The following is a 144,179-nucleotide window of genomic DNA, read 5'->3' on the forward strand; positions in this document are numbered from 1 at the left end:
CGTCCCTGTGCCCTGCTCTCTGACGGCATGCAGGGGAGTGCATTCCCCGATGACCGATGTTGCATTCCCAATGGGATACAGATCCTTCAAACAGGAGGATGGAGAAAGCTGCCCCTCAGTGTGTGACTGCCTTACCTTTCCACATGATGGCAACCTGAGTGTCTGCTGGCAGGATGCAGGGGTTCATTTGTTGCTGCATCAAAGGCAGGGCAATCTCAGGGTTCCCTCCGCCTGACCCTTTCGATAGACCCCTTCCTTGCCTGAGAGGCAGCAGAAAGTCACTGCTGATTATTGATGAGGGTCAATGGCACCTTCCACTGTGGGATGGTCTGGGCACTTATGGTGTCGGTGACCTAATTTTTTCACACACTGCTGGTTAGGCTGTGGTTGCAGGGGTCGTTGCCGTGAGGTTATCTTTGTAATGTAATGGCCACCACTTTTGCCTGCTCCTTGACATTTCTATTGTACAACCTCACTTTGGTTCTCAATGGCATACCCTGAGGGGTTTTTTCCTTGGGGGGGGGGGGAATTACCCTTGAAAGAAAATCTGCTTTCCAGTACAGCCATTCTTCATCACTGAAAGTCAGGTCAACATCCTGAGAGTTGAGTTGGTTGGCAGGGGGCAGGGAGCCAGTGGCAAATCTGCACTTGCCATTCTCAGGCATCCCAAAGGGCAGCTTGGTGTGGAGGAATCTTCCACCTGGTAATCAGCTACTTAACCTCAGTCTCTAGAACTGTAAAAACCTGAGGCCAGATGAAAATGACCATGGGCCGTCCCACAATGAGGGCAAATGGGTCTTTCCGTCAATAATATGGCAGTTTGTATTGCCCACCATGCAATGAGGACGTCCCTGTGCCCTGCTCTCTGACGGCATGCAGGGGAGTGCATTCCCTGATGACCGATGTTGCATTCCCAATGGGATACAGATCCTTCAAACAGGATGGAGAAGGCTGCCCCTCAGTGTGTGACTGCCTTACCTTTCCACATGATGGCAACCTGAGTGTCTGCTGGCAGGATGCAGGGGTGCATTTGTTGCCACAGCAAAGGCAGGGCAAATCTCAGGGTTCCATCCGTCTGACCCTTCTGATAGACCCCGTGCTTGCATGCGAGGCAGCGGAAAGTCAATGCTGATTATTGATGAGGGTCAATGGCACCTTCCACTGTGGGATGGTCTGGGCACTTATGGTGTCAGTGACCTGATTTTTGCACACACTATGCTGGTTAGGCTCTGATCGCAGGGGTTGTTGCCATGAGGGTATCTCTGTAATGCAATGGCCACCACTTGTGCCTGCTCCTGGGTATGTGCTCTCAGCTCAGTTTCACCTCGACTGAACCCATCCCTCTTCTCTGCACACAGAAAGGACCTCACAACACCAGTGCCTATTGTCCCTCAGCTTCCCCCACAGGTGTGGACAGGTCATAACGGGTGACAGTGGTCTGCATGGGCGCTGGCCCCTCACACCGCTCTGGCGATGGTGGGAAGGCGGTGTAGTTGACTGGTGAAACAGAGGGACAAAATGGGTCACTGGCTAGTCCTTCAGCATACCTTGCATTTCCCTGTCACCGCCTGGTCTGGCATGGAGGGCCTGTGATGCTCACAGAGTGGCCACCCAAGGAGGGTCATTAGTTCTCAGTGGAGCCAGAGAAGGAGGACACCAGGAATGTGAGGTGGAAGCTGCAGGAGGATGGGGACCGATTGGAGGGGGCTCAGTCTGCTCAGCTGTTACCCAATCCCCCCCATGGACAGTGTTTGGAGGGTCACATCCTGTCAGCCAAGCTGCCCCAGATCCAGACTGAGTGTGTGTATGTGCTTTGTGTTACTACTTGCTCTGCTGGGCAACAGTAGTAAGGGAGCAGCAGCACAGAAGCCTGAGACACCAGCCCATCTCCCTTGTAACCCTCGGGAGGCCTGGGCTCACAGACCCCCACCCTGAGAGGGAAACCACCTGACCTTCAGAGCCACAGCTGGAATAACAAGGAGCCTGGTGGCACAGTGGTTAAGGCGCTGGCCTCTTCAGGAGAGCGATGGAGTGCAGACCCCTCTGGGCAGTTCTCTGTCCTACAGGGTCCCGGGGACAAAATGGCCTGCATGGCAGTGGGACGGGGTACCTGACAAACGTCCACTTCTCTCAGCTCACCAGACCCCTGCTTGCTGGTCTGCTCCACACAGGCTGCACTATCTCCCAGGCCTGTCCTGGCCCTGTACTCTGTCCCCCTGTCCCCACAGGCCCTCGTTCCCAGCACAGATCACAAACCAGCTGGCCTCAGGTTTAGAGGGCGATTCGGTGTGTGTATGTATGTATGTGTGTGTGTGTTTAGGGGTGGTGTAGGGTGTGTGCATATTCACGGGCTGAAACCATGCAGTCGTCTAAGGCCACACTTGGTAATCATACGCAACTTCATACAGCATCCAGCTTCCTGGTCCTTGGAGATCAAGCCTCAGCCAGCCTGCTCCACCCATCACACACTTGAGGACCACTGCCAGTGACTCCACCCTCTCTGATGCACCGCCCCTGTGGCCCAGGGCCCCGCCCCTAATGAGCAAACCGGGCCCGCCCCGGAAGTGACTTCTCATAAGCGGCTCCTTCAACCCCTTTAAAAGGTTGGCGCCTGACCCTCTGGCTGCAGAAGCGTCCTGGGAAGGAAAGGCAGAGGGTGTCTTCTGGAAAGAGGGTCTTAATCCAGGCGGGCTGTGGACCCGGCAGGGAAAGGGGGTGGCAGCTGCTGGCTGCGCGTGGGTGAGGGCTGGCGGCGGGGCAGGAGGGGCCGCGGCGCGCGGCTGCGGAGACGCGCCCTGCAGTTGGCGGAGCTTGCTTGGCTCGCAGTCACTCGGGGCAGTTTCTTGTTTTTTTTTTTTTTCCTTTAAAAGTGCGCTCTCGCCGAATACAACACCTCAGCTTGAGATGAAGAACGCTTCCGGAACGCACTTTCAAAAAACTACGTAGCTAAAAGAAACTAGGACCTGGAAGCAGCTTTAGTCCGTGAAAGAAAGCTGGGCCGGGGCCGGGGAGGGCAACTCTAAGGCCTGGGAGGGAGGAATGGGGGTGGTGGGGTGGGGAAGAAGCGCGTTCTCCTGTGTGGATACTTGGAGCGCATGTCACCAGGTCTCCTTCGACCGAGTGGTGTTAGTTTACCTTGTGCTTAGGCCGGACAAGAACAACTGAGGCGTGAGATTGGAAGAATGAAGAGTTTATTAAAAAAAAACTGCGCAGGGACCAGCCACCTAAAGAAAGAGGGTGGCCGGCTGGCCTGCCTTGTTTGCTCAGACTTTAGTTTGTAAAGGGTCGAATCGAACAATGAGCCGTGCTAGCAAGCTGGTAAAGAAGCAGATCTTGCAGTTGGGCAGTTAAGCCCAATTTCCTGGTGCCGGGCGGCCTGCTGCTAGTTCCAAGAACAAGGGGTTACTTGGTTTTTCTGACTGTTCTAAGGCCTGTGGTCGCACGTAGGGTTTGGTGCAGCATGTTTAATACAAAATGGCTTTACTTAGGCCAAGCGAGTACCCTTGCCCCTCCTGCAAGGCGGGGAATGCTGCTGGGACACGGCCATGGCCAGCAATGGAAATGGTTTTCACAGCTTGTGACCTTTTGGGCCTGCTGCTTGCTGTCTACTACCACGCAGATTTCTTCAGGGTTATTGCACTGTGGGGGTTCCCAGTACGAGGGGAAGCAGTGGGACGCAGCAGGTAGGGCTGTCTGCCTGCCTGGCATCCAAGACTGAAGATAAACTCAATGTTGTAGTTCAAAGAACGCTTGATGAAAACCAGCGTCTGCTTATAACACTGAAGATGAGCAGCTGGTTCTCCAATGCCCTCGCTGCCTCTCGACAGGTCTGAGGGTGATGTCTCCTTGCTTTCCTGAAGGAAACCCTTGCCTGGGTGATCCCACCATATTGAGATCCGTCTCTTCCGGTGTTGACTGGGGCTTGGGAACAAACTGTAAAGAAGGACGTGGGCTGCAGTGCGGGCTGGGGGGGTCAGGCTTCCCAGTGACTCTCCTAGGACAGTCCTTGCTTACTCAAGAGCCAGGTGCATGAGGATGGAATCGAAATCACTAGGAGCCAGTTCTTGGCCGTTCCTCTCCCCAGAGGCAGTTCTGTGGGTGATAAGCTGCTTCAGAATGTGCCCCTCGGGATCTTGTGTCCTTCATGGGAAACAAATTCTTTGTGGGGGGATCTCTTTCCCTGACCCTTTTGAGCTCTTCCTTAAAATGAACTCTGGCCCTGGGAATCCCCCTGGGAGAGACGCTGCTTTGATTAGGACCTTTCTCTCTGGATTGTATTGGTCAAACAAGGCTTTGTCTTTGCGATTTCCCTCCCCTCAATTGGGCTTCATTGCTTTCCATCTTGCTTAAAAAGGCTCTGGGCAAAGACGAGCACTTTTAGCTCCCAGGTGTCCATGCTGTACTCTTGGGGAACCCCTGCTGAGCCGAAACCCTGCCGACTCTGAGCTGCAGCGGTTTGTGTACAAGTCCACGCGGGCCCTAGTCTTGGACCAATTGGACTTTCCAGGTTTTCCCCTGGAGGTTGGTGTTCCTCATAAATCTTTAAAATGTGAGCTCAATCTAGAAAGTGCCCTATGTGGGGCAGCATCCCTATAATAGACTTGTTGCGAAGCTTATATGGTGTGGGAAGATGACCATTTTTGTTGGGATATTAGCCCAATCTTGGATCCCTCTCCCAGGGCAGTTTTTAAGTGCACGCTAGTGAGTCAGTGTATTGAGAGCACTTGTCTGTAGCCTGACCCCTCTAAAATACATGGGAGCAATGCCAAGAGTAGAACTGGAACCACCCCGTTGTCTCTAGTAACCTCCTTGTTTGGACCCCGAGGTGTCTTCCCCGGTCCCAGTTATGGAAGTACCCTCTGAAACAGCTAAAGACCAAGACTTCATGAGATTTATAGTAAATTGTTTAAAATTTTTTGCACATCAGCTTTTGTTGACTTGGAAGCTTTGTTAGATGTCTCTGAGGAGATACATTTAGGTCCTTGGCTACTTGCATAAAAGAAATCTCGCTGAAGCCACGTTTGTGATTCAAGTGAGTTTTATGAAAGAAGATATTTCAGTTTTACATAGGCCTCCTCACCCCAACCCCCCTGCCTCGATATGGCTCACGAAAGTCATGTCTGCTCTGGGATCCTACCTTTTTCAATTATCCCGCGGGGACGCGTGGTTGACTGAATTCACCTGGCCTAGGCTGGCCAATCCAGGTGCAGCACCACCCACTCAGGTGTACCTCCGCCTCCTGGCCAAGAAGCCTGAACCTTTGAGCTTGTGTAATGGATGCCACAGTCCCTAAGATAGGCTATCTAACACTCCCAGCTGGACATGGGTGACAGAGACCTACAAATGTTCTGTCTTGGCAGGGTCTGGTGAGTTCTTTGTGCGTTGGAATCCAGCCATGAAGAACTCAAAGATGTAGGTTTGAATGGCAAAGACCGTGTGTGACTGGGAAAAAAGTTAAAACTGAAGCATGGTCTGTAACAGACAGAGTTATTAGACATAATCTGAAAGGTCTTAGGAGAGTAAGAGGGCAGGGTTCATTGTCTAGAGAACGAAAACCAGGACACGTGGATAGATTTATACAGCGAGAAGTAATATGATGGCTAATTAGTCCACAGAGCAGGACAGCGGGTTCAAGTCACTTGCATGGAGCAGTTAGTATACTGGAAGTCCTTCGCCTCGCTGGGCATCTCAGTTCCAACGTCAAGGAAGCAGAGCAGATTCCTTCCTCAGCTTGGTGAGCTTCCCCCGTCTTGTCCCTTGTTCTTGACTGGTCTGACTTGTGCGCTGCCTTAGCTAGTTCTCTTTCAGCTGGCAAGGTCACTTCCTGTGAGACATCCCTGAGGAGAAGCCACATGGACCTACCATGATGCACTCTGGAGCGCTGGAGAAGCCTTGTGGAATCATTGTGTGTTTTGTGCACTTGAGGAGGACTCTGTAGATCAATGTCCTGCATATGGGCTAATGTGTGACTTAAGGACTTGGGCAACATTGGGTTGGGAGGCTTTCTTAATGTACTTAGCCTTATATAAAACTCTTCTAAAATAGGGGTTTCTGTGGATTTGTTTCTCAAGTCAACCCCAAGACCAGTTCATCCTTTCTTGTTTGTAAGAAGCCCTGGTCTGCCTGCTACTTAAAAAGTGTTGACCCCTCAAACAATTTCAGGGGGAGATGACTAAACTTTCTGGCTTGGGAGCTACTGATAACCTTTCCTGGTGGGAATACGGCAAACGTGGGATGACTGGTGTTTATTGTCTGCTCTCATGGAGCTCCATGTGGTGCCCACCACTGTCCACAGCTAACCTTGCAAAGAATGAGCTGATTCTTGCCTTGTAGTGACCTAGAGCTGACCTTTGAGGCAGGCATGTCCTGACATGCCATTGAGTCGGCTCTGACCCGTAGGGAATCTCATGGGCAACAGAACAGAAATGCTGCACATTCCTGTGCCAAACTCACATGTTCCTCTTTGGAACAGGCTGGAAAATGATGAGCCATGGTGACTCAGGCTTACATACTGGGTTTCTTTACTCCAATTTGAGTAGTTCAAAACTACAAGCAGGCTAGTCCCTACAGCACAGTAGGCTTCTCCCATAGAGTTGTTTACGGTTTCGGATTCCTATTGGAGCCAGTTCTATTCTGCCCTTCCCAATGGTGGTCTCTCGCCTATGAGTTGGAACAGACAATGGGAGGATGCTTGTAGGGGTAGGTGCCGTGTGCAGTCAATCCCAAGCTGGATCCTGCTTGAAACGGGATCCTGGTATCAGAAGGCAGGACTCACAGCAGGTCTTGCATATGATTGATTGTGGTCCTTGGGAACACAGGCCTGCATGTTTGTTTGGTGGCTGATGGATGGGGCTGGGCTAACTGAAAACAAAGGGCGGGGTGGGGGGGGTGAAGGTCTAGAGTTTGAGAACTCACCTTGGCCCATTTGTCCCAGGACGCTAGTTTTCAGGCTTCTGTGGTCTGTAGACACCTTGGTGTGCTTGCTTGGTCTGTATCATGGATGATTGGACAAGGGGACCCAGAGGACAAGGGGCTTCGCCTCTGTCCCAGTGGTGAAGCTGATCAGTAAGGGATCAACTGGAGGAATGGGAGAGACCCAGTTTTTAGTTTTCCTGTGTGTGGGGAAGCAACCTTCTACGCAACGCTTCTCTGGCTGGAGGACTTCTGGGTACAGTGAAGACCCAAAGAATCATCAGCCTTTGAGCCAATTCTGATTCATGGCGCACTCTGTTTCCAAGTGAATTTTCAGGTGAATGAAAATATTGTGGCATCAATGCCGACACAAAAATCGTGACCCTTACAGCAGGGTGGAAGTGCTCGTGTGCATTTGTGGAAATACTGAACAGGAGTGAACCACCACTGTGGCCACTTCCCTGGGGCCCCGTGTTAAACTTTTGACTTCATTGATTGCACAGCTTCATTAGCTCCGTATGAGGAATAGAAAGCCTTCTGTTGGGGACTAGGGCTTTTGAACTACCCCTACCTACCTTGTCCTTAGCAGCCCGAAAACTTAACAGCCCAACCCTTAATTCCCACGACTTGAACAAGGCTTCTCTGAATTCATTTGGTTCAAGCCAGGTGTGTATATTAGCAAATGTGAAACGGATGAATTGGATCTGCAGCAAAGCCAGTGGCAGGGGTGGGGCTTTTGAGGTATGTTGATTTCGAGGTTAACCCTGTGGTCCAACCATGTGCCTGACAGTGCCTGCAGCCACTATCTCATTGAGCACAAGCTAAACCTCAACTCTTGCCTCTTCTGTTACAAGCACGTAAACTTGACAAGGCAAACTGGGTGGTGTCATTTAGTTGATTGTGACTCAGCAATGTTCTAGGACATACTTAGATCGGCTCTTGTGTATTTCTGAAACGAAATACTGCAGGGAGGAGGGTGGGAGAGCTGTGGTGTCCTGATGATATGTCAACCTCCTGGTCCTTTCTACCCAGAAACAACTAATGGCTTATCTGGGCAGTGAAGCCACTTGTTCTTACACGAGCCGGACACCCCCTGGCTGAAGTTGTGTCACAGGGTCCCTGAGACCAAGTTGGGCTGTGCATGCCCTCCCAGGCAAGCGGCTGGATCTGAGTTGTTTGCTTGTTCGGCTGTGAATCTGCTCCTGTTAGGGTGGGTCCCAATCTTGCCCATGAGATTGGCTCCAGCAAAAGTGGTGTGGCTTACCTGGGTCTTTGGGTTTGACCCATTATGCATGGCCTGTGTTGGGCATGCCAGGAAAGCACCGTGGTGGGTCACCAAGGGCCCACCGAGGTGGATTGTTTTCTGTGCCGAGAGAACTGAGCTCTAAGTACTTCTCATCCTTGATCTCTAGTTAACCCTGGACTTGGCAGTTTTTCCTCCTTTCCCTGCCCCCCCCCCATCCTTGGCTGCATTTCCTTGATATATGGGGGGTGGTCTTCACGGCCCTCTGGACCTGAGAGCAGGGAAGCTAGGTGATGGGAGGACACGAAGACAAATCCCCAGTAGATGAATTTGTCCTTGAGGCCCTGCTATGTGTCGCTAGGATGAAAAACTATGCTCTGGGACATCTCGATCTGAAGTGGCTTTGAAAGGGCTGTGCTGCCTCTAGGTGGGATCCAGAGTTAGTCTGGGCCATGGAGGCAGACTTGCCTAGCACCCTCAGTCTGAGCAGAGAAAGCTTCCGTGTCAGGAGAGGTGAGGGTAAGGCACAGCTTGGACCCCTGAAAATCCCCACCCCCAGCGTGCTGTTGTGGCGCACACATGTTGGCCATGCCTTGAGAGAGGCTGTTCTTGCTGGGGTCGTTCTGTTACAGGTGTTCTGGCCTGGCAAACCTTTTTTGTCTTTGGAAATGAAGGCCTGTATTAGGCATATTTCCCCCAAAAGTCTGGTTTGGTTGCACTTGCTGGGGAACAAAACCCACAGCTTCTATGTACTGAGCACGTTTAGCCACAAATAGATCTGCTTGGTCTTTATTTGCCCTCGCCCCTTACCCACACCCTCAGCACCCTGTGTGTGCATGTTGCTCATTTTCAAAACAAGCCACAATTTTTGAATACCTGTGGCTGATCCACACTCTCCCACACGTGTTCGCATTGAACTGGTCTTAGGCGCTTAGTCTTCTCCCCTATTACTGTCTGGGACACTGTCAACGTCGAGTTGTCAGATTTATCCAATTAACAGGCGCTACAACATCTGCGATGGTCTGAGTTGGTTTTGTGATTCCTGGTTTCAGACCTTTGGCTTCATCAGCCATGTCCTTTGATCCTGTAAGTTGATTATGTCGACTTGGCCATGTTATAATGTGGCACCAAATTGGGCAAACAGACCTGCTTGAAATTCCTCAAGGAGTTTTTCTTTTTTTAACTCTTTGGATATGGCAGAAAAACTTGGTGGGTCTTAACTTTAGTCATCTTCAGAAACCTGAATGGTCCTAGGAGTTTGGGTTAGGCAGGATTCTGTAGAGAAACAACCAGGAAACTTGAATATGTTGATAAAGCGAGAAGCAATATAATAGCTACTTAGTCAGGGCAGTAAAGCGGGTTTAGTTCCACTCATTTGCGTGGAATAGTTAACATACTTCAACTTAAGTCCCTTTGGACTGTCAGGTCCAAGGTGAAGGAAGCAGAGACCAGAGTCTGCCTACAGGAAGCAAATGGCAGAGTGGTAAATACCAACAGTCAATAGCTCCTAAGCTTAGGAAGCACAGGCCTGGGTGGGGGATATCCAGTGAACACAGCAGTGCAAGGTGACAATGCATTAGCCTCAAGCTCAAGTGATGTGTATGGACCAGCAGTGTGGCGAAGCAAGTCTCAGAGGAGCCTCAAGCTCTAGCAACATGATCCGCAGGTTGCCTGGGCCCGTGGGCAGTGTAGCTCACAGTTGAGGCAGAGAACTAGCTAAAGCAGCAGCACCCTTCGATCACCAGAGAGCAGGAGAGGGAGGTGGGCGGGCCTCTCAGAGCCCTGTAACCAAATCGTAACCTGATAAACCCCAAATGTTCTCGTCACAATAAAACATCACAGAGTGGCAGAGAACCCACGATGAGACATACAGTAAAGGATTCTCCAGTGACTATACCAGAATAGTGATTCATTGAGAATGGGAAGTTTTAGTGGTATATACGAGGTAGTTTGGTAGGCAACAGATGAGAAGGAATGAAAAATCCAATTTCCTCATGGGAAAATAAAAAGGCACCGATCAACTGAGATCTTCAGTCTACTCCCAGAAGGCGTCATAGCTGTTTTCAGGAGGGTGGAACCCGGTGATCTCATTTGGAGTGCACTCAGGGAAAGGTGGGAAACCATAATCTGCTTAAGAATTGTTTAGCAAGTGTTTGGAAACACACTGCCCCTGCTGTAGATGGGCAGAGATGTGTAGGTTTTTCCCACGAGGCTGGAAGTTTGGGCAGTGTAAATTGACTTAAGTGTTCTTTCGGTTTGGGGCTTGATCTGAAGAGTTCAAGGACATGTAATGACTCCTGGCAGAGGAGCTTGCCCCTTTTCGGGGAGGAGTGAACAGTCATTTGAGCCCAGCATGATGGGAGATACAGGTGTGGGTCCCCCCTCCCAGGCAGGCAGTCAGTCTTCTGGAGGGGTGGTGGTGTCCTGTACTGTATTGCTGCTGAGTCAACTAGAAATGGATGTTTCTTGCAGGAAATAAAGACAAAGTAATAGCAGCAGGTCCCTAAAGGTGGCAGTTCACCGCACAGGCCCTGAGCCAAAGCTGATGGCCCACTTGGAGGATGGTTGTCACCCTCCAGGCTGCAGAAACTGGCTCTCAGGTCAGGTGGTGATCCTTTTTAATTCCTACAGACACATGTACTTCATTTATTCCTCGAGAAATAAGATGTTTTTGAGGCAGGTGCCTGTTGACCTATTACCCATCTCTGATAGTTAAGGTTTATTGTGCCAACATGGCCAATGAACACTGGTGAGATTAATTGAAGGGCTGTTTATTTGAGCAAAAATAAATGGCTGGATGAGCGTCCCCCATCTTGTCTCTTGTTCTTGACTGGTCTAGTCGTCTGCCTCAGCAGGCAAGGCTCACTTCCTGTGAGATGTCCCTGAAGAGAAGCCACATGGACCTATCCTGATGCACTTCTGGGTGCAGGAGAAGCCGCCTGGAGACCTCTGCCAGTATTGAGGCAGCTTTGTAGATCAGTGTGAGGCATCTATATGGGATAATGTCTGACTTCTGGGTTTGGGCAACACTGGGTTGGGGATCCTATCTTAATGTACCCTCACCCTTTAAATAAAACTCTTCTAACATAGGAATTTCTGTGGACGTTTCTCAGGTCAACCCAGACTAATTCACCATCCTTTCATGTTCTTAAGGATGTCTGCCTGCCTGCTGCTTAAAACTTGCTGACTCTTCAAACAATTTCAAGGGAAGATGACTGAACTTTCTAACTTGGGAGCTACTGATAACACCTTTTCTGTTGGGGGGAACACTGCAAACGTGGAGTGAGGAATGTGTTTATTCGCTGCTCCCATGTAGCTCCATGTGGTGCCCACCACTGTTCACAGCTATCCTTACAAAGGATGAGCCATTTGTCTTCTAGTGACCAAGAGCTGACGGTTGAGACAGGCATGTCATTCTATGCCGTTGAGTTGGCTCTGAGCCATAGAAATCCCATAAGCAACAGAACGGAAACTGCACATTCCTGTGCCAACCTCACATGTTCCTTTTTGGAACAGGCTGGAATATGATTTGCCATGGTGACTCTGAGGTGTTACATACTGGGTTTCTTTACTCCAAGTCGTCCCTGTCCCAATGGTGAAGCTGATCAGTAAGGGATCAACTGGAGGAATGGGAGAGACCCAGTTTTTAGTTTTCCCCTGTGTGGGGAAGCAACCTTTTACATACCGCTTCTCTGGCTGAGATGATTTCTGGGTACAATGAAAACCCAAAGAAACAATAGCCTTTGAGCCAATTCTGATTCTTGGTGAACCCTGTGTGTCCAAGTCAATTTTCAGGTGAATGGAAATAGTGTGGCATCAATGCCAACACAAAAACGGTGACCCTTACAGCAGGGTGGAAGTTCCCGTGTGCATTTTTGGAAATGTTGGAATGGGCCCCCGAGTGTGAAGCTTTTGACACTATGGTTTGCACAGCTGAAGGCATAATTACCATGCTATCATGGGCTCCTTAGAGGGAATGAAAAGCCCTCTGCTGGGGACTAGGGCTTTTGAACTACTACCTACCTTGTCCTTAGCAGACCAAAACCTAAACTGCCCAAGATCTAATCCCCATCATTTGAAGAAGGCCTAGTTGGTTCAAACCAGGTGTATTCATTAACAAATGTGAAATGATGTGTTGGATCTGCAGGAAAGCCTGGGGTGGAGGTCGGACTTTTGAGGTGTGATAATTTGGGGGTTAAACTGGTGATCCATGTACCTGTTAGTGCCTGCAGCACTCTGCTGTTGAGTGCCAGCTGAACACCTTTCGCCTCTTGTGTTACAAGCACTTACTGGTTGGTGTCATTTAACTGATTCTGACTCATAGCAATGTTATAGGACATGGTTAGAACTGCTCTAGTGGATTTCTGAAACGCAATACTGCAGGGAGGAGGGTGGGAAGAGCTGTGGTGTCCTGATGATTTGTCGTCAACCTCCTGGTCCTTTCCACCCAGGAACTAATGGCTTGTCTGGGCAGTGAAGTCACTTGTCCTTGCGTGTCCCGGTCACCCCATGGTTGAAGCTGTGTTGGGTCCCTGAGACCAAGTTAGGATGTGTATGCCCTCCTAGGCCAGCGGCCAGCACTGAGTTGCTTTCTTGTTCTGTGAGTCTGGTCATGGTTTAGGATGGGCCCCAATCCTGCCCATGAGATTGGCTCCAGCAAAAGTGGCGTGGCTTACCTGGGTCTTTGGGTTTGACCCATTATGCATGGCCTGTGTTGGGCATGCCAGGAAAGCACCATGGTGGGTCACCAAGGGCCCACTGAGGCGGATTTTTTGAAGCCGAGAGAACTGACCTCTAAGCACTTCTCATCCTTGATCTCCAGTTTGCCCTGGACTTGGCAGTTCTTCCTGCTCACCCCCCGCCCCACCAAATGCCCTTGATAAATGGCTGTTGATCCTCGTGGCCCTCTGGACCTGAGAGCGGGGAGGCTATGTGATGGGAGGACGCGGATACTGAGCTCTGTGGTAAATCCCACGTGTATGAATTGCATGAACTTGTCCTTGCAGGCCCTGCTGCGTGTCGCTGGGAAAGTGGTTTTGAAAGGGCTGTGCTGCCTCTATGTGGGATCCAGACTTCATCTGGGCCATGGAGGCAGACTTGGCTAGCTCCCTCAGTCTGAGCAGAAAGCTAACGTGTCAGGAGAGGTGAGGGCGAGGCACAGCTTGGACCCCTGAAAATCCCCCAGCCTGCTGTTGTGGTGCACACGTGTTGGCCATGCCTTTAGAGAGGCTGTTCTTGCTGGGGTCGTTGTGTTACAGGTGTTGTAGCTTAGCGCAAACCCTTTCTGTCTTTTGATAAGAAGGCCTGTATTGGGCATATTTCCCCCAAAAGTCTGGTTTGCTTGCACTTGCTGGGGAAACAAAGTCCTCACCTTCCGTGTACTGAGCACGTTCAGCCACACATAGATCTGCTTGGTCCTTTGTCCTCGCCCCTCACCCACGACCTCAGCACCTGTGGGTGGCTGCTGCTTGTTTTCAAACAAGGCGCAGTTTTTGAACATCAGTGGCTGATCCACACTCACCCCACATGTGTTCTCATCAAACAGGTCTTCAGGCTCTAAGGCTTCTCCCCCATCACTGTCTGGGACACTGTCACCATCGAGTTGTCAGATTGATCCAAATTAACGGGCTCCCAACATCGCGATGATCTGAGTTCTTTGTTTCGTGGTCTGTGGTTTCACACCTGTGGCTTCATCAGCCACTGTCTTTAATCCTGTAAGTGGATTATGTGGACTTGGCCAGGTTGTACTGTGGCACCAAATTGGGCAAATAACCACCTGCTTGAAATTCCTCAAGGAGTGTTTTTAACTCTTTGTGCCTTGCACATTTCCTTAGTTTTACTGCTGGATTTACTGCTGGTATCAGTTTACCTGCTTTGGTCTGTGGACATCTTCCACAAAACACAAGTAAAACCACAGCAAGGAGTGTTTCACACCCCAGTACAAGCACAATCTGGTTGGAGTGAGTGATGAAGCAAGTCATACATCTGGGGTGAGACTGAACACGTGACACACGGGTTCAAAACTGACCAGGCAGACTGCCACCGATCCTGTGACACTGCAAGTTTATCCTTTTTGGATATGCCAGGAAAAATTGGTGGGTCTTAACTTTGGACATCCTCAGAATGGTGGGGGCAGGCATGGGTATAGGTTCCCAAGTCTCACACACTAGTGTTTCAGAAGGAGTCCTGGGATATCCTTGAGGTGCAAAATGTTCTAAGTTTAAGAAATACCTCTGTCGTTGGGCTGACCTGCTTTGAGAAGGCCTAACTTTGATCCCCTGTCCCTTGTGCATTTCTGGAGCCCCTGAAGGCACAGCTCCAGGGGCTCTTTGCCCTGCATTGCTGCATCCATGGTGTCCTTCCCCCACCGCCCAGGCCATGGAGAGCAGAGTACTTGTTGCTCCTTCATTTCCTGCCTCTCCCAGCTTGGTGTCTGGGTGACAGCAGCATGGCCTCTGACAGATGAACTCTGTGAGGTCTTCCAGACAAGGGACAGAGCAAAACCTTGAATGAATAGATGGAGGGGGTGGGGAAGGTGAGGTTTGTGGAGAAGAGGCTAAGAGCTGCATGGAGGAAGGTCAGAGCTGGCCCTTCAGAGTCAGAATTGCTGATTTAAAGCAAGGTGTAGAAACCATGAGAGCCCCTAGTTCAGAAAGGAAGAGAAAACTGGGTTTAATAGAGACCCACTTAGAACTACAACCGAGTGTGGCGAGGAAAGAGTTAAAGGGCTCTGTTGCCACAGATGTTTCTCTAGCTGCTGGAGCCTGCAGGGAAGGGGACAGCTGGCAGAGACCAGGCTTGGAAGAAGGTGTGATACCTGGAGGAGCCCCAGGCCTTTCAGGGAGCCAGCAGGGCTGAGAGGAAAGACAAGAGAAAGAAACTTGTCCATAGTATTTGTTTTTAGTATAAAATTTGTGGACGTGATGCATCTTTCTGGTTGATGCCCTGAGCTCCCCTGGGCTGGGGCACCAGGTCTGAGAGCTGTCATGACTGAGGTGGGCAGGTGGACTGAGGAAGCTTGTAAAGAGAAGATCATGTCTGCTATTGTCTGCAGGAATGCTGCCACTGGGCCTGAGATCCCTGCCTTTGAATAATATGGAAAATAGCCAAAGATGTCTTCCTAGTTACATCCAGCTGGACATGGGTGAGGGAAACCTAAAATTCCCCTTTCTTGGCAGGGTCACCGGAGTCTTTTGAGTTGGAATCCAGCCCCATACAGATCCATGTAGGTCTGATTGACAAAGACAGGTATGACTGCGAAATGTTTTAAAATGGCAAAAATGCACAGCTGGAAAGACAAGTTATCCATATTAACTGAAAGGTCCTAGGAGTTTGTTAGGCAGGATTCTCTAGAGATACGTAGTCCACAGAGCAGTAAAGCGGGTTTAGTTCCACTCATTTGCGTGGAACAGTTAACATACTGGAATTTCTTCAACTCAAGTCCCTTTGGCTGTCAGGTCCAAGGTGAAGGAAGCAGAGAGCAGAGTCTGCCTACAGGAAGCAAATGGCAGAGTGGTGTACCAACAGTCAGTAGCTCCGTAGCTTAGGAAGCACAGGCCTGGGTGGGATATCCAATGAACACAGCAGTGCAAGGTGACAGAAGGCACCAGCCTCAAACTCAAGCGATGTGAACGGACCAGCAGCGTGACGAAGCAAGTCTCAGGAGTCCCAAGGTCTAGCAACATGATCCACGGATTGGTTTGGTCCACGGGCAGTGTAGCTCACAGTTGAGGCAGGGAACTGGCTAAAGCAGCAGCACCCTTGGACCACCAGAGAGCAAGAGGAGAAAGGAGGTGGGCCTCGTAGAGCGATTTATCACTTTGTCCTGCAATCAAATGGCAACTTGATTAATCACACATGTTCTCTTGGCCAGGTTGGCACAATAAAACTTATCACAGAGTGGCAGAACCCACAGGAGACTGACTGACACCATAAGGGTTTTCCAGACTTTACTGGAATAGTGACTCATTGGGTCAGCAAACATGGGAGTTTCAGTGGTATAAGAGGTGGTTTGCTAGGCAACAGATTAGAAGGAATGTGAAAGTTCCAATTTCCTCACAGGAAAATATCAGAGGCACCGATCACCCGAGGTCTTCAGTCCACTCCCCAAAGGCGTCATGGCTGTTGCCAGGAGGGTAGAGCCACGAGGATACCTGCACTGAAGGAAGGTGTGGAACCTGCCCTGCAGAAGTGTGGGCATCTGTTTCCTCCAGAATCTAGAACGGTTGAAGAGAGAATCTGAGCTTTGCTGGCCCTAGTGTTTGGGGGGCATAGGAATTCACACAGATTGGTTAATTTTCTCCGTAGATGGATTAGATGAGGATGGAAGTTTAGGACGGAAAGGGTTGACCATAAAAAGGCAATACCAGTTGGGTTTTCCTGACGTTTTCCTGCTGTTGGAAGGGGTTGTATAGTTCAGAGGACCTGCGTGATCCTTCCCTTTTAGGTGCTAGGGGGGGACCAGGCTGGCTTTGATTCTAGTAATACTTGTTGCCCTGGAGAGACGGAAAAATGTACCTCGTCGGTGGCTTAGCGTTTAGCTGAGTATGTGTTTGCTTGTGTTCCGAGAAAGGGTCTACTTTACAGAGGTATGGGAGGCATGAGTCTTACACACTGTTAGTCTGGGTTCAATAGAGAAACAAATTCATACACTACTGGGTATAAGCTTCATATCAGTTATTCCATAATTGGATGTCAGGAAACATCCCAGTCCAGATCAAGTCCATAAGTCTGATAATTGCCCGTATGCGTGATACCAATCTATCGATTGCTTCATACTCAAGACACATGCTGTCAAGTGCAGGATGATCACAGGTTAGTGTTTTGAAAGTCTTGGGGATTCAGTGGCGAAAGAATTATCCCGGCATTGGCAGGGGTTTCATGCAGGTCGAGTGGGACCTAGCCGTCCCAGGGCAGGGTAGACAGGTGAAAAAGATGCTGCTCCTCCCACATGTCTCCACTCCCACCCCCAACTGCTGGTTAGGGTGAGTTCAGCTTTAAGTGATGTGACATCATTACGGGCTCAGAGAGCCTTAGGGATAAGGGTGGACACTATAGCCCCAACAGTGGGCTTAACATTCATGATAGGGTGACACAGGACAGTTGTGGTTCCATCTGGTCAGGTCTCCCTCTTTTGAGGTGCCCCTCTCTACCAAGCGTGATGTCCCTTCCACATGACTGGAGTCTCCCCTGATAACGTGCTTCATCCATTGATTCCAATTGTCTGAAGTTGATGACTGGGTTCTGCTCCATCAGCAAATGAAAAGACCTTTCCAGGCAAGTCATGGAGTGCCTGCCAACCTGAGACGAGGCCTGGTGGCATAGTGGTTGTGCTTGGAGCTGCTTACAGCACGGCAGGCCGTCCAAAACCATCAGGCGGAAGATGCTTTGGCGGAAGGTGGGGCTTTTTGACCCCTGTCACCCACAAGGAAGGTAGGCTCTGTAACCCACCGTGACATACTCTGCCCTGAGGGTCGCTGAGTTGGCATTGGACAGGATGGCAGTGAGTAGCTTTTCTTTTGGCCAATATGTGTGGGCGGGTAGGGGGCTCATCTGACACATCCAACTGATAGTCATTAGGAATGCAGTACCTGACAATGATCTGATGCAATTTAAAAGGTTTGCAGTGGTTACTTTGGCTGATGCAGACAGACTGTTTGGACAGCCTGTTGGTTTTGGTGTTGCCTCCAAACCAAATGTTAGGCTTAGTTTTTGATACACAAACTGAGTTGTGCCAACACAAATATTACCCTGTTTATAGGGTATCCGCAGACCTTGGATTAGGAGGCATCATTGATTGCTCAGGGGCCTGGGCATACCGAGGTGTCGTCTATGAGTGTATTGAGTTTTGGGGGGGGCACACCAGACGCCTGTGGGTGTGGGACACTCAACGAAGGTGGGTAAGGAGGGGTCAGCCAGCTGGAAGATTACTGTGGCAACACCACTGGGAGTAGGGGGTGGAGAAGTGAGCTTTTGGAGCTTGGAGTGGTTGTCGAAGTTCACAATCCCCATGTTGTTTGTGGGGTCAATTTTCTCATGGGCACCATGCTACCTGGTTACCTGCACCTTGGCTGTGGCTTTATCTCTGGGGTCAGACCTTCTCTGGCTCGCTTTTGTTCAAATAGCTTAAGGTCCCCGTGTGCTGGCCACTGTGCAGCTTGGTGTCCTCATGATGCCCCTGTGCCACTCTCACCCCCAAACCATAAGTCACTACAAAGCTGAGCTGGCTCCACTTCTGATGCTGGCCGCTCTTGCATGCGGTCCTTTGCTCTGTTGGGCTGAAGGGTTCCTTGCAGTGGCTGTAACAGCTGTCAGGAAGTACCACGCCTGCAATGGGAACCTTTAACGTTTTCACATTGACAGGCGAGGAAAGAACTGAGTGAAGAAATGCAAATAGGAGGGTTCGTGGCTTCAGGCCCCTGCCCCTCACACTTGGCTCTCAAATGAAGAAACCTGTGCCAGGACAGCCTGGAGACAGTCACATGTCCAAGTGTCTGCAGGCAAGCTGAAAGCCCCGCTGAGGCTGCAGACACTTCCGCTCCAAACCTGAGCCTGATAGGAGCCCCCCCCCCACTCCCTTTCATATGCCCTTGATACATCGGGGTTAGCAGGGAAACCAGGATGTTTCCACTTGGATCTCTGGCATGGGCTCCAAATTGGTACAATGGGACATTGTGTCCTTACGGGATAGGATGGTGGGCCTGGTGTTCAGGACATGTAATGACTCCTGACAGGAGCTTGCCCCTTCTCTGGGAGGAGAGAATAGTCATTTGAGCCCAGCATGATGGGAGATATACAGGTGTGGGCCCCTCTCAGGCAGGCAGTCTTCCCTGGGGTGGTGATGTCCTGTACTGTATTGCTGCTGAGAGTAAACTAGAAACTAGAAATGGATGGTTCTTGCAGGAAATAAAGACAAACCAGAACCAGGTTCACCACACAGACCCCGAGCCAAAGCTGATGGCTCACTTGGAGGATGGTTCTCACCCTCCAGGCTGCAGAAACTGGTGACTCTCAGGCCAGGTGGTGATTCTTTTTAATTCCTACAGATACATCAACTTCCTTGATTCATCGAGGAAAAAGACGTTTTTGAGGAAGTGCCTGTTGACCTATTACCCATCTCTGATAGTTAAGGTTTATTGTGCCAACATGGCCAATAAACACTGGTGAGATTAATTGAAGGGCCGTTTATTTGAAGAGCAAAAATAAATGGCTTGGTGAGCGTCCCCCTTCTTGTCTCTTGTTCTTGACTGGTCTAGTTGTCTGTCTCAGCAGGTAAGGCTCACTTCCTGTGAGATGTCCCCGAGGAGAAGCCACATGGACCTATCCTGATGCACTCCTGGGTGCAGGAGAAGACACGTGGAGACCCCTGCCAGTGTTGAGATGCTTACATGGTTACTGATTCGGCTGCTTTCCTGCAGCTGGCATCATTGCAGTGTGTTTTGTGAGCTTGAGGAAGACGCTGTAGATCAATGTCCTGCATATGGGCTGATGTTCGACTTAAGGACTTGGGCAGCACTGGGTTGGGACACTTTCTTAATGTACTTAACCATATATAAAACTCTTCTAAAATAGGGGTTTCTATGGATTTGTTTCTCAAGTCAACCCCAAGAGCAGTTCACCATCCTTTTTTGCTTTTAAGAAGGTCTGGTCTGCCTGCTACTTAAAACGTGTTGACCCTTCAAACAATTTCAGGGGAGATGACTAAACTTTCTGGCTTGGGAGCTACTGATCTGATACCTTTCCAGGTGGGGGTGGAACACTGCAAACGTGGGGTGAGGGTGGTGTGTTTACTGTGTGCTCTCATGTAGCTCCATGTGGTGCCCACCACTGTCCACAGCTATCTTGCAAAAGAGGAGCAGATTTTTGCCTTCTAGTGATCCAAGGTGAGCTGACGTTGAGGCAGACAGTTCCGTGCCATTGAGTCTGCTCTGAGCCATAGGGATGCCATGGGCAACAGAACGAAAATGCTGCACATTCCTGTGCCAACCTCACGTTCCTTTTTGGAACAGGCTGGAAAATGAGCCATGGTGACTCAGTGGGTTACATACTGGGTTTCTTTACTCCAAGGTGAGTCGTTGGGAACTACAAGCAGGCTGGTCCCTCCAGCACAGGAAGGCTTTCTCCTCCCATGAAGTTGTTTCCTATCTAGGATTCCTATTGGAGCCAGTTCCTTTCTCTCTGCCTTTCCCAATCGTGGTCTCTGTCCTGTGAGTTGGAACAGCCCGAATAAGAGGTTGCTACTAGGGGAAGGTGCCGTGTGCAGTCATTCCCAAGCTGGATCTGCTTGAAAAGGGATCCTGGCATCAGAAGGCAGGACTCACAAGCAGGTCTTGCATATGGTTGCTTGTGGTCCTGGGCAGCAGGCCTCCCTGTTTATTCGGTGGCTGATGGATGGGCCTGGGCTAACTGAAACAAAGGTGGGGTGGGGGAAAGGTCTAGAGTTTGAGAACTCACCTTGGCCCATTTGGGCCAGCACACTAGTTTTCAGGCTTCTGTGGTCGGTAGACACCTTGGTGTGCTTGCTTGGTCTTTATCACGGATGTTTGGACAAGGGGCCCCTGGGGGGGGGGAGGTTCGCCTCTGTCCCAGTGGTGAAGCTGATCCAGTAAGGGATCACCTGGAGGAATGGGAGAGACCCAGTTTTATGTTTCCCTCTGTGGGGGGGAAGCAACACCTCTCTGCCTGAGATGATTTCTGGGTACAATGAAAACCCAAAGAATCATCAGCCTTTGAGTCAATTCTGATTCATGGCGCACTCTGTGTTTCCAAGTCAGTTTTCAGGTGAATGGAAATATTGTGGCATCAATGCCAACACAAAAATCGTGACCCTTACAACAGGGTGGAAGTGCCCGTGTGCGTTTGTGGAAAAGGTGGAACAGGAGTAGAACCACCACCACTGCACCCCGGGTCCTCTGTTTTAGACTTCTGACTTTATGGGTTGCACTGCTCTGTGGGCTCCGTATGCAGAATAGAAAGCCTTCTGTTGGGGACTAGGGCTTTTGAACTACCTGCCTTGTCCTTAGCAGCCCGAAACCTAACAGCCCGAGTCCTAATTCCCAGGACTCAAACAAGGCCCCTCTGGTTCATTTTGTTCAAACCAGGTGCATTTATTAGCAAATGTGAAATGGATGTGTTTTACATACGCAGCAAAGCCAGGGGCGGGGGTGGGATGTTAGATGTGTTGATTTAGGGGTTAAACTGGCAGCCCAACCATGTGCCCGACAGTGCCAGCAGCCCCCTCCTGTTGAGCACAAACTGGGTGGTGTCATTTAACTGATTCTGACTCATAACAGTGTTATAGGACATGGTTAGATCAGCTCTTGTGGATTTTTGAAAAGAAATATTGCAGGGAGGAGGGTGGGTAGCACTGTGGTGTCCTGATGATCTGTCGTCAACTCCTGGTCCTTTCCACCCAGGAACAACTAATGTCTTATTTGGACAGTGATGTCACTTGTCCTTACATGTCCCTGACACCCTCTGCCTGAAGTTGTTGGGTCCCTGAGGCCAAGTTGGGCTGTGCATGTCCTCCCAGGCAAGCGGCTGGTTCTGAGTTGTGTTTTTGTTCTGCTATGAATCTGCTCATGGTGTAGGATGGGCCCCAATCCTGTCCGTGAGATTGGCTCCAGCTGAAGTGTTCGGGTTTACCTGCGCCTGTGATCAATTGTTCATGGCCTTTGTTGGGCATGCCAGGAACACACCGTGGTGCTTCACTGAGGCGGATTGTTTTGAGTGCCGAGACAACTGAGCTCTAAGCATTTCTGAGCCCTGCTCTCCAGTTTGCCCTGCACTTGGCAGTTGTTCCTGCTCACCCACCCACCCCCTTGGCTGGATTTCCTTGATATATGAAGGGTGGTCCTCACGGCCCTCTGGACCTGAGAGCGGGGAGGCTATATGATGGGAGGAAGAGAATACAGAGCTGTGGTAAATCCCACGTGGATGAACTTGTCACAGACCCTGCTGTGTGTCGCCGGGATGAAAAATTAAGCTGGGGCATCTCGATCTGAAGTGGCTTTGAAAGGGCTGTGCTGCCTCTAGGTGGGATCCAGAGATAGTCTGGGCCATGGAGGGAGACTTGCCTAGCACCCTCAGTCTGAGCAGAGAGCTTCCGTGTCAGGAGAGCTGAGGGCGAGGCACAGCTTGGACCCCTGAAAATCCCCACCCCCAGCCTGCTGTTGTGGCGCACACATGTTGGCCATGCCTTGAGAGAGGCTGTTCTTGCTGGGGTCGTTCTGTTACAGGCTTAGGGCCTTGCAAACGCTTCTTGTGTTTTGAAATCAAGGGCCTTTTTGGACATATGTCCCCCCAAAAGTCTGGCTTGGTTGCGCTTGCTGGGAAACAAAACCCACAGCTTCCGTGTACTGAGCACATTCAGCCACAAATAGATGTGCTTGGTCTTTATTTGCCCTCGCCCCTTACCCACACCCTTAGCACCCGTGTGTGCCTGTTACTTGTTTTCAAAACAGGCCACAGTTTTTGAACAGGTGGTGGCTGATCCACACACACTCCCACACGTGTTCTCATTGAACTGGTCTTCAGGCTCTAAGGCTTGTACCCTATCACTGTCTGGGACACTGTCACCATTGAGTTGTCAGATTGATCCAAATTAACAGGCTCCCAACATCGCGATGGTCTGAGTTCTTTGGTTCATGGTTTTACACCTGTGGCCTCATCTACTTCTTCAAATCTGTAATTTGATTATGTGGACTTGACCATGTTGTCCTGTGGCACCAAATTGGCAAACAGTCGCCAGCTTGAAATGCCTCGAGGAGTTGGTTTTTTTTTAACTGTGTCTTGCACATTTCCTCTTAGCTTTACTGCTGGTTTTACTGCTGGTGTCAGTTTACCTCCTTTGATCCGTGGACATCTGCACAAAACACACAAGCAGAACCCCAAGGAATAGTGTTTCACACGCCAGTACAAGCGTACTCTGTGGTCAGAGTGTGATGAAGCAAGCCACCCATCTGAGGTGAATAGTCATTTGAGCTGGAAATGGATGGTTCTTGTAAGAAATAAAGACAAAGTAGTAGCAGCAGGTCCCTAAAGGTGGCAGTTCACCGCAGAGACCCCGAGCCAAAGCTGATGGCTCACTTGGAGGATTGTTCTCACCCTCCAGGCTGCAGAAACTGTCTCTCAGATCGGTGGTGATTCTTCTTAATTCCTACAGACACATGTTCTTCATTTATTCAACGAGGAATAAGATGTTGAGGCAGGTGCCTGTTGACCTATTACCCATCTGTGATAGTTAAGGTTTATTGTGCCAACATGGCCAATGAACACTGGTGAGATTAATTAAAGGGCCATTTAATTGAAGAGCAAAAATAGATGGCTTGATGAGCATCCCCCATCTTGTCTCTTGTTCTTGACTGGTCTAGTTCTGTGCCTCAGCTGGCAAGGCCACTTCCTGTGAGATGTCCCTGAGGAGAAGCCACATGGACCTATCCTAATGCACTCCAGAGTGCTGGAGAAGACACGTGGAGACCCCAGCCAGTGTTGAGATGCTTACATGGCTTTCCTCCTGCAGTTGGCATCGTTGTGGTTTCGTCTTTATCACGGATATTTGGGCAAGGGGCCCCAGGGGGGGCCGGGGGTGTTGCCTCTGTCCCAGTGGTGAAGCTTGGAATGGGAGAGACCCAGTTTTATGTTTCCCTCTGTGGGGGGAAGCAACACTTCTCTGCCTGAGATGATTTCTGGGTACAATGAAAACCCAAAGAATCATCAGCCTTTGAGTCAATTCTGATTCATGGCGCACTCTGTGTGTTTCCAAGTCAATTTTCAGGTGAATGGAAATACTGTGGCATCAATGCCAACACAAAAATCGTGACCCTTTTAAAGCAGGGTGGAAGTGCCCGTGTGCATTTTTGGAAATGTTTGAACAGGAGTAGAACCACCACCACCACACCCCGGGTCCTCTGTTTCAGTCTGTGGTCAGATTGGGTGAGAAAGCAATTCACCCATCTGCGGTGAGAGTGAACACGTGACACAGTCCCGGGTTCAATACTGACCAGACAGACTGCCGTTGCTCCTGTGACATTCAGCTTTATTCTTTTTGAACATCGAGGAAAACTTGGTGGGTCTTAACTTTGGTCATTCCCAGAAAAGGGGGCAAGAATTGGTATAGATTCCCAAGCCAGACAGACTTAGCGTTTGCAGTTGCTACTTAGGCTGATGCACAGACTGTTTGGACAGCCTGTTGGTTCTTTTTGTTGCCTGCAAACCAAGGGCTGGACTGTTTTTGATACGTATACAAACTAGGTCATGTGCCAACAAAATTGTTGCTCTGTTTTCTAGGGTATCTGCCCAAATGGAAGTGCTGAACCCCAGCGGCAGTGTGACCTTGAGTTAGGAGGCATCATTGCTCAGGAGCCTGGACATAGGGAGGGTGTATTCTCTGAACGCTTTGAGTATGGGGGTGGGGGCACACCAGATGTTTGAGGATGAGGACACTCATATTCAAGAGTGGGCAAGGTGGTTAGCCAGTTGGAGGAAGAGTATGGAAGCGCCACTGAGAGGTGGGTTGGGGGGAAGGCCCTAAAGTGGTCATCAAAGTTCACAGAAACGGAAGACCAAGAACCCGATACGCATCCCCATATTTGTTCCAGGCCGGGTTTACTCTGCTGAGTTGAACGATTCCTTGCAAGCAGTCAGAAAATAGCATGCTGCAACGAATATTTTAAACATTTTCATGTTGACAGGAGATCAATGATTGAACGAAGAAATTCATATGGCCGTGATGATGGCGGTAGGGCTGGTGGTTCCAGGCCCCTCCCCTTCCCCCTTGACCCTCTGAAGAAACCCAGGCCAGGACAGCCTGGGGACAATCATTTGTCCAGGTGCTGGCAGGCAGGCCTGCTGTGGCTTCAGATACTTTCCCTCCCTCCCTGGGCAGCAAGGTCCAGCTCTGCACCCTCAGGCAGCTCTGCACAGCGCCATCTAGGGGAGGCTTCTTCATCTCAGCTCCCCAGCTAGGCTCTGCCCCAGGGCACAGTATTCTGCAATGTCTGCCATCATGGGCATCCAGCTGTGGGAGGGGTTCTCAGAATAAGCCTTAATGTTCAATGGACTTGCCCAAACCCTCTTGGGTCCCAGCTCAGACACCCTCCCTCAACCCTCTGTTCAGGTCCATTCCTTGTCCAGTGTTGTTACAGGCTGATTAGATGAAAGCAATATGCCTAACAGGACTAGAAAAAGATGGGGCTGTCTTCTCGCTGGACCATAGGCAGTTAAGGCCAAATGCACCCTTCTCCCCTCTCAATTGTTTTTCTCAATCCCCCCAGCCTTTTGGTTCATTCCACAGTGGGTTTGGTGAAAAGGTTCTGGGCTGCCTGCTTTGCAAAACTGCCTTATCTCCCCCCACTAGTATGTGACTGTCATTTTCAACAGACTAGTTTTTCCAACTATGAATGGCCACCCTGGCATGTACTCTGCCTGAAAATCATTCTCAAGATTGTCTAAATGACCGTGGGGATCAATAGACGCCCTAATCTCCAGAGATGCAGAAATTGAGGGGTTCACCTAGAAACCTGAGCCTGATAGGAACCTCATTCCTATTCAAATCCCCTGATCCATAAGGGGGTTCGCAGGGAACCTCAGGATGTTTCCACTTGGATCTATAATGTGGGCTCAGAATCGGAAAGATGGAACGGTGTGGGATTCCTTGCTGGAGCTTCCACATGACAAAGGAAATGTCCTTGTTAGATGCCACCGAGGAAGAGAGACCCTTGTTCTGCTGGGAGGGATTGTCATGAAGCTGTGAGTCTTGTCAGCATCCTCCTAACCCCTCTCTACCTAGCCTGTCCTGTGGAGCAGAAAGTGAAGATTTGCTCCTAGAAAAACAACTGTGCACCTGAGACGTTTGACTGCTTCTCTGTGGAGAATGCCAGAGATAACTTGTTTGCCTGGGGGCAGGCGGGCGGGCGGGCGTGCGTGCGTGCGTGCGTTGCAGTGAACCTTGGAGAAACTCCCATTTTGTATTGGAAAATAGGGGAATGAGTGGGGAGCACCTTGGCCAGGCCCAGTCTATTGCAGTTTTTAGCGGTTTCTGCAAGGCTCCTGCCCCAGTGTGGAATCTTCAGGAATTATGAGAACGTGGTTTCCTTTTATTCTTAGGTTGTGATGTGGTCGGCAGGCGGGCCGAGATAAGTGGTGGCCTTGGACTGTTGTGGGTGCAACGCTCCTTACAGAGATGCCCTGCACTCTGGTGGGGCTGTTGGTACAAGTGAGCTTGAGATAATAAATTAGATTTTTAGGCCAGTGGCCTCTAAGACTGGAGTAGTTTATTTGGGGCATGAGTTTTGGCAAAGATTTCTGTGGAGAATGTGTTTGTTCCGTGATTCCAAGGGGTGCACAGCGCGCTTGCCTGGTGGCTCAAAAGGAACTGGCGCTCCTGTGCTGTGGGCTGAAATGGCAGACAGACTGAAGGAAGAGGGTTCCTGAGGTCTTGGATACAACTGAAAGGCGATGGGGCATCAGGAGAGCAGGTATTTAAGAAGGCGAAGTGGAACCGGGTGTCTTCCCTTTCCTTATTGCTATGGGCGTGCACTGGATGACTAGCCGGGGGCATCTCAACCTGGGTTTCAGGAGTATTTTTTAGAAAATGTTGTCTAGAGAAACATCTTGTATGTTAAAGATAGAACTTAATATCAGTCATTGTATATTAAGAAAACCTGACAGCCTATTCCAGATCAATTCCATCTATAAGTCTGATATTAATTAGCCCCCATGTGTCTAATGTCTAGCCATAATTTCCTCTTGAGACTCAAACAACACACGCAATAATGCCAAATGCAGGAAGAACACAAGCCAGTGGGTGGAAAATCTTGTGGATCCATTGGCGCTGGAAGCATCTTAGCGCTGGCAGGGGTCTCCAAGTGGCTCCTCCAGCTCCAGGGCTCTGGCTCCATCAGTGTGGCTCCATGTGTCTTGTCAACAGAAAGGTGAAAGCAGAGGGAGTGTGGTCCTCTTCCAGGAGAAAAAGAGGTTCCCAGAATCCTCTTGGTGAGTGTAAACTTGCGACCTGATTTCTTAGCATCCGTAAATTGGCAGGGGATTATGGAACTAACCCAGAAAGGCTTCTTACTTTCATACAGGCCCCAATCTCTCGGCCCCAATGGTGGGTTAGGTCTTGTGTAGGTGCTGGGAGGATGTGGGTGGCTGTCTTCCCCAGCAGTGCAGTGTGCAGGGCTGACGGCAGTCATGGGTAGGCATGAGTTGCGCTGGGTGGATGCTGTAAAGGTGCCCGAGGGTGTCCTGTACATCAGTTCCATGGGCTGGTGATTAAAGGCTTTTGAGGGAGGGTTCTGATGTTAAAGGCTAGAGGCAACAGTAAGGCCCACGTCTTACTGTCATTCTGCCACAAGTAGGCATTTTTCAAATGTCCTGATGCAGCTTTTCTACGAACACTGAACACTGAGGAGCAAAAGAGCCAGGGCACTTGCACCTCTTTGTTGTTTTTTTCAGAAAAATTCCTATTATCTACAGCGATAGCTGCAGGCCTAAGCAAAGGATGATTGATTGCTTGAAAGTCTCTGCTCTTTTACTTGTGGCTGGAAAATGCTACTCAGCCCTAAAGTCTCCACTGGGGCCAAAGGTATTGGCACTTTGAGTGGCATCTGGGTGACATCAATCTGCCAGCTCTTGTCCAGGAAGGTTTCCCCTCAAATGTTGGCTTTGAAAATAAAAGGAAGCTGTGGACTATCAGGGAGGGAGACACTGATGAAGAGTGGCTGTCTTGAGATCAGTCACCACACGGAAAGAGTGTGGGTTGTCCACACGCCACCACCTTGACCAGGAAAGGGAGATGCCTCTCAGACGCACCTTGATTTACAGTAACTCGAGTGGCGCCCGGGTCGTGTAAGGCGCACAAGTGGGGCTGCCGTCCACAAGGCGTTGGCCGTTAGAACCCACCAGATGCTCTTCAGCAGACTGATGAGGAAGTTGCCTTGAAGAGTCAGGGTGAGAAGTGTACAGGGGGTGCGGTCTCTAGGAGGCAGCATCACCTTGATGGCAGTGAGTTTGTTTTGAGTTCTGAGAGGAGACCTGGAGGAGAACTGACCGGATGGAAAGGAAAAGATGTTAATAGATCGAGAAGGGAGCTGTTCCTCAGGCAGGAGGAATCTTACCAGTGGGATTGCAGTCTGTTGACAATGACAGTTCACCTGGGCTGTGAGAATGGACCCCTTGGGGGACGACAGCCCATGGGATGTGGTCTCCCCACTTGTGGAGGTTGGCCCTCAGGGGCATGCTGAAAACAGGGTGTGAAGAAGGCACTTTACCATCTTTCCCAGGACCAGTTTTCTGAAAGGCAAATGCCTGAGAACCCGAGCCCCTCCTGCCCAATAGGCGAGAGCGGAAGTCCCAGGAGCTAGCTCAGCCCAGCCAGTTTGTCTCCAAGCTTTTATGGACCTGCAGCGAGAGCACTCAGTCTCTACTGAGACTCAAATGGTCTGAAATGGATCCAAAGCTGGGTTTCCAAAGCAGAGTTGTCCTCGGGGGATGGCAGAGCTTTGCTCTCAAATCCCGAGTGTCTGCGCTGTGACTCCCTATCGTGTCCCTCCAAGGATTCCAACCTGCACTGTCTGCCGCTGACAGCCTTGAGGGGCTTCTCCCGTCCTGGGCCTCACTGGTGGCCGGCAGCTCTTCAGGTCACTTGAGAGAAGCCAGAGTTGCACACAAAGGAGACGGATTTCCCAAAGTCAAAATCCCACCAGGCTTTCTGTGTGATTTTTGTTTTGGTTTGTATTTCCATTGACTTATTGTAACCCCTTACAAGATATCCTTCCTGCACAGTACAGTTCTGTTAGTCAATCCTATTGGGCAGAGCTGTATAATGATCAATGCTCTCAACTCCCCTATCCCCACCCACCTCTCATACCGCCCCCCCCTCAGGGGAACCCTTACTCCTGTTAGGGACTCTTAGGGGTCTTCTATATTGACTACCCGATACAGAGTGATAATAAATGTACAAATCCAACATGATCAGGGAGGAATAGTAACTCCGGACCATGAGTAGTAAGGGGAGGAAATCTTAACGAACTAAAGGTTCATCAGTGCCACCCTGCACCTTGCATTTATCCTCCCTTCCTGAGGCACTTCTAAGAGGGACTGTCCAGTTGTCTTGGTTGGTGGTCACCACCACATCCACTCGCTTAGGTATCAGTTTGGACACGTTTTTTGAACTTCTGACACCTGTTCTATTAACTCAGCATCACACTGCCTGGCGTGTGGGAAAGAGCATATGGACTGTCTCCCTCTGGTTGCGTGGTGCCCCTAACCTCTGGAGCCCTTGAAATTCCATGGAGGTAGAAGGGCGCCTAAATTTTGTTGGCTGTATATGTTCCGCTGTGAAGGACACTGATGTTTGACCAGGAAGTAGAGCTTTTGCAGAGACTTGACCTTGACAAGGCCTAATCAGCATCATGTCATGAATGTCCTTTGGGACCACTGTGACCTATGAAAGGGAAAGGTGACCTGGTCCTACAGACCTAATGGTGACATTTTGGAGAATTAGTAACCAGAGGGAGGGCTGGAGAAGAGTGGTGCTGACCGTCAAAACATTTGGGGTCTCCCGGCATCTATGTTAATTCAGACCTGGTTCCCAGTAATAAGCCCTTTTGGGGAAAGAAGAAACTAGGCTGTGGGGAAGCCTTGGGCACCAGCTAAGCATCCTGCCAGCTCAGGGGTGCGGTCCTCAGCAGGTGTCTTCCAGTGCGCAAGGCTATTTTGGCATGCCTTCCTTCACTCAGCTCCTCTGTTTCCATGCAGTGGGAAAACTTTCCAGGATCTCTCAGGCAAGGGTGGCCCTGCCTCTGACCAAGAGACATAGGTGACCGTTCAACTTCTGGGTCTGAAAGCTTCTCCATCCAAGGTCCTGTGGCATTTGGGGGGAAGTGTGAATGGATGTGTAAAGAAGGGGGGGTTGAGAAAACCCTTAGGATTTTGAGAGATGGTGTGGAACCACCTTTAGTCATACCAGGTTTGGGTTGAAACACAAATGGAAGATTTCATGGAGAAGATATTTTTGTAATGGGGGTGACATTGCATCAGAAAGACAGGATATGTGACCTCCCAATTGGAGACACAGCTTTGCTTGGTGTGAAGCAAGCACAGACCCTCCACGCGAGCAGTGCAGGGCCTGGAGGAAAGTTTTGCTGTGAGGATCAAATCCCAAGCTTCCTTACATCAGTCCTTCAAGTGTCACGTGAAAAACGAATGTCCTGTTAATTGCCTGATGGAGGGAGGCACCCTGTGAACGCTGTGCATGCTGGCATATAGCGTTTGGGGGATGGGTCTTGAGATTGTAGATCGGGGTCTGTTACAGTTGAAATCCTGGGATGGCCAAACATCAAAAAGAAGTGGAGGCTGAGTCCACTCAAAGGTATAAGCTTTGAAACACACGCTGCCCACCTGGCTGTGGGACAACAAACACCTTGTGCAGAGTGAGACCAGTGTCCATTCATGCATGAAGGAAGGGGGGAAAGTCAGGCCCCAGATCTGTGGGGTAATGTCTTCAGTAAGACTGAATAGCAAACTCTGGTCCCCAGGAATTGGCGATTGAAGCACAGCCCCAACTCCTCCTGCAAGATGCAGCTGCTCCATTCTCAGCCAGGAGTCTAGTTTCCCTGTGTCTCTGGGCTCTGTGAGTTCTCAGTGTCCCATTGAACACACGAAGCTGGAAATGCCTTGTGCAGTGCAAACATCATGCCAGGGGTTAGCCAGATGCAGGGGCCAGAGGACACACTTCATTCCTGGCTCTTGGCAGCTATAAGCTCACAACCATATGTATGCCCTGCTTCTCAGGGGCTCATTTACACACAGCAGGAGGATGGCATTATAAGGAAACCAGTCCCCAAGGTCTCACAGGTGAATCCTATCAGTGTCTTCCCCTATCTTGGTAACCACTCCCCTGTAGGGAAAGGCCCTTCAAATGGGAGTTACATGTCACCCTTCACCCCTGGACTGTCTGAACTACGCGTGTATGCCCTGGACCCTCTTTTGCAGTGGGAATTGCCCTAATCTGGAATCAGCCACGCTGTTTGCTCGTGCCAGTCTTCAAAGTGTGGGGCTTGATTGAGGTCTCTGGTTTAAAAACATCAAGAAGCATGTTCCTTCGTAGTTTTTAGGCGCCTGAGACTTGTTCTCCCTCCTTTCAGACACATGAGTGCTGAGGGTGATGGCTTGTCTGCAAAGTCGATCATTTTGTGGGTGGTGGGGTTTCATTTGGGATTGAAGTCCTCCCTCATCCACTCAAATAGAGGATCAATGAGAGGATCCGTGGACAGACCCATTCCTGGGTCATCTTTACCAGGAGTGTAACAAGTCCTCAAGATTCACCATAATTCAACTGCATTTATTCTATAGTCTTGTGCAATGTGCAACAATTACAAGGGTATGATGCAATGTAGGAATTCTGTGGCTTGGGTCAAGAGCACTCTGGTCTTCAATAACATCCTTGCTTTTCAATATTACATGAAGAGGGTTTTGTGCAGCAGAGTGACCCCATGCTATGGGTCCTTCAAAAATCCATCTGACATCCTCAGTCTGGTTTATTCTAGATTTTTGATCACCTTGTCAGTTACTGCCCATGGGAAATGGATCGATGAGGGGATAAATGACAGTGCTTTCACACAAAGCAGACAAAGCACGAAATTCCTGAGGAGGGTTGAAGCCTTGTGAGGGGCCTCCACAACTCAGTCTCCACGTGTAGGGTTGACAGGTTGGGAGCAGAAGCCGTGAAGCCACAGAATGGTCCACTGTGAGATAGTTAATGTGGCCTGTCAGGCCATTATTATGTGATGTGATCTTATTCTGGACTCCAAGGCTCTGACTGTCCTATTTTGGAGGATGTTGTGCACTATACTAATGGACAGGAATTGGGGGCGGCGGGGAGAGCTTTCAGACCTGGTTAGAGAACATGGTTCGAGCCAAGTCACTCCAGCTTCCTTGGCTGAGGGTGTGACGGCACCATCCTTGGTTTTCAGTGAAAGTGTGGTTGGCTCAGAGACACAAAGCAGCACATCCCCTGCAAAGGTATTCCCTGGGGCACAGAGCCATTTGGGACTCATCCCCAGGAGCCGTGGGTGGCAAAGACTGAAACCAGAAGCACTAGCCTGGGACAGACGCTCTGGGACAACAGAGGAGCAGCACCTTCCTTGGGACTGAGAGCAGCTGAGGCCGAGGGACCACTTGGCTGAGCCTGAGACCAGAAAGAGACTTGGTGTGCTGGCTGAGGAGAAAGGGGTGTTGGTGTTGACTGTGGACCGATAAACAGTAGAAGTCACTGTTGGCTGATCCTCCCGTGTGGAACCTGTGACCTTCCCTACGAGAGAGACTCCATTGTCTCTTGTCTTGAGAGAGGTGTGGGCATTGCAAGGACTCCTCGAACCCAGCACAGAGGTGGTGCTCAGGGGAAAGCTTGCTGTCAGAACAGGGTTCAAACAGGGGAAGGGTGGACCCATGCCCATGCTTGACTGGTAGCCATTGGCAGCCTGAGGAGGGACAGATGGGCATTTACCACACTGAACAACGGGATTGCTTGTCCTGCAGCTTAAACTGTACCTTGTGTCAAGAATTGGTGTGAGGTTTCCTTCATTGGTCATTAGACTTGTATGTGTTCATTTAAGACTGTTCGGTACATGGTAGTCAAGATAGATGGCCCTCAGACCCTGACAGTAACAGTTCCCAGAGGGTACAGGAATTAAGTGGGGGAGTGGAAAAGGAGGGGAATAAATTGATAGCAGTTTACTGGTGATTAGGAAAAGGGCTGTGTTGTGGGAGGGGTTGGAGCCTGGGCCTACATGGGCGGCCCTCATTCTCAGGAATCTGAGCCATCAGCTGTGCCGCTCTGCTGTCTGGCGCAAGCGCATCATGAGGAGGCTCTGGTAGCCCCGCTCAGACAGCACCGTGCCCTGTGACAGTCCTGGGTTGAGCACCTGGCCGTGCTTCTGGAAGAGCTGCAGAGCACATCTTAGGAGCAGCCGCCTGGGGAACCGTCCTCCTCCTTGCACTTCCACTTCAGTTTGAGTTTGGGGGTTCCTTTGCTTTGGGGAGGCTCTGCTTGTCCTCTCCGTTGCTTCTGTTCGTGCTGGATCTGCTCCTGGGTCAGCTGCTGTTGCTCCTCCAGCTGCCTGGAACCCTCTTCTCACAGGTGTTCCACTCCTGCCCCAGCTTGCAGGTGCTGCCCTCCTCCTCCCTGCCCTGGGCCTGGGCCTCCTGGGCCTGGGCCTCCTGGGCCTGGGCCTCCTGGGCCTGGGCCTCCTGGGCCTGGGCCTCCTGGGCCTGGGCCTCCTGGGCCTGGGCCTCCTGGGCCTGGGCCTCCTGGGCCTGGGCCTCCTGGGCCTGGGCCTCCTGGGCCTGGGCCTCCTGGGCCTGGGCCTCCTGGGCCTGGGCCTCCTGCTCCTGGGCCTCCTGCTCCTGGGCCTCCTGCTCCTGGGCCTCCTGCTCCTGGGCCTCCTGCTCCTGGGCCTCCTGCTCCTGGGCCTCCTGCTCCTGGGCCTCCTGCTCCTGGGCCTCCTGCTCCTGGGCCTCCTGCTCCTGGGCCTCCTGCTCCTGGGCCTCCTGCTCCTGGGCCTCCTGCTCCTGGGCCTCCTGCTCCTGGGCCTCCTGCTCCTGGGCCTCCAGGTCCAGCTTCACCTCCTTCCTCTCACCAATTTTCTGGTTCCTCAATGCTGCCTGCTTCTTGGCTTCTGGACCTTGTCATAGGCAGCCCTGGCTGCAGCATCGGTCAGCACCACCAGGGCCTGCGAGAGCTGGTGAACGAGTTAGGCTGTGCGGGGATTATCCATCTGGGTTTTTGTCCGGGTGGCAGGAGGAAGCCTTCTGCCTGGATGCCTTCTTCACCTCTTGGTCTGCTGCCCTTCTCTTGGACCCCTAGCAATCACTGGGATTGGTTACTAAGGGTGTGGGATACTGTATGTATTAGAAAACTGGAGCAGATCTTTGAGTGTAGTGCACTTCTTCCCGAGTAATTATCTGAACCTCAACTTTAGGAACTTTAAATAAATGAGGGTGTTTCTTGGGTGCCCTCAGCAGGATCTTGTAAGGCATCTCCCTCTGGCAATGCTGCAGATGCAGCCCCACCTGGCATTTCAACTTGAACAGTTTGGTGGTTCTATTCAGGTGTGAATTGTTTTACTGATAGTGGATTAATGCCCTCAGCTGGGAGGAGTGGATCCATTGAGTGGGGTGGATCAATGATTTCTAGGGGCCCAGAATCCTGGATCATCAGCCCATATGTTCCCATCCCATACTCTGGGTCCCAATTTTTCTGTTCAATGCCCTTTTATCTCAGACACAGTTCTGTGATTCAGCTCATGTTGTATGAAACTCTGGATTTGGTTTAGGGCAATGTCAGCTCTATGACTAGGGAGAGAAGGTTCTCCTTTGTAGCACAATCAGAAGTTTTTTGGTCTGTTATTCGGCATTTGAGGGGTGCTTTTGAGGTTCTGAGATTATCCCCCTCCTTGATCACATTTTCTACTGTAAGGAGGACCAGCCAACCAGCTTCCCTGAACTTCTCATCCTGACAGTGCTGGACATTCTCAAACACACGGTCACCCAGGGCCTCTCCTCTCAGCAGCATTCATCTGTTGGTGGTGGTGCTGTGGATATTCGCTCTGCTACTTCACACCCTGGATTAGTAAGCGGCAGACGTGGCCATGCCTTTAGGGGTAGAGAGACAGCATTATCAATGCTGTTCAGCCTAATCAGCCTGGAGAGCCAACCTGAGAAGCCCATATTGACCGCATTTCTCTAGAAAACCCAGTCTTAACACAACTAGTAAGAGTGCTCCACATAGCAGCCGTTCACCACAGACAATTCTGGGAGCTGTGTCTGCCGTGCCACACAAACTCAGCTATCAGAAGGCACTCCAGTTAAGGAACACCCCCACACACACACACACTTGATTAGGGTTCTACTTCTTTGAAAGCTTCCGAGGCTCTCAGCAGTCAGGGGATCTGACAGCACCTATCTATCTGTACAGCAGCATGAGTTTTGGTCCAAGCCTAAGAAACACTAAGCCTTGGGTGCAAGGTGTAAGTTCTCCTCTGGAGGAAATGCTCTTTGCCCAGGCTGAGGAAGGCCTGGCCATCGTGTGTAAACCTTCGTTTCCTAGAACTTGCTTGCGAGCTTCTTGCTTCTCAAGTCCAGATAGCATGAAGTCACTGGTATGAGGCCAATAGCATGTGGTCTGTGTGATTTACAGACCGGCCTCCCTAGAGGGTTCAGGAGAGGAGATGGGTCAGTCAGGGTCCGAGGTAGTACCGATGAAGAGCCCAGCTTTCCCCCAGATCCTGGATGCTTCCTCCCCCCAACTACCATGATCCGAATTCTACCTTACAGGGCTGGATAGGGCAGAGGCTGTACACTGGTACATATGAGGGCTGAAGAAACGGAATCTAGGGTGGATGACACCTTCAGGACCAAGGGTGTGAGGGGCGATGCTGGGAGAGTGGAGGGTGAGTGGGTTGGAAAGGGGAAACTGATTACAAGGATCCACATGTGACCACCTCCCTGGGAGAGGGACAGCAGAGAAGGGGGGAAGGGAGACTCCGGATAGGGCAAGATATGACAAAATAACGATGTATAAATTACCAAGGGCATATGATGCAAGGGGCTTAAGTGGAGAGCAAATGCCTTGAGAATGATTGGGGCAGGGAATGTATGGATGTGCTTTACACAATTGATGTATGTATATGTATGGATTGTGATAAGAGTTGCATGAGTCCCTAATAAAATGTAAACAAAGAAGAGAAAAAAAGAAAATGACTAGGGCAAAGAATGTACAGATGTGCTTCATACAATTGATGTATGTATATGTATGGACTGTGATAAGAGTTGTATGAGCCCCTAATTGTTTTTTTAAAAAAAACTGGCCTCCCCCATGCCCTTTGGATGTATGATTGTAGGATCATGAACTCCACGAATGGACACTGCAGTAAAGCCCGTACTCAGTGTTTGGCACGTGTTCCTGGGCCCACCTGGATGGTGCCCTTCCTCCAAAGGTCGTGGGGTTATTGGGCGGGATGATTCTGCCTATTTACATGTCTGAGTAACAGGAGTCTCAGGTTCAGCAGATCTGTCAGCTGCATCTCACAGATGGCTGCAGCTGCTGTTAAGCCTGGCTTACTCCCCCAACCCCTATATATCTACCAGGAAATTTTGGCTGAAAAAAAAAAAAGGCCGGTTTTACCTAATTAGCTGATCCAGATCCCTTTCAACTTCCAACTTATTTCACAAACAGTCTGAATAAGTTTCGAAATCTTCATTTCTAAAGAAGGTAACTCACAACTCACTGGGGTCTAGTAGATGCTGACTCAGAGTGGCCCTAAAAGAAAGGGGAGTTCTGGAATTGGTAAAACAGGAGGCCGCAGCTGTTCTCTCTGAACTGCTAACTTTGCCCACCACATTCTCAAGCGCCTCACATGGTTAGTAGTTTGCAAATCCCCGAAGTTTTGGTGAGCCTTCTTGCCTAGGAAGCAGCTGGTTATTGTGACCACTGTTGGCAGAGCTTCCAAAGGCCCCATGCCCGCTCGGTGGATTCCAACTTCAAAGCGGGCTCTGTGAGGCGGAAGTGTACCGCCAGTGGGTTTCTCCCTCCGTTAGGGGTAATCTCTACTGAAGGAAAAGTGCCTTTTCTCCTCACCCTGCAATGGCTTCTAATAACAGCCTTCTAAGGTCCTTAGGGTACCAGACTCCATTTTGTATCCGCCGCCTTAGGCTAAAGGCTGCAACAACAGGAATGTCCCAAGCTCCTCCCCCTGGGCCTCCCTGGCCTCCCCCATGCAGCTCACCTGGCTAGCTTGCTCCAGTCTGCTGCATTCAGCAGACTTACTAATAAGTGTCTCCTGCTCTTAGCTGCCTTTTTGAAAAGGGCGATCTCCTTCCTCCCACCTCTCGTGTGTTAATGGCTGTGCACAGTTGGTGCAAGGCCCATACTCAAGCCAGATGACTTTACGTTTGTCATGAAGCACTGTGAAGACTGAGCTTGTAAGGGGCCTTTAAAAATGGTGGTCCTTGTAGGAAAACCTGAATTCCCCAGGCAAAGGCACAACATGGGGGAGGGCAGCCGGAAGGGCTGTTACTGGTTGGAAGAACTAGTCTGGTGGGGGAGGGATTTAAGAAGTGTTTAACTCCCAACCAAGGGGGAAGTGACCTAACTGGGCTTTTACTGCGCAGCTGATCGCAGGTAGTTCTGGCTCGGACACTGCTAGAAAAGAGGGACTGCAAAACAGCGTGGGATCTCAAGTGAAACAAGTCTTGGGGTGCTGGGAAACCTATTTTCCACTTCAAGAGGAGTTGGGGTGGGAGAGGAGGGGGTTGCTGTCAGAGGCTGACAGTGCAGCTGCAGCGTTTCAGGTTCCTGTTCTGCTTGAGCTGGCTGCCCAACCTTGCGGTGCTGTGCTCACCTGGTTGCGGAGTTGACCGGTGTTAGCATGCTTCTGTTGGCTACTTGTATGCCCTGGGACACAAGGGGGTGCTCCAAAAGTTTGAGGGGTCCTTGAGACCAGTGCAAGTAACCTGTGAAAGGGGTGGCAGACTGTTGGCTACTGGCCTTTATTCAGCAGTAAACACTGGGATGCATGGCCTGCATAGGCTTCCTGAACTCTGATAGCCAGAAGTTATGTGGCAAATACTAACTGGCACAAGGGATGTGGGGCAGAGAAAGCAGTCTTCCCCTGAACAAACCAAATCAGACTCAGCGGTCCTTGAGTCTGGTATAAATCAGACCTTGTGTGTTTCAAAATCCATTTTAGGACAATGGAAATAAACATACTGGGGTCTCAATGCTGATTTAGAGGGAGGGAGAGACTCTTATAGCAGAGTGGAACTAACTGCCTGTGTTTCCACAACTGTTGAACAGGAGTAGAACCTCTCCCACCCCCACCCCCCTGGTATGTCTTAAATGCAGAGGGGTTAAGTTTCAGGCCTTGTGGATGATGCTCAATGGGTAATCACCATGGCACCAAAGAGGGGCTCCCATATGAGTAATGGAAGCCTTTGTTGCCTCTGGGAGGGGTGCGTGGTGTGGGCACTGACAGGTTTGAACGGCCTCCTAGTAGTTAGCCCAATACATGACCCACTACCCCACCGAGGCTTCTTTGGTTCAGAAAGTGCAGCAGCAAGTGTCAAATGGATGAAGTGGGCCTGCAGCAGAGGGGGGGGGGGGTAGTGCTCTTGCGGTGTTGACTTTCAGGGGTTACATTGGTAGTCCTTGGCTTCGCTCGAGAAAGAAACACTCTGAAACCTGGATTGTGATCCAAGTGAGTTTTAAACAGTAAGATTAATTTATTGAAAGAAAGGGTTATTAGAGCTCTTTTTTAATTTTTAAATCCAAGGTCACAAACATCTTCATGAAAACGATATGTACATTTGAAGCTAGACAGTGTAAAACCCCTTCTTGACAAACCCCATTAGGGCAAAAAGATGTATAACATTCACCACACATCTGTTTTGGGAATAGCATTGTCCAAGTGTGTACTTGGAAATACACACCAGAGTTTCCAAAGATGACACCGCAAGAAGCTGAGCTTCCCCAAAAGGCTGCTCTTCCTGAGGCACCTCTGCAGGCAGCCACTTCAATCTTGGGGTTTAAGAACATCTTTGTTTTCGTTTCATGTTCCCATTTTCATCATCTTTGTAATTGGCCCGGTCTCTCTTCTTGGCGAACTTCTTTCCGATAGTCCCCACCAGGTTTTCGTATCTTCCAGCCATGTCTTCATCTGGCACATCGACCTCCATGATTTAATCTTCAACTTCTTGGGTTCTGCTCTTGGAGTTCATCTGCAGCATTAGTTTCTCAACTTCAGGATTAAATCCTCCGAAGGACATTCTTCCATAGAGAAGGTCCTCGCATTGCAAAAAACTCTGCTCTTCGACTAAGAGGCTCTCTTTCTCTTTAAGCTCCGGCAGATCCAGGTACCAGTGCTCCTCACTGATCTTTTCCTCCTCTTGCAGCTGCTTCTTGGTTTCCCGGTCTAGGCCTCTCTGCATGAACTTCATGCGCAGCAGATTCTGGGATAACTTGGGCTTGTGCTCGGCCGCCATGTTGCTTCTCCCAGCCACAAGGGTTAGCTCTCCAAGTGAGTTCTATGAAGGTTAGAAGCTTCAGGTTTACACAGGCACCTTCAGGACCCCTTACTCCCTGTACAGCCTGCCTAGAAGCTGCTCAGAAGGAATCCTGCCTTTTCAATTCCTCGGGAGGGCGTGGTAGATGAGCCTGGTTGACCCCATTGGCTGAATTAAATTCATCTGACCCAGATGGGCCAATCCAGGTGCAAAGCCCACCTAGATGTACCACACCTTCCTAGCTGGGAGTTTGATGATCTCCAGCCTTAAGCAGCTTCCAACTTCCTGTAATTGGGGGGAGGGGTGGCTTTGGCATGTAGAGGGACAATCCCTAATTCTGCCTCCAGCTACCTAACACAACCCTGTACTTGATGGTATCACAGGGTCACACAGGTCGCAAGCAAAGGCAAACCTGGGGCTGATCCAATCTAGTGGATTCTGACTCCCAGCAATCTTATAGGACAGTGAGATCTGCCCCTGTGGACTTCTGAAACCATTACTCTTTCACAGTAAAGGCCTCATCTTTGTTATCTGAGGAGGGGCTTGGTCATTTTGAACTTAAATGCAGCTACGGGTCTGGCTTGCTGCTGATCTTCAAAATCAGCCTTCCAGTATAGTTCTGGGGTGCAGCCACTTGGTGGCTCCAGTTACCTGTTGGATTTTGCACATGGATCACTATTGAAACCCCTATGGGTGGTGTAGCACCGAAGTTAAAACACCCCATGAAGACTCCTGGGAAGTGTGAAGATACTTGGTCAATTTGGGAGTCCCCAGACCAGGGAAAATGTTTGCAAATGAGCTATCAGACAGGAAACTTGTTTCTGTAATCTACAGGAAACTTCAACTCCACAAGGGCAAATAGTGCAGTTACAACAAGTGGGCAGGCCTAAATGCATCTCCATTGCGATGTGTCTCTAACGTGAACCAGAGACAATGAGGAAAGATCAGAGTAGATGCCAACTCACAGCAAGACTATAGGACAGGATGGGATTTGCCCGTTTTATTAAAGCAGTAAATTCAAATGCAGCCCAGGTGTCAGGAGTTGAAAAGGACTTTTGCAGCTTAGATACGATGCACTTCTGTTCCAGGGAAGCGGGCGTCCTGCCGTCCCCTCCACGGTTGATAAAAAAGGAGGGGCTTTCTCTGGGGGAGGAAAGGTTGTAGATGGTCAACTGTGGTCAGTTCTGTTTATCCTTGTCCTTGAATCTCCTACATCCGTTTTCAAATTTGTCTGGCTGTGGTTTGCTCTGAGTCAGCATGTCTACAATGCTTCAGGGTTCTCTGGTGTCCTGTCTTGCCTTGGAATTTCCACTGAGGGCCAGCCTGCTCAAGGTGCAAGTGTTCACCAGGCTAGTGCTGAGTCCTTTTGTCTTCCTTGGCCAGGGCAGAAGCCAGTGTTCTGTCCCTGTCGTGACATAGCCCTACTGCTGGGTACTTGCTGTCATAAAACATCACTAAAAAGATGTTAGTAACGGTCACGCAGCGTGTGGCTGCCGTCTTAGGGGCTTGTCAGTAAGCAGCCATCTGTCGGCCATATCCCCACGGAAGCACACCAGACTGATCCAAGGACTGGGAAGTATAAATCTGGAGGAGAGGAGGGAGCACCATGAGATACAGGTGCCACTGAGTCGTTCCTGGTCTATGGGCCCAACTGAAGAAAGGCACTGTGATCCTGTGTCATGCTCAGAATTGTTCCTGTGCTCGAGCTCATTGTGGCAGCTGTAGTGTCTGCTCCAACTAGTTGGAGGGCCTTCCTCTGCTGCCCCTCTACCAAGCATGATGCCCGCCTCCAGGGACCGCTCTCTCATCACATGTCCCAAAAGTATGTATGTCTGGACATCCTTCGCTCCTCCAGGCAGCACTAAGTTGCTCCTTGAATGTAGAAATAAGCTCTAGGTGGGAGCAGGATGCCCTCTTCCCCGGCAGCTGGCAGCCTTCCCCTGGCTGACCCTGAGCCTTAGCAGGACCCTGAAAGGACGTTTAGATGGGCGACTGAAGGTTTATTGTCCATTTCACAAGCAATGTAGGGACGGGCTTCCTTGCACAACCTTTTGAATTCGGTGGCTTGAAAACATGGTCTAATGCTCTTTGGAAATCTGTCTAGGAAGCAGACATGGGGGTGGTTCAGGGTGAACCACCTGTTTGTTCAGCTGGGCTGGATGTTGGAGCACTGGGAGAAGTGTCTCCCTCTAGACATCACCTGTGCCCTTGTCCTGCCCTTGTTGGTGGGGAGGGTGTTCGTTGCACCCCAATTTCCTTCCCAGCCCTAGAGGGTGGTGTGCTCTCTGCCTTCACGTCCCGAGTGACAAGCAGCTGTGCGGCTCGTCCCCAGCTAGCTGAGCCCCTTAACCTCTAGAAGGATTTCCTCTCCCCAGGCCCACGCCTGGTTGGACACTTCCACGCCCTCCGTGCAGATTTTTTCTGGTGCTCCAGTGACTGCTACCTCTCGGTGCCCCGTTCAGCACTGTCTTCCTGAATCCTATTCCTGCCTGCTTCCCTGAGCAATCCCTGCACCTGGACAACCCCGATTTGCTTCCTAACTTGGTTCCCTGCTTCCCCTCAGGGAGATGGAATGTAAATACAGTCTGAGTTGGTCCTGCTCAGAGTAGGTCTGAGTTCTCTATGTAGGCACGTTCATCTCCCAGTCCCAGTCTGGAGCTGGCCCCCGGTAACTGACACTGATGGTATTGAATGACATTGCTCCCCCTGGGCTTGGGCTATGCTGGAAGAGTTGGTGGGTCACCCACCACTCAGGTTTTCCTGGTTTCAGTGTAGCATGCCTGCCGCTGCTTCCCCTGGGCTGCCAATGGTTTGCTAGATCCTTCAAGGGAACAAGGGACATAATAAAACATGACCCATACCTGAATAAGCATTGAATAAAACATGCTTTTATACAACAAATATAAAACACACAAAAATGGAAAAACCGTGGGCACAGGGGTAGGCTCTTAACGGTGGGATTGAAAGACTATAACTGCAACAATTGCTGTGCTGGATGGAGAAGCCAAGCTTTAAAGAAAAGCTGGCACCAATGAACAATACAGCTTTTCTCCTGTTTCTTAAATGCTTCCTACCCCCCCCCCCCAAACTACCATGATCCGAATTCTACCTTGCAAGTCTGGATGGAGCAGAGAATGTACACTGGTATAGATAGGAGCACAGGGAATCCAGGGCAGATGATCCCTTCAGGACCAGGGTTGTGAGGGGTGATACTGGGAGGGTAGAGGGTGAGTGGGTTGGAAAGAGGGAACTGATTACAAGGATCTACATGTGATCTCCTCCCTGGGGGGATGGACAACAGAAAAAGGGTGGGGAATGGGCTGCTCTGGGCTGTGGTGGAACCTGCAGGGTTGAACCAGCAAGGGACTGCTTTGCTCTCTGCCCAAGGGTGGTGCTGGGGTGGAGGAAGTCTGGCGACTCTGCCCCGAGGACTAGTCTACTGGGTCACAGCACAGAACATACGGCTGGCAGCGAGGCTTGCGTGGTTCTGTGCACAGGGCCATCCATGGTGTGTCCCGCCTGTCAGGAGCCCTCCATCCTGTAGCTGAGACTCAAGCGTGTCTGCTGATGTGTGCTTACGTGACCATCTGAAACTCCCTGGATGGACCGAACCAAGCTCAGGGCAGAAAAGACACTGATGGTTGTGCATGCCTCGCCTATCTGCCGCTGTTTTGGCAGATAACAGTAGTTTTTTAAAAACAAGGTTGTGGGAGATTCACAGTACTCCCATGGACTCAGCAGCTGAGTGGTTTTCCTTCCTGGGTGAGGTCTCCCTGTAAAGCTTGCAGTGCACACTGGCAGACCGTCTCCAGTGCCTAAAACACAGATGTTAATTTATCAGCATTCCGGAAGTAGGTCAACTGCTACAGGATCACAGACAGATTTCCTGGGAAACCGTGTGGGCATATATTTGTCTTCAGAATGGCAGTGGTTGTTGACCAGCCGTGTTGGAAAGTGCAATTGTAAGGGGCAGAAAGGGTAAAGTCACACGGAATTGGTTTGTGCCTCTACACACAAAGCCACGCTTGCCTCTAGAGATTGCCTCAGGCCTGGGCCAGGGTCCACTACCTGCCAAATGATAGGGCATTGTCTAGACGCTCCCTGGGTGCCTTCCTGACAAGCTGATCACTGCAGGGTAACTGGGATGGCCTTTCCAAGTGGTCTCCAGGTTCACGTGGGCAGATGACTAGATGGATCTCCCATCAAGCTCCTGAGGGCGGACAAGGAAGAGCCTCTCTGAGGAAGGCATTTCATCCCATCAAAGGGGATTCTCAGCAGGACCAGAGGGCAGCCCTGCTCATCTAACTGCTGGGGGCCTGGCTCTGATGGGAAGGAAGCAGGGCAGGGGCTGGGTGCCCAACACGTGAACAGTCCTCAGGAGGAGCTTTGTGATTTTGGGAAATGATACAGCTAAGGTCACAGGGGCTCCTCGTCCCATGTCAGGATGTGAGTGAGTGGATTTTCCAGTGGGGCTTACAGATCGTTCATAAGGCACCCACATCATACGGCTAACACATTACACAGTCAACAGTTAATGTCATAAGCAAGTGACATCATAAACAATGAGGTGTGCGTTAGCATCTTGACCAAGTGCTAGTTGGCATCAGACATCCCTGAAACCTCCTGAGGGGTTTGCTGCATTTTATGGGTGGGGTCTGGGCCCTCCCCAGGGGTTTGCTGCATTTAATTAGTGGGTTGGCTGTAGAACCTGGTTGATCTTGCCTACAGATAAGCTCCAGGCACAGGGAATCGCCAGACGCACAAATGATTCATCTTACATGGTAGCTCCTGGATGGAGGGTCTTTGGAGGCTCTGTGTCCAGTCATGAGAACATATATTATTTCGCATCTGTGTGGGTGTTCGCCCACCAGAGCCGGCTTTCTAGACCAGGAATTAGGATCATAGAGTACTTAGCTGCATTAGGTCTCATCCAGTCCCTCCATGAGAACCAGGGACGTTGTCTTTAGATTTCAAAGTTTCTCTTTGAAAAACAAGTGGTCTCTTTTATAACTGTCTAGCTTGGGAGGAGGGGTCTGGGGCTGCTCCGTGTACTGAAATGCATTACCCTCCCTCCCCCCCGCCAAGAATTTGCTGCCTACAGAAAGAATTGCTTCTGCTCAGTCAGGGGAAGGCCTTGCCTAGGATCTGCTGCAATTGATACTGGATGTGCCTGTATGTAAGCTCACTAAGACAGTGGTCGTTGGTTATCCACAGGGGCAAGGTCAGCTTTGGAGCAATCTGTGAACACTACATTTGAGTGGAGACGTTGACCTTGTGCCGCAGTTTTCTCGAGAACATGCACACGTCCTGGAGGTGTGCCTGACTCCCTTTAAGGGAGGGCAGCCTCTGCGACACCCCAAGTATCCTGTGGATCAGTTGCAGTGCCCCCTGGGCGGAGGAATGATGACTGGCTGTGAGTGTACTAACTACTCACCCCACTTTGGGCACGGACACAGGAGTTCATGGTCTGGGGGCCCGCCCTGCATGATTGACTCTGGCGATGTCTGCTGTGCTTTCTTGAGGTGTCATGACAGCTGTTTGGAACCAAGACCCCCACCCCGTCACCCTGTTTTGTTCATAGGCAAGAAGGGAGTCTAAACGGTGCAGCACCCCGAGGTTTGGGTAGCCTCATACTCCCTTGAGTGAACTTGAAAACTCGGGTAGCATGGTTGTGACAAGGTTGCCGGCGAGTCCTCTTCTGAGAGCCGAGTTCCAAATGGGCTAGGAGGCCATGTAGGATCTGAGGGGCAGAAACTGGGGGATCTACTGCAGGGGAGTGTTCCTGAGCTGGGCGGGGGCGCTGCTGAGGGGACTGAAAACAGCTGATTCCTTGGGGTCTCTGGAAGTAAGAGCTTCAAGACCTCATCTGAGGATCTTAGGGTGACCCGGGCAGCCATTGACCCTTCTTCCCCTGGTTGGGTGGAGTGCATGTTAATCTTCCCATGACCTTGTGGGGGTTGGGGTGGGCTGTGCATGTTTGCCATAAAATATCTTGGGTGTTTCCCGTAATTCCACGTGGGCATTTCTAGGAGTCCTGAGCAGAAGGAGAAAGCCCAGTCCACACTCAGGAGGAGATACACTGGCTTGCAGGCTGGCAGCATTTGCAAGCAGTTGATGCATCAGGGAAGTGAAGCAGATGGGATGGGAGACAGCCCCTTCCCCAGTGAGTGCAGGAGAAAGTGGAGAGTGAGCCTGAGACCCGGTTTCCTCTCGGTCCCCCTAGTTTGACAGCCGTTGGAGACCATGGTCTTGGGGCTCCCATGGTAGGAAGTGCCCTTCCCTTGTTTCTGCCTTCTTCACGTTGAGCTGTCCTGACGGCTCCTACCCTGATGCCCGTGAAGTCTTAAAGCCATAGGTGTGCAGGCTCAAGAGAATCGAAACTAGAAACCCACTCTAGAGGCAGAGAATGGTGTACAGGGTGCGCAATGCTGGCGAAGTCTCCACCTAGTCATTTTAGGGGGGAAGTGGCACCTATCTACTCTTCTGGCAATCATTTCAAGGGGAAGAAACTGACTCGAACTTGGAGGGAAGGTGCTTTGCAAGAGGGGGGGAATATGGTGAAGCAGGTGTGCATGACTTGTCTTCAAAAGACCTGGAGGTTGTTGACAGGGCCTGCCGTGGGAAAGAGGGCACCGTTACTATGGGATGTCACACGCATGTAAGCTGTGTAGCCGGTTCTTCCTGCTTGAGTCCCCTGTTGGGCTGTTGCTCATTCTCTAGGCTACCTCGAGTCATGGGGCCTCGATCTCTGTGTTGCCATCATGGTTGATGCGCGCCACTTGCTCCCTGCCATGATGGCTTCCACTAACTCTTGGGTGCCTTGCTTATAAACCCACCCTAGTCCTGCTCTCAAATGACACACCTGCTAGTCACTGACATGACTTTTGAGGGGACATCCTCAAACCTCCCGTCCTGGCAGGTAGCCACTTGGGGTGACCATAGCCATAGCACCCCCTGACTCCCACTAGGGCTGTGTCTCATTAACCTTGGTCTGTGACCACCCTAGACTTGCCTCACTCACGTCTCCCTAGTAAACTCCTTTCCTGCAACTCTGAAGTTGGTTCACAGACACGAAGGTGGAGGCGGGAGGTGTGGCCTAGAGACTCCCAGCAGGGTGCCTGTGTCCCTCAGGACTTCTTGCCCAGATTCCCAGAAGCTTGGCTTCTGCATTGAAGGGAGGCTCTGCTGTTTCGGGGGGAGAGCCTCTAGAACGCACACACGGAAGCCAATGGCAGTGGAGTGAGAATTCACCTCAATGCCACTGGTGTGCATCTGGGTGCTCTCGGCAGCCACACACAGATGGGCCCAGACAGGGTGAGCACAATGCCCACGAGGTCAGGATTTTCTGTTAAGGGTACCGGAGAGTTGCTTTTGCTCGAGCAACCCCTGTGTACACAAAGACAAAAACCACCCACTGAGATCTGTCCTGTGCCATCCACACAATTGTCCTTAGGCTTGAGCCCATGGTTGTAGCCACTGTCCATCCATCCTTGTTTGGAAGGTTTTCCTCTCGTCCTTTACTCCTCTACTGAGCACGATGTCCCACCGCGACTGGTCTCCTGGCATGACCAAAGCACATGTGAACCTAGTCTTGGGCATCCTTGCCTCGAAAGAGTTCTCTCTGGCTGTACTTCTTTCAAGAAAGAGGTTTGTCCTTTGGCATCTGTGTGCTTTTGAGAATCTTTGCAGGCACCGTGATTGAAATGCATTAAAGCTTCATCGCTCTTAATGTCCAACTCTCCACGTGCATTAGAGCGGATTGAAAACACTGTACCCTGGCTGCGGTCAGGCACACCTCAGTCCTTGAAGTTTATTTGATTTTTAAATCTAGAGAGGTCTTGTGCAGCAGACGGTCAATGTCAGCAGCTCTTTAGATCATCAGCCGTGGGTTCTCAATAGTGCACCAGTTTGATCAGAACGGCTTGTCATGGACTCCCCCATGCTAGTTGTAAGTGGACCATGTACTGGGCAGTCAGGCTGCACATGTTCGATTTTTTTACGGCAAGTCCATGGATATCAGGATGGGAATCCTTAGGAGGGAGGGGGTGGGCTGGGAAGGGGCTGGAACTCAGATTTGTTGGCATGCTGGCCTGACTTAGGCCTCCCATCCAGTCCTTTCAGAAGAATGCCTAATACCTGGGGTGCCCTTTCTGCAGAAAGAATGTCCTCAGTGTTTCAGAAGGTTGAATTTGAGTTTCACACAGCCTTGGTTGTTGCCTGCAAATGATTTGGGGAGATGTGTTCTATTCAGAACTTTTTCTAGTCCTCATGCCCCACTAAGTGATGGTCCACATGGGTTGGATGCCAGCTCAGTGTTCCAGGTGACGGTTTGGCTGCAGGCTGTGATGTCTCACATGCAGCTTGAAAGGCACAAGAAAGCGGTAGTGCAGGTAGGAAGGGTGGGGCCAGTTGTCCCTGGACAGACTTCTTGACACCATCAGAAATCTGGTTCTCAGACACTTGACAGTGGGTACCATGGTCAGCAGTAGCAGTAGGACTTCTGGCCAGCCCAGAGTCCATCTGGGTGACTTCTAGCAGAACATGGAAGTCCAGTCCCCAAGGTGGCCTCCCCACTGGGCACACCGGTCAAGGAGGAAAGTGTGGCCATGTGTCTCTGGGCGTGGAGAAGCTGTGGTGTATGCTATACCTTCTAGAATCCTCTTTGGTGTTTGAGGTCGTGGCCTGCTGTGTGGGTGTTGTACATGCGACATGGGCAGTTAGGACTTTGTATCACAGCAACTTGCTGGTTGCTGTTGTATGTGGGGGGCGGAAGGGAGAATGGGTTCCCCCTCTCCTGGCTCTGGCCTCACGCAATGACCTTGTCTGAGACAGGCACGTGTGAGCCACAAGGCTATGATGGCCTAACCTTTGCAGGCAGTAAATGCAGCCATAGCTTAAGGGACTGTGTTCTTGGGAAGAATCCTGATTTGGAGAGCTTTCATTTAAATTGCTCCTTGCTCTAGATATCACTTCAAATCTAGTTAGAAGGTCTGAGGACAATCACTCTGCAATTTGGTGATTAGAAATGGTCATTGTGGTGTGAAGATGGCTTCTCAAGGTGTCGGGAGCTCTTTCCCTGGTCTCCCCATTAACATGTAACACCCTGGCTCCTTTTTGCCTTGGTGATGGCTACCCTGTCTGAGAATGCCCCTGGGGGAGGTTTGTAGAGGAGGAGAGGAGGGGTCTGTTAATTTCCTGCCATCAGGTTGGTCCACCTGGGATGAATCCATTCACTGATGGACTCTGGGCTCTGAAAGCTTTCCCTGAGAGCAGGGTGGGGATCAAAGTGTGGAAGAGGGGGGGCTGTTTTCCTTCTGAACCACCAGAAGTCCAGTTTCCCCAGAGGGGATGAGGATGGAGTGGGTGCCCTGGCCAACAGGAAGGATGCTGCTCTGGGCAGCGCCAGGCCCCTGGCATGCTGTGGAAGCAGAATCTGAAATCCTCCGGTGACCAGGGCGTCCCTTGCTGATTGGGCCAAGTCCAGAAAGAGCATGAGGCCAGAGGCTTTATCTTGTGGTATGAGAAGCGGGTGTGGTTTCTACGCTGAGGCGTGAGCTTACTTAAGGCTGTGCTTGGTGAGGTGATGGATTCTCTTCTGCAGTCATGTCAGGGGCGTATGGGGTGTTAGGTACCGTAGCAGGAAAACAGCTGTCAGTGTCCTGTTTAGAAGGTGCTTGCTGGTTTAGTTAGGCTGGGTGTGTGGGTCGTATCATGTTAGGATGAGTTATGTAGGGGGGACGAACCAGGACAAAAAAATGTCTAGAAAGAGAAGTTTAGAGCAAGGTAACTCCTTTGGAGAGTGACCCACGCAGCTGTGTTCCAGTTCTGCTGGTCAGATGCTGGGTTGAAGGCCTTTCCAGCTCAGAGGGCGGCCTGCCTGACGAGTGAAGAAGGGGAAGGACAGGGCTCATGGCAATAGACAAGAGGCCCCACTACCAGCAAGGAAGCCACACACACTCTAGCATTCGCTTACCTACCTCTACCCCCGTCCTGAAGGGGCACTGCAGGCTGTGATTCTAGGTGGGCCTGGCATCTTCAAAGAGGCTTTACTGCCAACCCCCAAGTCCCATTCACACCAACCTGACTGCCCACACAGCCCTGCTACCTTGGCCAGCAATCTTGTGCTACAGGGACAGCACACGAGCTCAAGTGGCCTCTCACCACCTCTCCCCTATCCTGGCAGTGAGTCACGGATGCAACGGGCCTTAGTGGTGCTCTTCCCAATTTGGAGATAACTAATCTTTCTAGAGGATTAATTCAGGACAAAGTCTATGATAGCTCATATTCTACAGATCTTTCTCAGATTGAACCATAAACGTGTTCCCATGTTTAGTGGCTGTCGCATCAGTGTCTACATTCCATCTCTCCATGGAATCCAGGCTGGCTCCAAAAGGGAGTGTGCGCACTTGAGGAAAGCCTCCTGGGATTTTGGAGCAAGCAGCCCAAGGGCTGCGGATCCAGGGAGAGTTAGAAGGAAAGAGCTCATGATACAATGACCGGATTCCCTTCACAGCTGTGCAGAAATAGGGGTTGAGACGTGGTGGATGACACCCACTTGTGTCCCATACCACTCAGGACTAATGTCCCCTTGACGGGGCCAGGTCAAGTGCAGTGATTACTGTTGCTGAATTGAGCAATCCCTTTCTGGTCTGAGGCGCATAAACCACTCCCCCACCCCCACCCCCATGTGACTGAGGCATTATGCCTCCTTACTTGGAAATGGATTATTTGCACTGGCTTACTCCCTAGTGGCTGAAGTTTGCTGGACCTGCCTCGAGTGTCGGCTGGTCTGTCAGCAGTTGAACATGTTCTAAGGGCAGGACATTCCAGGTGCGTGTTCACTTTGCAGGAGGCTTGCTTGGGAGGGAAAGTGGGAAACGGGCTGATGTTTTGGCACTTGTAGGAATCAGTTTGTCCCCAACAGGCTGAGAGGAGCGCTCTCACATGGCCTTCAAAGGAAAAGTGGCTTCTTGGGCATGCTGAGCTGCACGTGGTAGGGATGGGAGCAGGCAGGACCTTAAACACAACTGTCCAGTCCACCAATCATCCTCCCTCTGGAGCTGGGTGTGAGTGAAAGACATGCCCCATGGGTGCTCCTGGGTCCGGGAAATGGCAGATTGCTCCTACCCTACAGGGCTTAACCCTTCCGATGTCTGTAGGTGGTGAGTCCAAGGGAGTGGCCCTATTTTGTGTGTTTGTCCTCATGAGCGTTTCTAGAGAAAGTGTTGATCTTCATTCCCCGAGGATACTGATTCTAGATCTTAAAAACATTTCTGAAGATGGGAGTACTCGACGCTTGTTTCTTTAAAGGGGGTCTTGCTCTCCCATGCACTGTGTTGACAGAGTGTTCGCTGTGACTCCTGTCAATCAACAGAAGGCCTTTCTTGAGAAGTAGACTTGGACAACTCACTGTTAAATGCCCTTTGAGGGTGCTGCAGGGTCAGGGGTGCTGTGCCTTTCCTGGTGCTGTCAGGGCCAAATGGCTCTGTGCAAGTCGGAGGCAGCTCTCAAAGCCAAACTTGCTGCCGTCGATCCTGACATGTGATGAGAGTTAAAGACCCTGTAGTAGAATTTGCTCCGCTGCGGGTTTTCGAAGCTGTAACGCTACCGGAGTAGAATGTCTGCCTCCAGCACCCACGTCAAGGCACATAGGAGCCTCTGTGGGTCTGGCTGCTCTTGGGATGAGGCCTTCACTATGGGGAGGTTTGGGGGACTTCGTTCTCCAGCCCAGTTCACCTACTGGCAGTGGATTTCCACCCCACCAGGTGGGACGATCCGTGCTGTGTGACACTTGGGATGGAAAGTTGATGTGTGGGAAGTTTATAATCAAGACGCCTGCCTAGGACACCCTAGGACACACTGATCCCTCATTTTGGATGAGATTTATATTAATCTGACATGTTTCACTGCCATAATTCCATACTTAATGTCTCTCAGTTGGAAAATAGACAAATGTCCCTATTTCCATCGCCTCCTGAGAAACAAATTACCCACCCCTTGTTGGAACTAGAAAGCAAGGCTGAGAGTCCTTGCCTGTGGGTATTCGAGACTTAAGTGTGTTACTGGACTAGAAATCCTAGAACTCTTCTAAAAACTACTGGTGGTTCAGAACTGCCGACCATGTGGCTCACAGCCCACCTTGTAATCACTAAACACTAGGCCGCCTAACCCTAGAAGCTTAGGACAGGTCATGTACTAGGAAATAGCTCAGGAAATCCTGAGGGGAGGTGATTGGGTCCTGGAGAGGTCCCAGGGACAACGATGCTGACTTGAGACCTCCACCCACAGGGCATCTTAGAGCATCGTCCCTCCTAGGGAGACAGGGGTTTTGCCTTGACTCACTTTGAAGTATCATAGATTGCAAAACAAGCAAACAACAAAATCAATCTGTCTTGGAATAAGTGCAGCCAAAGTGTTGCTTAGTGGCAAAGATGGAGAGACTTGGTCTCATTTACAGGAGATAGGTTTTCTGGGAAATCGGTCTCTAGAGAAGGACATCATACTTAGTAAAGGGCCAGTGAAAAATAGGAAGTTCCTCAAAAACTTGGATTGACACCGTGGCTGTAACAATGGGCTTAAACATGACAGCTGTGAGGATGGTACAGGACCAGGATCTATTTTATTTTGTTTACATAAGATCTCCATAAGGCCCAACAACTTGAGGGAAACAATAAGAACAAACAGGCAGCCATTCCACAGGATGGGATCACATAGAATGCCCTCATCACCGCTGTAAGATCATCTTCGAGCAGATAACTCTTGGAAAGGAAGGCTGGGGGCATGGTCTAAGCCCAGTCTATTCAGACATTCCTTCTTACAAAGCCATGGAGAGTTTTTTGCTCATAGTGGATCCTGTCTCTGCTTTGGCCTCAGCTCATCACACAACACAAGGCCCTGCCTTATTTTGGCCCTTAATTGGGTTCATCTTTTTCATCCATCTGCTGTTTGACTTGCTGATCTTGGGTATTTTATTCTGTACCTCTGTTCATCACGAGAAGTTTCCAGCCTGAAGTTTTACTCAGACTTGGAACAGACCTGGCTCCATAACCACCAACTGAACAGGTAAGGGAGGTGACAAGAAAGGGATGAACATGTTTCTGAAGAGCTAAGGAGGGACCCCTGTCTTTGTCTCTCAGGGTGTTGTACTGTGAGAGCTTGGTAAACTGGAGGAGCAGTGATACAGAGAAAGGCCCTCAAATACTGAGATTGATGCCGTGTCTAGACCAATGGTCTCGAGGATAGGGAAAATATCTAGGCTGCCATAGGACCAGGTCATGTTTCCCTCTGTTTACATACGGTACGAATGGATAAAAAAAATGACCCTATGTACAAATGTGCTTTCTACAATCAATGGATGTATACATTGTGATAAGAGTTTCAGGAGCCCCCAGTAAAATGATTTTAAAAAAAGAAAAAGTAAATGTTTAGAAAATGATGGCAACATATGTACAAATATGCTTGGTACAATTGATGTATGGAATGTTTTGAGCTATAAGTGCACCCAATGAAATGTTTTTAATATAAAAAAAATCCTATGGTCCCTTTTTTATTTGTTAGAATTATTGAATATATAATAAGTTTCATTTATATGGAAGCTAAGCTCATTCTTTCCTTGATGCATACTTTGCACACTTGGTCTTTCCTGGCAAATTCTTACCAGTTTAATTCTTGAATAATATTCAGTATTTGCATTACTGTGTTCTTTGATCTCTTGTCTGCTGCTTCCCTGAGCATTGATTGTAGAAGGAAGCAAGATGAATTTCTTGACAACTTCCATCTTTTCTCTGATTATCATGATGTTATCCATTGGTCCAGTTGTGAAGATTTTTGTTTGCAGCATAATTTATTCTGATGGGATGTTTTCTCAATATACAATTGCTCTTCTATATAAAGGTCCTTCTTACACACATATGAGTGTCTCTAGATTTGTTTCACTAACCTACCCAGACTCACACAGTCCTATGACATTCCCAGTTGTTCCTGTGCCAAAGCCCATTAATGCTGCCATTGTGTCAATCCATCTCCTCAAAGGCCTTCCTCTGGTTTGTCATCCTCACTTTACTACCGAACATGATGTCCTCCTCCAGAGGCTGATTTCTAAGGACAACATATGCAAAGTATGTAAGACAATGTCCTTCTAGAGTGTTGCAAGAAGGAGCAATCTGACCTTCTAATCCAGATCTGTTTTTCTTTTTAGTGGAGACCATGGTACTTTGAATAGTTACACCAGCAACACAATTCTAATGAATCTATTCTTGAATGGCCCTTCTTATTCATTGTTCACCTTCACATGCATATGGTGAAATGGAAGATACCTTGGCTTTTGTCCAATGCATCTTAGTCCTCCAGGTAACATCCATGTACTTTTGAAGAGGTCTTGTGCAGCAGATTTACCTAATGCCAATAAGTCTGTTGATCTCTTGACTGCTGTTTCCATGATCATTGACTGCAGATTCAAACACATCTCAATCCTTGAAAGCTTCACTCTTTTGTCCAATTATCCCGAGGTTATTTAATGGTCCAGTGGTGAACATTTTGGCATTCTTTACATTGAGCAGTAATCCATCCTGCAGGCTACAATCCTTGATCTTCATCAGCCAGTCCTTCCATTGCTCCTCAATTTAGGAGTCTTGGGGGTTTGTTTAGTAGTCACACGATGTGATGAGTTCTCTATGGTCCATAGTTCAATACCAACAGCATCTTATTCTAAGACTGGGATTTCTGCTCTTAAATAGTTACAGCCTTGGAAAACCACAGGGGTTCAATGATCATGATTGACTAGATGGCAGTGAGATTCAGCAAACAATGTGGTGTCCTCTGCATATCTCAGGTTGTTGTTAAACCTTCCTTCGATCCCAACGCTGCACTCTTCTTCATATTATCCAACTTCTCTGATGATTTGTTCAGCAAATGAACAATTATGGTGACAGGATACCGCCCTGAAGCATACCTTTCCAGATCTTATGCCATGCAATATTCCGTTGTTCTATCTGCACAGCTGCCTCTTAATCCATGTACAAGTTACAAATGAATGCAGTGAAGTGTTCCAAAATCCCCATTTTTCTCAAAGACATTCCCAGATTATTTATGGTCCACAAAGTTGAAGGCCTTTGTGTCGTCAAGGGAGCACAAGGAAACATCTTTCAGGATCTCTCTGAGCCAAGGTCCATCTGACACCGGCAGTGATATCCCTTGTTCCTTGTCCCTTTCGGATTCTGACCTGAATGGCAGCTCGCTGTCATTGTAGCACTGAAATGGTTGTTGGATGATCTTCAGCAACATTTTAATGGTGTGCCATATCCACGTTTAGTGTGAGCTTTCTCCCAAGTCACCTTTCTTTGTAATGGGCAAAAATATAGATCTCTTCCAAGCAGTTACCCAACTAGCTGTTATCTAAATTTCCTGACATCCATGACTGATTGCTTCTAGTGCTGCTTCAGTTTTCTGAAGTGTCTCAATGGGTTTTCCCTGAAATCTTGGAGCCTTGATTTACACGCATGCCTTCAGCGCAGTCTGAACTTCTTTCAGCATGTTGGTTCTTGTCTATGTGCTAACTCCTGAAATGGCGGGCTGTGCACTTGTTCTTTCTGTACAGTGACTCCTTTTATTCTTTCAATCTTCTTTTCATGATTCTCATACCATATCCTATGGCAACTCTCAGTATAATTTGAGGCTTGATTTTTTTCTTAGTACTTTCAGTTTCAGATATATTCAGCATGTTCTTCCCTTTGGTTTTCTGTTTCTAGTTCTTTGAACATTTCATTATAGTATTTCTTTTCATCTTCCTGAGCTGCCCTTTGAAATTTTCCATTTACCTATAGAATTCCTCTTTCTTTCACTTGCTTGAATGAGTCTATGATAAATAGCAAGCTTCAGCAGCTCTTCTGACATCCACTTTGACCTTTTCTTTCTTTCCTCTTATGAAATGACCTTTTGCTTTCTTGTTGAATGATGATCTTGATGTTCCTCTAGAGCTTATCAGGTCTTCTGTCATGCATGTTCAGTGCATTGAATCTGTTCCTAAGATATGCTCAAAATTCAGGTGGGATAGACTCAAGGTTGGATTTTGACTCCTCTGAACTGGTTTGAATTCTCTTCAGCTTTATCCTGATAAACATATGAGCAATTGATGGTCTCCACATATGGCTACTGAGCTGGTTTTAGCTGCTTATATTGAGCTTCTGCACCATGTCTTCTCACAGATGTAGTTTATTGACTTTCTGTGCCTTCAATCTGGGAAGTCCATGGATATAGTTGCCTTTTCTGTTGTCGAAGAAAGGTATTTGCCATGTGCAAATTGTGAGCTTTGCACAATTCTATCACGTGATCCCCAGCTTTATTTCTATCCTCAAGTCCATATTTTTCAACTACTGATATTCCCACTTTGTTTCCATTGTTCCCCAATAATCAATAACTATCAATGCATATTGAGTGTGTTTGGTCAATTTCTGACTGAAGTCCTGGTTAAATTGTTCAAGGTCTGCCTCACTGGTGCACAGTGTTGAACAATAGTTGTATTGATTAGATTCCCTTGAAGGAGGATGGGGCATCTGATCAGAGATAGCGTTGTGCTTCAGGATGGATTTGGTGAGATTCATTCTGATGGTGAATGCCATGCGATTTGTCTTGATTGTGTTACTCCAGGTACATGAAAATCTGATTTTCTGATCCAAAATCAGCAATACCATTCCATTTCAGTTTACTATTACCTAGGATTATCCATCTTAATGGGTTCCATTTCATTTTTGACCAATTATAATTTTCCCAAATTATACCTTGAAGATTTTGAGTTAACATCAGAAAAGTTTTGCAGCTTTACTGTTAACCTTGAGTCATGCCTCATCAGCATATATAGATCTGCAAGGTTCCACCCCCACAGGCTTTACCCCACTCATGTAACCATTGAGTTCCCTTCAAAAAAATCATCTTCCCCTAAATCACATTTTCTGTGTTCTCAGATGAGAGGGGCCCACGAACAGCAGTATTTCTGAAAATATTCTTACTTTGTCTAGGCTTTCAATACTTGAAAATGCTTTGTAGATATGCAAGGTCTTTTGAGTGGCCATTTTGTCTCAAGTGGGAAGCTGATCCTTCTTTGCTATCTATTCTTAGTCTGGAAGCTCTGCTGAAGCATGTTCAATTTGGATGAACAAGATGGCATTTAAAATATCAGTGACAAAGCTTTCAGCACCACAGGAACACACAAGCCACCACAGTAAGACCAACTGACAGACAAATGGTATAGTTTAAGGGATGTAATAGAAAATGCAAAACTTGAGTGCCTTAGAAGAACACGCCTTTGTCTCAAACTGGATAATTGAATGCAATTCAGGTGTGCCAATTTTGCTAATAAGACTATTCTAAGCCGGCCCTGGCGTTTGGAAAGTCTAGGTAATCCTAGACAGTTTTTATCTTGGTTTTTGCATGTCCTTGGCTATCCTTCCTACTTTTTATTTGTGTGTCTTTCATGTTACAAAGGCACTGGTCTCATGGAAAGAGGACGCACTGTGTTCTTGGAAATCTCATGTTACCTTAATAAGTAACATAGTTCAACCCGACTACCCAAGAGGACTAACATACACAGTTACAGAGACCACATGGGAAGATTCCTATTTGGGTGGCCAGCCTGGCGGCCCAGATCTGCAAACATTTCAGCAGCAACACTAACAACATCCAGTCTCGCATCACCAAGACTTCATGAAGAGCTGGGTGGATGCAAACACCCCATGGACCACTCGTTACGGCTGCATTGCAGGCTTGGCTGAGCTGGGACACGATGTGATTAAGACACTGATCCTGCCACAGCTGCAGCAGGAGGGGGAGCGCATCCGCAGCGTCCTGGAAGGCCCCATGCTGAGCAACCTGGACCACGTGCTGACCGTGTGCAAAGCCTGCTCCTAAAGCACTGTGCCCAGTTCTGGCAAAGCTGCGCCAACCGCCTGACCGTGAGGATGCTTATCGGACAGAATTCGGCTCCCTTGGGCCCCTGATCTCCCACGTGGCCAAGGCCCGAGTTCAGGCCACTCTGCAGGCTCACAGGTCAACAGGAGGACTATCACCCAGCTGACGCCCACACTCACCACCTCCCAGGTTCCTCAGGCTGGCCCTGGACCGCTGGCTTTCTGAAGGTCCCTGGCTCCATGGCACTGCCCATCCACACAACAGTGTCCACCCAAGCTGCTGCACCCCTTCAGCCATCCTGTCCTCCAACCAAGGTTATCGTCATGTCATCTAGTGCCACATCTACCCAACCGGTCCTGTCCCTTGGTGCTGCACTCCTGGTTCTCGATCCACTACCACCTCCCTAGGCACCACCACTGTGCCCAGAAAGCAGCCCATTGTCAAGCTAGTCCGTGGTGTCGCTGTCCCCCACTGGGGAGGGCAAAGGTACCCGTGCTTAGCATCCTTCCTTAGTTCCTAGGGACTCCTCATATCCTTCTCCTCTTGGGGACAGAACCCTGTGCAGGGGAAAACAAGTCCCTGGGGAGAGTATACCTCCAACCCCAAGGATTCTGAAGTCTAATGGCTCCCCGCTCCCTGGACCCAGCTCCCCTTAGGCTACCTGGGGATGCTGATACCCCCCCCTGCTGACTGCTCTCTCTCTCTGGTTTACAGGCACACACATGCACACACGCACACACATACAACACGTGAACACATGTACACACGTGCACACATGCAGGAGAGGGGGTCAAAGCCTTACTTCGCCCACAGCATTTTTTTAAAGACGTACAGTTCCTCAGAATGAAAGTCTGGTTTCTAAAAATGTATTCATGTATACATTTGGTTTCCCTGGTCTCTCCATTTGTGTGTGTGTTTTCTTTCATAAGGACAGGAGACTCCAGTGAAAAACACACATTCAATCATACTATAATACCATAGGAACTTAATCTCATCAAGCACCTGTTTGAAAAGAGTTTAATCTACACGGGTGCAGGAACAGAATTGCAAAATACGTTTTTGGCAACACAACTCAATTAAAATCCTGTTCTATGGGAGAAATAAAGAATTTCAGTACATGGTTTGGGGCCCCTTTTTACATAATGAGCCATCACGAATAATCTGCTGCTTTGGTCCTCTCAAATCGGTAGAATTCAGATCATGATAGTGGGGGGGGGGGGAGCAGGGGAGGAAGCATTTAGGAACTAGAGGAAAATTGTATTTTTCATCGTTGCTACATTGTACCTTGACTGGCTTATCTCCTCCCCTAGACCCCTCTGCAAGGGGATTTCCAGTGGCTGACAAATGGGCTGTGGGTCTCCACTCTGCACTCACCCCCTCATTCACTATGATAAGATATTTTTGCTCCGCTTTGTTTTTAATGTGTTAAATTTTCAAACTCAGGCAAGTTTATAAATGTCTTCATATCAGATCCTTTCAACTCTGCATCCTTTGAAAGGTCCAGTTTCTATAACTATAGTAGCTGAAAAAGTCTCCTCCTTGGTGCATTTTTGGGTACCTTTATTTCCTCTGCAGCCACCATGTAAAGCTAGAATTCATTTTCTTGGTGCTGATATTACTGTTTCTAAATGAGTCTGGTCAAGTTTCAGCTTGTTCCCAGAATTGATCATCTTGACAACTGCATATTTGTCAACGACTTGCTTCACAACTTTTTATTTTCTGCCCCTGGCTCTCTCCCTAAATTGTTGGGGCTATCTATCTGAATGACCTAGTAAGCAATTATCCCAATTGGGATTCATATCTGTGGCCACAGCAATGTACCAAAACCTATAGAATACAGCAAAAGCCGTTATCAGAGGAGGCTTGATATCGATTAATGCATATATTAAAAAGGAAAAGAGACTGATTCGCTATCGCAAAACCTTCAGCGACTAGTAGAGTCAACAGAACAGCATTTCCGATAGGAAAATAAAAATCAGGACAGAGTTAATTAAGTGGAAAAACAAGAACAGTGCAAAAAATCAGTGCAGCAAAAAGCTGGTTCAACAGATCAACAGTATTGACAGCCCGCTGGCAAACTTAACCAAGGAAAGGAAGGAGCAAGGGTCAATAGCCAGGATGAGGGATGAAACCTTGGTTATCACAATGGACCCTAATGAGATTAAAAGGATAATCACAAAGTAATATGAAAGTCTGTATTCTAATGAATTCAACAAGGTAGAGGACAAGGACAAATACTTAGATAAACAATCCCTCCCTGGATTATCCCAGATAGAGACCAAGAACATCAACAGACCCATAGAAAATAAATAGATAATGGTTTTAAAGAAACTGTCAAAGAAACAAGCTCCCACACCAGATGGCTTCACAGGAGAATTCTATCAAGCATTCAGGGAAGAGCTGACATTGATCCTCCACAAATTATTCCAGAACATAGAAAAAGATGGAAATTTTGCAAACTCATTCTATGAAGCCAGTATAACTGATGTCCAAGCAGGAAAAGGATCCCACAGGAATAAACTACAGACCGGTATCTAATGAATATAGATGCAAAAGTCTTTGTCTCTCAGCTTGTCACACTGATATCTTGGTGACATGGGGGAGCAGGGATAAAGAAGACCCTCCACTACTGACTGAGCTTGGTGCAGTGGCTGCAACAATGGTCCCCAGCATAAGACAAGTGTGAAGACAGCATAGGAGCAGGTAGTGCTTCTCTCTGGTGTTTGTAGGGTGGATGTTGATTGAAAAAGACTAGGCTCCCTCAAAACCACATTGTTTTGTCAGTGCTATGGCATGTGTGATACATTTCTTTTATGCTAGAAGTTAAGCCCTTTTCTTCCTACCTCGTGTCTTCTTTCCTGGCAAATTCTTATCAATCTCATGTTTGAATAATATTCCATGTTGCATTAGTGTGACTCTTGTTAGTAGCTATCAGGCTGGCTCCAACTCTGAGTAACATGTACAACAGAAAGATACAAATCTCAGTCTTGGATCATCCTCACAATTAAAGGTTGTTTCATTTGATCCCATTATCGTAGACATGCTGCACAGTGACCCAATGTAATGAGGATGATTGCATCATAACGGCTCATTATGACAAAGGTGGTCCAAGCCAATAGTTACATACCATCAACCTTCAAAATGGCAAATATACGTTCGAGAAACCTTCTTTGTCACATAATACCAGTTTGTTATTGATGGAGTTAACATTACCCAATTAGGAATCTTCCAGTGCGATTCTGTAACTGTGTATGTTTTTCTTCTTAGAAATTCATGTTTAATGATGTTATTCATTAAGCTAACATGGAATTGTACTGAATAGAGTGTGTTCTATTTATATGTGAATAATGTCTTTTAAAAAAGAGAAGACCTGGTACAGATAGGAACTGGAAACACAGGGAATCCAGAACAGATGAACCCTTCAGGACCAGTGGTGAGAGTGGAGATACTGAGAGGATGGAGGGAAGGTGGGGTAGAAAGAGGGAACCAATTACAAGGATCTACATTTAACCCCCTCCTTGAGGGATGAAGAACAGAAAAGTGTGTGAAGGGAGGCATCAGACAGTGTATGACATGCCAAAATAATAATTTATAAATTATCAAGGGTTCATGAAGGAGAGGGTTAGGGAGGGAGGGGAAAAATAAGGAGCTAATACCAATGACTCAACTAGAAAGAAAATGTTTTGAGAATGATGATGGCAACAAATGTACAAATGTTCTTGACATAATAGATGGAGGGATTGTGATGAGAGTTGTACAAGCCCCCCCAAAATTATTTAATAAAAGAAATAAAATGAAGCACAGCAAGCCTATGAGGAGGAGGAGGATAATCTAGCCATTGGACAGATAAGGGAACTGACACACAAATTTGAAAAGTGTTCCTTTCACAAATTGTAAGTGGCAATCTTAGATATCTAGTGTTGCTATTAAAGAAATACCACAAGTAGATGACTTGAACTTGCAGTCCTTGATTTACTCACAGTGGAAGGGGCTACAAGTGCAAATTCACAGATGGGTTGGTCAGCACATTCAGAGGATAGGATTCCCAAAACATCCAGGCAAAGACAAGCCTCATCAAATGTCAACTTGAGGACAATTGAGTCATATCCAAAATAGAATTGGTGTTGAATAGTAATGGAGATGGGACACTGGCGTAACTCGTGCAGTAAGAGCGTCAGCCTAGTGTTATACAATTGAAGATTACTCTGGTGGAGAGTACCTGTGTCGGCCTGATAACAGTTGTCAGGGACTGGAAACTCCACATAGCCTAACTTGCCGAGTGGGAGGGTGTCCCTCAGCAGTCTCTCCAGGAGACATTTGGAGACCGGGTTTCCAGAGATCCTGAGTGAGCAGAGTTGGGTGCAATGCCGCAGGGCAGGCAGGATGCAGGTCAGCTGGGAGTTTGTGATCCCACAACCACGCATATCCAAGTAATTAAGAGTGTCTGAGGATCTCTCTAGCAAGACTTTGAGGAAGTCCATATTTAAGTCAGTCAGGATGACATGTCTCAAATTCAGGGATCTTAGGTGGCTGGTGTTAGGGCACAAGGAGAGGGATGACAGGTCCTCATTTGAAATGGAGCAATTAATTATCCAGAGGTCCTTCAAAGATGTCTGCAGGTTCCTGAGCACCTGGTCCAAGTAGTGTTTCAAGAAGAATATAGAGCGCAGAAAGAGTTCCTTAAGCTTGTGGAGTCTCAGTAGCTGAGAGGTGAATTGGACAATCAGGTTCTTCAGGTCCTGAGAATCCTTGAAGCGTATGGATATTCCCAAGAGACAGAGACTTCTCAGATTCCCCATTAGGCCCAAGTACAAAACAAAACTGGCCATGCTGGATAGGTGCCAGTCACCGTACATGCTTAGCTCCTGGACACAGTCCAGTCGCACCGCTTTGAGGATCTTGTCGATATGTTCGAATTTGCCCGCTCTGGGCATCACAGTCAACTTAGCACAGCCCAGGTGCAGCAGCCCTTTTCTAAGCTCGACCCTCTCAACAAGGAAGCTGACAGATTTATCTAGGCCGGCATCCTCAACTCTCAGGTCTGTCAGCACCTGCAAGGGGGTCAAGAGCTGCTTCTCACCCTTTGAACCTTCCACATTTTGCTGCTTCCCATGAACTTGGAAGTCTTCTGGCTCCGGTGATGCATATACACCGGACCTGGCACAGATGCCATACCCCAGGTTCTCTACGGTGACGTTAGTGTTGTCTCGTAAGTCCAGCACTTACAGTTTGCATCTGCGGTGGCAAACCTTTGGTGCCAACAGGACATCGAGACCATCCAGTACAACCTGCAGGATGTACAGGTCACATGGGGTAACTGCCATCAGATGCCCCAAGGGAAGACAAGTGAAGGGCCAGGTGCCCACCATAGCCTTCACAGCCTCACTACATCTCCTGGCAATGGCAGCCTTGAACAGTGGTGGGAAGAGTTCTGCAGGCAGCCACTCGAGGGCATCAATGGCAGAGGCCTCATTCTCTAGCAGGCTGTGGCTTGCAAGGTCCAAGAGCTTAGGTGGGTTCCAGCTGGTCATGCTGGTGACTCTGTGCCAAAGGAACTCGAATGTGTCTGGCAGACGGGGGCCTGGTGTGGCCCCAACAGACTGCTCGGGTGGTGGTCCCAGGATCCAAATTCAGGCCCTTATTTAGCACCTGAGAAAGATGGTTAGGCTGGAGGAGACCTGATACCAGGTGTCCTGGGTAAGACTTCAGTCTGCATGCTTCTCTTGATTAATGTAGGTGCAGGTGAAATATGCAAGGTCAGCACCTTGTTGAAGCAGATGAACTCAAATTGGGCCAGCAATATTGTAGGCAGGTGACTCAAGATTCCAGGTGGATTTGTAGCCCAGCTGGAGGGAAAAGTCAAAGCAGGATTGACCATGAGCAAAAGACTCCACTCTCCTTTGACCCGAAAGTCCAAATATATTTGCTGTGTCCCAATCATGGTCCCTTCCCTGCTTCTGTGGTTACACCTGTTTCTGTGATGTATTGATCTGCCTCCAATCTTGCTTTTGTGTAAGTTTCTTCCTGGCTCCCCCATTACTATGTATCTGAACCACCGGCACCTTTTCAAACTGAGGTTGTTGGTCTACCTCATCAAGATAATGTGTCTTTATCTTTGTGTTGTCTTTGTCTCTTTTAAAACTTAATAAATGTTCTCCTTCAATTATATTTGAAATGGGATTTCTTTTGTACCCTAAAACGTAACTCATTGTGACTCAAAATCTAACTAAAAAGATAAAAACCACTGCCTACTCTGGAACCATCTTCCCAATTCTTGTTCATTTTGCCTCTTCTCTGGAACCAGTTTGTCAATTCATCTTTTTTGAGGAAATTCTTGTTTTTCACTTCCACTCTATTTCCCCAATCATTATTTCCGTTGACAGGAAATTTGCTCTCTTGAAACCGTGCACCAAGTACACGAGAGCAATTCTCACTATCCTTGCCTTTAAGGAGGATTTTTAAAAATCATTTTCTTAGGGGCTCATACAACTCTTATCACAATCCATACATGCATCAATTGTATAAAACACTTTTGTACATTCATTGCCGTCATCATTCTCAAACATCATCTCTCCACCTAAGGCCCTGGCATTAGCTCCTCATTTTTCCCATCCCTTTGCACTGCCCCCTCATTCATGAACCCTTGATAATTTATAAATTATTATTTTGTCATATCTTACACTGTCTGACATCTCCCTTCACCCACTTTTCTGTTGTCCATCCCCCAGAGAGGAGGTTATATGTAGATCCTGGTAATCTGTTTCCCCTTTCTACCTCACCCTTCCTCCACCCTCTCAGTATCACCACGCTCACTACTGATCCTGAAGGGATCATCTGTCCTGGATTCCCTGTGTTTCCAGTTCCTATCTGTACCAGTGTACATCCTCTGGTCTAGCCAGATTTGTAAGGTAGAATTGGGATCATGATAGTAAGTAGGGAAGAAGCTTTTAGAAACTAGAGGAAAGTTGTATGTTTCATTGTTGCTACGCTGTACCCTGACTGGCTCGTCTCCTCCCTGTTACCCTCTGTAAACGGATGTCCAATTGCCTACAGCTGGGCTTATTCACAGTGATAAGATTTTTTTGTTCTGATGATGTCTGATACCTGATCCCTTTGACACCTCGTGATCGCACAAGCTGGTGTGCATCTTCCATGTGGGCTTTGTTGCTTCTGAGCTAGATGGCCACTTGTTTACCATCAAGTCTTTAAGACCCTAGATGCTATATCAGCTTTTGTCACCACATTTGCTTATGCACCCGCTTTGTCTTCAGCAATTGTGTCTGGAAGATGAGCATCATGGAATGCCAATTTAATAGAACAAAGTATTCTTGCATTGAGGGTGTACTTGACTAAAGGCCCAATGTCCATCTGCTACCTTAATACTAAACCTATACATATATGCACATAGATCTATTTCTATGTCCTCATATAAATATATTTTGTATGTATATGCCTTAATTTAGACCTATAAATTCCCTTTGCCTCCTAGCTCTTTCCTCTATTGCCTTTTACTTTCCTCTTGTCCCACTATCATGTTCAGCCATCATTTGGGTTTCAGTTATTCCTCTCAGTTACATTACTCTTGGTCACGCCCTACCAGGCCTCCTACACCCTTCTCCCCACAGATTTGGATCACTTGTTTTTCCCTTGTCCCTGGGTTTTTTTAACACCACTTCCTTTCCCCCCACCTCCCCCTTTCCTGTGTCCCCCCGGAACTGCCAGTCCCATTAGATTGTTCATCCAGCCTATCTTATTTAGACATACCTGCGGAGAGAATAACATGCACAAAAACACGACAGAGCAAAACCAAGCAACAAAATAAAACTAAGCAACAACAAGCCAATGACCAAAAAAAAAAACAACTTGTAGTTAGTTCAAGGACTGCTTTTTGTCCCTTTGAAATGTTTTCCAGTCAAGTCTGACAGGGCGCCAAGCCATGACCACAAAGTCTATTTTCAGTATTCCCTGGGGACTTTGTTGCTCTGTTCCCTTTGCTGTTGTGTTCCAGACTGTTCGTGTTTTGCCTCGGTGTGGTAGGATCAGATCGGGTACAATTCCCACACTGTGTCTCCAGTGTTGTCCCCTGTAGTGCTATGGGTCAGTGAGGGATGTCATGTCTCATAGTGGTGCAGGCCATGTGGTCTTCTCTGTGGATTGGCTGCTCTGAGTGGGAATATCGTCCTGAAGGCTTGGTGGGCTAAGAAATGCTCCACTCTCTTCCCCTTTATTTGTTCCTATGTGCTCTGATCAGACATGTCCCTCTCCATGAGCTGCAGATTCAGTGCTGTCCTCTGAAATAAATTATTCTGGGGGGAGGGGCAGGTGTCCACGTAGTTGGGATAGGGGCCGGCCCCTCAGGCCTCTCCACTGGTTCCCTACTCCATGCTGGCCTGTTGCATTCTCACATCTTGGAGCACTGGGTTGAAGTCTGGTTCTTCTTTCCCTGTGGAGATTTAAACAATACCCTCCACTTGGGCGGGTTAGTACCCTGTTCCCCCACTACCAATCTGTTTCATGTTTTTTCCTAACCCTCCCCCTCCTTTTTAGTTGGCTTCCATATGTATCCCTGGATTTGGTCTGGCCCCTGCCATACTACCTGGTCCTCACCCCAGGAATGTTTGTATACTGTAGCTTTTTTCCCTATGCCCCTTTTGTATTTTTTTAAAGCTTACCTCAGTGGACTCATGTTGTACTTGTCATTTTGTGCTTGGCTTACTTCACTTACCATGATTTCCTCCAGTTTGTCCCGTGTAGCAATGTGCTTCCTACACTCATCACTGCTTTTTAGCAATGCATAGTACTCCTTTAAGGAGGATTTTGACTACATTATTTCCATAAAGATTTGTTTTCTCTTTTGACAGCATAATGGGCTTCCAATAATCCAAAAATACAACCTTTTGACTTCATTCTTTCTTATCCAATGTCCAACTTCAATATGCATGAGGCCGCTGAATATACCTTGTCCTTACAGTCACCTCCTTGCATTTCAGTACTTTTAAGAGCTCCTGTGCAGCAGATTGGCTCAATGCAAAGAGAATGACTGTCTCACATCTGCTAATTATGAAGAAAAGGCCCCAATCCCATAGTCACATCACCTCAACCGTGATAGTGGCAAAGGGAAAAGCCACCATGTGCTTTCTAGACGCCTTTAATTCTCATAGTACCAGATTTTGATTGTTGCATCACCAAATATGTGTCTTGAAATTCTATCCCTGTAACTGTATAGCTTAGGCTCTTTGGAAACGGGGGTTTTCTTTTAAAAATACTATCATGTGTATCCCTCCATATAAAGCGGACCAAGTCCTCACTCACAGAATAGGGAGCTTCATGACAGATGAAGTGTCATTCGACATTTTCTGGTTTATTGTCGTGTTTGGTTCCACCATCAATGTTTATGGAAGCAGCGGTGCGAGATCAAATGCTGTGTTGCATTAGGTAAATCTGCTGTGCAAGGCTCTTTGTTGTTGTAAGGTGCCAATCAGTTTGTTGTGACCCATAGGAATGCTATGCATGAAAGGAGAAACATGCCCGGTCCTGGGCCATTCTCACCATTGTGCCACTTTAGAGTATGGAAAGATAAGGATGTTGTTTTGAGGAATGAAGTATGCCTGACTGAAACCATGGGATTTTCCAGTGCCTCACATATATGTGAAATTTGGCATTGAACAAGGAAGACCAAAGAAAAATACACGATTTTGAATTGTGACGGAGACGAATATTTAAAGTACCATGGAAACTCTTAAGTGACAAAACATTATGTCTTGGAGGAAGGACCACCAGAGTGCTCCTCAGAGGCAAGGATGGTGAACCTTCCTCTTACATACTTGGGACATGTTGTCAGGAGAGACCAGCTTAGAGAAAAACAGAATGTTGGTAAAGTATAGGGGCAGAAAAATATAGGAAGTCCCTTGAAGACCTGGTTCGCACAGTGGTTCTCACAATGGGATAAGCCATAGGAACAATTGTAAGAAGGGTTCAGTGTTTCATTCTGTTGTTCATGGGGTCCTCACGTGTCAGAACTGATCCCATGGCTCCTAACTACAACAACCCCAATCTTCTCTCAAGTCTGCTCCCGCCCCCCTTAATCCACTCTTACTGGTCAAGAGTTGTACACATTCCACAATGTATGCCAATACTGCCTCCTTGACATGATGAAAACATCTCACTCAATGATTTCACTGTTCAAAAAACAACACTCACTTTCAACCAGTCAAAGCCTGCTCACAGCGATGCGATAGTACAGAGTAGAACTGGCCCTTTGAGTTTCCAATACTGTCACTGTTTACAGACATTGACAGCCCTACCCCCCAAGGGGATAGTGGTTTTGAACTGCCAATCTTTCAAGTTACAGCCCGACTCATAACCACTACATCGCTAAGACTTTCCATTATATATTATTTTCTCAAAGGTATAATATTTTATTATGGTCACTATAGTTGAATGTTTTGGCATAGTTGTTAATATAATAAACATCTTTCTGGTATTGTCCACTTTCAGCGAAGATTCATCTGACAAGAGCAATGATAGTCATTGTTCCACAACCGCTTTGAATCCAGCCTGACCCTCTTGGAGCTCCCTGTTAATGTCACTGCAAATGGCAGTCGCTGAAGTGTTAAAACCCTCATCTGCTTCCCAGAGTCCATTTTTGCCCTAGGGATATTATCAGATATCCTTTCAGCATGCCTATGAAACAGTTATGTGCCATCTCAGAATATATGTGATTAACAAAAATCCTCACACCTGGACCAACAGATAATACCATAGCTAACAACAGAAAGATGGAAGTCAGTCTTTATATCTTGCTTCCACCACCAATAGTCAGGGAAACAGCAGTTGAGAGATCAAAGAACACATTGCATTGGGTAAATCTGCTGCACAAGGCTTCTTTAAAGTGTTTAAGGGAAAGATGTTACATTGAAGAATAAGGTATGCCTGATCCAAGCCATGGTATTTTCAATCACTTCATTTGTACTTGAAAGTTGGCCACTGAATAAGGAAGACCAAAAAAGAAGCAATGTGTTTGATTTGTGTGTGTTTGTTGAGTAAGTAAATAGAAAGAACCCCAGACTATTAAAAGAACTGGGCTTATGTCTTGGAAGAATTATAACCAAAAGGTTCTTTAGAAGCAAAAATGGTGAAAATTTACTCTGGACATGTTATTCAGGAGGGACCAGTCCTTGGAAAAGGACATGTGTGAGTCCGGGTGGACTAGAGAAACAAATTCATGGATACATATATGTGTATAAGAAAGAAATTTATATACAAGACCAATTGAACATTGAGAAAACACCCCAGTCCAGATCAAGTCCATAAGTCCAATATTAGCCCATATGTCTGATACCAATCTATAAAGTCCTCTTCAGACTCACAAAACGCATGCAATGATACGGAGTATAAAAGATCACAGGCCAGTGGGTAGAAAGTCCTTGGATCCAGTGTCATTGGAAAGATCTAAGACCTGGTAGGGGTCTTTGCATCAGTGGGTCCATGTGTCTTGTCAGTTGCTATGTCTCCCAGGGTGTGTGCAGTCTCCCACCTCCAAGGAGGAAAATACCAGATTTCCCAGAATTCTCAGGAGAAGGCCATGCCCACACAGAGGACTCATTGGCTATGATCTGATTGACAAGCTAGACTACACTCTTAGTCCTCAAATTGAAAAAAATGACTATATATATCCTACCACAGACCTCATTCTTGGTAAAGTAGAAAAAACAAACTCACTGCCATCAAGTTGCTGCCAACTCATAGCCAATATGTAGAACAGGATAGGACCACCCCAAGACTATAATTGCCAGCAGGAGTAGAATGCCCAGTCTTCGTCGTGAGAATCGGCTGATGATTTCAAATTGCTGATTTGGGTAGGCCCATCCCAGCTCACAACTACTACAGCAGAGGCTGCGTCAAAAAGAGAATTAACAACAGTAATTGACACAGTGGATGCAATTATGGAATCAAATGCACAAAGTTAATTTTGAGGATGGTGCAAGACCAAGAGTTGTGTCCATCTGCTACACATAGGGTTACTTTGAAATGAAGGCAACATGATGGCTACTAGCAAAAGTCACAATAATGCAAATACAGAATATTCTGCAATTATTAAATTCATAAGATTTTTCCAGGAACGACAAAGGGTGGGAAGTATGCATCAAGAAAGGAAAGAGCCTTGCTTCTACTACTAAAGACACTTATCACATATTCCCTAAAACTGACACATAGAAATGATGTTGTTAGGGACCATGGGGTCATTTGTGATCCATTACAACCCTATGTACAACAGAGACACACTACCTTGTTCTGTGCCATCCTCAGTTTTTCCTATTCTTGAGTCCACTGCTCTAGCCTGTACATCAATCTCAGTAGTTGAGAGCCTTCCCCTTTATCCCTGCTCCCACTGTCACCAAGCTGTCACAGTACGACAAACTGACAGGCAAGGGTAGCTCTTCAGAAACTTTATTAGTCCTTTCCGGTCACATTCCTGACCTGTTCACTTGGTGGTTGTGGAGGCTGGTCTGCCCCACGTCCTTGAGAAAGACTTCAGGCTGGAAGCTTCTCCTGATGAAAGGAGCTACAGACTGGAATACCCAAGATCAGCAGGTTAAACAGATTGATGAAAAAGAGGAACCCAGCATGGAGCAGCAGTAAGGCAGGAAGCTGACTGAAGATCCTAGAGCCCTTGGTTGATCAGCTGTGGCCAAAGCAGAAGCAGGATCTACAGTGAGCACCAGATTCTGAGTGGCTTTCTCAGAAAGAATGAATATATTGGGTTCAGACCATGCCCTCAGGGAATTCCTTTTCAAAGGATTATCTGCTCCAAGCAGATCTCACAATGGAGATGAGTGTATTATATGTGATCCCTTTTTGTGGAATGGCTGTCTTAGAGTTCTTATCATTAGATGCCATCAAGTTGTATGGACTTCTGGAGATCCTATGTAAACAAAATAATACAGCTAACTGTCCTGTACCAGCCTCACAATTGTCATTTTTGAGCCCATTGTTGCAGCCATTGCATCAATCCAAGTTGTTGAGGGCCTTCCTATTTTCCACTGACCCTTTACCAAATATGATGTCTTTTCTAGAGACTGATTTCCCTGACAACATGTCCCGAGAACATGACACCAAGTATCCCCATAATTCTCCCTAAGAAGCATTTGGACTGGACTTATTCCAAAAAAGGTTTTTGTTTGGCTTGGATTGTTTCTTTTTCACAATCTGTGACATTTCAAAAATGTCCCCAATGGCCAGAATTCAAATGCATCCGCTTTTCTTTGGTCTTCTTTATTCAAGTCCAACTTTCCCAAGCATATTCGGCCAGGGAAAATATCAGGACCCAGCTCAAGCACCTAAGTGCTCAAAGCAACTTCTTTGCTTTTCAACACTTAAAAGAGGTCTTGTAAACCACAGTGACCCAATGCAATGAGAGGGACCACATCAAAACTGTCCTTATGAGACAGTTGGCCCAAGCCAATATTCACACAACCTGAACCATCACGTTGGCTGTTGGAGAAACAATGTACTTTATACAATCATTAGTTTGTCACCAGTTTGTTATTGATTGAATTATATCACCCAAATAGGACTCCTACAATGTGACCCCTGTGAATGTGAATATTAGTCTTCTTGGGAATTCCGGTTTAGTGATATTATTCATTAAGGTGACACGAGATTGTGCTGGAATAGAGTGACCTATTCACGTGAAACCCATGTCTTTACAAAAGAGAAGATAAACAGAAATGGAGAGATTGGGAAGGATAGCCAAAGGCAGCTTTGGGAACCAAGATAAAAAATTCCTGGGATGTTGTTTTCAGTGATTGTGCTGGGAGGGTTAGCATCACAGAATGCCAGGCTGCCAGAACAAAGTGTTCTTGCGTTGAGGGAGACCTTGAGCAGAGGCCCAAAGTCCATGCACTACCTCAGTGTATTTCCATATAAATATATGTACATAGGCTGATACCTCTATTTTTATGAATGAGTGTATATATGTACACACCTATGCTTATATCTGTATCCATAGTTTTGCTTCTTAGATCTTTCCTGTTTCCTTCTACTTTCCTCCTGCTCCACCATCATGCTTGCCCTTCTTCTGCCTCTTAGTAATTCCTCTCAGCTAGATTGCTGTTGCTCCAGTTGATTTTAATTCCCTAGTTGTTCCCCTGTCTATGGTGTCATTTGCTCACTGCTACCTTGGGTGCACAAGCTAAGGTGGTGAAGAAAGCAGATGTGGCTATCAAAAGATATAGAGTCTGGGGTCTTAAAGGCTTGAAGGTAAACAAGCAGCCATCTAGCAGAGAAGCAACAAGCCCACATGGAAAGCACACCAAGCCTGGCAATCATGAGGTGTTCATAGGATCAGTAGTAGGCATAAGAAGACCCCAAACAAAAAAACAAATAAGAAAAATCATATTGTTGAGAATGAAGGGAGTCAGAGCAGAGACCCCAAACCCATCTGTAGACAATGAGACATCCACTCACAGAAGGGTAACAAGGGAGGGATGATTCAACCAGGGAGCAGTATATCACTGATGAAACACGCAATATTCCTCTGGTTCCTTGAGGCTTCCTCACCCCCCACTGTCATGACCCCAGTCCTGCCTTTCACTGAGGGCTAGACGGGAGCTTGTACACAGGACAGATAAGAGATAAGAGCTCACAACCAACAGAATCCAGGAAAAGGAATAGGAGTAGGTGATACCAGGCGGGTCGGGGAAAGGTAGGGAGATGAAGGAAGGAAGGGGTAACCAATTGCAACGATCAGCACATAACCACCACACCACCACCACCCCAGCGGGACAAATGACAGAAACTGGGGGGGAAGGGAGACAGTGGTCAGTATAAGATATTAAAATAATAATTAACCTATCATGGGGGTCTCTAGGGAGAGGGGGAGGGAGGGAAAAGGAGGAACTGATACCAAGGGCTCAAATAGAAAGTAAATGTTTATAAAATAATGATGGCAGCATATGTACAAATATTCTGGATAAAATTGATGTGTGGGTTGTTATAAAGGGCTCCCCCAATAAAATTATCTTTTAGGAAATAGGAAAGAACTAGGAGGAAAGGGGCATATATAGAGGCCTAAATACAGGCATGTATATATGTAAATGTATTTATATATGATGATGGGGAAATAGATCTATGTGGATACATTTATAGGTGTAGTATGAAGGTAGCGGATGAACATTGGGTTTCCATTCAAGTACTCCCCTCAATATAAGAACACTTTGTTCTATTAAACTGACATTCCATGATACTCCCCTTCCCGACACGATCACTGAAGACAAATGTGTGCATAAACAAGTGTGGTGAAGAAGGCTGATGGAGTAGGTATTGACCCAGATCAGAGATGAAATCAGGAAGTTCCTAGAAACCAATGAGAATAAAAATATGACATACCAAAACCTGTGGAATGCAGCAAAGGCATATATCATAGGAAGGCTTATAGCAATGAATGCACACATTAAAAAAGAAGAGCAACTCTTGGATGATATGCTGACACAAAACTTACATCAATTAGAGCAGAGTCAACAGAACAATACTACTAATTGCAAGAGGATAGATATAATAAAAATCAGCCGAGATACAGGAGAGGGAAAACAAGAAAAATATGGAAAAATAATGTCGCTAAGAGTTGGTTCATGGAAAGAATTAACAGAATTGATAGACCTCTGGCAAACCTAACCAAAGGAAGGAGCAAACATTTACAAGGATGAGGGATGAAACGACATTACAACGGACCCTAATGGAATCAAAAGGATAATTATACAGTACAATGAAGGTCTATATTCTAACAAATTCAACAATCTGGAAGACATGGACAAATATTTGGAAACACAGTCCCTCCCTAGACTATTTCAGATGGATGCCAACAACCTCAACAGACCCAGAGCAATGGAAGAAATAGACAACGTAATCAAGAGATTACCAACAAAAAATCTCCCTGGGCCAGATGGCTTCACAGGAGAATTCTACCAAGCATTCAGGAAAGAACTGACACCAATCCTGTACAAACTCTTCCAGAACATAGAAAAAGTTGGAAAACTCCCAAACTCTTTCTACGAAGCTAGAATAACTTTGATACCTAAAGCAGGCAAAGATGCCACAAGAATCGAGAACTACGGAACAATATCCATAATGAACATCAATGCAAAAATCCTTAACAAAATACTGGCCAATAGAATACAAAAGCATATTAAAACAATAAATCGCCACGACCAAGTGGGATTCATACCAGGGATGCAGGGATGGTTCAGCATATGAAAGACCATCAGCATTATTCACATTGGCAGGAAAAATTATAAGAACCACATGATAATATCAATAGACACGGAAAAAGCATTCGACAACGTCCAACACACATTCCTGTTTAAGACACTTATGAAGATAGGAATAGAAGGAAAATTCCTCAATATTATATAAGCCATATATGAAAAACCAACAGCTAATGTAGTTAACAGAGAAAAATGAAAACAATTCCACTGAAAAGGGGGACCAGACAAGGATGTCCCTTGTCCCCACTGCTATTTAACATTGTACTGGAGGTCCTAGCTAAGAACATAAGATAAAAGATACTAAAGGTTTTCAGCTGGGGATGAACGAGGCGAAATTATCATTATTGGCAGACGATATGATTCTATATATTGAAGATCCCTTAAACTCCACAAGCAGAGTGTCGGAAGCAATCGAGGAATATTGCAGAGTGGCAGGATACAAAATCAACAAACAGAAGTCTATTGGACAGCTCTACACATCAGACAAGAGTACAGAAGAGATGTTTAAAAGGCAGTACCCTTTAGAATAGCCACGCACAAATTGAAATACCTAGGGATGTACCTGACAAAACAAATCTGTGTGCTTAGCAAGTAATCAAGGAAGCTGGATTATATGAAGAATGCATCATCACCAACCTGTGATATGCAAATGACACAACCTTATTTGCTGAATTTGAGGAGTGAAGCATTTGCTGATGAAGATCGGGGATATCAGCTTTCAATAAGGATCACAACTCAATATGGAAGACCAAAATCCTCAGAGCCATATGTAACGCCAGGACAAATGAAGAAAAGACTGAAGTTCCCAGTAATTTTGTCTTTCTGGGATATGCAGTGAATTCTCATGGAAATGGTAGTGAAGAGATCGAAGATGCCTTGCATTGGGTAACTCTGCTGCACCAGGCCTCTTCCAAGTATCGAAAAGCAAGTATGTTATTTTGAGGATTAAGGTGGGGCTGACCCATGCCTTGGTATTTTCCACAGCCTCATATGCATGTAAAAATTGGACATTGAATAAGGAAGATTGAAGAAGAGTTGATGCTTTTGCATTGCAGTGATGAAGATTATCGAAAGTCCTAGAGACTGCTAAAAGGACAGACCAATCTGTGCTTCAAGAAGTAGGCCAGAGTTCTCCTTAAAGGCAGGATGAAGATTTAGTCTTACATACTTTGGACATAGTTTCTTGAAAGACCAGTCCCTGGAGAAAGATGTCGTGCAAGGGTGGTAACAAAGAAGGTTCTCAATGAAATGGATTGACACGATGACTAAAACAATGGCTATAATATAAGAACAATTATTGGCATGGTACGGACTCTTCTGTTGCCCAACCCCCAGGGAGGAGGTTATATGTAGATCCTTGTAATCTGTTTCCCCTTTCTACCTCACCTTGCCTCTACCCTTTCAGTATCATCACTCTCACTACTGGTTCTGAAGGGATCATCTGTCCTGGATTCCCTGTGTTTCCATTCCTATCTGTACCGGTGTACATCCTCTGGTCTAGCCAGATATGTAAGGTAGAATTAGGATCATGATAGTGGGGGGGGGGAGGAAGCATTTAGGGACTAGAGGAAAGCTCTTTGTTTCATCGTTGCTATACTGCACCTTGACTCACTCGTCTCCTCGTGACCCTTTCGTAAGGGGATGTCCAGTTGCCTACAGATGGACTTCAGGTTCCCACTCCACACTCCCTCTCATTCACAATGATATGATTTTTTTGTTCTTTGATACCTGATCCTTTCGACACCTCATGATCACACAGGCTAGTGTGCTTCTTCCATGTGGGCTTTGATGCTTCTGAGCTAGATGGCTGCTTGTTTACCTTCAAGTCTTTAAGACCCCAGACACTATATCTTTTGATAGCTGGACACCATCAGCTTCCTTCACTACATTTGCTTATGCACCCACTTTGTCTTCAGTGATCATGTCAGGAAGGTGAGCATCATGGAATGCTAGTTTAATAGAACAAAGTGTTCTTGCATTGAGGGAGTACTTGAGTGGAGGCCCAATGTCCATCTGCTACCTTGATACTGCACCTATAAATATATGTACATAAATATATTTCCCCATCATATATAAATATATTTACATATGTAAATGTCTTTATCTAGACTTCTATAAATGCCCTTTGCCTCCTAGCTCTTTCCTCTATATCCTTTTACTTTCCTCTTGTCCCACTATCATGTTCAGCCTTCATTTGGGTTTCAGTAATTCCTCTTGGCTACATTACCCTTGATCACGCCCTACCAGACCTCTTACAACCTCCTCACCAATTTGGATCACTTGTTGTTTCCTTATCTCTCGTTTCCTTATCCCTCGGTTTGTTAACACCACTTCCTTTCCTCCCCCTCCCCCACGCCCCCCCAGAACTGTTGGTCCCGTTGTTTTCTCCCCCAGATTGTTCGTCCAGCCTATTGTATTTAGACAGACCTGCAGAGATGATAATATGCACAAAAACAAGACAGATCAAAACAAAGCAACAAAAGAAAGCAAAACAACAAAAGCCAATGACAAAAAAATACAACAACAAAAAAGGAAAGCTTGTAGTAAGTTCAAAGACTGTTGGCCTTTAGGAGTGTTTCCTGGTCGAGTCTGATGGGGTGCCAAGACCTGGCCCCAAAATCTATTTTTGGTATTCCCTGGGGACTTCGTTGCTCTGTTCCCCTTGATGTTCTCTTGCACTCCCTTAGTGTTTTGCCTTGGTGTGGTGGGATCAGATCGGGTGGAATTCCCACACTTTGTCTCCAGTGTTGTCTCCTGTAGGGCTATGGGTCAGTGAGGGATGTCATGTCTCATAGTGGGGTTGGTAATATGGTCTATGTGGATTGGCTGCTCTGAGCGGGAATATCATTGTCAAGGCTTGGTGGACCAGAATATGCTCCACTCTCTCTTCCCCTTCATTTGCTCCCGTGTGCTCTGATCAGACATGTCCTTCTCCCTGAACTGCAGCTTCAGTGCTGTCCTCTGAAATAAATTCTGCTTGGGGGAGGGGAAGCTGTCCTCATAGATGGGATTGGAGCTGGCCCCTCAGACTTCCCCACTAGTTCCTTTCTCCATGCCAGCATGTTTCACCCATATCTTCTTAAGGGTGTCTCCTATTGGGTGTCTTGTTAGGTTCCTTTGGGTAAGCTCTGTCCCACAGCGACACTATGCACAGCAGAAAGATACACTGCACAGTCTTGTGCCATCCTCACAACTGCTCCTATGTCTGAGCACATTGAAGCAGCCACTGTGTCAATCCACATTACAGAAGGCTTTCCTCTTTTTGACACCCATCCACTTTAACATACATGATGTCCTTCTGCAGATTGGTCTCTCCTAACAATATATGCAAAAATATGTAAGATGGAGTCTTATCATTTTTCTAAGGAGCACTCTGGCCTTACTTCTTCCAACACAGATCAGTTTGTTAGATATTCCTCTCCAGCACCACGATACAAATGCATCCATTCTTCTACAGTCTTCCTCATTCAGTGACCGACTCTCACGTGCATACGACGCCATGAAGACTACCATGGCTTGGGTCAGGTGCACCTTAGTCCTCAAGGTAACATTTTAGTTATTCATTACTCTAAAGAGGTCTTGCCCAGCAGATATACCTAATGCAATGCATTTATTGGCTCTTTATTGCTATTTCTATGAGCATTGGTGATAAGACAAAATCCTTGACAACTGCAAACTTTTCTCCATTTATAATGATGTTATCTACTGGTCGAGTTGTCAGGAATATGGTCTTCCTTCTATTAACTATAATCCATTCTAAAGCACACAATTTTCTGATCTTCATCAGCAAGTGCTTCCATTCCTCCTCACTTCAGAGAGTGGTCTCAACACTCTAAATTCTAGGCCAATCCTTTATAAATCTTTCTCATTACACCCTTGTCTCTAAAATGGTTGTAGAGGCTGGGCAGTACCAAATGTGTAGGTCAGGCATCAAGCTGAAGTTTTTTACTGACTTGTGTAAATGTAGAAGACATTGAAACCAAGATGCGTAGATCTGGTTGGGCATTGCTTTAAGGTCAATAAACCCAAAGATCAGCAAGAAATATGGCAGAACATTTTACAACTAGTAACCACTATACCACCATGAATTCCCTTGGCTTCTATATAAAGGAATTATTAAGTGTTTTTTCCTGATGGGAGGTTGCTCCTCCCAGGTAACTCATTGAGGTAGTTAGTTTATTGTGCCAACCTCGCCGATAAACACATGTGGGATTAATTGAAGGATGGAGGGATAAATGAGCCTCGTCTTTCTAGTTCTCTTGCTTTGTGATGGTCGGACCAGGGTGCAGCCACCTTTGCAGTTACTTGCTTCAGCTTTCAAGGTTGACTCCCTGCAAGACATCCCTGAGGAGAAGCTACATGGACCTACCCCTACTGCAGCCCTGGGTGCTGGAGCAGCCATATGGAGACCCTTGCCAGCGCTGAGCTGCTTACACATTCATTCACTGACTCGGCTTTCCTCCTGCAGTCGGCATCATTGTGTGTGTTTTGTGAGATGGAGGAGGACTTTGTGGATTGGTGTTGGACATATGGATTAATGGGTTAATGTTGGACTTGTGGGTTTGGGCAGCACTGGGTTGGGATGTTTTCTTGATGTGCACTTAACCTTTATATAAAACTCTGTTTTATACATGAGTTTCTGTGGATTTGTTTCTCTAAAGCACCCAGACTAACACACTCATCAACATAAATGTGCTTGCCTTCTTCAAGAATTACATGCTAGTCTTCTGCCACCTTGACTTGAATTTCCCTTTTGTACATGATGTATAAGAATTGTAATAACTGAACTATGTTTTATACAGATAGACATTATCCTATCACAGACATCATTGTACCTCAAGAGAGATCTTGATATGTCTGTTTTGATAATGAATACAGGATCATTCATTTTGATTATCATTCCATTCATATTAAACAATACAATTTTATGATTGAAATTGCCAACACTAAGCCTTCTCAACTCACCACTAATTGCCTGCAATATCCATCATTACATGTTACATTGCATTTTTAATGACTTTCAGTTTTCCTAGATTCATGTTTGTACATTCCAAGTTTCAATTTTTAATTGACGTTTGCATTCATTTCTTTTCATTTTCAGTCATGTCCCACCAGAAAATGAAGGCTCTGACAACTTGACTCCCACAGGTTTTACTTTATCGGAGTCATTATGGTCAACTCTACTCTGGAAAGGCAGCGAGCTATTTCCCAGTCATCCTTGGAGCCTTTAAACCTGAGGAGTTCATGTTCTGTCACTATCTCTGTCAGTGCTTCCCCTCCATTCATGAAGTTTTCGATCATGGTAATATTTTGATTCTATCTGTAAGATTGTCCATGGTTAAATCCTCTGAAGTAGATTCTTTACATGTATTCTATTCTTAGTCTGGAAGTTCTGCTGAAACTTGTTCCCTTTGGGTGACCCTTCTGGTCTTGAAATACCGGTGACATAGCCTTCAGCATCCCAGCCACACCCACTCAGCACAGTGTGACAAACCAACATACAAGTAGTGGATATCGCACAAGGAGAAAACAATGGTTATCGAAATTACAGGGAAGAAAGTAAAAATCAAGCTGACTATCAGAAGAATACTAACTGAAACTTGCTTCTGAGTGTAAAGTAGTTAAAACAAGTGGAACAAATGATGAAATAAAAGAACTGAGCAGGAAATTTCAGAGGGCAACTCAAGAATAGAGTGTTCTAAGGCCATGTGCAGAGACCTGGAGTTAGACAATGAAAAAAACATGTTAGCATACCTGCTTCCCCAGAAGATTCACCCCAGGAGATGGAAAAGAAAATGCTTAGTCAGTTATTGTAATTCTTCATTTGGGTGGCATGTCCTCAAATTCTAGCTTCTAGTAGTAGAGTTATAGCAGGTGTTTCTCTCCTAGACCCTCTCAGTGAGGAACGCGAGCAATTTATCTGGGTCAGCTTCCTGGAGGTGCCCATCTACGAGCACCCCGACATGTTTTGTTGACTGTTTCTCCCCGAACCTCGAATCTTGCACATTTTGTCTCTTTCTCCTGGGCTGTCAGACCTCTGGCTCCTCTGCAGAGCCCACAGAACCTACCCACGTTTTCAGAACCTGCATCCCAGGAGTTGAGACCTGTGATCTCCTGTAAGAAAACATCCGTTTCCATCTCCTTGGGTGAGCCTTATGGGAAAGCAGGACCGCACGCCCATCCAGGGAAGCGTTCCAGATGTCCTGTGAGTCTGCCAGCCTCTTACAAGATGCCCTAAGGGGGGGGGAGGGCATGGGAGGGGACAGGCGCCTACCTTTTCCTGCAGTGTCTCAAAATGTCCCTCACTGAGGGCCACCTTGAAGAACTGTGGGGCAGGCACTTCAGAGCACTGATGCCTGAGGCTTCATGCTGCGTCAGGCCCTGGGTTGCAAGGACCAAGAGCTTGGTGGGTTCCTGCTGATGAATCTATGTCCTGTGATGAATGCGGATCTGAGCTGGCAGAGTGGATTTTGCAGAGACCCCTCTCTGTACAGCAGATGTAGAGGCTGGCCATCGGCAGTCCATGGGTAGGATGTCAAGCTGGAGGCTCTTGCTGATTTACAGAAATGTAGATGTCATTAAAATAGAGATGGCAGGTCAGAACATGGCTTCAAGGCCAACAAATAACAAGTTCAGCCAGAAATTCAGCAAATGCATTTGCTTACTCACACCCTTGCTCACCTTACTGTAGATTCTGTTGTTGAATGCTGCTGTTGAGTCTTGTCCGACTCACAGAACTAGTCACTGGCAGATCTAGCAGGTTTCACTGCTCACAATTGTCTGTCACTAGGTTCCAGCCCATTGTTGCACAAACTGTCGATCCATCTTGATGAGGACCTTAGTCTTTTTTGCTGACTCTCTACTGAACATGAACCAACAAGATTGCTCCTTGAGCTGTTAACACCTTGATTTCTTGACTGGTCACAAGATTATTGTGCTTATTAGCTTTCCTCCTTTGTTAACCCACTACCAAGTGCAAAGTCAGCAGTTCTAAACTACCAATCAGATCATGGGAGAAAGACAGGGCTTTCTACTCCCTTAACAAGAAAAAAGTTCTGAAACTCTGAAGCAGCTCTCGCCTGCCCATATAAGGTCCCTACGATTCAGGATTACTCAATGGCAAAGAGTTACTTGACATACTCAAAAAACTCACTGCCATAGACTCAATGACGACTCATAGGCACCCTAGAAGGCAGGGTAGCTCTGCCCCAGTGGGTTTCTAAGACTGTAACTCTTTATGGGAGTAGAAAGCCTTTTCTTTTTCCAGCAGAGTAGTTGGTGGTTTCAAACTGCTGACCTTGCAGTAAGCAGACCAAGTAACCACTAGCCCATTGAGTTGAGAGCCTAGCTTGGCCATTGCAATTTCCAAAGACTAATTCCCTAAAGAGAAACTATCCCTGAACCCAGACCTTTACAAGAATGTGTTTTTCTCTGTAGTGAAGGAAGGATGGGCAGATTTATGAAGCCAGTGACTGAAATAATAATTACCTGGGGAAGTGGAAGGGGACACTGGGGGAAATGGGGAGTCCACCCTGCTTGGTATAAGGAGGGAAAAAATTGTGATGATTGAAGAACTGTTCATGATAAGACAGAACTATTCAATTATATGATGTGTTAATTATAGGGAAATAAAACAAAATAAAACGGAAGGAATATAATGCTTCACTGCATTGTAAAATGAGAAATTATTTGAATGAAGATGTTGGTGTTGCTGCTGTTAGGTACCATCCAGTAGTTTCTGATACATAGCAATCCTTTGTACATCAGAAAGAAACACTGCCTGATCCACGGGTTCCTCACAAGTCTTATGTGTGAGCCTATAGTTGCAGCCGCTGTGTCAATCTATTGTATGAGATCGAGTGGAGTTAGAGCGAGGGAACCGAGTGGCAAAGGCCACCAGACATAATTGTCTACATCCTGTTTGGTATAACCTAATAATAATCAATAATCTTTCAAAAGGAGTCACTAATATGTATTCAAAGAGTCCTGGTGGCGAGGGGGTTAAGTCTCATGCTATTAACAGCAAGTTCAGCAGTTGGAGACCCCCAGCCGCTCCTCAGGAGGAAGATGAGGCTTTCTACTCCTGTAAAAGTTTACTGTCTGGGAAAGCCACAGTAGCTGTTCTTCTCTGTCCTGCAAGGTCACTATGAGTGGGACTCAGTTCAATGGCAGTGGGAATTTTCATCCCAAGTGGACTCAGTTCAATGGCAGTGAGAATTTTCATCCTGAACTTGACATAATTTAGGCCCTTGTCTGACTGAATACATTACTTTTAGGAACTCAGTAAATGCCATGTGGAGATGAGAAACTCACTTTTCCTCCCTTCAATTCCACACACTCTTTTCTCGGTGCCAGAGCTCTTTTCTCCTGCCCTCATTCCTACCCAGACGTACCCTCCTGGCCTCTTCCCGCCCTCTCTTTTATCTTTCTCACTCTGTCATTTTCCTTGCTTCAGCTAATCACACTCACTGCCATTGAAACAATTCTGACCCATAGAGACCGCCCTGTGGATTTCTGAAACTAACTGTTTACTGGAGTCGAAAGTCCAGTCTTTCTCCCTAGGAGCTGCTGGTTTCGAACTGCCGGCTATGCACATCACAGCCCAAAGCATAACCCCTACACCAAACAGGGCTCTTTCTTCAGCTAAGCAATAGTGAAAGCATAGTCTTGCCTGAGTCACTGCCTTACTGTGTGCTATTACAGTTCTATAATGAACGCCCGAGCCTCCGCGAGTCTGCCTCTAATAGGAGAGTCCCTGCTGTGTCCAGGAGTGTGGAGGATTAAAGGACTGTGCAGGTAGACTAGGTCACTGTAGACGTGTTCTGTGAAAGCCAGTCCCTTTTGATCCGTCCTCACACTATGTTCATAGTCATTAGTGTGACTTCAGTTCATTACTTTTCTCACGGAGAAATCCCTCTGTGGGAGTGTACTGAGATGGAGCTCCTTATTGTCGCCCTGAGGGCTGTGATTGAGCCCTCATTTCTTTAGGGGTGGTAGCTAGCCATAAGTTAGGCAGCTGTAAACCACCAGCTTCTTGAGGCGGGGACGAGCAGGTGTTAGTCTGGGTACGTTAGAGAAAAAACCCCACAGAAACTCATGTGTAAGAGAGAGTTTTATATAAAGGTTAAGTGCACATCAAGAAAATAACACAACCCAGTGCTGCCCAACCCCACAAGTCCAACATTAACTAATCCATTAACCCATATGTCCAACACCAATCCACAAAGTCCTCCTCCATCTTACAAAGCACATGCAATGGTACCAACTGCAGCAGAAAAGCCGAATCAGTGAGCATGTAAGCATCTCAGTGCTGACAGGTCTCCACACGGCTGCTCCAGCATCCCGGGCTACATCAGGGTAGGTCCATGTGGCTTCTCCTCAGGGATGTCTTGCAGGAAGTGAGCCTTGCAAGCTGAAGCTAAGGCAACTGCACCCTGGTCGGACCATCAGAAAGCAAGAGACTTAACCCACCTTGCCAGCAGGACTCTGAATAATATTAGTGATTCCTTTATAAGGTTATTATTGATTATTATTAGATTATACTAACTAGGATATAGACAATTATGTCTCGTGGCCTTTGCCACTCGTTTCCCTCGCTCTAATTCCACTCTATCTCATACAATAGATTGACACAGCGGCTGCAACTATGAGCTCACACATAAGACTTGTGAGGAACCCAGTGGATCAGGTGAGGCTCACCAAGCCATTCATCTCGTCGCCCTTCAATTAACCCCACATGTGTTTATTGGCCAGGTTGCCACAAGAAACTTTACCTAAGTCGGGGGTGGGGGGGTGGATGTGACCGGCTGTTTCAGAAAAGATTTACAAATTTGGGGAAATTATAGACAGTTGTACATGTTCCCATAAGGTGACTTCTATAAATCAGAATCCACTGTAGATGTGTCTCTAAAACAGGAGTCAGCAAACTTTGGAAACAGAAGGGCCAATCCTGTCCCTCACAAGTTAAAAATTATTCTAGATCCATAAATACATTTTTACAAAGAAGTGAAATCACCATGATCTGAATAATATCCTTTAATTTTTTCCTTTTTACTTCAGAGCCACCGACTATACCAAAAGAGCCACACAAGGCTCTTGGGCCTCAGTTGGATGAGCCCTGCTCTAGACGGTGGTCCCAGGGGGTTCAATGGCACTAATCCACATGGCACTGTGCCAATATCTTTTACTGGCAAGAGTAGGGTGTATTTTTAGTCACTGTACTACCTCACACAGGTTCTGATTTTTAATTAGAGGGTGAGTTTTCTCTGCCTCCTATATAAAGTATCCCTGTAGGGGCAGCCTAGAAGGATAGTTTTCCATCTACTTCGTGGTTTTAGGACTGGGCTTCCGGAATAGAAATAGACTGTTACAACGACTCACTAACCTGAGTAAAGCATAGTCCATTTGCTTTCATAAAAACGTCCAAGTAAAGCCTATGTGATGTTCTTAAAATAGTTTTTTGGCATATACATCACATATCATTTAATTTATTCATCCAGTCATATCAAGGAGATTTGCTCAGTTATCACCACAATCAATTTCAGAACATTTTCTCCTTATATTCATTTCCCCTCATTTTTCCTTGCCGTGTCCCTATTCAGTCACGGTCTCTATAGATCTACCTATCCTAGATTGCACATACAGAAAAACATACAAAATAGTAACAGGAAGTAAATAAACAAATGAAAACCATAACCACAATGGCTAGATAAAACATACAGACCCTCGATGAAAGAGAATACAGAAAATATTAAAAACCTGAGCCAACTTTAAACTGAGTGAAGAGGGACTTTGATACTGTATTATATTTTACCCTAATGCATCCACCACCATTGACTTTACGATGCTGGCTGTCTTGTCAGCAAAGCTGTTCACATCTGTCAACCATCGTTGGAGGGGAGTCACCACAGGCTTAATCCATGTGGGGCTCCTGCAAGTGGATTTGGGGTCCCAATGTCATTCATAGACTTCTGCAAACCAGGTGCTCACAATTTAAGCTCTGATTCCATTCCCTCCTTCAGATTCGGGTTTTATTATACAATCCTTGGATCACACAGGCCGGTGTGCTTCTTCCACACCATGTTGTGATGATCTTCAATCATTTGCATAGCAATAGTGAAAAAGTTAAAGATTGGCTCAAAAAAGGTCAAAGTTGCTACTATCAGGTTGATTTGACCCACAAGGATCCTATAAGAAAGAGTAGGCCTTCCCATGAGAGTTTCCAAGACTGTAAATCTGTACAGGAATACAGAACCTCTTATTTCTCCTGTGGAGACGCCTATAGCTTAGAACTGCTGACCTTGAGATTCATATCCCAACTCAGAAACCAGGGCTCCCTCAATAAAGACTCTTTTTTAAAAAAAAAATTTTTATTGGGGGCTCATACAACTTATCACAATCCATACATACTTCAATTGTGTAAAGCACTCTTAAACATTCATTGCCCTCATCATTTTCAAAACATTTGCTTTCTGCTTGGGTTCTTATAATCAGCTCCTCGTTTTGTAAAGCCTCTTAAGGGAAGGGATCCTTGGCAGCCCCTTATCCATGTTAGAAGGTTCCAATGTAATATTAAGGTAGTATTTATTTCTTGTTATAGTTATCTATGTTCAAAAGATTACAGACACGCTTAACAAGCATTCACTGTGAAAATCTTTGTATAAAATGTCCAGGTACATAGAATCCAGAAAAGTTTAGAGGAGTGCTGGGAAAGGAACGCAGTCACACCTGGTTTCCTTGTGCATTACAAGGGCTGGTTAATGAGTTGAATGTGGGGGGTGATGCTATTGGTGCCCCTTCTCCACATCATGTGTTCACTTCCTCTCTTCAAATTGTTGGTATTCTCATAATATCTAACCTTTTCCGCCATGCTAGACTACAGTGCTGTGTAAACTTAACTAATAGGCACTAGGAACCCAAATCTTCATTGCGATATTTGCTCCATTGCGATATTTCTTTATCCCCCTGTTGTGGAAGTAGAAGGCAAAGCTACAAGGCACGCGTACACTCTTAGGTCTAAGATCACTAAGCGAAGAAGTCCAACTCATCCAACTCCAATCATTTTCTGAAAACTCATAAGCACTCAACTGGGATAAGACCCAGAAAAGTCAACAACTCTGTCTTTGAAGAAGTACAAACAGAATGCTCCTTAGATGCACAAGGGGAAAAACATTGTCTCCTGTATATGCTTCAGACATGTAATCAGGAGAGACCAGTCTCTGGAAAAGGACATCCTGTTTGTTAAGTAAAAAAAAAAGGTTAGCACAAAAGAGGAGCCCAAACAGCTGACAGATTAACAAGTGGCTCTCACGTGGACTTAGACATAACAACGATTGTGAGAATGGCGCAGGACTGGGCAGTGTTTCATCCTCTTGTTCACAGGGATACTATGAGTTGGAAAAGACTCAATGTCCCCTAACAACAACAAGCTAAGACAAGGACATGAGGGAATGAATTAATATCAATAGGAAAATTGCCAGGTCTTTAGCCAGTTGTTCTGGGCATATTCTCTCTTATTACCCAGTACAAATAACTAGCCCTGTTTCAAATTTAAATCAACATAATGTTTGAGGTTCTGTGATGTTAAAGTCTCCATACACATGGAGGAAGGTAAGCTGAAGTTTTGCATTCACACCCAGGTGCGTCTGTCCCTGTCCGCTCAGACTATTGCCTCAATCATCATGATCATCACTCTGGCACGTTGTGTAAGCAGCTTTGGTTGTGTAATTGTTAAGAGTGCTCAGCTGCTTGCAAAACGGTGCGGCTCACACCCGCTGCGCAGCAACTTTGTGGAAGAAAAGGCCTGGAGATTAAGGTGTCATAAACATTACAACCTAGCAACCCCTTGGAGGCAGTTCTACCCTATTAGTCAAAAGCAGATGCAACGACAGTTTCTCCCAGTTTGCCTCATACGAAAACCAAAACTCACTGCCATCTAGTTGATTATGATTCAGGATAGAATCGTCCCTGTTGTTTCTGACCGCGTAGCTCTTTATGGGAGTAGAAGGCCTGCTCTTTCTCCCTCTGAGGGCTGGTTGTTACCACTGTTGACTGTGTCGTTATCCACCCAACATGCAACAGGTACGTCACCAGGGATTTCAGAGATAGTGTGGATTAATCAGTCTTCTAGCTCTTTTTCTCCTGATAACTTATTTCCTTTGTGTCTTTTCCTACTTGAAAATGTCCTAACACAAGCTAATATTGGTTCCACCAAATCTTTACCAGCCATGTGAAAAACTGACAGTCACAACCTACAGTAGACACTGAAACAAAAGAATTTGCATCAAGGAATAATAATTTTCCAGAAAGATGTCACCAGACCAACTTAGACAGCATCACACCAGGAGCAAGATAAGTTCCTTCATGGCCAAGACATGACATAATCATAATTTCCTCAAACAAAAGAAAGAGGTTTCCTTGTGTTTTTTATGGACTGTGCCAAGAATTTAACAAGGTGATCAAGCACTGGAAGTACTTGCTTGTCTATTCTAGGAAAATTTTAAGACAGATTCTTGGCCACCTGATTGGAAGACATCGATATTTGAACTCATTCACCAAAAATATGACCCACCAGAATTATAGAAAAATATCGTAGATATCCGATGCCAGTATTATTATCAACCAAGAATGCTAGTATCAGTACAATGACAAGGAACTGCCAGAGATCCAGGCTGCATTCAGAAGAAGACATGGACTTAGTACTCTCATGATTCAGGTCAGATGGATATTGATTAAAAGCAGAGAATACCAAAAATATTCACTTCATTTTTTTATTGACTATGCCAAGGCATTTGACTACGTACATCACAGCAAACTCTACATTGTATTGAAAAGAGTGGTGGTCTAGAACACTTAATGTCCTCATGTGAAACTTGGACGCGGATCAAGAGGTCATTGTACAAACAGACAAAGGAAAGACTGCAGGGTGGAACTCAGGAAGGTGTGCATCAGAGTTGTATCTTTTCAACATACTTATTCAATCTGTGTACAGAGCAAGCCAGAGAAGGTGGATCACATAAAGGAGAATTTGACATCAGGATGGAGGAAGGCTCAGTGACAACTTTCCCTGAGCAGCTGACACAACCTTGCTTATTGAATGTAAAGAGGACTTGAAGCACTTGTAGATAAAGATCAAGGAGTATAGCTTTCGATATGGATTACAACTCAATGCAAAGAAAACAAAAATCCTCATCCTGGACTAATAGGTAACATCATGATTACCAGAGAAAAGATGGAAGTTGTCAGGGAATTCGTACTTGGAACAATTGGTGCTCAAGGACAAGAGTCAAGACATCAAGTAACACATTGCACTGGGTAAATCTGCTGCACAAGATCCCTTTGAAATGTTGAAAAGCATAGATGATACCTTGTGGGGTGAGGCATTTCTTACCCAAGCCGTGGTAATTGCAATGACCTCACATGAAAGTGAAAATGGACATTGAGTGAAGAAGATCCAAGAAAAATCCATACATTTAAAGTTTGGTCCTACCAAAGAGTATCGAACTGGTAGAGGAACAGATGTCATGGCATTTCCTTTGGACACATCATGAGGAAATGCCAGTCCATGGTAAAGGAAGGGGGTGTCTAAAAACTGGAAGACTGCCGAGCAGATTACTTGACCCAATGTAATGTCTACTATACGAGACCCAAATATAACGACAACTGTAAAGATGACTCAAGACTAGGTGTTCTTTCCTTCGGTTGTACCTGGTATGCCTATGACTCAGAACACACTCGACCACATCTCGCAGCCCCAACTTTCACAATCATGAACACGCTGAATATTGTTAAAAGCTTAAATTGATAGACACTTACCAGGGTAGGAACCATTCCTCAGAGAAGGACACAGCTACATCTTCTTCTGCGATAAGAGAAAGTCATTCGATAGACCTCACAATGAGAAACGAATGTTAAAATACAGATCAATCTACCTAATACAATGCTGTCCATATTCTTACAAGGAAGCCCAGTTAATACTACTATGATTCAGGTTTAGACAGCAACTACTAAAACAAGCGATGAAAGAATGGAAGAATTCTACCATCTTACTTAATTAGAAAGTCATCAAGTGTGAAATTAAAATGCATTGATGAGTTTGGAAGATTGAAGTAGTAAAGTTAGAAACAAAGGGGAAGAAAATGTAGTTAAAATTGTGGCCTGGTGATAGAAACAAAACCGGAGATTACAAGAAAAAATTTTGCAAAACCAAGGGATCAAGTAGGAAGAAAATGTTTTGAGAATGATGATGGCAACAAATGTGCTTGACAGAATGGAAGTATTTATGTGATGAGTTGTATGAGCCCCCAATAAAATGATTTAAAAGAAAAAATGTACATGAAAATAAGAAATCAATTGTTATAGTTGTGTAATTTCTTTTCCAGACTTCTTTTAGCAAATGTGGGGTAAATGAAAATAACAGGTGTGTTCCATAAACTTTTTTTGCCAACATATAGATATGACTCAATCAAAGACAGCATCCTACTTTAAGATAGAGCTTGAATATTTTAAGGTGATGAATATGACTTCATTACTCTTGAGTTTTTAAACCATATGCTTATTGGACTCAAAATAGTTCAATTTAATTTCCCTCACTAATGTGAACGTTATTGATCTTTATGAGGTCCAATTTATCTAGATGCATTCTTCATATATACATAATCAGATGATTAATGGTTGCTTGCAGTTGTTGGTTTTCATTTAGAGCCCTGCCCCCTTAGCATATAAAAGTTTGGAAGCTTTACTTCATTCATGGCCTAAGGTGGACTTGACTTTGAAGAGGCAGCCCTTCCCATCATAATTTGAGTGTTTTCTAGACTGAGTGACTCTTCTTCGGGCATTATATGCAACAATATTCTGCTTCTATTCACGCCATTCTCATTCTGAATCCCCCAGAACAGGACAGTCAGTCTGGTTTCATTTTGTAGTCCATTGTAAGTCTGGAAGCTCTCCTGAACCATTTCCCCACCGAGGACCGCGCTGGCCTTTGACGTTGCGTTGAAGTAGCTTCCAGCCTCACAGCATCTCTAGGGCACTACAGCACAGTGACACCGCAGGGAGCAGGTCTAAGAAATTAGTTGGTGGCTGGGAAGCATTCCCAATGTTATTTTGGCATTTTTTCCACTGCCATCTTCCAAGCCAGGATTTGTTTAATGTATTTCATCAACAGCTAAGAATGTTGTAACTAGAGACATGGTCTTGGGCAAAGCCCAGTTCACTTAGTGAGGGCATTGAAGGACCACAGAAAGCCTGTGAGGAGTATGGTGGCAATTGCATAGATGAGGGAAATGAGACGCACACTTGTGAGGCATCCCATCACCAATCCTCGTTATCTGGTGCTGTTAATAAAGAACTACCAGTCCTCTATTCACTCACAGTGGAGGAGGCTAAACGTACAAATTCACAGGTGGGTTTTTCAGCACATTCAATGGATAGGATTTCCAACACCTCACAGCAAATGTTAAACCTGATCAGTTGTCAAACATGAGAACAATTGAGTCATATCCGAAATTGAAGTCATTGTCAGTGGTTATGGAGCTGGGATACTGGCCTAAGTCATGCATTAAGAACCTTACTCTCTCCATATACATATTAAGATTCTGCTCATGGAGTATGGGTGCGTTGTCCAAATAACATTCCTTAGGGACTGGAAACTCCAGGAAGAGAAACTTGCACCGTGGGACCATGTCCCTCAGCAGTACCTCCAGGACTGCCATGGAGACTGGGATTCCAGAGAATCTCAATTTGAGGAGTTGGGTGCAATGTCTCAGGGCAGGCAGGAGGCAGATGACCTGGGAATCCGTGAGCTTACATTCATGCATATCTAGGAAAAGAAGGGTGTCTGAAGTGTTCTTTAGCAAGATATGGAGGAAGAGCATATTTAAGTCAGTCAGGGTGACATGACTCAAATTCAGGGATCTTAGGTGCCTGGTGGTAGGGCACAAGGAGAGGCATTTCAAGTCCAAGTCGGAAATGGAGCAGTCAGTTAGACAGAGGGTCTCCAAGGATGTCTGCAGGTTCCTGAACACCTGGCCCAGGTGGCCTTTCAAAAAGCAGACAGCTTCCAGATAGAGTTTCTTGAGCTTGTGCAGTCCTAGGAACTGAGAGGTGAATTGGACAAGCAGGTTCTCCTGATCCTGGCTGTCTACCTGGGAATACCCGAAATGTCCAGATACTTCCAAGAGAAGGAGACTTCTCAGATTCACCATCTGGCCCAAGTACAAAGCAAAGCTGGCCAGGGTGGACAGGTCCCAGCTACCCCTTACTATTAGCTGCTGGACACAATCCAGCCGCACCACCTTGAGGATCTTGTCAATCAGTTCAAATTGGGGCAGCCTGGTCACAAAACTCAACTTGTCACAGCACAATTGCAACAGCCCTTTGCTCTGCTCGACCCTCTCAATGAGGAAGTTCAAGGACTCATCCAGGCCAGAATCCTCAACCCTCAGTTCTATCAGCACCTGCAAGGGGCCCGAGAGCTGCTCCTCAATCCTTGAACATTCGACTTTTTGCTTCTTCCTAGGGTGTTGGCTGTCTTCTGGTTCTTGTGATGAGCACACGTAGTCTCTGGCCCAGGTTCCGTTCCTCGGGTCCCCTGTGGTGATCTTATTGTATTTTCGTAAATCCAGGACTTGGAGTTTGCATCTGCAGGGGCGAATCTTCTGTGCCAACAGGGCATCGAGGCCATCCAGTGTAACCCGTAGGATGTACAGATCAGGTTGCCTAATGCCCATCAGAGCCCCCAAAGGAAGGCAATAGAAGGGCCAGGTGCCCACCATGGCCTTCAGTGTCTGGCTGCATCTTCTGGCAATGGCTGCCAAGAACAGTGGTGGGAAGAGTTGTCTAGGCAACCACTCCAGACAGTCAATGGCAGAGACCTCATTGTGTAGCAGACTCTGGATTGCAAGGTCCTGGAGCTTGGGTGGGTTTGAGGTGGTCATGCTGATGACTCTGTTCCAAAGGAATTCTGATGTGTGATGGCAGAGGAGGTTCTGATGCGGTTCCAAGAGACAGCCAGGCAGGTAGTTCCAGGATTTCCAAGTCAGGGTAGTGTCCTAGCTCCTGGGCTGGGCAATGTGTCAATCCTTTCTAGTCCGACTTCTCACTTATTTACTTGGAGGGTTTGTGGGTAGCCTGACCCAAGGCCCAGGTGAGACTGCAGGCTGAGGCTTCTGATGAATGTGGGTGCAGGATGAAATATCCACGATCAACAGCTCCAACAGCACCTTGTTGAAGCAGATGAACAAAGGTTGGGTCAGCAATGTGACAGGCAGCTGCTTCACGATTCCAGAGGCATTTGTTGCTCCGCTGGAGGGAAAAGTAGAAGCAGGATCCACAGTGAGCAAAAGACTCTATACTACTTTTTCCAGAAAGTCTTTGTATATTGGCTTCAGAACTTACACACGGGACATTTCTCTTCAACCCACTGTCTGCTCTAAGAAAACTCATCATGGAGATGGTTGCGCTCCATGTGATTCCATCAGGTAGATTGGCTGCCCTGCTTTTGTTAAGTGCTATCCACACTTAGAACTACATTAGACCTTCAGTTGGAGCACCCTGGCTTGCAAAAGGCTATGGATGACAGTGGTACCCCTGTATCCATTTGTAGCATCCTCACATAAATTAAGCTTCTATTGAATGCTTCTGATCCTTGACCAGGGACCTAGGCAATCTTGCCTTCACGGAGAGTGCCTTGGGGAGAGGATTACCTCCACCCTTCTCTTTTCAGCCCAGGGAGGCTGAGCGTCTCTCACAGGGTTTGCACAGGTGTGTTCCAGGGGGAAGTCACCTTACTGGGGAAAGTACTGGGGGGTGCATAGTGAGGAGTCATGCTCTATCAGTCTGGCCCTGCCTGCCTGCCTTGATCAAAAGGCCTTGAACCAACAATGTATGTACCCCAGTCATGGGCCCTTCCCAGCTTCTGTAGTCACACTTCTTACTGTGATGTATTCATCTGCCTACAATCTTGCTTTTGGGAGAGTTTCCTGACAAATCCCCTATTACCAATTTATCCTGAGTCTCAATTCTGAGCCCTCAGACACCATTTCAGCCTGATGTTTGGGGTCTTTCTCATCTCAGTGATGTGTCTGGACTCTCGAGCCTCTTTGAAAACTTTCTAAATATTCTCTTTCCATTATATTTGACATGGAGTTTGTTTTGTACCCTAAAAGAGGACTCATTGTGACTCATTGTCCAACAGAAAGAAGCACTGCTTAGTCTGGGACCATCCTGACAATTCTTCTTCATTTTGATCCCTCTTGGAACATTGTATTAAGTCATCCCATTGAGGTAATTCCTTTTTTCAATTCCACGCTACTTTCCCAGTCATCATGTCCTTCCCCAAAGGACAAAAGTACATGAGAGAAATTCTCACCCTCCTTACCTCTAAGGAGCATTTAGACTACATTATTTCCCTAAAGATTTTTTAAAATTTTTGCTCTTTTGATAGTCCAAAGGATTCCAGTATTCCTCAACACTGACATAATCCAAAAATGATTCCATTTTACTTCACCCTTCCTTAATAAATGTCCAATTTACACACGCAGGGGGCAATTGTAAACACCATGATTTGCGTCAGCTACACCTTAGTCCTCACCCAAACCTTCTTGCTTTTTAGCACCTTCAAGAGGTCTTGTGCAGCAATTTGGCTCATAATGGCTAATTATGAAAAAGGGGCCCCACACCAGTAGTTATACAACCTCAACCATCACAGTGGTGATGGGAGAAACCATGTACTTGCTAGCGTACTTCATTTCCCCCATAGTACCAGATTTCAATTGATTCAGTTGCATCACCAAAAAGGGTATCTTAAAAATCTATTCCCGTGATGGTGTAGGTGAGTCTCTTTGGAAACAGATGTTTGAGGATGTTATTCATTAAGTTCCCATGGTATTGCAGTTTGATACAATGTGTCCTATTCACCCGAGTCTGGTGTCCTTATAAAAGAGAAGACACAGACTAGGAGGGACTAGGGAAGGCAGCCGTGTGAAGGCACATGTTTTAAGACAGAAATGTCCAAGATGACCTGGATTACCCAGAAACTGTGGAAGGCAGGGGATAGTTCCCCTCTCAGATGACTCATTCGCCATCACTATACACCAACTTTTAATCCAGTCATCCACAGATGTGAACCCAATTTGCCTTTCTAACAAGTCACCCAATTTTGGCTCTTGCTATGGAAATCAAGTCACAGATATCATGACCAAAGGCAGGCAATTTCCATCCCATTTTTCTCATAATCTAGAACACTGTGTGAGATTCCTTCACTCTTAAACTTTTTAAAAGATATCTGCTATAAGTATGGATTATGACAAAGTAATGAAGACCAAAATTCTCACAACCAGGACTACAGATCGTCTCATAGGTAGTCTTGTGAGAGATGTAGAAAAGTTTAGAATTGGTAGGCATTTTGTCATGTTTGGTTCCCCAACCAAAGTTCACGGAAGCAGCAGGGGAGAGATCAAATGATGTGTGGCATGAGGTAAGCCTGCTGCACAAGGTGCTTTATTGTAGTAAGGTGCCATCCAGTTTGCTGCGATCCACAGAAACACTAATGAAGAACAGGAGAAAGCACTGCCTGCTCCTCAGTCATTCACACAACGTGCCTCTTCAGAGTACTGAAAACTAAGGATGTTACTTACTTTGAGGACTAAGGTATGCCTGACTGAGCCGTGGTATTTCCAATTGAGTCACTGGCATATGATCATTTGACACTGAGTACGGAAGACCAAAGGAGAACGGATACATTTGATTGTGATGGTGCTGGAGGAGAATATTGAAAGTCCCATGGACTGCTCAAATGGCAAACCAATGTCATGGAAGAAGGGTCACCAGAGTTTTCCTTTCAGGCAAGGATGGTGAGCCTTCCTTTTACATACTTGGGACATGTTGTCAGAGAGACCAGTCACCAGAGAAGAACATAAAGCCTGGCAAAGTGCAGAGGCACAAAAATATAGGCAGCCCATTAAGGAGATGGTTGACACAGTGGCTTTAACAATGGGGTAAGACATAGGAACACTTGTGAGGAGGGTGAAGGACCATGCAGTGTTTCATTCTGTTGTTCATGAAGTCCTCACGGGTCAGAACAGACTACATGTCACCTAATTACAACAACATCAATCTTCTCTCAATCCTGCTCTTTGTTTTTTTGCTTGATCTATTCTTTTCTTGGTAAGGAGTTGTACACAATACACAATGCCTGCTAATCCTGCCTTCTTAACAAAGCAAAGAATGCTCACTCTCAATGAGATGTCACTGCTCAAATGAAAACACTCACTTTCATCAAGTCAGTGCTTACTCACGGTGATGCTTTAGGGCTGGATAGAACTGCCCCCTGAGTTTCAAGACTGTACAGATTTAGATAGTCCGCTTTCCCACCAACTGGCTGGTGGTTTTGAACTGCCAGCCTTTCAGGTTACAGCCCAATGCACAAGCACTATACCACTAAGACTCCCCTTTATATATTTTTCTCAAAGCTATTCATAATTGATTATGAGCCCCAGAGTCAAACACCTTGACAGAGTCAATAAAATAATAAACATCTTTCTGGTATTGTCTACTTAGGCCAAGATCCATCAAATAAAAGCAATGAGATCCACTGTTCCACATGCTCTTTAAATCCAGGCTGAACCTCTGAGAGCTCCCTGTCAATGTACAGCTGCAAGTTGCAAAGTCAATGGAATGTCCAAACTATCATGTGATTCACAGAGTAAGTATTTTTCTAGTGATATTATCAGATCCTCTTCCAGCACCCCTTTGACATAGGTCTGAGCCATCTTAGAATATATGTTGTAAACAAAACTCACAACTGGACCAGTAGATAGCATCATAATAAACAGAGAAGAGATGAACATTTTCCAGAATTTCTCTTGCTTGCTTCCACCATCAATTCTCAGGGAAACAGCAGTCAAAAAATGCCAAAAACATTGCATGGTGTAAATCTGCCACATAAGACCTTTGTAAAGTGTTCCTTTGAAGCGTAACTATGCCCAATCCAAGCCGTAATATTTTCATTCACCTCGTGTGCACAGGAAAGTTGGGCATTGAATAAGACAAATGAAGCAGAATCAATGTATTAAATGGTGTTGGAAAAAATGGATATCTACCTGCAGAAAAAAATGAAGCAAGACCCTCACCTCACTCCATGCACAAGAATAAGGTTGAGGTGGACCACAGACCTCGAAGTAAAACCCCAAACTATCACAGCCATCAATGAGGGAATTGGGACAAACCTAAGAACTCTGGCACAGGGAATACACAGGCTATCGGAAATAGGGAGTGAGGCACAAGTTGGCTAATGGGATATACTGAAGACAACCCACCTAAGCACATCGAAAGACTTCACCAAGAGAGGAATGAGAGAGCCCACAAACTAGGAAAACATCTTTAGCAATGACACATCAGACAAAGGTCTTACTACTAAAATGTACAATATTCTGCTAGCCTACAACAAGAAAAAAAAAACAAAGGCCACTGAGGAGGTGGGCAAAAGACTTGAACAGAAGTTTCACAAGAGCAAAAATCTGTATGGTCAATACACACCTGAGAAAATGTTCCCGACTATTAATCTTAAGGGAATCACAAATTAGAACAATTATGAAATACCACCTAATACCCTCAAAGATAGGCAAATTCAAAAATTCAGAACACCACAAGTGCTGGAGAGGGTGTGGTGAGATAGGAATGCTCATCCACTAGGGTGTGGTGAGATAGGAATGCTCATCCACTAGGGTGTGGTGAGATAGGAATGCTCATCCACTAGGGTGTGGTGAGATAGGAATGCTGGTGGTCCGGTAGATACGTGCAGCCATTATGGAAATCTATCTGGTGATACCTAAAACAAATGGAAATCAAGCTACCTTGTGATCCAACAATTCCCCTACTACGCATGTACTCAGAAATAAGGAACAAACCAAGAGCAGACATCTTCACTCCAATGTTCATCATGGCAAAGTTCACAATTGGGAAGACCTGGAAACGATCTAAATTTCCATCAACCGATGAATGGATTAAACCACTCTGGTATATACATACAATGGAGTACTATGCAGCCCTAAAAAAGCGACACATGCATGAAGCACATTGTCTCATGGGAAGCATTGGAGGAAATCATTCTAAGTGAAATTAGCCAAGCACAAAGGGACAAGTACAACATGAGTCCACTGAGGTAAGCTCAAAAAGTACAATGGGCATAGAGGATAGGCTACTTAATGCATACATCCCGGGTGGAGGTCCAGGCACTTGGGCAGGGGTCTGACCCACCTCAAGGGTGTGCACATGGCAGCCAACTAAAAAGGAGGTGAAAGAGAGGGGGTAGAAAGAAAATGGGGGGAAAGACAACGAGGTGATGGGGAACAGAGCACTAATACACCTACCATGGGTAGGGTACTGTTTATGCCTCCATAGGAAAGGGACAGAGGGACTAGACCCCAGAGCAGGACACCTTGAGGGCAATAGACTGGCATGGAGCAGCGAACTAACAGAGAGGACAATGGGTCCAGGCCCTAGCCAGGCTATGTTGACCTCCTCCCCAGAAGAAGGAAATACAGGGGACAGCACTGAAGACAGTGCTGAGAGAGACAGGCCTGTCCAGATCACACTGGAGTGAACCAGGGGAGGGGGAGAGAGAGAGAGAGAGTCTCATCATGGCCCACCAAGCCCTCGGGATGACATCCCTACTCAGAGTAGCCAGTGCATAGAGAGGATTGTAGGGCCTGCCCCACCACGAGACAGAAATTTCTCTCACTGACCCCTAGCTCTACAGAGGACAGCACTGGAGACATTGTGTAGAAAGTGTGCTCGGTCTGCCCCATGCACAGCAGGGTGAAACGTGAAGGGAGTGCAACAGGGCAGCAAGGGGAGCAAAGTAACCAAGTGCCGGAGGAATTCTGGAAATAGACTTCTGACTTGGGGGGCAGGGCTTAGCACCTCATCAAACTTGATCGGAAAACAAGACAGATCTGGAACTATCTATTGGAATTTTTTGTTTTGTTTGCATCTTTATTTTATTATGTTTTTGTTTTTCCTTTTCTTTCACCCTATGTCTATCTATATAAGATAGGCAGGATGAACAATCCCAAGGAGAAACAACACAACGGAGCTGGCGGTTGGGGGTGGAGGGACATGGAAGAGGAAGGGTGAGAGAGGGGGAGTGGGGAGCCACAAACTCAGAGATAAAGGAACAACAAGATCTAAAATTGATGGAGAGGAGGATGTATAATGTCGGGTAGGATTTGATCCAGAGCAATGTATCTGAGAGGAAATACTGAGATCTGAATGGAGGGTGAGCATGACAGTGGGACAGGAGGAAGGTGAAAGGAAATAGAGGAAAGAAATAGGAGACAAGCTATGTATAGAGGTATAGCTATAGGCATGTATATATGTAAATATATTCATTTATAAGGAAAGGAATAGAGGCCAATGTACATGCATTTACATGTTAAGTATTAAGATAGCACAAGGACTTTGGACCTCCACTCAAGGCCTCCCTTAACACAAGAACACTTTATTGTGATAACCTGGCACTCTTTGATATTCACCTTCCCGACATGATCACTGAAGATAAAATAGGTACATAAGCAAATGTGGTGAAGAGAGCAGCTGGTGCCCAGCTATCAAAAGATATAGTGTCTGGGGTCGATCTTAAAGGCTTGAAGATAAACGAGCAGCCATCTAACAGGGAGGCAAGCACACCTGCCTGTGTGATTATGAGGTGTCAACAGGATCAGGTATCAAAAGATCTAAAACAGACTATATCAAAGCGAATGAGGGGGCTTGGAGTAGAGACCCAAAGACCATCTGTAAGCAATTGGATATCCCCCCACAGAAGGGTTGTAAAGGATGATTCAACCAAAGTGTAATATAGCACTGACAAATCACACATTGTTCCTCTAGTTACTGAATACTTCCTCCCCACACTACCATGTCCCAGCTCTACCTTACAAACCTGACTAGAACAGAGAACACACACTGGTGCTCGAGAGATAAGAGCTCTCAACACATGGAAATCAGGAAAGATAAACCCCTCAGGAAAGTAGTGAGAGTAGCAATATCATGAGAGTAGGGGGATGGTCAGAAAGGGGGAAGGGTGAGAAAGGGGGCATCCATTACAAGATTGGATATATAGCACCCCCTGAAAGGGTACGAATAACAGAAACATGAGTGAAGGGAGACAACGGACAGTGTAAGATATGAAATAATAATAACAATATATAATTGATCAAGGACTCAGGAGAATGGGGGAGGGAAGGGAAAAAAGAGGAACTTATACCAAGGGCTCAAGTAGAAAATGTCTTGGAAATGATGATGGCAACATATGTTCAAATATGCTTGATACAATTGATGTATGGCAGGTTATAAGAGCTGTAAGAGCCCCCAGTAAAATGACTTAAAAAAAAGAATCAATGTATTGGAAATGTTGCTTCAACTAAGAATATAGAAAGTACCAGAATGTATATTCTTGGAAGAATATAGTCCCAATGAGTCTTAGAAGCAAAAATGGTGACAATTTACGTAATTTACTTTGGACATGTTATCAGAAGGGACCAATGCTTGAAAAAGGACATCATTCTTGGTAAAGTAGCAAAACCAAAGTCACTGCCATCGGGTTGATGCCAACTCAGAGCCAACATGTAAGATAGAACTATCCAAAGCCAGTCTTCCTCATGAGTACCGGCCGATGATTTCAAACTGCTGATTCTGGGAGGCCCAACCTAACTCGCAACCTCTATATCACAGGGAGAGTCAAAAAGAAAGACAGTTTTGACAGAATTAATTGACACAATGTATGCAGTCGTGGGAACAAGTGCACCAACAATTAATCGTGCAGAAGGTGCAAGACTGAGAGTGGTGTCCCTCTGCTGTGCATAGGTGCCTTTGAAATGAAGCCAATCTGACGGTTACTAACAATAAGAGTCACAGTAATGCAAACACTGAATATTATCCAAATGTTAAGTGGATAAGATTTTGCCAGGAACGACACAGGCTAGGAAGTGTGCATCAAGAAAAGAAAAAGCTTAACTTCAACTATAAAAAAAAAAAAACTTATTCCCTAAAACTGGCTAATTAAAAAGTTGTCAGGGAGCATGGGATCATTTTGACCCATTTCAACCCTATGTACAACAGGTCCTGTACCATGCTCACAGTTTCCCTCCGCTTGAGACCATGTCTCAGCCACTGCATCAGTCTCAGTAGTGGAGGGCCTTCCACCGTGTGTGGCAAACTGAGAGCCAAGGGTAGGGATCCCTCCTTAGTTCTTCAGAAACTTTATCAATCCTTTCTTGTCACATTCCTTACCTGTTCACTTGGTGGTTGTGGAGGCTGGTCTGTCCCAAGTCCGTGAGAAAGACTTCAGGCTGGAAGCTTCTCCTGGTGAAAGGAGGTGCAGACTGGAATACCCAAGATCAGCAGGTCAAACAGCAGATTAATGGGAAAATGAACTTATTTTAAGGGAGCAGAGGCAGTCAGCTGACTGAAGAACCTAGAGTTGCTGAGGCAGAAGCTGAGGCAGGATCCAAGAGGAGCTACAGCCTCGGAGTGGCTTTGTAAGAAAGAATGTCTCCATATATTTGACTCAGGCCATGCCCTCAGGGAATTCCTTTCAAAGGAGTATCTGCTCCAAGCAGATGAGTGCATGATGTGTGATCCCATCCTGTGGAATGGCTGTCTTACAGTTCTATTAGATAATATCAAGCTGTTTGGACTTACGCAGACCCTCTGTACAACGAAAGAAAATAGCTCCTTGTCTTCTACCATCCTCACAATTGTTTCTTTTGGGCCCATTGTTGCAGCTCCGGTGTCAATGCAAGTTGTTGAGGGCTTTCTTAATTTTTTGTGACCCTGTACTTTACCAAGCATGATGTCCTTCTAGGTCAGTGGTTCTCAACCTGTGGGCTGAGACCCCTCAGGGGTCGCCTAAGACCATCTGAAAACACGTGTTTCCAATGGTCTTAGGACTGAGACACCGCTCCTCTATCTGTCTCCAGGGGGGGTCCACCCACATGCGGCTACGCTGATCTGGTGAGAAAGAAGCTATCTCAGCTTCCCACTGACGTTGGCTTCTTACGCATACGGTCCCCAAATGTAGCAATGTAGTTTACTGCTGTTACGTTAAGACTGTTACTCATGCTATACCATGCTTCAAGACAAAATTTCATGTATTTGTAATTAGAAATAAATATTTCACAGTATATAATTACATATTGTTTTTGTGATTAATCACTATGCTTTAATTATGTTCAATTTGTAACAATGAAAATAGATCCTGCATATCAGATATTTACATTATGATTTATAACTAGCAAAATTAGAGTTATGAAGCAGCAACAAAAATAATTTTATAGTAGAGTTGTCACCACAATATGAGGAACTGTATTACAGGGTTGCGGCATTAGGAAGGTTGAGAACCACTGTTCTATAGAGACTGATCTCCCTGACAACATGTCCCCAGTACATGAGACCAGGTAGCCCCATCATTCGCTCTGAGGAGGATTTGGCTACACTTATTCCAAGATGGATTTGTTTTTTATTTGTTGTTATTTGCACAATCCATGATATTTCAAAAATATCCCCAAGGACCATAATTCAAATATAGTCGTTCTTCTTTGGTTTTTTTTTAAAATTATTATTCAATGTCCAACTTTCCCAAGCATTTTAGGCTAGGGAAAAAAACAGGCCCCAACACAAGCACCTTATTGCTCAAAGCAACTTCTTTGCTTTTCTTTTTTCAATCTGTACAATTTTATTTTATTTATGTTTTATTAATAAATCTTTTTATTGGGGCTCATACAACTCTTATCACAATCCATACATACATCAATTGAGCAAAGCACCCCTATACATTCGTTGCACTCATCATTCTCAAAATTCACCTTCCACTTGGGTTCCTGGAATCAGCTCGGTTTCCCTTTTTTTTCCCCTCTCCCTCGCTCCCCCCTTCCCCCTGCACCCTTAATAGTTTATAAATAATTATTATATCTTATCTTACACTCCCCGGCATCTCCCCTCACCCACCTTCCCATTGCCCATCTCCCAGAGAGGAGGTTACACATAGATCTCCGAGATCGATTCTCTCTTTCTACATCCCCTTCCCTCCTGGTGTCACCACTCCTACCACTAGTGTTGAGGGGTTCATCCATCCTAGATTCCCTGTGTTTCCAGATCCCTACTGCACCGCTGTACATCCTCTGGTCTAACCAGGTCCGCAAGGTAGAATTGGGGTCATGATAATTGGGAGGGAGGAGGCATTCAGGAACTAGAGGAAGGTTTTGAGTTTCATTGTTGCTACACTGAACCCTGAGTGACTCATCTCCCCCCTACCCCTCTGGAAGGGATGTCCAGCTGTCTACAGTTGGGCATTGGGTCCCCATCACGCACTTCCCCTCATTCACGGTGATGTGATTCCCACCACCCCACCCTGGTCTTCTCTGCCCTTCACGATCACCCATGTTGGCGTGCTGCTTCCGTGTGGGCTTTGTTGCTTCTGGGCTAGATGACCGCTTGTTTGCTTTCAAGCCTTTAAGTCCCCAGACACTATATCTCTCAGTAGCCGGGCACCATCAGCCTTCTTCACCACACTTGCTTATGCACACCTTCGTCTTCAGTGATTATGTGAGGAAGGTGATCACACAATGATTGTTTTTGTTCCTTGGTGTCTGCTACATGGTCCATTCAACACCTTGTATTCGCTTAGGCCGTGTGCTTCTTCTCTGTGGGCTTTGTTGCTTCTGAGCTAAATGGCCGCTTGTTTGCCTTCAAGCCTTTAAGACCCCAGATGCTATATCTTTTTGATAGCCGGGCACCATCAGCTTTCTTCACCACGTTTGCTTACACACACGTCTGTCTTCAGTGATCATGTCGGGAAGGTGGGTATCATGCAATGACTGTTTAGCAGGGCGAGGTGCTATTGTATTGGGGGATTATGCATGAGGAGGCCCAATGTCCATCTGCTACCCTACTACTGAACCTATAAATAGATGCACATAAGTCTATTTCCCCATAATCATAAATAGATTTACATATGTATGTCTGTATTTAGGCTTCTCTGTATGCACTTTGCCTCCTACTCCTTTCCTCCATTTCCTTTGGCTTTCCTCCCGTCCCACTACCATGTTCAGCATTCATTTTGGTTTCAGTAATTCCTCTGTTACCTTGCCCTTGGCACTCCCTACCAGTCCTTCCCTCCCCTCCCTCCTCTGGTTTTGAACCACTCGCTGTTCCCTTGTCCCTGTGTTGGGCGACACTCCTCCCTTCCCCTACCTCCCACGCTCTCATGTCCCTCCAGGACCGTTGGTCCCGTAATTTTCTTCTCATTGTTTGTCCAGCCTATCTTGTCTAGGTGGACCTGCTGATATAGTAATATGTGCTTACAAATGCAGATGACTTTGACAGTGCCTTAGTGGCACATATGAACATGGCTTCGACAGCAGCAACACCGACACGCTGATCATCAGAAAAGCCACTTTTCAACACTTAAAAGAGGTCTTGTAAACCACGGTGACCCAAGGCAAGGAGAGGGGCCGCATCAAAGCTGTCCTTATGAGAAAGGTGGCCCGACCCAATATTCACACAACCTGAACCGTCACGTTGGCTGATGGAGAAACAATGTACTTTCTACAGACCTTGGTTTGTTGCGTAGTGCCAGTTTTCATTGATTGAGTTATGTCACCCAATGCGACCCCTGTAGATGTGAATGCTAGAATTCTTGGAAATTCAGGTGTAATGATGTTATTCATTAAGATATCACGAGATTGTACTGGATTAGAGTCTGACCTCTTTACATACAAACTGTGTTTCCACACACATAAAAGACAAACAGAAATGGGTTGGGAAGTATAACCAAAGGCAGACGTGAGAACTAAGGTCAAAAATGTCCAGGATTACCTGTACTTGCCAGAAGTTAGGGAGGGGGCATGGAGTAGATGCTCTGTCAGAGGTCTCTTGCTGCAGCACAACCTGAACCTGCATTCCATCATCCATGGTTGGGAGACAAATGTGTGTTCTTCTAAGGCACTCAGTTGTGCATTTTGCTATCATATCAGTTTGTGTAGCTGTGGTGGTTTGTTGGGGTTTCGTCCAGCGAGACCCTCACGCAGTGACCCGGAGGGGCGACAAACCTAGATGGAAAAAAGACAGAGACGTGGGACAAGACAAGTGCTGATCAAGCCCGTTTGTTTTGCCAAAACTCGGGGTATATATTTACAACAGAGAAGGGAGTAGGAGGCACATATTTTACTGAAGCACACTGTGTAACAACCAATCGGCTACATGTTCCTAATAAGGTACAAAGGGTGCGCAACAGTTCTCAAAGACGTCCATGGTGACATCCCCATGCCAATTAAGGCTTACCGGGTGAACTTATCACTATGTTCCTAATAGGGTATGTCTGCAGTTCAATGGGTGCTCAGTACTTTGACTAATGGCAACAAGGTCAGTTATTGCAACTGCCCATACTACTGAGCACATAGCTTGGAATGTGGGGGCGAAGTTGGGCAGGAAATAAAGCCTTGCTGTTAGAAAGTGGCCAAGTTTCTGGTACATGTCTGAGGCCAAGGTCTTAATGGCTATCAGCTCCCAACAGTGGGTTGTGCTGTGATGCTGAAAGCCATGTCACTGGTATTTTAAGTGCCAGCTCGGTCACCCAAAGCAAACATGTTTCAGCAGAGCTTCCAGACCTAGCACAGACAACCAAGAAGAACCAGCTTCCCACTGGAGGAAAGAAAGAAACAAACACTGAAAAGGTCATGCATCTCGATGAAGCATTTTCAAGTATGGACAGCCTAAACAAAGGAAGCACGATATTGTCAGAAATACAGCCAGTTACTGGGCCCCTCGGGTCGGAGGGCATATGATGAGGAGATGGTTTTTTGGAGGGAGATCAATCATGGTGAGGTAAATAGGTCCCACGCATCTATTTTACCTTCTGCAGAGTGAGTTTCCTTTATTAATTTTGCTAGCCCACATATTTCCTGAACTAGGGCTCCTAGCAATGTCCCAATTTTCTCAGTGATGATCCTGATAGCTTTGAGTTTTACATTTAGGTCTTTAATCCGCCTTGAGTTTGTTTTTGTGCATGGACTGAGATATGGGTCTTGTTTCATTCTTCTGCATGTAGATATCCATATTTTCCAACTCCATTTAGTAAGAGAGCACCTGATCCCATTGAATTTGGTGAGGGGTTTTTTGTCAAAAATCAATCGTCTGCATGCGTATGTTTTCATTTCTGAGTTTCGGTCCTGATCCATTGGTCTGGTATCAGTTATCATACCAGGACCAGGGTGCTTTGAACTGTGGCTGTATATATAGTAGATTTGAAGTCAGGCAGTGTAAGGCTACTTACTTTTCTGCTTGAGGAGTTCTTAGTTTATCCAAAACCATATGAAGTTGGTAATCAGTTTGTTTCATTTCTTTGAAGAATGATGCTGGCATTTAGATTGGGATTGCATTGAATTTGTAGATTGCATTGGATAGCGACATAACCGACAAAAGACTAATTACTAAAATCTACAGACTATTACAAGCCACAACAAGAAAATAAACTACTAACCCTCTGAGAGTTTAGGCAAAGGACCTGAACAGAAAACTCACAGAGGATGACACTCAGAAGGCTAAGAAACACATGAGGAAATGGTCCCATTCACTAGCCATCTGGGAGCTGCAAGTCAAAACAGCCATGAGATACCATCTAGCACCAATAACTGTAGTCCAACTTTTAAAAAACTGAGAACAACAAATGCTGGAGGGGGTGCGTTGAGATTGGAACCCTTATCCATGGTGGAAGACGATGTCGTTATTCCTAAAACAGATGGCAATTGAATTACCATATGACCCAGAAATGCCATTACTGGGCATATACCCCAAATAAATAAGAAACAGATCACGAACAGACGTATGCTCCCCATGTTCAGTGAAGCACACTTTCAAGAAGCTGGAAGCAGCCTGAATTCCCCTCGGTAGAAGATTGGATAATAAAACTCTGGTATATGCACACAGGGAACACGACGCATCCTTTTAAAGAACAGTAGAACCAGGAAACACCTCAACTTGTGCAGGGGTCTGGAAGCATTATGGTGAGTGAAGCTAGTCAATGACAACAGGACAAACACTGTGCATCCACTGCTGTAGGACAAACAGCAGAATGGGCACAAGCTCAGGCCTGAAGAGCATCCAGTCTGCTGGCCAGGGGGGCAGGCATCCTTGTAGAGAGCCTGACTGGTGCCATTGAACCAGACACCATCTGCTCTAGGTAAGTATCTTGAAGGTCACTTTGTTCGAGTATACCTCACGTCAGCTGGGATCAAATGGTCAAGGGAGGGGAAGGGGATGTTGTCTACTGAGTGGCTGCCATGCAACTCTAGGATGAGGTCCCCTGGAAAGGTAGACAGCCTTTCAGAGGGATGAGGGACACTGATGGGGAAAACAAATCAGGAGAGAGGAAAGGGAGAAAACATATCTGAGGGAACATAAATGCATGTCTGTTGTAGGAAGAGAGGGAAGAATGACCCCATTTTGGGGAAAATGATTGAAAATGCTTTTGGAGATGCTTGGGGGTGGGGAGGGATTATCTTTGGTGGTATGCACCAAATGGGACACATTGACCTGGGTTTCTGGGTGCATCCTGTGGACCCAGACTTGGTGCCATGGTAATGCTGGGACACTGAATCCTGGATCTTCAAGGAGCATAGCATATTCCAGAAGCTGCATCAGTGAGACTCAATTCAGAAACTCCACTGGGTGAACTGGACACTATCTCAGACACACTTGTAACATGAGAACTTAAGTCAGAAAGTAGATGGCGTCTGGGGAAGCAGAGGATGGCTTGTACCAAAATTGCTGAACTGCTGGTAGGCAGACAGACATGGTCTTCCTGTACCAGTGTCCTGTATGCTGTATTAAGATAGGAATTACATTGGTGAATACATGACTATCGTTCTCAGGGGTTACTATGATAAATTTCCCTGATAAGTAACCCCTATTGTTTTTATAAATAGCATCCAGACATGAAAGGATTGATCCTGTACTAGTGAATGATTCAGGTAATTTCATATGGAGTTGACCTATATTGGTCCAATATCCCTCAACAGGGTTATAAAAATTTAGTACCAGGGGCTAATCAAAGACAATATTAACAGAAGATATTTATGCCCCAAGGGAATGAGTGCTCCTCTACTATAAATTAACAAGGAGCTTTTAAAAGGGAGCCAGAAAAATAAAGCTAACAACAACAGCAACAAAAAAAAAACACCATAAATCCAAGAATAGGTTTGGGGCCCAAGCAATTAGTTCTTACATCTTGGCCCTGCTTGATACTCGCCCTCAGGAAGGGAACACAGAAAATACAGGTGCTATAGCAAAATGTGATGGAGAATTTAGATGGTGCCCGGCTATTAGATAAAATAGCTTTTGTGGTCTTAAAGCCTTGTCTCTCAGTGAGATGTCAACTAAGCCCACATGGAAGAAACGCCATTGTCAATCACTGAAACATCGTAAATCATATACTCCAAAGGTGAAGGAGAGAATAGTAACAGAGCCTAAATCGTGAAATTGGGTTTGCAGAAGGCTGTGGACAACCGTGGGATCCCAAGATACATTTGTGGGAGCTACGTAGGCAACAAGCCTCTGGTGATCTCTTCTATCCATAATTAAGAGATGGGAGGAAAGTGGTTACTAAAGATCGTATGTTAGAGAGATCTCTATAGCAGAGCCAAGGGATAAATCTGGCCTGAGCAATTAAACCTTTGTCAGTTGATCTCCTTTCCTCAGATGCAAGTTGGACCTGATCTGGTTTTCAACGTTCTCTGCATTTTTGTGGTATTTTGTTTGTTCATAGTGGGTTTTACCTTAGCGATATTATGTCATTGAGAGTCATCCTCTTGAAGTTGTGTTATATGTTTTTCTGGTTTGGGTATATGAAATTCAGGATTGATGACCCAGTAGGGACAGTGCATAGACTAAGAGTTCTGGCGGGGCTAGAGTTGTGGTCATGGTGATGGGGGTTCCTTGAAAAGGAACACCGTGTCAAGGAGTTCAGGACGAAAAAGAATGATCGGAAACTGTGGTGGGAAAATATACAATTCTGCTTGATGTGACTGAACTATGGAAGGATATATGTATTACGTCACAATGAAGAATAAATCTTCTAAAATAGCATTCAAAAAGCCAATATGCATACTTAAAAGGTCAAGTTGGAATAAAGGAATACATACACTTCAAAAAATAACCCCAAAAATGTACTGTGTAGGTAAATCTGCTGCACAAGACCTTTTTAGAACATTGAACAGCAAGGATATTACTTTGAGGACAAAGGTGGGCCTGACCCAAGCCATGGCATTTTCCATTTCATTACATGCATGTAAAGTGGGATATTGAATAAGAAAGATCTTAGAAAAGGGTAGTGGGGGCATGGGGCATTAATCCACCCAAGGGGAGGGTATTGTTTATATCTCCACAGGGAAAGTGGGACCAGACTTCAACCCAGTGCCGCAAGGTATGAATGCAATATCCCGGTGTGGAGTAGGGAACCAGTGGAGAGGTCTGGGAGGCTGGCCCCAGCACCATAAATTAAGTGGATTCCTGCCCCTCCCCTGAAAAGAATTTGTTCCAAAGGACGACAATGACGCTGCAGCTCCGGGAAATGAACATATCTGATCAGAGCACACGGGACCAGATGAAGGGGCAGGAGGAGAGAGTGGAGCACAGCCTGGCCCACCAGGCCGTGAGGATGATGTTCCTGAGTAGAGCAGCCAGTCCACAGAGAGAACAACATGGCTGGCCCCACTATGAGAAATGATGCCAATCAGTGACTAAGGGCGATACAGGGGACTGCACCAGAGACACAGTGTGGGAATTGCACCTGACCTGATCCCACCACACTGAGGCAAATCACTGGGGGAGTGCAGCGGAACAGCAAGGGAATGGAGTGGCAAGGTCCCCAGGGAATGCTGAAAGTGGACTTTGGGGCCAGGGCGTGGTGCCCCAACAGACTGGACTGGAAAACGCTCCTAAGAGCCAGCAAACGATCCCTGAACTAACTACAAGCTTTTCTCTTGTGAACTGTTTTGTTCTGTTCTTTGTCAGTGGTTTGTTTTTGTTGTTTTGTTGTCTGATTGTATACTGTTGCTTTGTTTTCCTCTGTCTTGTTTTCGTGCATGTTAGTGTCTCCACAGGTCTGTCTGAATAGGACAGGCTGAATGAACTATCTGGAGGAAAAACAACGGGACCGACAGTTCCGGGGGGACTTGGGGTGGGGAGGGTAAGGAAGTGGTGTTAACAAACACAGGGACAAGAGGAAAACATGGGACCCAAAATGGTAGAGAGGGGGGAGTGGCAGGCCTGGTGGGGAATGATCAAGGGTAAGGTTGCTTAGAGAAGAGGTATACTCTAGCCCAGGTGGCGACGAAGCATGGTAGTAGGGCAGGAAGAAAGTCAAGGGAGATGGAGGAAAGAGCTAGGAGTCAAAGGGCATTTATGGAGGTCTAGACAAAGACATGTACATGCAAATATATACAGGAGGATGGGGAAATAGATCTATGTGTCTATATTTATAGGTCAAGTATTAAGGTGGCGGAAGGACCTTGGGCCTCTACTCAAACACTCCCTCAATGCATGAATACTTTCTTTTATTAAATTGGAACTCTATGATGCTCACTCTCCCGACACAACTGCTGGAGCCAAAGGGGGTGAACAAGTAAATGTGGTGAAGAAAGCTGATGGTGCCCGGCTATCAAAAGAGATAGTGACTGGGGTCTTAAAGGCTTGAAGATAAACAAGCGGCCATCTAGCTCAGAAGCAACAAAGTCCACATGGAAGAACACACCAGCCTGTGTGATCGAGTGGTCCCGAAGGGATCAGTTACCAGGCATCAAAGAACAAAAAATTCATATCATTGACTGCACACCTCCATGATAGGATCGCTGAAGACAATTGAGTGCATAAGCAAATGTGGTGAAGAAAGCTGATGGTGCCCGGCTATCAAAAGAGATAGTGTCTGGGGTCTTAAAGGCTTGAAGGTGAACAAGCGGCCATCTAACTCAGAAGCAAAAAAGCCCACATGGAAGAAGCACACCGGCCAGTGCGATCATGAGGTGCCAAGGGACCAGGTATAAGGCATCATGAAAAAAAAGATATATGTGTGTATGTATATATATGTGCATGTGTATGTACGTGTATATGTATATATATATATGTATGTGTGTGTATATATATATACCATATTAAATGAAGGGGGAAGTGCAGAGTGGAGACCCAAGGCCCAAGTGTCGGCCAATGGAGATCCCCTCATAGAGGGGTTTAGGAGAGGAGATGGGTTAATCAGGGTGCGAGGTAGTACCAATGAAGAACACAGCTTTCCCCCAGATCCTGGATGCTTCCTCCCCCCAACTACCATGATCCGAATTCTACCTTGCAGGGCTGGATAGGGCAGAGGCTGTACACTGGTACATATGAGGGCTGGAGGCACAGGGAATCCAGGGTGGATGATACCTTCAGGACCAAGGGTGTGAGGGGCGATGCTGGGAGAGTGGAGGGTGAGTGGGTTGGAAAGGGGGAACTGATTACAAGGATCCACATGTGACCTCTTCCCTGGGAGAGGGACAGCAGAGAAGGCGGGGAAGGGAGACTCCGGATAGGGCAAGATATGACAAAATAACGAGGTATAAATTACCAAGGGCTCATGAGGGAGGGGGGAGAGGGGAGGGAGGGAAAAATAAAAAGAGGACCCGATGCAAAGGGCTTAAGTGGAGAGCAAATGCTTTGAGAATGATTGGGGCAGGGACGGTATGGATGTGCTTTATACAATTGATGTATGTATATGTATGGATTGTGGTAAAAGGTGTATGAGCCCCTAATAAATTGTTTTTAAAAAAAGGCAAAATAAAGTGAAAAGGAAAAAAAAAAAAGAAAGATCTTAGAAAAAGGGATTTGTTTGAATTCTGGTGCTGGAGAATCTGTAAACAGTGGAACAATCTCCCCACAGAGGGCCCACAGGGAAGGGATGAGTCACCAGGGTGCAGTGAAGCATGATGAAACACACCATATTCCTCTGGTTCCTGAGGTTTCCTCACACACACCCCCCATGATCCCAGTGCTGCTTGTCAATTCAGACTAGACTGGAACATGTACACAGGTATAGAAAGGGATCGAGCTCATGACACACAGAATCCAGGAACAGGAGTGGGAATAGTGATACCAGAAGGGTAGGGAGGAGAGGGGGAAGGGAAGGGAGAAAGGGGGAACTGATTACAATGATCGACACCTAACCATACACTCCTCTACAAGGGAAAGAACAGAAAATATGGGGGAAGGGAGACAGCGGTTGGTGTGAGAGATGAAAATAATAGCAATGTACAATCTATCAAGGGGTTATGAGGGTGGGAGGGGGGAGAGCTGATACCAAGGACTCGGTAGAAAGTAAATGTCTAGAAAAGAATGAGGACAACACATATACAAACCTGCCTGATTCAATTGATGTATGGATTGTGATGGGTTGTACGAGCCCCCAATAAAATGATTATTTTTAAAGAAGAAGAAAGAAAACTATTGCAAATGCCATGGACTACTAAAAGGACACACCAATCTGTACTGGAAGAAGTAAGGCCAGAGTGCTCCTTAGGGGCAAGGCTGGCAGGACTTTGTCTTACATGTTTGTGGCACATAGTCATGAGAAACTAGTCTCTAGGGAAAGGCATCATGTTCAGTAAAATAGAGGGGTGACCAAAAAAAGATGATTGCCCTTGATGAGGTGAATGAACACAGAGGCTTCATGATGGGCTTGGACACAGAAATAATTGTGGAGAATATGCACGACCCTGCGGTGTTTCCTTCGTTTGTGCCCAGGGTCACTCTTGGAGCTGACACGATGGCCCCTAACAACTGCAACAACAGCAACGTGGCTAATAAGATCCTGTCTCTTTAGCAATCAGCATACCCTAACTTTCAATGCCATTAGTTACGGTGTGGGACAAACATGTTTTTCTTAGTCACCCAGTTTTTCTCTTTGCTATCACATCCCTTACTCTATCATCTTTGGGTAACCTTGCTAGCATTTGAAATACCAATGACCTAGCTTTTAGCATCACACAACGCACAAGTGACCACAGTGTGACAAAGTGACAGATTAAGAATACAGGATGAAGAAAGAATTGGTTGCCCACTTCCTTAGAAGTAGCTGCTGAAATCTTCATGCATACAAATCATGGAAATATTGTCAAGTGCGGAAGGCCTAATCAATGGAAGCAGAATCTTGCCTGAGATAGTGTCAAAGACAGGCCCCTTATTTCAGCAGGTGTTCAAAATATGGCCATCTGGCTGTTTTCCAAATGAGTCCATTGAAACAGGTGAGGTGAATGGAGTAAAGCCTGTGTGAGTGGATCCTCAGGGATCTTCCTTTGCTGACGGGTCACAACTCAAGGTGAGAAGGAACAACTGCGAAAGTCTACTAGTGACCACAATTGGAAGGTAAGAAAGACATAATCTGGAAAATTCGAGGTCCTCAAAAATGAAATGGGATGCATAAAGATAGAAATTTATCAAACATGCAGTATGTGTATTTTCCTATGGTACAGAATTTAAAGCACAGTTGATAAAAGGAAATTATATGACTATAGATCAGCTATGAACTGCAATGCATGAATTGTTGACTTAGATTAAACTCTTAAGCGACAGGACACTATTCCACAAAGGCGAAGGATGAGGCTCTCTAGAAACTCATAAGAAAAATTCTACCTGGGCATCTAGGGTCACTATGAGTCAGCATATACTTGATGGCAGTGGACCTGTTGCCCCCAAAGGATGATTGATATGTTCTCTAAATGAAACTGACAGTGCTATCTCTAAGGTGAGCCAGAGACATATAAATCGTAGGTGTGTGAATTGATTTGGGGGCGTGTGCTTCAATATTCTAATGACGCCGCCTTGCGTGATGCTCTGCATCATGAAGACATCAGTGAAGATGTGAAAGCCACAGTGCTGGCCGGTGAAGAGACTACGTGGTGGCCAGCTCTCAGGAAGATCACATCTGCGTCGGAAACACTTCTCTTCAAACAAATGGGCATTTCAGTGAGGGTTAACTGAGTCCACACTGAAGGGGCACATGTGATCCAAGGAGTGTAAAAAAAGCATTATCCAATCCAAACATGGCCATGACATCAGAGCATACATTTCGAGGCCCTGGTTTTCAGAAGGCTGTGGATGACAGTGTGAGCCACAATCCATGGGAAAGGTCTACCCAGGGGTTCAGCCTCCAGTCAAGTTCCTCGGATCACAGTGGAAGAACGTGAATAGTCCTGTTCTGAGACACAGAACATTGTAAAGTCGATTGTGGCAGATAAAGTCAGGTCAACATGTAATATCTTAACATTTCATCATCCTTTTGACTCTTTTTAAAGCTGTTTCATTTGTGTGTTTGTTTGTTTACGTAAATGGAAAATAGATGTGGCTAAGCCGCTGGTGAATCTCCTCTGACCATGGACCAGGGGTGCGATTAGCCTTGTTATGGATGCCTTGGAAAGTGGGTTGTTGCAGATGCAGTTATGTTAACATGTAGCTCCTATCATGGGCTCTGTCTGATGATCCATTTATATTTGTTGTATTTTTTCATATTTTCTGCTTCTGGGTTTTATCTGTTTCACTTTATTCTTCTTGTTAGTTCTGGTTTGTTTGTTTGTTAATTTTTTCCTGTTAAATTTCCTATTGAATCCAGAATAGATAAATCTACAGACATCATAACTGGATCATGGTTCCTTGGGGAAATGGTAGGGGAGGTTGAAGTTTAATAGGGAGCTAATAACAATAAGTACCAGAATGGTACTGCAACTCTCCTCAATGGGATTGAACTATTTAATTGTATGCGGTGTGAATTTTATGCTGATTAAGCTGTTGAAAAAATGTTTAAAGAAAGTTTCAGAGGGGTGCGTGAGAAGATAAAGTGAAATATTAAACTTCAATGTGGAATCACCTATAATTAGAAAACCAAACAGTAAGAAAACGCTCAGCTTCTGTCAAACTGAAAGAACTGAAGAAAAAACGCAAGCTTTGAGTGACAATAATGAAAAATTCCATGGGGAAGATGTGGAATGAGTCAGGAAACCTCAAAAGATGATAGCAAGAATACGCCAATGCATTATATCAAATAGTATGTGATTCTAGCATGTCAGGAGATAGCATATGAGCAACAACCAATGGAACTGAAGGAAGAAATGTGAGCTGTCCTGAGAACATTAGTCAAATACAAGGGTCCAGGAATTGATAGATTACCGGTTGAAATATTTCTCAAGGCTGAGGAAACACTGGAAACACTTGTCTATGACAGGATATTTGGAAGATAACTTCTTGACAACGGACTGGAAAAGATCCATATCTGTACCCATTCCAAAGAAAGGTAACCAAAAAATGCTGAAATTATAGAACAATAACAATTATATAAAATTCCTATAATTTTTCTGAGGACCGTCCAACAAAGTTTGCAGCAGTACATTGACAGGGAGCTTCAGAGTTTGGGCTTGGATTCAGAAGAGCCCATGGAAAAAGGGATATCATTGCTGATATCAGATGGACCTTTGCTCAAAGCAGAAAATTCCAGAAAGATGTTAACTTGTGTTTTACTGTCTATGCCAAGGAATTTGACTGTGTGGATCGTTCCTAAACTGTGTATAATCTTGAGAAGCTTGGGAAGTCCAGAATCCTCATTGTGCTTACATGGCACTGACACATGGATCAAGAGGCAGTGGTGTGAATGGAACAAGGGAATCCTGCATGGATTAAAACCAGGAAATGTGTGCAGCAGGATCACCCATTTTCATCATGCATATTCATTCAATCCGTATGCTGAGCAAATACTCAAAGAAGCAGGATTGAATGAAGAAGAATGTGTCGTCAGGAATGGAGGTGTTCTTATTAACAACCTGTGATGTGCAGATGACACGACCTTGCCTGCTGAAAATGAGGAGGACTTGAAGCATTTCCTGATGAAGATCAAGAATATCAGCCTTCAATATGGATTATAATCAATGTAATGAAATCCAAAATCCTGGCCACTAGGATTGGAACATCATGCAACATATGTAACATTGTGATAAACGAAGAAAGGATCGTTCTCACGGATTTTGTCTTGCTAGGATATGCAATCAGTTCTCCTGGAAATGGTAGTGAAGAGACCAAAGGTACATTGCACTAGGTAAATCTGCTGTACAAGACCTCTTTCTAGTATTGGAAAAGCAAGGATGGTATTTTGAGGACTAAGTTGCGACTGGCCCAAGCCATGGTGTTCTCCATTGCCACGTATACATGTAAATGTTGGACATCGAATAAGGAAGACTGAAGAAGGATTGATGCATTAGAATTGAGGTGCTGAAGATTATTGAACATCCTAGGCGCCGCTGAAAGGACCAAGTAAGCTGTATTGGAAAAAGTAGGCCAGAGTGCTCCTTAAAGGCAAGGACCATAAACTTAGTCTTATATATTTGGGGCCTATTTTCTGGAGAGACCAGTCCCTGGAGAACGACATCGTGCAGTGGTGGCAATAAGGAGGAATGTCCTGGACGAGATGGATTGACACAGTGGCTGCAACAATGGACTCAAGTATCATAGCAAGTATCGGCAAAGTGCAGGACCCAACAGAGTTTCTATGTGTGTTAGGATGACTTGACTACATAAACAAATGCAGGGACACTCATGCAAGTGTAAGAGAGAGCTTTATATCAACAAGCACTTATGCATCAGGAAAACATCCCAGCCCAGTCTATATTGAGTTCATAAATCTGATACAAGACCGTATGTCTGATACGAACTAGTCCATAAATCCTTCTTCAGGCTCACGCAGCTACATGCAATGATGGAGAACACCACGGGCTGGTGGGTACAGAGACTTGTGGATCCCAAGGCCGTGGGAGCCTCAAGGATCTGGCAGGGCTCAGCTGCTTGGCTTGCAAAATGGAAGGTGAAGCAGAGAGAGAAGAGAGAGAGAAAGAGAGAGAGGGGGGAAGTTCCCTGGATCCTCTTTATGAGAAGGCCATGCCCACAAGGGCATCAGGGACCATCAGGCTGTGATTTAATTGACAGGCTAGACTCCACCCATATCTTCCTAGAGGTGCCATGTTGGCACACAAAAACCGCCACACTGTTTTATATAGTGTCTCTGTGAGTCAAAATTGTCTCAGAGGCAGCTTACAACAGCAAAGACAACACCTTATTGGATGTTTGTTTTAAAATAAGCCTTGAACACCCCAAATTCTAGAATTTCTGATAACCTGGGACCATCTTGTTTTTTTTACCACATGTTGCCTTAAGACCTATATTTTCAGTGATCTCTCTATGAGGTTGAGCATTAAACAGGGTAATTTCATAAGGAATCGCTGAGCTTATATTGGGGCTAGAATGACGTGCCAGCCCCAAATGCATCGTGTATCTGTGCTTCAGGTACGACTCTTGGTCACCTTAGAGACATCATTATCATTTGGTGAAAGAGACCATTATCGATCATCCCCTGGGGCATAAGGTAATTCTGTTGAGGGTGTCATTAATTTAGCTAATGGTATAGAATTTAAAACACTGTTGAGAAAAGGAAATTATGCAAGTACAGGCTGAGTTCAGACTGCAATACGTGAATATCTTACTGTACAGATTAAACTCTTAAGTGACTGGACACTATTTTCACACACAATGTGGGCTGGTGACATCCAAAACTCTCAATAGCCCTCTTTCACAAAAGCAGAACCATGCCTACCAGACTAATGCATGCTATAAGAAAGTAAGGGGGTCGTTAAAACAGTGAATAGATAGTACTCCAAGACCACCATTCATCAGGCATTCTCAAAGCAAGAGACCCACACCAAACTCCAACAACCATCAATTCCATAACCTTGGGACAGCAATTGTCTGCTCCTTGTTCTATGAGAGTGTTTCAACCTAATGTCCAAGGACGTATCGATTCCTTAAACTGTTACAGGTGAGCTCGAAGTACATTCCAATTAACTTAGATTCCACATAGAATCCTTCTGGTGTGGCTTATGAAGGATTGTGTGTGCCTTGAAATGACAGAATAAGTCTGAGAGTCTATAGCACTTGGCCTGGGTCACCAAGTGCTGTGTAGGAACTAGGTCAAAATTTCCCATGGGAACACAGTACCTAGCACAGGTGTCATTGAGTCAGCTCTGTCCTATAGTGACCCTCTGCACAGCAGAATGATGTGCTCCACAGTCCTGTGCCAGCCTCACAACGGTTCCTGTGACTGAGCACATTGATGCAGCTACTGTGTCGATCCATCTTATGGGGAACTTCCTCTTTGTCACCTCCCCTCCACGTTAACAAACATGATGTCCTTCTACAGGGACTTGTCTCTCCAGACAATATGGCCAAAGCATGTAAGAGGCAATCTTGCCATCCTTGCCTCTAAGGAGCATTCTGGCCTTACATCTTCCATCACAGATCAGGTTGTCCGTTTAGCAGTCTGTGGTACTTTGAATATTCCCCTCCAGCACCACAATACAAATACATCCATTCTTCTATGGTCTTCCTCATTCATTGACCGACTTTCACATGCATGTGATGCAATGGAGAGTACCATGGCTTGGGTCAGGTCCACAAGGTTATATCGTTGTTTTTCATTACTCTACAGAGGCCTTGCCCAGGAGAATTAGCTAATGAAATACATCTATTTACCTCTTCACTGCTGCTTCTACGATCATTGGTGGTGGATCCACATAAGACAAAATTCTTGACAAGGTCAACCTTTCCTCCATTTATCATGATGTTACCTACAGGTCCAGTTGTGAGGCTTGTGGTCTTCCTTACATTAATGGAAATCCATTCTGAAGGCTGCAATCTTTCTTTTTCGTCAGCAGCTGACTCAATTTCTCCTTACAGCAGAGAGAGCCAGTGTGGTCTCAGCACTCTAAATTCTAGGTTATTCCTTTGCTCCTCAGCATCCTTTATTGACCTTTCTGGTCACACCCTTCTCTTCAAAGCGGTTGCCGAGGCTGAGCAGTTGCACGTTTGTGGGTCAGACATCACGCTGGAGGCTTTTCCTGACTGAGGAAAGCATAGAGGACACTGAAACCAAGATGGGCAGGTCTGGTTGAACTCTGCGTGAAAGCCAACATATCCCAAGGTAAGCAAGAAATATGCGAGAACCTTTTACAATTAGTAACCACTATACCACCATGGTTCCCCTTGGCTTTTATACATAAGCATCATTAAGTGTTTTGTTGCTTTTTCCATGATGGGAGGGAGTTCCTCCCAATTTATCCACCGGCAGAAATGTAATTGCCTTCTCTGAGAATTATGTGCCAGTGTCCTGCCATCCTGACTTGAATTTCCAGTAAGATTTGATAATCCCTTTTGTAGGAGTGCCTGTTGATTTGTATACTAATTGTGTTAACTAAACTTTGTTCTACCCCCAAAAAACAAACAAACAAACAAAACCAGGGGAATTGATCTGCTTGATACAGCTTTCATTGTGTGCATCTTTCCCACTAGGCGAGCATCCTGCAACTTGCTCTGAGTTAGTGCACTCAGTGGCATTGCCTGGGAGGGTTTTCTTTGGTCACAGTGAAGTTTTACATAAAAGCAGTTTCGCTCAAACCTTGTTTTTTTTGTGATGGCTGATTCAAGAGAACAGAGGGTGGATGTGAAATGTTGTTGACTGCCAAGGTGCAGTGTAGCACCGATGAAACATACAACTTTCCTCCAGTTCCTAAATGCCCCCCTCACACACACACACACACACACACACTATCATGATCTGAATTCTACCTTGCAAGTCTGGCTAGACCAGAGAATGTACACTGTTGCAGATAGGAGCTGGAGGCACAGGGAACCCACGGCGGATTATACCTTCAGGACCAGGGGTGTGAGGGGTGATACTGGGAGGGGAGAGGGTGAGTAGGTTGGAAAAGAAACCGATTACAAGGATCTACATGTGACCTCCTCCCTGGGGGGCAGACAACAGAAAAGGGAGTGAAGGGAGATGCTGGACAGGGCAAGAAATGACAAAATAATAATTTATAAATTATCAAGGGTTCATGAGGGAGGGGGGAGCAGGAAGGGAGGGGAAAAAAAGAGGACCTGATGCAAAGGGCTTAAGTGGAGAGCAAATGCTTTGAAAATGATGAGGGCAAAGAATGTACAGATGTGCTTTACACAATTGATGTGTGTATGGATTGTGATAAGAGTTGTATGAGCCCCTAATAAAATGTTTAAAAAAAGAAAGAAAATATCCTGCAGGTGGTACAATTAGACTTTGTCCAAATTGTGGCCATCACCTGGGATCTGTTCATCCTAGCAAGGATTGCTCCTTATCTGGGCTGCATGTTTAATCTGAGAAGACTCATTCTCTGTAGAATCACCATGCATTTCTTTATTCTAAGACAGAAGATCAGGATGTGGAGAACCTACTGGCCCAGCTTGCCTCAGTTCTTCCATCCGCACCAGTTCAAGGAACTTCTGCTCTCTGTTCTCTGACTGGAAGGGCACTTGGAACAGGTGCTCAGGTGCCTGCAGAGTCCTTTGGAGACCTTCTGATTGCTTGATGGCAGCCTCTGATTTGACCTACCTCACCGTGTGCTCAGCCAACTGAACTCATTGCAATTGAGGGATGTTGTCCTGACTAACTGAAATCTAGAGTCAGTCCAAGTTCTGCTGATGAGAGAGAGCCTCAGCCACACTCCGCTTCCTGGCCTGGATCAGATTCCCGGCTCACATCTCGCCTGCCTTCCTCGGGACAATTCTCCAAGTTCTCTGGAAGCCTCGTGTCCATGGCTGTCTTGGAGACAATACTGAGGTGTGCCTTCCCACTGTGCAATCCTGGCGCTTCCAGTCCCACGGGATTGTTTTGTGGGGACACAGGTACTCCCCACCAGGGCACTCCTGAATGGCACAGGGACAAGCTAAACAGATAGTGCTGGATTTAGAGAGGTGTTCCAATGACCTGAACAGCTACCACCATTTTACTATAGCACATGACTCAATTTTCCTCTGTCTTTAGATCTGATACGCTGATCCTCCCTGTTGTCATGTTAACTCCTATCATCTGTCTGTGGTCAATGTCTCATTTGTGATCTCGTGCTTCTAGCTCCTTCGAGTGTGAATAAATAAATGTGCGGTGGTTCTAGGCATCTGCTTGTGGCGTTTATGTCCCAGCAGCCCTGGATGATGAACACAGCCCCATCCTCGCTGTGACCACAATGTATTGCGTAGCAATCCAGTGTTTCAGTGGGACCAGCTGATAAACGTCTATATTGCTATCACCTCCCTCTTAGGACAGGTGGTTTTGAGAATTAAATGGATTGTGTGAGCTAATTGCTGTTTGCAGAGGATGTGCATATGCTGATACATGCTAAATTTGAGTGTATCCATGTTCAGTAAAACCATGGAAGGAAACTCATTTTGAAGAAATGGAAGGGACAAGAAAATTCCAGATCGAATGAAATATTTTTCTTATAAAAGATATCTAATTGTTAGCGCAGTCCTTGTTGTTGATCATTGGAGCAACATCTTGTAGGTGTGTCCCTAATTTATTGTTTGGATGGCACTGGTTTAGTGGCTGTGACATCTTGTGAACAGGTCTGACAACCTAATTAACTTCTCTTTCGGAGTTCTGGCCTCCAGGTTAGGAGTGGTCAACACATAAGGCTGTAGATGCAAGTTAGCCCAGAGGCTACTGATAGAAATATCTAGCCATCTTTTTCCAAATGACAAGCCTAGGTGGTGTAGAGGTTGCACATCGGGCTTTGATCTGGTTGGAAACCACCGACCAGCAGCTTCTCCTGGGAGAAAGATGGGACTTTCTACTCCCATAGAGTGTTCCAATCTGGGATTCTCACAGAGGCAAGTCTGTCCTACAGGGTCGCCCTACTCGATGGAAATAAGTTTTCTTTTTTCATGTTGGTAAATTCTGGGAAATAATGGAAAACAAATGAACCCGTGAGGAAGTGGATGAAGATCCATCGGTAGTAAGACCACTTACATTTTCAAATCTTAGCCCAAGTATTTCCGTTGATAAAACAAATCTCTCAAACAAATCCTTGCCTCTTGCCGTGCCAGGCTTGCTTGCTAGGGTAGCAGTTCCGCCCACATATCAAACTCTGCAGTTATCCCAGGAACATAAATGGTCAGGGGAAAGTATTTGTTGAATCTGTTATCTCAGCATAAACTTGAGAGAAAAAGTGAGAAATACACAGAATCCTTCAGTTCTTTTAAATATTTTGTGCTAAGTCAATAATCACATTGTTGTGGCTGCTAAATGGCTCTCTGCAACAAAGGCTCACTTTGAAACAGCTTCCCACTGTCTGGCGCTAACAACTCTGCACCAGGGACAAGGCACTCCTCCACAGACTCTCAGCTTCTTTGTGATTGTCTCCTTCACAGTGTAACTCCTCCGGGTAAGGTCAAAAGACCCGTTACATTAGGCAAATCTGCTGCACAAGATCTCTTCAGAGTGTTGGAAACCAAGGTTGCTGCTTTGCGGACTAAGGTGTGCTTGAGTCAAGCCAGAGTGTTCGCCTCGTACGCATGTGAAAAATCGACATTGAAAAAGGAAAGCAGAAGAAGAGCCAATGCATTTCAATGGAGGTGCTGGACAAGAATATTGAAAATACCAGGGGCTGTTAAAGGGAAGAAGCAGGACAGGGCAGTGTTTTGTTCTGTTGGTTCAGTTATTCGTAGGGTCTCTATGGGTCAGAGGAACTAGACGACACCTAAAAATAATAACAACTGTCTCAATGAAGCGTGAAAGCCGCTCCTTGAGATCCCAAACTCTGCTGAAGAACATGGATTTTATCCAGATGCATTTAGTTTCCCGATTCATTGAGGTTAGTTAGCATGCTGTGGTAGTTATATAATGGTCAATGTAAGGATTAAGCGTGTAGGGGTGGAGTCTAGCCTGTCAATCAGGTCCTAGCCAATGAGGCTTCTGTGTGGGCATAGCCTTCCCCTACGGAGTCTGAAAATCCCGGTATTTCCTCCTTGGAGGTGAGAGACTCTCTGCTCACACCCTGGAAGACATAGCAGCTGACAAGACACATGGACGGACCCACCCTGATACAGCCCTGGGAAGCCAGGCAGAGACCCCTGCCAGCGCTGAGATGTTTCCAGTGACACTGGATCTTTCCACCCACTGGCCTGTGATCTTCTACATTCAGCATCATTGCATGTGTTTCGTGAGTCTGAAGAGGACTCTATAGATTGGTATCAGACATCTGGGCTAATATCGGATTTATGGACTTGATCTGGGCTGGGATGTATTCTCAATGTTCAATTGCCCTTGTGTATACGTCTCTTTCTTATACACATAGGTGTGTCCATGGATTTGTTTCTCTGGTCTACCCAGACCCACACACATGCTTTGAGCTGCAATGAAGCTACAAGAATGGATTTTTTCATGACTGCTAATGCACCCCCACAAACAAAGCACACTCGTTTGTGTGGAGTTCTAATTAAAATTAATAATTTGTCCATTTCTTTTAGAAAAATCGATGTGCTGTATCCATTTTTATTTTCTTTGTAATCACCTGCTGCCGGGTGTCCTAACTCTTAACTTTTAATAGCTCCCAGACAGTGCTGCCCTGAGGGGATACTTTGGCTTTGATTGCTGTCCTGATCCCACATCTTGGATTTGGAACAGATTCAAGCCTGACGTCATGGACACGTGAGGTATTTACTGTGTAGTGTAATTAAATGTTCTTCTGAGATTTAATTTCCAGAATTGTTGATCCTGGACACATAGACAAAGTTTGAGTCATATTATTGTCCGTGTCAACAAAGACATGGACCAAGAAAGCAAGAGCATTGTCAATCATGTCATTGCATCTCATCTCATCATCCTTGGATCCTTGGATCACAGTTGTTTCATGACACACACACAAAAAAACAGAATTTTTTTCAAAGTTATGTATTTAAATTTGCTTACAAAACAACCTTACCACCTTCAAAGTACTCACCATTATGCTTAATACATTTGTCAAACCTGCAATTAAATTCTTGGAAATGCTTTTCAGACTCATCTGTTTGGATGGCTGACAGCAGCCCCCTCATTTTTTTCTTCACCTCTTCTATGTTCTCAAATCATTGTCCTTTCATGTCCCTCTGTATTCTCAAAAACAAAAAGAAGTTACATGGAGCCATGACAGGTGAGTAATGTGCATAAGGCAAGACAGGCATGCTGTTTTGTACTAAAATTGCGCACTGAGATGGCTGCATGAACAGGTACATTGTCGTGGTGGCAAAACCAGTCCCCCATCTGCCACAAATCGGGCCTTTTTTTTTTTTTTTGTAACAAACTGTTATGCAATCTTTTCAGAACCTCTAAGTAGAGAGCTTGATTAACAGTCTGACCTGGTGGAATGAACTCCAAATGCATGATTCCCCCCACATCAAAAAAACAAATGGGCATCATCTTGAGCTTTGATTGTAATGGATGAGCTATTTGGGGGTGAGGCGATGATAGTGTCTTCCACTGGCTTGATTGGCGTTTGCTTTTGGGGTCATAAGAAGGCCACCATGTCTCATCACCAGTAATGACCTCGGTGGGAAAAAGGCGGGGTCGCTTCAGAGCTGTTTTTTCAAAACACGGCATATTTCTACTCGGTGTTCTTTTCCATACATTCAGAACCAGAGACGCAAACTTCACAGCGACCCTTCTCATTCCCTAATCTTCTGTTAAAATTCACTGATCCAAGCTCCAAGATATTCCGGATAACTTCCCCACCTCTTCAACGGTCCCTTGTGGGTCTTCAAACACAAGTGCGTGAATTTTGTTGCCATTTTCTTCCGTTCGGGGCACCACCATCCAGATGGACATCCAGAATGAGGTTTGTCATCAAGCAACATTTCACCATTTTTGAAATGGGAAGACCACTTGTATTCTTGGGTTTTCCCCATAACTCTGTCTTTTCAACTCTAAGAAGTCGAGTTGTACATAAATCTGCAAGCAATTATCCCCTCTACATCTTTTACTAGATATTTGGCAGAATTTTCTATAAGTAACCTGTGTGGGCACCCCCAAATGGACATAATAGTTTGTAGCTCCTACCCTAAGTTACCACTGCCCACCTGTCAGTTGACTGTACAGTGTGGGACACAGGTGTGGCACGATTCTGAAAGTTGTGTCACTCGTATTTCAGACTAGTGAGGTCATCCACTTTCAATAAAGACAAACTTGGAAGAAAAGCTGCCAAAGTGCATCTGAGAGTTAGAAATTGAAAACCCAATGGTCCACAGCACCACAGTGTCTGTGTCACTTGTTTTGGATACTTCATCAGGATGGTCCAGTTGCTAGAAGAGGCCGTCATGTTTGGTGCAGGACAGAGCCTAGGAGGCTGGAGAAGACCCTTGGTAGATGGACTAGCACAACAGCTGCAGGGTACAGTCAAGCCTACTGTAGGCAGAGTTACCACGACCTTGTACATGGTCCTGGACAGACCAATAGCATAACTATAGTGCAGGGCACAGCAACACTGTGTTCTCTGTACACGTGATGCTTATAGAAGGATTATCGCAAAGCTGAGTCCTTCGTGGGAGAGATTAAGGATATCCAACTTTTCCAAACTGCTGTACCAGTTCATCATCTCTTAGCATCAGCGCTTCCTTCCCTCAGTACTTTCCCGCCCCACCATAGCTCTGGGTTCTCGGTTTCACTGCAGCATTGCACTGAACTCTCAAAACCTCAGGGAAGTGGCTTGGGTAGTTGTAGGAGCTGACAAGTCCCAAATCTGTTGGTCAAGAGACACTGTGGAGCTGTCCTTTGAATAGACCTTTGTAGGTAACTTCGTTTTCCTCAAAATGCTCTCAGGATCCTTTCATGCCTTTGTTTTAGAAAGGGATTTTGTTTTTATGATGTGTCACACTGATTTCCCTGTGTGGTCTCCAGTTTGGGTTTCACTCGGCTTCTTCAGTGCATATTTTCTTATCTCTGATAGTTAGGGAAGTTTTCTTCCATCAATGCTTGCATGATTTTCACGGGTTTTGTTTCTTCCTGGTTTTGAATTCCAATCACACGTGGAATATTCTTCTTAATCTTGATGGTGCCCCATTCTTAGGCTTTCATGGGTTTCTTCTTCTTTCATTGGTTTTTAACCTTGCTTGTTCATTTAGCAGGCCAGCTTTAAACAACATCATATATATATATATTTCAGTTTTAATGTGCTTCAACTGTTACAAGCCATAGTTTTAAATAAGGGGAAAATTGACAAAAGACAAGAAACCTTTTGTTTAGAGAATGAATTATAAATTAATTCACTTTAAAGACAAAGGGTCCACAGATATATATATATTACTATTCTCCTTTGAAAACAACCTTGAAGAATCATTTTTCCCAATTTAGATGGAGATGGAGATTTGTCTCTATCCATGCTTTAAGCATAAGCAGATAAAAAGCAATTTTCACTTTCTTCCAACTGACCTGAAAGGGTATATGGTGGCCCCCCAAAAGTCTGATGAGTAAGAACATTAAAGTGACTAAACTGGTGGGACATACAATTGAAAGTGTGTGTATATATATATATATATATATATATAAAGATCTTTTTTCAAGCTCACTAATTCGGCCTTCCATTGATCCATTCTACTATTTACACTCTCGGCATTTTCTATTTCTAACAATTAGGTATTTTGTAGGTTTTTAATTTTTTATATACTCTGTTTTTCTTGTAGTAATTAAGTTTTTGCGTGTGTGTGTTTCTATTGATTTTGTTCACAACTTTCTCCGCCTTTCTCTCAGTCACTTGAAAAAGGTGAAATGGCCTGCTTTAGGAAGGAGCCTTTACCAGGTACTAGCAATACCATTTCCTCCTGAAAAACATTTTCTGGCTCTGTGTTTTGACTATTTGTTTGAAGTTGTGGTGCTGTTATAGTGTTGTTAATTGGTGATATGTGTGGGCGAGACTTTAAGCGTTCCCATTGTGTCTTCTGGTGGAAGAAGGGCGAGCATGATGGGGCGGCAGGAGGAAGGTAAAAGGAAACAGAGGATTGATCTAGAAAGAAAAGCTATGGATAGAGGTATAAGTCTAGGTGTATACATCTATAAATACATTATTCATAAAAATAGAGGCATTGACTATGTACAGATATTTATATGGCAATACACTGAGGTAGTGGATGGATTTGGGTTCTCTGCTCATACCCTCCCTCAATTCAAAAACACTTTGTTCTAACGAACTGACATTCTGTGATGCTCACTCTCCCAGCACAATCGCTGAAGACAAAATGGGTGCATGAGTAAATGTGGTGAAGGAAGCGGATGATACATGGCTATCAAAAGATATAGAGTCTATGGTTATAAAGGCTTGAAGTTAAACAAACAACCATCTAGTAGATTAGCAACAAGCCCATATGGAAGAAGCACACCAGCCTGTGTGATCATCAGGTGTCATCGGGACCAGGTAACAGGTATCAGAAGACCCATAACAAACAAAGCAACCATATTGTTGAGAAGGAGGGGGTTCAGAGCAGAGACCTGAAGCCCATCTGTAGACAATGGGACACCTCCTCCCAGAGGGGTCACAGGAAAGGGATGAGTCAACCAGGGCGCAGTAAAGCACCAATGAAATGCACAATAGTACCTTGGTTCCTCGAAGCTTCCTCACCTCCCACTAGCATAACCCCAGTGCTGCCTTTCACAGAGGTTCAGACTGGAGCATATGTGTACAGGTACAGATAGAGAGTTAAGAGTTCACGGCACATGTAATCCAGGAAAAGGAATGGGAGTAGCAATACCAGCACACACCACCAGGGGGATGAACAACAGAAATCATTGGGAAAGGGAGACAGAGCAGTCGGTGTAAGATATGAAAATAATAAGAATTTATCAAGGGGTCACGAGGAGAGGGATGGAAAAAAGAGGAGTTGATACCAAAGACTCAATAGAGAGTGTCTAGAAAATAATGATGACAACATGTGTACAAATACACCTGACACAATTGATGTTATGAGTTGTAACAGCTCCCAATAAAATGATCTTTTAATTAAAAAAAAAACTTTTTTTTAAAAGAGAGACCTTTTGACCCCTTGGTTGTATTCACAGATGGGAGCATTGAGAACGCAGGCCCGGATGAATCCCTCACCTACCTCATTGGAACCTGCCGTGAATTTTTCACTCATTGATAAAATGATGGAGACCAAGAGTTGGTAATGAAATCTACCTGGGGAGTGGACATCCTGGGCAGCTTTTCCCCTTACTAGGGCCGGATGGTTAATCTGAGTAAACTGAGTCTCTAGAGCCATCATTCATTGCTGGATGCCTCGGGATGAAGAACGAGAGGCGGGCGACCTCTTTGTCCAATTCACCTCAGTTTGCCCCTCTGCACCTGCTCAGGGAGCTCATCGTGGGGTCTAGCCACTGCCTGAATGGCTGCTGGCAACAGGTGCCCAAGTACCTGAAGAACCCCTTGGAAGCCCTCTGGATAACTAGCTTACTGCTCTTGATATCTAACAGGGACTACCTGTCCATGCGTCCCAGCACCAGCTGACTAAAATCCATTTGTTTGAGAGGCTACTTTAGATCCTGAAAACCTCCACATTTTCTGCTCATGAGATGCTCAGGCACCCCGCAGGACCTAGACTTGAGTGGAGGTGGGTTCAATAACTACCTCCTCTTTTCCATCCTGCCTGCCCTGGGCCAGGCCTCCCACCTCCGATCCTTCAGCTCCTTTGGAAACTCGCTGTCTATGGCTGACCTGGGGACACTAGTGAGGCGCGTCCTCCTGCTGCACAAACTTACCCTCCTGGAGCCTCCAGTGCCGTTGATTGTTACCTGGACAGCACAGAATCTCCCCACCAGAGGACTCTTCTTTTTCATCTGAACAAGCTAAGAGAAATAATGTGGGAGTCAGGTAGGCCGCCCAAGGACACGGTCAGCCACAGAGACTCCAATAGAGGGTATGACTCAATTGTCCGTTTGTAGGTTTGATGGGATGATACTCCATGCAGTGATGTGAAATCCTAACACCTGCTGGTCCTCAGTGTCCCAATGGGACTTGGGCACATCTAACCTCTTAGAACAGTGGTTCTCAACCTTCCTAATGCCGTGATCCTTTCATACAGTTCCTCATGTTGTGGTGACCCCCAACCATAAAATTATTTTTGTTGCTACTTCATAACTATAATTTTGCTACTGTTATGAATCATAATGTAAATATCTGATATGCAGGATGTATTTTCATTGTTACAAATTGAACATAATTAAAGCATAGTGATTAATCACAAAACAATATGTAAGTATATATTGTGAAATTTTATTTCTAATCACAAATAAATGAAATTTTGTCTTGAAGCATGGTGTAGCATGGGTAAGAGGCTTAATACAGCAACAGTAAACTAATATGTGTTGGTCTTAGGCAACCCCTGTGAAAGGGTCGGTTGACCCTCAAAGGGGTCGCGACCCACAGATTGAGAACCACTGCCTTAGAAGGTGAATGAATACATTTCTGATAGTTTGGGCCATCTGCCTGTGGTATCTTTGTTACAGCAGCGCTGGGTAAGGAACACAGCCCCTTCCTAGCTGAGACACCAACAGATCACTTGACATTCTGGTGTCTCAGTTGCAGACATCTGATAAATGTCTATTGGTGTCGCCTTCCTCATAGGGTGGCTGTGGAGGGAGGGAGTGAACTGCTCGCTGCAGAGAACATGTGGGTTTAACAGGCAGATTAAACATGTGGACGTGTTAATGAGCTATATTAGAGGACATTTTTGTTTGGGGGCAAGGAAGGGAGAAGGGAGAAGAAAATTTGGAATTGGTAGGGAAAGTACCTTCCTAAGAAGACACTGACTTGTCTATGGGGCTCTTGGCGACGATCACTCCAGCAGCTCCTGGGAGCTGGGTGCCTGATTTAATGGCTGTTGAGCTGAGTGGCTTCCTGGAAGTGGTCATCTGTGACATCAACTGACAACCTCCTTGAATGGTTTGTGGAAGTCCTGCCTCCAGGCACAAACGGTAGACAAGCCAGCAGTTCACATCAGCCCAGAGGCTATCGAAAGACGTGCCTGCTACCTGTTTTTAAAACCAGACACTGGTCAGATCTGCTCTGACCAACAGGGGGTTCCCTTGAGTGATAACCAACTTGATGGCAAGGGGCTTTAGGGACAAGGTCGTTGCATTCCTTAGCTTTCCTCCTTCGTCAGCCGACCAGAGCATAGTGAGTTTGAGGGGTGTGGGGCACTGTAGCTGTGCTTCGTTTCCTCATGTGTGATCCTGGCACATTGGCAAGGAAACAGGTGAGAGGAAGATTAGACTGCACCCAGCCTAGATGAGGCCTCTAGCTCGGTGGTTTCACAGTGGGTTGTCTAAAGCAAGGGCAGCAATGCGGAGCCTCCCGCCACCCCTTGGGAGACAGATAGTGAACTCTACTCTCTTAAAAAGGATCAGCAGGGCGAGGGAGTCCTCGCCTGCCATACAGGGTCCTATGAGTCAGGACTGACTCAATGGCAATGAATGGGTTGAAGATAGAAAAACTCACTACCATGAATTCAATACCGACTCATCACCACCTTAGAATGCAGGGGAGAACATTCCTGTTGGTTTCTGAGACCTGTAACTCTTTTCTTTTTTAAAAAAATCATTTTATTGGGGGCTCTTACACTCTTATCACAATTCATCCATCCATCCATCTTGACAAGCACATTTGTACATATGTTGCCATCATCGTTTTCAAAACATTTTCTTTCTACTTGAGCCCGTGGTATCAGCACATTTTCCCCTGCTCCTCCACCCTCTCTCCCTCATGAACACTTGATCATTTATAAATTATTATTTTTTTCATGTCTTACACTGACTGCTGTCTCCCTTCACCCACTTTTCTGTTGTTAATCCCCCTGGGGGGTGTTAAGACATCAATCATTGTGATCAGTTCCCCCTTTCTCCCCCCCCCAAGCTTCCCCTTCCCCTCCTGGTCTCACTACTCTCATTATTGTTCCTTAGGGGGGGGGGGTATCTGTCCTGGATTCCCTATGTTGTGAGCTCTTATCTGTACCAGCGAACATGCTCTGGTCCAGGGAGAGAGTGGAACATATCCTGGACCACCATGCCCCAAAAACGATATTCCTGCTCAGAGTAGCCAGTACACAGAAAGGACCATAGGATCGGGCCCACCATGAGACATGACGTCCCTCACTGACCCAAAGCACTATGGGTGAGGGGGCAACAGTGGAGACAGAGTGCGGGAATTGTGCCCAATCTGACCCCACCACATGGGGTCGAAACACTAAGGCCATGCAACAGAGCAGCAATGAAGTCTCCTGAAGAATACCAAAAATAGACTTTGGAGCCAGGGCATGGCACCCCATCAGACTCGACTAGAAAATACTCATAAAGGTCAACAAACAGACCTGGAACGATTGATAGGCCTTTCTTTTTTGCTGTTGGTTTTCTTGTTGTCGACTATGCAGGTAGACTAGGTTACCATAGACATGTCCTGGGAAAGCCAGTCCCCTTTGCTCCCTCCTCACCTTACACTGTGTTCATGCAGCCATTAGTGACGCTTCAGCTCATTACTTCTCCCACCCCACAATCCCTCTGTGGGCGTGTACGGCGATGGAGCCCCTTACTGTAGCCCTGAGGGCAGTTGTGGGGGGGGGGTTCCTCATTCACATAGGGGTGGTGGGATCTCCGGTTGGTCAATCATCAAGTGATTGGCTGCTAACCACAGATTAGGCAGCTGGAACCCACCAGCTGCATTCGGGTGAAGCGATGTAGCTGGCTGTTTCACAACAGTGTACTGAAGGGCCAAATATGGCACTCACGTGTCAGTTGCTGTGTGAGTCTGGGTAGAACAGAGAAACTAATCCACAGAAACTCCTGTGTGTAAGGAAAGGGCTTTGTACACAAGAACAATTGAATATTGAGAAAACATCCCGCCCAGATCAAGTCCGTAAGTCCAATAGGAGCCCAGCTGTCTGTTACCAATCTATAAGTCCTCTTCAGACTCATGAGGTACATGAAATGGCGCCAAAGGCAGGGTGACCACAGGCCAGTGGGTACAAAGTCTTTGGAATCCGGTGGTGGTAGAAGCATCACAGTGCAGGCAGGAGTTTCCACGTGGCTCCTCCAGTTCCCAAGGCATGGGGTCTTTCAGCGTAGTGACATCTGTCTTGTCAGTAGAGTGTCTCTCAGGGAGTGAACAGAGAGTCTCTCCCACCTCCAAGGAGGAAAAACATTTCCCAGAATTCTCAGGAAAGCCATGCCCTCATAGAGGTCTCATTGGCTATAATCTGATTGACAGACTAGACTCCACCCCTTCACTCTTAATCCTCTCAGGTCCCAAATTGACACCAGATTATGTAACTACCACAGTTGCCAAGCCCTGCTCTAGACAATGGTTGGAGAAAGACTTAATCCATCCAGATGGGGATTCTGCCAATGCATTTTGGGTTTCCACTGTCAAGGGAAGGAGGTCCTTTGAGTCACTCCACTACCTTACATGGATTCTAATTTTGATTTGGGGGTGAGCTTTCTCTGCTTCCTGTATTAATCATCCCCGTAAAGGCAGCTAAAGGTGATAGTTTTCAATAATGAACTATTGCGGTTACAATGACTCCCTGCCCCGAGTGAAGCATGTAGTCCATTTGCTGGCATGAAAATGGTTGAGTAAAACCCACGTGATTCATTTAATAGTTTTATTTGGCATATACTTCACATTCCATTTAATTTATTCATCCAATCATATCAGGGAGATGTGATCAGTTACCACCACAGCCAGTTTCAGAACATTTTCTTATTTGTTGTTGTTAGCTCTTCATTTCCCCTAGTCCTCCCTGCCCTGTCCCTAGTCACTGACGTCTCTATAGATCTACCTAAGCTGGATTTAATTAAGGAAAACCATGCAAAATACAAACAAGAGAAAAGTAAACAAACAGAACAGCGAACAACAATGACTAGACAAAACGTAGAAAACCTTCAAAAGAGAAAGCAGAAAATGTTAAAAGTGTAAACAACTTTAGAATGAGTGAAAAGGGAGTTCAAATGCTACAGCATTACATTTTCCCCTAACTGCATCTACCACAATCGACTTTGTAATCCTCTGTCTGGTAGTAAAGATATTCACATCTTTCAACTACGGTCAGAGGGGAGTCGCCGGAGGCTTCATCCATGTGGGGCTCCTGAAAACGGGGGTGGGGCTCCCACCATCATCTATAGACTTCTGAAAACTGAGTGCTCACAATTTACGCTCTGATGCCATTCCCTTCTTCCGATTTGGGTTTTATTATACAATCCTTGGATCACATAGGCGGTTGGGCTCCTACCATGAATTTTGTGGTTATCTTCAATTATTTGCATAGCAGTAGTGAAAATTTACGGGTTGGCTAAAATACCTCAAAGTTACTAATATCATGTTGCTTCGACAAACAAGCATCTTATTGGAAAGAGTAGAATTTCCCATTAGGGTTTCAAAGACTGTAAATCCTTACAGGAATACAAAACCTCATCGTTCTCCTGTGGAGAGGCCCGTAGCTTTGAACTGCTGACCTTGAGATTCATAGCCCAACTCAGAAGCCATTATGAAACCAGGGCTCCCTACATCAGGCAGATTGCAAAGCGTATCCTCTGCAAAAACTCAAGGGAGGGGATCCTTGGCAGCCTCACAGCCACGTTAGAACTCTCAAGGGCAATATTAAGATACTGTTTATTTCGTGTAATAATTTTCTATGTTCAAAAAGATTCCAGACATGCTTCATAAGTATTCAACAGTGAAGATTTTTTCACAAAATGTCCAGATGCACCGAATTTGGAGAGGCTGAAAGGAGCTCTGGGAAGGGGATGCAGTCACATCTGGTTCCAGTGAGTGTTGCAAGGGCTGAGCTGGTTACAAATTGAATTTGGGGGTGATGCTGTCTATTGGTGCCCCTTCTCCACACCAGGTATCACTTCCTCTCTATCAACTTGTGGGCATTCTCATAATATTCTAACCCAGCGTTCTCAACCTGTGGGGCATGCCCCTTTTGGGGGTTGAAGATTCATAACAGTAGCAAAAATTACAGTGGTGAAGTAGCCATGAAAATAATTTTATGGTTGGGGTCACCACCACATGAGGAACTGTATGAAAGGGTCGCGGCGTTAGGAAGGTGGAGAACCACCGTTCTAACCTTTTTCGCTCTGCTAGACTACAATACTGTGTAAAATAACTTTAATATGCACTGACGCCCCAAAAGCTTCATGCAGTTTGCTTCCTTGCCATATTTCTTTGATCCCTCTGGTGTGGAACTAGAAGGCAATTACTTCAAGGTATGCCTTCCCTCCTAGATATATGATCACTAAGCCAAGAAGTCCAACTCACCCAACTGCAATCATTTCCTGAAAATCCATAAGCCCACAGCGAGGATAAGACCCAGGAAACACAACGAAGCTGTCTTGGAAGAAGTACAAACACAATGCTCCCTACAGGCACAAGGAGGATGACATTGTCTCATGTGCTTCAGACATGTAACCGGGAGAGACCGGTCTCTGGAAAAGGACATCCTGCTTGGTAAAGTCAAAGGTCGGCACCAAAGAGGAGCCCACACAGCTGATCAGTGACCACAGTGGCTCTCACGTGGACTCAGACATCACAACGGTGTGAGGATGGCGCAGGGCTGGGCAGCATTTCAGTCTGTTGTTCTTAGCGATATTATGTCTTGGAAATGGCTCAATGGCCCCCAACAACAACAATAACAGGATAAGACAAGGACATTGGGGAATTAATTAACACCAATGGGACAACTGCCAGGTCTTTAGCCCGTGGTTGTGTACATGTTCCCTCGTATCACCCAGAGGAAATGAACTAGCTCGTTTCAAAAATTAAATCAACCCAAAGTTTGAGGTTCTGCAAGGTTCCCATCTCCACACACACTGAGGACGTTAAGCTGAAGTCTGGCATTCCTACCCAGGTGTGTCTATTTCTGTAGGGTCAGGCTATTCCCTTGGTCATGGCTCTGCCCTTGGTGTAAGCAGCTTTGGCTGGGTGGTGGTTATAGTGCTCAGCATCTATCTCAAAGGTGTGGTTCATATCCCTCAGCAGCTCTGAAAGAAACGTCCTGGTGATTGAATTCCATATACAGTACATCCTGCAGCCCTTTGAGAGTTCTACCCTGTGAGTCAGAAGCGGATGCAACATTTTCGCCCAGTTTACCTCATTGCAAAACCAAACTCACATGGGGGAAGGGAGACAGCGGTCGGTGTGAGAGATGAAAATAATAATAATATACAATCTATCGGGGGTTCTGAGGGTTGGGGGGGTGGTAATGAGCTGATACCAAGGGCTCAATAGAAATTAAATGTCTAGACAAGAATGAGGGTAACTTATGTACACACATGCCTGATTCAACTGAAGTATGGATTGTGATAAAGAGTTGTACGAGCCCCCAATCAAATGATTTAAGAAAACAAACAAACACACTCACTGCCATCCAGCTGAATCTGTGGTTTCTGAGCGTGTAACTCTTTACGGGAATGGAAGCCTCCTCTTTCTCCTTCAGAGACGCCGATGGTTTCAAACTGCTGACTGACCATGCAGCAAGCCGCCCCAAATGTAACAAGTAGGCCCCCAGGGATCTCACCGAGCAAGGTAAGTTGAAGGTTTGCTTTCAAACCCAGGTGTGTCTGTTCCTGTAGGGTCAGACTCTTCCCTCGGTCATGGCTCTGCTCTTTGTGGAAGCAGCTTTGGTGGTGCAATGGTGAGCGTGCTCTGCTGTTGCTATTGAGTCTTGGCTGGCTCTTAGCAGCCCCCTGCGGGTTTGGGATCCTGTAAGTGTTTCCGGTAGTAGAAAGCCCAGTCTTTTTCCTGAAGAGCTGCTGGTGGTTTCCAACTGCTAATCATGTGGATCAAAGTCCAACACATAATCACTACAGTACCAGGGATTGTGTAAATCCCACAGATAGTGCACAATTTGCCAGCATTCCATCTCTTTTCCTACCGATACCTTATTTCTTTAGTGTCTTCTCCTGCTGGAAAGTATCCCAACACAAAAGCTAATGTTGGTTACAACCAAATCTTGCTCTGCCGTCCTGTGCAACAACAACAAAAAAAGACAATCAGAACCTACAGGAAACCCTGAAACAAAAGAAATCTGCTCAAGGAACAACAGTTTGCCGGAAAGATGTCACCCGACCAACTGGGACAGCATCAAACCGATAGTCAGACAAGTCCCTTCATAGCACATTCATAACCCCTCAAATGAAAGTACTGAACAGAACATGTAAGCGCTTCTCAAGAAGGCAAAGCAGAGTGCTCATGAAATGTGCAGAGCCCTGGCGTTAGGGAGCTATACAGGAAGAACATGCTCAGTAGAGCCCACGCTGAGAGAACTGAGGGAAACAGCACACTGTGAGTTAAAATACTGAAGGGCTCAAGGGGCAAAATACGGAGTGATTCAGGAATCGTCTAAAGAAAAGGACTAGAGAGTCACCATCCAAAAGAAGGAAAAAGAAAAAATGGGCCAACGTTCAACCACTGTAAGAGGGATCTTATAACAAAAAACTGATGGTGATACTGCACCAGAGGCATCAGTAAACACCGAGGCTCCAAGAATTGATGGACTGCCAACTGAGATGCTTCAACAAGATGCTTAAGTACTGGAAGCACTCACTTGTCTAGATAAAGAAATGTAGACGACAGTTACTGGAACCCAGCTAGAAGAGATTGGTGCTTTATGGAAAAGTAGCATTCATTTCAGGTGCAAGTAAAATTGTGTTGAAGATCATTCAACAATGATTGCTCAGTAGATGCTGCCAGAGGTTCCGGCCAGATTCAGAAGAGGACTTGGAACACGGGACGTCGTTGCTGATGTCACCTAGACGTTGACTCAAAGCAGAGAACACCAGAAAGTGCTTGCTGTGTTTTATTGACTCTACTAAGACATCCGACTGTGTGGAGCATAGCAAAGTATGGATAACATTGACAAGAATGGGAACTGCAGAACGCTTCATTGTTGCACCGTGGAACTTGTTCTTGGACAAGAAGCAGTTGTGGCAGCAGGACAGGAGAATACTGCCTGGGCTTTAATGCAGAAAGGTGTGTGTCAGGGTTGTGTCCACTGACCACACTTAGGCAGCACTGTGTGCTGAGCAAACCATCAGAGACTGGGACCGTACAAAGAAGCATGTGACCCAGGGTTGGCGGAAAGCTTATGAACAAGCTGAGATGTGCAGATGGCACAGCCTTGCTTGAAGCACTTGCTCATGAAGATCAAGGATTGTAGCCTTCATCATGGATTACAACTGAATATAAGATCATCTAAATCCTCACCACTGAACCAGTAGGCAACATCACGATAAGTGGAAAAAATATTGAAATTGTCAAGGATTTCATGTACTTGAATACACAGTCAAGATCTATGGAAGAAATAATCAAGAAATCATTGCTTTGGGTAAGATTGTTGTCCAAGATCCCTTTAAAGTGCTGGGAAACAAGGGTGTTACTCTGAGACTAAGATGTGCTTGATCCAAACCACGATCATTTCAATCACCTGCCTGTGAAAGTGGGACATTGAATAAGGAAGACAAGAAAAACGGAAGCATTTGGACTTTGGTGCTAGTGAGGAATATTGAAAGTACCATGAACTACCAAAGAACAAACGAATCTGTCATGGAAGAAGTACTGCTAGAATGCTCCTTGGAAGCAAGGATGGTGAGACTTTTTCTTCCATACTTGGGACATGTCGTCAGAAGAGACCAGTCCCTGAAATAGGACACCGTGCTCGGTAAAGTGGAGGAGCAGGGAAAAGGGGGAGGGCCCCTAAGGAGATGGGCGGACAAGAGCATCAAGCCTCAGAACAATGATAAGGATGGTGCAGGACTGGGCAGTGTTTGGTTCTGTTGTGCATGGGGTTGCTATGGGTTGAAACGGACTCGATCGCACCTCACAACAGCTCGAGTTCACCTTTGGGAGGTATTAGCGTCGCCTCTGTGTCATCATGATCCCATTTAGAGTGAGTTGGCTGATGTATTTATTAATGGGCAGGATTAGTAGGTAGGGCGTACTTTGAGTCACTGAACTGCCCCTCCCCACTTCTTGCTTTGGATTATTGGGATGTTTCCTGCCTCTTGTCTTGCCTATGAAGGCAACATCACGTGATTGTTTTGATCTAGTTATGTTTTTAGCAGAAGCTCTTGTGGGAAAGTGAGTTATTCATTGGGCTCCTAGCCTCAAGGTTCCCCAGCGGCTGCTCTGCAGAAGATGAGGCTCTCTGTTCCTGTAAAACCCGTATTCTCAGAAACGCACGTGGGCAATGCTACCTTACTTGTCCTGTGGTTGGAATTAAGTCGATGGCAGAGATTTTGGTTGTTTTTTTTTTCTTTAATGTTTTTAGAACAGAGCTTCAGTGCTGGAAATGGACTGTTGCTCCTACAAGTACTCACTGCTCTGGGAGAAGGATTTATTTATTTTGTTTAATAAAATCAGGTGGTTTTTTTTGTTTGTTTTCTTTAATTACATGCAAAGCAATTCTGACAGAGTTAAGCATTTACATAGTCCTTAAATTAGGCAAAGAGGGTATAATCTGGAAAAAGTGTTAATAAGAAGGAATCATTGGTGGCCCCATGTCCTACTTACTTTTTCTTTTTTTATTTTTATAATAAAAAAATTATACATTACATAGGAATTTACATTTCAGATGATCAATTTTGTACCCAGCAGTTTTAAACTACTGGTCAACCCCTTCTGTGGGTCCTTGGTTTCTTGTCTCCCCCTTGTGGATTTCACACAGGTCAACACCCATCAACAATCCTGCCCATTGCCTGTCTTCCCTGCCTTGCCCTCAGCTTCTCAACTACTTGATAAACTCCAAAGTCTGTTCCTTCGGAAAGTTTTAATTTTATTTCTTTTCTTTCTCTTCTTCTTCCTCCTCCTCTTCCTCTTCCTCTTCCTCCTCCTCCTCCTCCTCCTCCTCTTCTTCCTCTGCTTCTGCTTCTGCTTCCTCTGCTTCTCTTGTTTTGTTGCCTTAAATCTTGTAATTTATTTCTATTAACATAAGATATAGAATACTCCAAGTTTCATAATTTTAAATAATTATACCATACAGCCTCTTAACTAAACATATACTATTTTTCTATCTGAAACACATTTGTAGTAATTTTTTTCTGATGAATGTTTGGTATCAGTCTCCCATGAGTTATGTGTGTTTTCTAAATACCCTGTTTTCCTTTGCAAAAAAGATCACTGTTGAAGTTTGCAAAATCATTTATCATCTTTGTTTTTAACCTATTGTATTGGGACTGAATTCAGACATTGTATCTTTCAGTACTTCAATCCTATCAAGCAGTGTTCTACAATCTCTACCACACCTTCACACCATTTTCTTCCTTCTTGTGCTCCTAGATACAGGTCACTAACACGCCTCCACCACCCCCACCAACCCAGGAATCCTTACTCTAGTTATTGTCTCTATAGATTCACTCATCCTAGGTTTCATATACCAGAAAACATTTAAAAATACATTACAGAAGGTCAAGAAGGCTACCAACAATGACAAAATACAACAGAGATAAACCCAAGTATGAAAAACACAGAAAATATTATTTAAAAAACAAGATCAAACACAAAGTGTATCAAATGGGCTACCAAATGATGAGGTTTCAAATACTCGAGTCAGGTTTATGATTTTAATCTACTGTAGTCATCTCTACAATACTGCCTGGTAACCAGGTTACTCCCGTCCCTCAGTGATAGTCAGAGGGAAATCATCAAAGGCATATTCTTTGTGTAAATCCTGCAAATGTGTTTGTGTCCTGGCCAGCAGGACATCAACAACGTGGACCTGAAAGAGGGACTGGGAATGAAGATGGGCAAGGGCGCGAGAAATGGAGGCAAGACAGGAATCTGATCAAGCCTCATTTATTGAGTTGAGAGCAGAGGTTTAAATAGCCAGCGAGGGGCTGGCACCATTACGTCACATGTAAAATACGGTACAGCTGAGGTAGCCAATAGTCGTGCATCTTCAAACAAGGAAGGGATGGCGGGCAACTGATCAAACAGGTAAGTATGCTAATGAAGCATTCCTGGTGAGCCTGGGGGGAGATGCCATCAGTCATGTATTGACCAATGAGCATAGCAGCTGCTAGTGAAAGATCACCAATCCTAGCAAGGTCAGGGCAGCCACACTCTGGCGGGAAAGGAACAAAGGGCAGAAAAACCTCTGGGCAGTTTGCATGGCGAGAGTAGATTCATGGCTAAAATCCAGGGTGGGGAGACACGCAGCTCCCTACATGTTTGAGCCTTCCACTGTCATCCAGAGTCTTCTGCGAACCATAACCTCACAATTAAAGCTCAGATAATATTCCCTCCTTCAGACGTGGATTATAAAATTTACAATCCTTGGATCACAGATGTTGATGTGTTCCCTCCATGTGAGTTTAGTAAATATCTCACTTAGATGGCTGCTTGTTTGAAAACAAGTCGTTAAGACCCCTGACACTATTCCTTTATTTTTAAATTTTAAATATTTATTGTTTTTATTAGGAAGATACACAAAGAAAATTGTGTACCAATTCAGCAATTTATACGTATATAATTCAGTGACATGGTTTACATTCTTCTAGTTATGTAATCATCTTCCACATAATTCCACCACCATTAATGTAAACTCAGTGCTTAACCCACTGCCATTGAGTGGATTCCATCTTACAGCCACCCTTTAAGACAGTTGAGTTATTCCACGGAGATTCTGATCATCTAAGTCTTTTTTTCCCACAAAATTTTCCAATTTCACAACTTCTACATATATAATTCAGTGCCATTGATTATGCTCTGCAGTTGTACAACCATCACTGATATTTTTCCAAATTCTTTCACCACCATTAACCTGAACTCAATGCCCTCAACGCAACAACTCTTCCTCCATCACCCATTGTCAAGCTTGGCTCCTTTTTTCTTTTTGTAGTTTTCTTGATATAATATTCACATATCATACACTTCCATGACTAAATTGATTTTTAAAAGGGTTGTATATACATCATCACAATCGGTTCTATTGCTCCCTCCCCCACTCCTGCATTCATTGGTTGCTCCCCAGCCCCCCTCACCCTCCTCACCCCCCATCTCTTATCCACATTCCTAATAAACCATGACATCAGTTCTTGTCTCTATGCATCCACCCCTTCTGTGCTTTACATATTGGGAAACCCAACAATAAGAAACAAAACAAAGTGGCAAGAAGAAAATAATAATAATAATACAAAGATAAAAATACAAACAACCCGTACTAAAGAAAAGACTACTGTCAAGCTTTACAGAGATGAAATGTCCTTCCTGGAAGAGTTGAAAGATACGTCAGCCTAGAGCAAGTTCAGGTTGGGGTAAAAGGAAGGTCAACTGACTAACAATCATATTGTTCTATGATTTGATCCACCACAATCAAACTTACAATACTCTCTGAGAGTAACGCTGACCAGGTCCCTTGCTTGTGGCTAGAGGGGATCTGTCCAAGGCTTAATCTGACTAGAAATTCCAGTCATGGATTTGGGGCGCCCACTGTCCTCCGTAGCCTTCTACAAATCAAGTGCTCATAATTTCAGCTCTGATACTTTTCCCTTTGTCATTTGGATTTTGTTATTGTCATCTTTGGATCTTTGAAGCTGGAGTGTTTGTCCTACGTGGACTTCGTTGACATCCCACTTAGATGGCTGCTTATCTGAACTCAAGTCTTTGAAACCCCATGCCATTCTTTCAGAATGCCGGCTCCATCTAATTTCTTCACCACACTTTGCTACAGCACCCGTATCCTCCCTGTGTCCTTCATAGGAGTGAGTGTTGAACAAGCCCGTGTCTTATGAACTAATTTGTTCTTAGATTGGATCTAGGATTAAGTGTTAGCTCAAAATCCATTTCTGAATCTATGTTTTCTATCTGATATTTATTAACCTTGGAGATATTTTTGTTATTTTATGATAGAAAATCTTATCTACCATCTCCTGGGAGCATAAGGACCTTCTGTTTATAGTGTCACTGATTTAGCCCAGGATCATTTTAAAACACTATTAAGAAAGAGATTGAACAAGTATGGGCTAACTGCAAATCACAATACATGGATTATTGACTTGTACGGAATAAATCCTTACATAACTGGACATTGTTTATACAAAAAATGGGAGTTGGTGGCCAGGCAAAAATTAGCAAAATCCTCACAACTTAAATTCTGAGCACCTGGTGGCAGTACCAAAAACTCCAAACTCAACTGCTATCGTGTCGATGCTGACTCATAGTGACCCACCCACTGTGGGTTTCCGTGACTGTCTGAGTATAGAAAGCCTCACATGAATGTGAAAACTGGACATTGATTAGGAAAATTGGAAGCCTCTCCGCCCTGGTGTAGATCTCCACGTGGCCCCTCCAGCTCCAGGGCTCGGGCTCTATCAGCAGTGTAGCTTCATGTGGATTGTCAACAGGAGTGTGTGTCCCACCTCCAGGGAGGAAGATAGGATTTCCCAGAATCCTCAAGAGAAGGCCATGCCCATAGGGGAGACCTCATTGGCTATGGCCTGATTGACAGACTAAACTCCATCCTTTCAAAAGTTGACTGGAGATCACGTAACTGCCACGCTTTTGTCCTCTAAAACATGATTCATTGTGACTCAATTACCAATCCACAAACACTGCTTAGTCTAGACACATCTTTCCATTCTTGTTCATTTTTATCGCTTTTGGGGAACCCTACTGTGTCAATCCCTCTTGCTGAGGACATTCCTCTGGTTTCACTGCCCCTCTACTTTCTCAAGCCGCATGTCCTTCTCCAGGAACTGGTCTCTCTTGAAAACATGTCCAAAGGACATGAGACCAATTCTCACCATCCTTGACTCTAAGGAGCATTTTGGCTGCACTTCGTCTAAGACTGATTGGTTGTTCTTTTGGCATTCCAATGAACTTTCAGTATTGCCTGCCAGTGCCATAATTCAAATGCATCCATTCTTGTTCTTTCTTTCTTCCTTATTCAATGCGCCATTTTCATATGCATATGAGGTAACTGAAAGTAAAGTGAGCACCTTGCTACTCAACCCTTGTAAGAGGTGCTATGCAGCAGACTGACTCAATGCAATGGGAATTGCTGCATCACAACTGCTAATTAGGAGAAACAGGGCTCAAACCAGTAGCCAGACATCCTGTACCATCAGAGAAGTGGGAAAGGAGAAACTATATACTTTCTAGAACCATTGATTTTCCACATAGGACCAGATCATTAATTACTGAGTTACATCACCCCAAAAGGTATCTTGAAATGCTATCCCTGTAAGAGTCTGTGTTAGTCTGTTTGGAAATAGGTGTTTAATGATGTTAATCATTAAGGTAAGATGAGACTGTAGTGTAATACAGTGTGTCCTATTTACATGTGACATATGTCCTTATAGGAAGAAGCACCAATATAGAGAGACTAGGGAGGACTGACATGAAGATAAATGCATCAAGAGTTTAAAAATGCACAAGATTACCTGGACTCCCAAGAAGCTAGGGAGTGCCGTAGGACAGTTCCTTTCTCAGAGGTCTCATTAGCAATCAGTACACCCTGACTTTGACGCCAATCATTCACAGCTGCGAGCTCAATCTACCTTCTGGTGAGTCACCCGATTTTGGCTCTTGCTATGGCAGACCTAAGAAGCCAGCCCACAGATAATATCATGGCCAAAGACAGACAATCCCATCCCATCTGGCAAGAGTCTAGTGGTAGTTGTACTAACAGAACTAGGAAATACTGCAGGGTTTGGGGATGTACCCTTCCTCCATACTTATCTCTACTTTATGCTGGGAAAATCATCAGAGAAGTTGGATTATATGAAGAAGAATGAGGCAACAGGATTGGAGGAAGGCTTATTAGCAACTGTGGGATGCATATGATACAACCTTGCTTGCTGGAAGTGAGGCGGATTGGAAATGCTGCTTTGAAGATCAAGGTTTGTAGGCTCCAGTATGGATTATAATCCATAGGTCGAAGTTGTCAAGGAATTCGTCTTGTTTGGATCCACAATTAATGTTCATAGGAGTAGCAATGAAGAGATAAAAATAGGTATTTCCCAATTGATGTATGTATATGTATGGAATGTGACAAGAGTTGTATGAGTCCCTAATAAAATGTAAAAAAAGAAAAAAATAGTACGGAAGTAAAAGCAATTTCACACTGTGAGAAGCTCAAGTGTTTTCATTGGAATCGGTTGTCTGAATGACACCCACCTGGAGCTTTTTTTTTGTAAAGGTATTTCCTTAGGTAAATCTGCTGCACAAGATCTCTTTAGAGCAGTGGTTCTCAACCTGTGAGTCATGACCCCTTTTGGGGGTCTAATGACCTTTTCACAGGGGTCACCTAATACATCCTAAATATCAGACATTTATGTTATGATTCATAACAGTAGCAAAATGACAGTTATGAAGTAGCAATGAAAATAATTTTATAGTTAGGGGTCACCACAACATGAAGAATTGTATTAAAGGGTCGAGGCATTAGGAAGGTTGAGAACTGCTGCTTGAGAGTGTTATAGACTGAAGACGTTACTTTGAGGACTAAGGTGCACCTGACCCAAACCTTGGTAATCATTGCCTCGTATGCTCATGAAAGTCAGACACTGAATAAGGAAGATCCAAGAAGAATCGAGGCATCTGGATTAAGGTGTTGGCCAGAATATTTAAAGCCACACGGAGCACCAAAAAAATACCAGGTTCTGCTTTGGAAGTAGTACAGCCTGGATGCTCCTAGGCAGTGAGGGTGGTGAGGATTCATGTCCTTTTGATCAGTCCTCGATAAAGGACATCATTGTTGGTAAAGCAGTCGGGCAGCTAAAAGGAGAAAGACCCTTGATGAAACAATTGATACAATGCCTGTGATAATGGGCTCAAAAGGATCAATTGTGAGGTTATTGAAACAGCTGCAGGTGTTCCTTCTGTGGTCCATAGATCACTATGCGTCCGAGCCACGTCGATAATGACTACCAACACCAACAGCCACAACAATGCAGCGATGAATAGTGTCCAGGCCTCAAGTGAATGCACGTTCACCAGGAATCAAGATGCAGGGCAGGAGAGAGCTATGAGGGGCTACCCTCCCAAAACAGGAATTGTGCTGGGTGGAGTGGAGCTTTCGTTGTACTCATTTTTTCCCACTGGGCGAGCATCGAGCAACTTGCTCTGAGTTAGTGCACCCAGTGACATCTCCAGGGAAGGGTCCGCTCAAACCTCGTTTTTTGTGATGTTTCATTTAAGAGAATAGTGTGAGGCTGTGAAATTTTGTTTCCTGGCCGCATAAACTGTTGTGATGTCGAACACAGCTTTCACAGACAATGCTATAGGGAAAACTCAAGTGTACAAGTGGTTTTCTCGTTTCAAAAAAGGTGAAATGTCAATTGATGACAAACCTTTTTCTGGACATCTGTCAGTTTCCTGAATGGACAAAAATGTCAACTCATGGTGCATTTAGAGTTAGTTCCACCAGGTGAGACTGTTAATCAAGCTTTCTATTTAGAGTTTCTAAAAGATAGCATTTTATTTGTGTCAGATGGGGGAACTGATTTTGCCACCATGACAATGTACCTGTTCGTGCAGCCCTCTCAGTGCACCAGTTTTGGGCAAAAAACAGAATGCCTGCTTGCCCCCCACACCATACTGACCTGATCTCAGCCTGTGCGACTTCTTTTTGTTGCCACAAATGAAGAGGGACCTGAAAAGGTAGTGAATTGATGGCATAGAAGAGGTGAAGAAAAAAACCAAGGGACTCCCTGTGAGACATCCAAACAGATGAATTTGAAAAATGTTTCCAAGAATAGAATCCCATAGTTGAGAAATGTATTAAGTTTAATGAAGAGTACTTTGAAGGTGATAAGGTAATTTTAAAATTTAAATACATAGCTTTAAAAAACTTTTTTTAAATTTAAAATC

At 45.9% G+C, this 144,179-nt stretch overlaps 1 pseudogene; it reads right to left on the reverse strand.

Annotated features, from left to right (window-relative positions):
• Nucleotides 1-38,893: 38,893 nt before the first annotated feature.
• Nucleotides 38,894-39,196, reverse strand: LOC142442526 (M-phase phosphoprotein 6 pseudogene; annotated as a pseudogene).
• Between the last annotated feature and the right edge of the window lie 104,983 nt (nt 39,197-144,179).

The sequence above is a fragment of the Tenrec ecaudatus genome, chromosome 3 (assembly GCF_050624435.1).
Source record: "Tenrec ecaudatus isolate mTenEca1 chromosome 3, mTenEca1.hap1, whole genome shotgun sequence".
In the NCBI taxonomy this organism is placed as follows: Eukaryota; Metazoa; Chordata; class Mammalia; order Afrosoricida; family Tenrecidae; genus Tenrec; species Tenrec ecaudatus.